Here is a 121,896-nt window from a genome sequence, read left to right on the forward strand (position 1 = left end):
TATTATTATTAATATTATTGACAATGTTAAAATGGGTTTGTGTGAAGTAGTTATGCATAGCTCACTGCCTAACCTTCTTTATGTGTAGATGGCTTAAAATAAGTTGTTATAAGTCTTAAAAACACATGTATAGAAATAGGCACGGCTATATTATTTTCTATCTAAATTAAATTTGGCGAGATATGTTTTAATTTTGGGGAATTTTAAACAACCTACTCTCAATTCAACCAATACGTTTCTTATTCTTACCTTCTGCAATGAATGTGCTGCTAATATAAACAACTTAACTTTACAAAGAGCAACTTAAATTGCACATTTGAGCATGCTGAGGACATTGGGAAAAGTTTTCTAGATAAAAAAAAAATAGTAATATAGTAATTAAAAAAATTACCATATTGACATGTTTTTTTTTATTATAAATAATGTTAAAAAGTTGGGTTGCTTTATAATCGGTGTTTAACTATTAAAACATTATAGCTGTCTGGGGTCGCAACGCAACCGCAACAGCAGAGGGCGCCAACGTTTAGTAAAGCCGGTGAAAATTTTTTGCGGGGGTCTTAATTTAATTACAGCAAGGAAACATTGAGGCAAAATGAGAATGGAGCAACGTGTTGATTGTCCTGAGTAAAGAAGGTCAAAAGTGGGGCAAGTTAACAGAAGACTGAGGCAGAGTTATGATGCTAATTTTAAGACAATGGTCTTTGGAAGAGTTGTCAAATAACTGGCAGGCTGCCAACAAATATGAAGTTACAGAGAGTAATGTGAGGAGATGTCGAGTCCAAAAAGACCATCTGAAAATATTTAGAAACAGTAGAAAAAAAGCTTTTTTCGGCCCTCAAAGCGGCCGCTTCCAAGAAATTAAAAAAACGGCATGAGGGCATGCCTATTACCAGAGCAATCATCCGACTGAAAGATTTGGACGTTGCCAAGGAGTTAAACATATCCGTCACTGAGTTTAAAGCCAGTATTGGCTGGTGCAGAAGGATGATGCACCGTAGTGGCTTTGCTTTACGGAGCAAAACCAGCATTGCCCCGCATCTGTCCCAAGACTTTGGAGAGAAGCTGCTGTCTTTTCAGACAGGTGATTGGTTTGAAGAAAAAACACTCATATCCCCTTGAACAGATTGGAAATGCAGAACAACCCCCCTTGTTTCTTTTAATATATATATATATATATATATATATATATATATATATATACACTTGGACTGTGCACAAAAAAATGAGAAGTCTGTTATTGTGAAAACAACAGTGTTTTTCTTAAGTCTGAGAAAGAGGGGCCTCGCCTTACAATCGGGGTCGCCCTAATGTCGGGTCAGTACGGTCACTTTGATTTTTCTTTTGGGGGTGGGTGGCCGGTGACCTAGTGGTTAGAGCAGCGTGCTTGCACTCTGAGAAGGTTGCCAGTACCCGGTTCGATCCCCCGCAGACTGCCACTGTGGGTCCCTTAGCGCGACTCTTAGCCCCAGAATACTCCCCGGGCACTGTGACGGCTGCCCACTGCTCCCCAAGGGATGGGTTAAATGTAGAGCAAATTAAAATTTCATTGGACTGTACAATTGTAATGACAAATCAAGATTTCTTCTTCTTTCTTCTCCTTCTCTGATCCCGGACAAGCCCCCAGATGTATTACTCAGCAACCTAGGATGAGCTTAGGGTAATTGTTTTGTTTGTCCTCAACGTGTGATGCTGTGACAGAAAAGAAAAGACACAAACATTGTACTCCCATTAGCATCTATCAGGAAAGTTTATTCTTCTTCGGTGTACCCAACCTTCTCTATGCTATCAATACGACAGACACCCCTAGTGGCAGTATGTGGACTCAAGGGAATAACTGAAACAACACTGAAGCACATATTGCAGAGTAATTAAGGACGGAAATAAGGTAGGGGTGCCTATTTTTATATATTTTTATTACTCATAACAATTTGTTTCCAGCCCTCTACATATGAAACACTCTTGGGGCTCCCAGTTTGTAGAATCTTCTTCATGAATCATGGATTTTGAAAGGTGGAGAAATGATTGCTGCAAAACAGGATGAAAAGAGTTGCAGCAAGACAATATCTGGTTAAAAATAAAAATTAATTATTTATGTATAAACTGCTTTTCAAATAACATAACAAAACACTGTAAAATATATAAAGATCACAAGACATAAGAAAATTATACCTAGTTAGACATAGGAAACAAAAACATATATAACATGTATAAGATAGTAAATGTAAGTCCTCGTGCCAGTAGAAACTCTTAAATGCCTGACCAAATAGTTTGGTGTTTAACTGATTATAAAGTAATTCAGATATTCAGGTTAAAGCAACCTGGAGGCAGATGGATCTCCTTTAGTTCCCAATCATGTGAGGGAAATAACTAACCACTTTAGATTTAATTGAGAATGTTGAGGGTGAGAAACTGTCTGAAGATTAGACATATGTTCATTACTCAAGCACTCCCTTACATTTGAGCACAGTATTTTAAATGTCAAGTTTGTTGTAAGATCTACCAGGACCAAAACACAGGCATGAGCTTGGGAGTCACATACTGGAGTGAAAAAGGTGCATTTAACAAAAATAGCTAACTTAGAGTTGGTAAATACAAGTACCAGAAACTAAAATAAGATGCAGACCAGACACAGGGAAGCATAACAGTGGATCCGACAAGGGGTGAGAGGAAATGGCAGTTTAAATATGAGAGGAGACATAGGGGAAGGCAGGTGGAAGCAATTAGCGCAGGTGAATGATATGATGTAATGAGCTGAAGGAGAGGAAGTGCAGGCGGGTGAAGAAAGATCTAACAGAACAAGAATAAACTAACTAAATCTATAAAGAACAGAGTACTAAATAGTGACAAGGAAGGAACAGAATATATAGATTAATAAAGCATACCAAAAATGTGATAAACAGAAAGATGCACGATCCCCAGGAATCTAAACTGACACTAACCAAACACCTGGAGATCATGACATCAGTGGCGTCTCTGGCAAGATAAATTAAGTGGGGCACAAAAACTCAACACCAATTAGCAGCAACTAATTTTTTTTGTGATGCATACAACCTGACTTTGAACAGAAAAATTAGCACAAAGCAACACACCAGAAATGCCATTTTATATAAGCTAAATGTAATTTAATTTTTACACATAAAATTACAAATAAAGGCTCACCGATAATGTTAATTTACTGAACAGAAAACATTCACATCAGTTGTTCAATGAGCCAGCAAGACCAACCAACACTAGATTGTTACACACTTTCTGGCAGAACATAAACGTAATGTGTGCATTTCCAGTATTTTGATTGGATGATCCAAGCTTGGGGCCAGAGGATCTGTATCCCACAGCTGTCCACCGAAAGTGTTTTGGGCATGCGCACTGCGATTCCAGATGTTTGTTATCTAAACAAGCGTGATATTAAAACATAACCTAAACCCAAAAGGAATATTCTCAATAGATTTAGATTTCATACCAGCTAATAAATCAAAATGTTCATGGACATAGTAGCTTTGGGTGGGTCCGGGATCTCAGAATTTTTTGTCTTAAAGAGAAAACTAATTTTAGAGGTATGTGAACAGCAAAGCTTCACATCACAGCGCTCCTTTGTTCAGGTGTCTGTTGCACAAATTTGTTTATAACTATTTTAAGTCTGGTATCCACTCTGCATTTATGTTGAAAATATTTAGGGGCGTATCAGTTAAATTATTTATGAAGAAGGGAATATTCACAAAAGGCACAGTTCCAGTGGCCCACCCGTTTTCACCCGCCCTACTCTGCTCCTCCCCGCTCACATTATCTTCACCTGTTTTGTTTTTCCATCGGCCTAGAAAGGGCTAGAAAAGCTTAGAAGAGGGAAAGCCTCCTGGGCGTTGCTTTAGCCCCTGTACCCCTTCCCCTCCGTCCCCCACCCCCTGTTGACACTTTGAAGAAATCTGTGAGAAATGGTAAATGATAAAAATACATCATTATAAATGAAACATAAATAAAATAAAAATATTGTTTCAATAACTGTAGATGCAATATTGTCTTGGATATGTTTAAGGAGCATTCCACTGGGATAACTATCTGGATCACACATCTAATAACAAAGTAAGGCAGAGGCGGTCTGAAATGAAGTTTAGACGAAAGTTCAAGCTGGAAGACTCTCCTGTTTCCACCGATCATCTTGTCATGCAGCTGTGTGCCAACCAATCTCCGTAAAGTCCTCGTCCTATCGTCCCACAACATTCTGCGTATAAGGTGCTTCTTCCACGGATTCTCCTGCTCTCTAGCTGAGCTTTGACCATCCTCCACCCGATCTCCTCCTTCGCGCTCTCAGGCTTCCCTGGGCTCATCTCCTCTGGCCTCCACCACCAGTGTCTAGATCCCAGGGGGGAGAGTTCACTAATCCTAATCCTAAAATGAACATCCAAACTCATAGACAATCGCAGCTTCCACATCTTCCGCTGGGGTCCGAGCACCAAAGAGCTTTTCTAATTTATGTCAATAAATCTCTCTAATTGACTCTTTTTGTCTGTGTGAGTCTCTCCAGATTTAACTCTGTCTGCTTTGAAACTAAATAAATGTCTGGATCACACAGCTAACAATAAAATAAGTCACAGCCTGTCTGAACTCTGTCTGCTTTGAAACTGTGTTTGAGAGTGAGAGAGAGAGACAGAAGCAGTGAGACAGAGCTGTTTAGCCTGCAAGCTTCAGGCCCGAGTTTGAGCTCCCTTGAGAGGCTGCCGGTTCCCGGGGTAAACCGCTCCTTCTTCAGGCTCTTTTTAGTGACAGAGTAAATATTTACACCTTTATATGAGATCTTTTGTCTCAGCTATGGTGGTGGCGAGGAGGACACCTTAATTAAAAAGATTTTAACCGCAGTGAAATTGTTTTTATTTTCGGGCTTACTCCCCGGCTGTCTCAACTGTGCGAGGCATCAGACCTTGCCCAGCTTGCGCTTACCTGAAGCAGCCAGCGCTCCCGAAGCAAAGATTTCAGACACATAGTTAAAATTTAAAGCTTTATGTTAGATCGTTTGCCTCAGCCATGGCGGCATCGAGGTGAACACGTTAATAGTTTCAAAGATTTTCAACCGCCGTGACATTCTTTAGGGTCAGGGTTTATTTATATTTTGGTCCATTTCTTGCATCTAATGTTTCAGAGTTTTACTGGTATTACTTGTTTATCTCAGTGACTCACTTTCCTAATCTCTTAAAACCATTTGTGGTCTGTTCACTTACTCACCTGCAGTATTTAGGTGATTATAAATACACCTATAAATTTTGGTTCAGTTCCTCCATTGTCAGATCCTCACCTGGTCCTCACCCAGCTTTAACAGGCCGTTACAGTCTCCTAACTGAGTTCTGTTATCAAACTCCTTTATTCACCATGTTCCTGTCATTCTCATCCCTGAAACTGGGTCTTCACCAACACCAAAGCATGACAAAGTGGTCCAATAAGCAGCACATTAGTCCTTAACAGAGTTAGGCAGTCGATCAAGGTGGATAACTTATTGAATTGGTTTGAAATGTAGCACTAAATGTTGTTGCTCATCATAAGCTGATAATCAATTCCAGGAAAAGACAGAATAATACCTGCTAAGGGAAGTGTAAATGAAAATAGCAATAGGCTGAGTAATAAACCTTGGAAAAACTACTTAATTTGATAACTCTATGAAATACTAGAATACTAGATAAGCCAAAAATGAAAAAAAAGACATTAATGTGATATTCTTGCTCGACTTGCTTGGGTTAGGGTCAGGGTTAGTTTAACGCTAACCCTGACCAAACATTGGATAAAGAACTTATCAGTGCGCGATGGCAACAATGTGGGAACAGAAGAGAAACAGAGGAGAAATATCAGCTGGCCCCTTTATTTGGACTGCTTGAAAGACTTCACATTCCTCACTTGTTTGCACAACACTTTAATTTCCCAGCTTTCTTAAAACCTTAAAAAGAGATGATTAAGGTGCAAGAAAAGTTTAGCTGCCCCAGCAGAACTAACAGGAGTGAAAAGTGCTACATTTTTATTACCAGCCTCCATTTATTTGAGTTTTATGAGACTTTTAAATGCGAAGAGAGTAAGTTTGTTTAAACCATTTTCTTGAATATTTAGAAATACAGACATCTCATAAGCAGTGCTCTGATCCGAGGTGCTCCCTTGAGTTAGGGTTGGCATATTTATGCATCCAAGTATTCAATGAAGCAAACATGCAATTACATTTGCATCACTTTAATGAATAAGTGAGATGTTTCTTGTTCAAAACAGTGTCTGTTTCTTTTTCTCAGACACTAAAAGTAACAGTCTGGACCATTAATGTCAACCTATGAGGGGAAAAAGTCTACCCATTATTAAAATATATGGCAAAATTTTTATTTTATTAGGTTTCATAAACATATAGTATCCTCTTAGTTATGACCATTGAGGTTTGTTTGCAACAGCTCCTTATGCACTAGAGAACAGCCATGTTATCGCCATAAAAAAGAGCTTTAAAGAAGAGTACAGGCAAAAGCTTTGTAATTGCTGTATTGGGAAATATTTGAATATACTTTGCCATCATAATTTAAGGCAAGGCTGGAAATGAACTGGCTTTCTCAAAAAAGGTTAAAAAATTTAGTCATAGAAGATGAGAGGATATAGGATTTTGTTATGGAAGCAAAGGTCTTTATACCTGCACACTGTTCATGAGACACTTCGGCTCTCGGCCATCAACAGCAGGGATTGGCTATATTTAGGGTATCGCAAAAGAAGACCAAGCAAGTATGGATAAAAATGGATGGCTGAAGGATGTGAGAATGAGCTAAGAGACTCATCATCTAAGTCAGCTATCCATCTCAGGATGTCCTTGAGTGTTTGTTCTTCGGATGTTAAGCATACAAGAATAATGCTCTGTGGCCTTTAGTCTGTGTTTCTCTCTACATACAGCGATGCCTTTCTAAAATATTTAAACCTCCTTAACTTGTCCTTATTTTGTTACTCAACAACCACAAAATGAAACACAACACAGTGCATGAGTTTGAAGCTGAAGGAAACAACACACGATCTTAGTATTTATTTATTTTTTGCTTGTGTGTTTCTTACAAATTCTTACAAATCTCTTTTACTGCGATCCTCCTAAATAAAATCCCATGCATGCAACTGTCTGCCTTCAGAAGTCGCCTGATTAGAAAACCTTCTTTGAGACCTAACAGAGGTTTGTTAGAGAACTTTAGACAACAAACACCATCATGAAGACCAAGGAACACACACTCAAGGATAAAGTTGAGTAGAAGTATAAAGAAGAGACAGGTACAATATCCCAAGGTTTGGCCATCTCACAGACCTCTGTGAAAAGAGATCATTTGAAAATATGACTATGGCATAATTACAAATATCCAGATATATGATGTTCCCTAACAAACCCTTGTAAGGGGCTGAGGCTTAAGGTGTTCTCCTGAATCTGTGCTCAAAATAGCATGGTTAAATCTAATTACCTTTTCTTCCGCAAGTACAGACTCTATTTAAACATAGATGTGTGTGGAATCCACAGACATTTCCAAATAGTTTAAAAAATTATTAAAACAATAATTATTTGAAGAACTCGTTAATTGCTGAAAAGTTACGTTCCTCCCCCAGTACTGGAGGTTGGCTAACAGCCACGGCAATGAGAGCATTAATTGGAGAAATAGTCAAGAGGCCCATGGTAACTTTTGAAAAGCGACCTCAGGAGAAAAAACTTGTCAACTTATAGTAGTGAAATCCACAAATTTGACCGTCATGGGAGAGGGGCAAGGGTGCTGAATCACTAAACAGAAGCCAAAATAATTTTCCATGGCATTTTAACATAAGCCATGTAGGGAACACAACAAACATGTGGAAGACAATGCTCTGGAAAACTCACACCTTAAAATGTTGTTGGCAGAGTGATGCTGTGGGGATGCTTTTTCTTCAGCAGACTGGGAAGTTGTTTAAAGTTGCCAATATAGTAGATGGAGCTAAATACCAGGAAAGGTTACAGGATAACTTGATGGAGGCTGAAATAAACTTTAGATGGGGTGGTAGTTTACCTTTCAGCTTGGAACACAGCTCTAAAATTACATACATATGATGAAAATGTTTAGGTCAAAGCATATCGTTGTGCAACAATAGCCTAGATTTACAGTGTCTCACAAAAGTACACAAGCAAAAAAATTATGTGTATACCCTAAAGTAATTGGGCAAAATAGTGCCTAACAGGACAGGTCCCCCTACCAGAACAGGCCTCACCACGGTGGACCAAAGAAGTTCATTGCACTTGTTCAGCTTAATATTTTCTTTTCAAAATAGACCTGTGAGTTGTTGCCAGCATTGCTGCAGAAGTTGAAGGGGTGATGGGTGAGCCTGTCAGTGCTCAGATCATAAACCACACATGCCATCAAATTGGTATATATATATATATATATATATATATATATATATATATATATATATATATATATATATATATTTACGCATAGGGTTTAAGGTTGGCCTGTAAGAAAAATAATTCACAATTTATCTGGGTGAAATGGTGGTAAATAATAGAGCCAACATTTTCCCAGTTATCTGATATCCAGTTAATGGTCTTTTTCCTATAACAGGCAGCGTAATCCAACTTGTGAAAGCAAATATTTTCTCTCTCAAGACCCACTGTAATTAAAGTTGAAGAGGAAAATTAACAGCATTTTTTTGCACAAATAGATAAACTTGTGTTCATTAAAATAAATGTGCTGAGTAAACTCATTGTCTCATAACTGGCTGCCAATATTGTTGAGTGTTTTATAAACGATGTGTTGTAAGGCCAAGAGGACGACAGAGCGGCTGTGCCCACCAGCATGGCACTTTGTTGTATTTTTAATCAACGAGCCTCAGCTTGAGATTTGATAGAAAGTAAACTTCTATTTCTATAATCACAGTAGGAGGAAATAAGAAGACTGCCGCCGGCAGGGACCAGTAATAAAAACCAGTGAGTTTGTTTTTCGTGCAGTAACAGGAGCAGAGGAAGAACGTCGGTTCGGAAGGAAAGATATTTTACATTTTACACAAGAACAAGGATCCACATGGTTCACTGATGAAACTGAACCGATTTCTCATTCCAAAAGATCACAGAGACTGTGTGAGGAAATTGGAGACTCACCTGCAAGATTCAAAATCACCCTTTTCTACTGATGCATCATTGTCATTTGCATCACAGTTGGAAGAGTTATGTTATTCACTCAAATTTGTATGAAAAAAAAAAAAGATTTTTACACAATTGGACTGTATCAGTGCCAGCATCGGTTCCTGCATTGCAACAGGGAAATCAGAAACTTCTTGTAGTTTGTGAGCATTTCACTTGTGCTCTTATGCTTATGCATCAATCTACATGTATTTTAAAAAAAGATTTTGGATTTTTCATCCTTTCGAAAGGCTGACAGATCGATGAGAAATGTGATTTAAATAGTCATCTGGGTGCTTCCTTGGCCTTACAGTGGGAGAGGCGATATTAGAAGAGCAAAATGGCCCCAAATGCCACCCCTGCTGACTATTTACCGAGTGCCACAAAGTCAAACAAATATGGCACGGCTTTGCTCAAACACTGTAATCACTAGGGTGGTCACACAGGCTCAGGCACACAGGAGGTGACAGGCCTCAGTGAATACCCACAGTGCCCTCTACTGGGAGCCGAGAAATCACCAGAGCAACGCCTCCAAAGTCCATTTCTGACAGGAGTCGTGCTAAAACTGGGGTCTCAGCTTTTAAAGTGGACATCAAACAAAATGGAAATTGTGCTCCTACACATAATTATCAGACCCTTTTCTCTTTGCTCTGCTGTGATTAACCTGCTTGAATTGCCTTGAAAGCCCCAAATTGTAGTTATTTTTGACTTGAAGATCCTCTCATTGTTCTCTATGCTTTAACACAGCTGAATGTACGAAAAGCAGAAACTCAAAGTGCATCACACTGCGCAGCTATTCTGTCAACACACGGGGTGGTCCATTTAAGCTTTAAGTATCCAGCTCACTCCGAGGGAGAGAGATGTGGATGTGTTAGTGATCATAACTATCCTCTGACAAGACATCAATATACATAAGACCATTTTAATGCAGGAGCTGTCTGACAGCTGCTGCCAGCACAGCACAGCAGAAGCAAATATCCCAGAAAACCCCCTAGGACAGGGCGTTTCTCGGATGCTTTAATCTTAGCGGCGCAGAGTGTGCAAAATTACGATCTTATGGAAATGATGCAAATAATCACGCTGCCATCCTCCATTAGTATGTCATGGCCTTGAATTATGCAATGTTATGCATAGTGTTCTGTCCACCCACCACTTTTGCATTCAGAGAGCAGAGTGATGGCTTGCATGTCTGATAAATATTGCAAGGAGGATACATTTGGTCCATCTACCTCACCACATAAATCAAGACGCTTTCCAGTCCAAAACGTTACAGAAGCCTAACCTGGCCGCATGAATGCTTTCGGTCTTTGTCCTTTCACCATCTCATGATTACCCGTTAATATCAGTTTAAATATGCTATGGATTGATCTCAATATAGGGTAATATTTTTTATTGTTTGTTCCTTAGATAGAGCACTCTTTGACCAATATGTCTGTCTGATTCGATAGAATTGACCTTGTAAAGCACCTTGAGATGACATGTGTTGGGAATTGGCGCTATAGAAATAAAATTGAATTGAGTTATTCTGGCTATTCCCCTTAAACAAACAAACAAAAAAATGTTCATTGCAATTTCCTAGCTGGATTTCCCCTGATTTACTTTAGAGACACTACTAAAGGGGGAGTTAAGTATGTCTGTGCAGCGAAGCGGTTTTGTAAGAGTCAGCAATTTTTGATAGATAGTTAAATGGCATCTTGTGTATTTAAATTGCTTTAAAACCGAAAAGTATTTGTGGAAAAAATAATGATTAGGGATTTGTTTTATAAAAATTAAAGCCTTCTCCTTAGAGGGAATTAGGGGGAAAACGTGACTGTTTCTGACCTACTTTTAAAGTTTGATAAAATAGGTGTGGTTCTGCACCGCCCGAAATTGGGCCAGATGGGCTTAACAAGCTATTATTCAGAAAAACTTTAAAGGTGCATTGCGCAAAATCCAGAGTTTTTGCACAAGTTTGCCCCCTTGTGGCAACAAGTTGAAATTACACGTGTGCTGTGCACATGCATGGGAGAAGAGGGAAAGTATCAGTTGCTGTGACTGCACAGGTCCTTTGTTTAGAGTGTTCTGAGGTAAGAAATCTAAGAAAGTGTTCTCTTGCTAATGCATCAATTACGGCAGAGACTCAACACAGTAGCAAGGTAAACGAGAGCGCGTCAGACAAGTTCAATGTTTTGCAGAGGTTCTTATCCATGCATTTGTGTTTATGCGCATTGATTGCTGTAATCTCTCCTGTCTGGGTTACCAAGGAAAGGTTTTAGAGGCCTGCAGAAGGTTCAAAATGCAGCTTTTCACATTTTAACCAAAACTGGGAAATGCAAGCATATTACTCCAGTACTGACATCCCTGCACTGGCTGCCTTGTCAGGTGTGAGCTGATTCACCTACAAGGCACTAAATGGTCTGGGGCCTTCTTATCTGTCCAACCCTGTGCACCTGTATGTTCCACCCCGTGCTTTCCGATCTCAGGGTATGGGTCTTCTAAAAGTTCCTAAAGCGAAAAGAAAAACTGTTGGAGAGCGTGCATTTACCTTTCATGCCCCGTCTTTGTTGAACAATCATTGAGCAGACATGTTCTGTGGAGGTTTGTACAGCTAAGTTAAAGACCCACTTGTTAACTTTATCATATGCGGATTGATGATATGTCAAATTTTTTTTCTTTTGGTGTTTCTTTTTGTTTTTATGTTTTTTTGTTCTATTCCTTGTTTTATATACTTTTTTTATAATCTACTGTTTAACACTTTTTTGAAAGTTTAGTTCAATTCAATTCAATTTTATTTATATAGTGCCAATTCATGATATGAACATGATATGATGTCATCTCAGTGTGCATTACAGTGTGCTCTGGGCAGATGAGACCAAAATTTAACTTTATTTTATTGAGGGCAACTAGCTTTACCAACCCTCCTCCCCCCCTCCCAACCCCCTCACACACACACACACACACACTAGAAGGTGGTTCTACAAACTGTAGACTTGTAGAGAAATTTTGAAAACTATGTGTCACTTTAGCATCAAACTATCCAAACAACTATCCCACAATGCCAAATTGTTAAAAGTGGTTGAACACTTTTATTTAAAAAAAACTGTGTCATCTGCTGGTTTCTGCACTGTCAGTTTGTCCCTTCTGTTTTTATTTCCTGTTTTCTGTTTAGTAGCTGTGGGCAACAAGGAGGAGAACTTTTGTTAACCTTAAAGCCGTTCCAGGCTTTGGCACCCTGTTGGTTTCTTAGCAGCTGAAATCTGTTTTCTGGTTTGTTTTTTCCTATCGTCGTACATTTCAATGCTGTTCAGTACAAATATATGCTGTAACCTCAAAATACACACAATGTAGCCACATTTATATGGTGGGTGATTTTGGCCTGCTATCAGCTACACCTTTCTTAACTATATTCTATATACAGAAAGGTGCCCTATTAGGGTTACATTGACAGGACGCTGATGTGATTAAATACATGACATTTAAATCTGTTTGAAAGAGAACCAAAGAAGCATGAAATTTATGGCATTAGAGAAGATTGTTCCTCCATTATCTTTCTTTTACTCACGATAAATGAAATCTGTATTTCAGGTAAATGCCTCAAATTCTGCAGCTGCAATCAATAACGATCAATGCAACAAGGAACAGAGAGCACCAGGGCCATCTAAATTAATAATAAAGTCTTACCTTTTTAAACTCAGATGAGAAAAAATAAATAAAAAAGCCTAAAATGAAAAAGAAAGCAAAAAAAGAAGGTTGACACTGTTTAGGTTCGTGTTGTACCGGTAAATAAGTCTAAATTAAAATATCAGAAAGACACATTTTTTCCTAAGATTTGTGTAATCTAACCTACCTCAATGCAGGAGAGCATTTTCAATCAAAATTTTTTCAAGAATTTGGGGTGAGCTTCACAAGGAGTGGGCTAAGGCAGTAGTCCGAGCATCAGCCACTATGCACAGACCAAACTTGGGCTAAAAGCTTCTTACCTGGGATAAGGGGAAAAAGAACTGGGCTGCAGCTCAATAGTCCAAAGTCCTGTTTTTAAATGAAAGTACATTCTGCATTTTAGAGCCTTTCAAACTTCCTTCTGCTAACAAGCTTAATGGAGATGCTGATTTCATTTTCCAGCAGGACGAGGCACCGACCCTCGATGTCAAAGGTACCAAAAGCTGATTCACAGGCTATTGTTCCTGGGCTTGATTGGCGAGCGAACTGGCCTGACCTGACTCTATGGGAAGTTTTTAAGAGGAAGAGGAGAGACACCAGACCCAACAGTGCAGATATACCTGAAGACCACTATCAAAGCAGCCTGGGCTTTCATTACCACAGGTTGATCGCCTCCATACCACGCCACAATTAATTGATGTCTTAGCAAAGCCCTTGGTGTTAGTCTGCTTTTTTTTATTCCAAAGATGTTTTGATGTTTCGTTCAGTTTCTCAGAAAACATTTCGACACCTATCCAGGGTTTTTTGTCAATTCTGTTTTCTGGAGAACTGAGCGAAAGTCCGGTTGCCTACGATTTAGGCCTGTTTGCTGTTGCAATGACTTAAATAACCGTATTTGCACAGACATGGACACCCCATTGTTTCCGAGTTTAAACAATCCCAAACAATCCAAGCGGTCAGCCTTACCTTAATGAAATTGGTGGACATGCAGATACAGTTGAGACCAACCAAGGATCAAACCCTGAAGTAAAATGGAAGCTTCTTTGGACACAAAGGTCATAGTCTATCAAAGAGTTTACAGTACTGCTATTTTAGACACCTTCAAGATTGACTAAAACCTGGAGCTCCCCACATTGACAAATCAAAGTCTATGTGGAGAAGAAAAACTTTGGTCAGATGAGGTTTGAGCTGTTTGGCTGCAACAATAAGTAGTTTGCGTGGAGGACTCAATGTGAGGCTTTCAAACCTAAGAACAATTACCTACTATCAAGCATGGTGGTGGAGGCTGTGGGGGTGTTGCAGTGACAGTGATACATGAGTTTATTCTCCCTCAGCCCCCTATCATCCCAAAAAGAAAAACATTACTATAGAAATTCTTCATCTTCACCTAAAATTAACGCCTAGATGCTTGAATCCCACACAAACATAAACATTTGTTTAATGGACAAGACCGAATAATATTAGATCTGTGGAATGACCCAGGCACCAACCATATTGAAAATCAATGTCCTAAGCTCAAAGTGGGGATCTGTGTCAGGAAATCAACTAAGTCAAATATCTCCACCTTTTTTTGATGATAACAGTTGATAATTATCCAGCCTGATTTATGTCAGGATCTTGTTTTTGGCTACAAAATCACATGTTTTGTTTTTCTCCACGGCTTGCTAAGGGGCATTTGGCTGCCAAAGAGCAGGACAGTGTGCATTATATACTTCAATAAAATCATCAATAAAAATCTAACTTATGTATGCGGTTCTTGCTTTTAAAATCTATTAAAGAAACTTTAATTAAATGTTCAGAATTAATGTGAAGCTTTTACTAGGTGCATGTAAAAATCGTCATTTCTTCTTTTATGCACTGTCAAAATTGGGTTTTTTATGATTTTGTAATGTGACTAAAGTGGTGCATTAATCTTTTCTACCATTGTTTTAGTCATAAAATGCCCAGATTTTCTTTAAATCTCAAGCCCATTATGTCACTCTCCTTCAGAATGTCTTTGCAAACCTTTCATCCTTCCCGTCGTTTTTTTTTTTTTTTTTTTACAATGCCTGTTTTTTTTTCTTTACGTTTTTGCTCAAACTCTAATAAAATACATTACGAGAATGTGTGTCCAGAAGCTTATTAGAATGCTACGTGTAAATGCCAAAAATAAAAGCATTTTTGTTCCAGGCGTTGTAGGAGGACACGTTTTCTGCCTGGGTTTTTCATTTCAGACATGGCGCTTAATCCTCTGCTAAGGAGCTGTTTGGCCAGAGAGAGAACAGGAGAGTTTATGCAGGTTTAGTCTGCTGAGAAGTGGAACTAAGATGTGTTCAGAACACGGATTCTGGCCTCGGCTCTGGTTAGCTGCTTTACACTTGCCAAAGTAAACAGAGAGAAAAACACAAAGTGGAGCTAAAATACACTTTTCTCTTCTGTAACTAATACTGCATTTAGAGTCCAGCAAAAATAATTTTAGCCTTATCTGTACACCCTCAGGCAGACTTTTTAATCATGGCATCTAAGGCTGTAAAGACATTAAACACAGCAATATTAGTTAAACATTTGAGCTTAAATGTTTAAGACCTTCCTTTATTGATGTACATCTTGATTCAGTTACACCATTTTCATTTTCCATCTTTGTCAGTAACGACTGCCGTCAAGTGTTTGAAATAACTGGCAATGACCCTTTTGCAGCTTCTTTTATAGACATTTTGGTCCACTTTGCTTAGTTGAATTATTTTAGTTTTACGGCTTTTTGATCAAGACTGGACTGTTTAAGGTCTTGCTTGAGCATCTCAGTCAGATGAAAGTCTTGACTTTGTCTAGGCCACTTTAAAACCTCCATTTTGGGTTTTGCTGAGCTCTTCAGAGGTGGACTCACTGGTGTACGACATAACCCACTTCAGTTGGGATTAAGGTCTCCAACTGATAGCTGTACACCATCCTTCAGGATTTTCTGGCATTTCTGGCCATTAACAAAATTAATTGTTCCGTCAACAGCAGTCAGACATTCACCTCCAGCAAAGCAGCTCCATCACACAACCCAAGCCATACTGGTCGGTATGGTTTTCTTTTTGTGAAATGCTCAGTTAGATGTTTGCCAGATGTAACAGGATGCAAACCTTCCATTTTTGTCTCAACAATCCTACACTGCACATTTTCTTGAAATCAGTCTATTTGTCCTTGATCTGAGCAGGTAAATAAGATTGTCTTCCAGGGAATAAGTATTTTGACCCCTAAAATTTGTTGATTAGATATACTGCACTTTAAATAAGATGGTGGAGATGAGCTGTTCCTATTTTAAGTGCAAAAATCTTATAAATCCAGTCTACAAAGCTCTGGATCCACTGTCTGTGCTGTCTGAGACAGACAATGGCAGAGTCATCAGAGAACGTCTGTGGTGGCAACCTGGTAAGCTGATGGAGAAGTCTGCCATGTAGAAGATGAACAGATGAACAATGGTGCCAGCACAGTTCCCTGCAGTGCTCCCATGCTGCAGACCAGCCTGTCAGAGATACAGCCCCATAACCTGACATACTACAGTTGACCAGTGAGGAAATCTAGTATGCTTTTTAGGTGGTATTCCACTCCTGACCACACTGGCTTGTCTTTCAGGATTTGCGGTTGGATGGTGTTGAAAGCATTGGAGTAATCAAAGAACACAATCCTCACAACGATCCAAGGATTCTCCAGGTGGGCCAGAACTTGGTGCAGCAGGCAGATGATGGCATCATCCACCCTGATACCAGGCTGGTAGGTAAACTGCAGGGGATCCAATGAAGACCTCACCAGGGGGCGAAGAAGGTTGAGGATCAGCTTCTCGAGGGTCTTATTTAAGTGTGATGTTAGTGCTTCTGGCCTGTAGATGTTGCTGTCCTTTTTGGGGTGTGCGGTCTTGGGCACTGGCACCACACAAGAGGTCTTCCACTCCTGCGGTAGGCCTAATCTCCTCTGCTTCAGACTTATGTTGATGATGTGTCCCATGATGCCACACAGCTTATCCACGCAGCACCTCAGAAGCCTGGAGCTGATACCATCCAGACCTGCAGCCTTCCTCACTTTGGTCTTCTGCAGAATGTTCCTCACTTGGAGCATTGAGAAGGACAGGGTGGTGGAGGGGGGCTCATTAGTGGAGTCATCCCAAGTGGAGGGGGTGGATGACAGCTGAGAGCTGAAAGATGTGCAGTTCTGAGTGGGACAACAAACAGACATCCAGGGTGAGGATCTATGCAGCATTTTAGGCTGAGTTGGAGGGGCAGGCTGGTCAAACCCCAGGAAATGATGGTTCTGCTTGTTCACCCATCTCAAGGCACCTACAGCCTGGGCGTTCCGTTTGTGACCTGAGATGTTTTTTTAGGCTTTTCCAGACATCACTGATGTTGTTGTCCTGCAGCTGCACCTCTACTTTCTTCCTGTAGCTGTCTTTTCCTTCTCTGATACGTCTCTTCTGTACATCTCTCAGCTCTTCCTTATTCCTACCTGAAAGCCCCCTTGTTCCCCCTCAGCAAATATTTTATTTCACTGTTTATCCAGGGATGCTGTTGGAGAAGCACCTCACCTTCATAAGAGGTACAGTGGAGTCCAGACAGAATAGATATACTCTGTGATGCACTCTGTTATTTAATCCAAGTCCTCCCCGGTGTCACTGCTGTTCGCTGGAGTCCCAAAGTCTTAGAAATGGTGTTGTAATGCCTTCCAGACTGCTAGATGTCAGTGACTTTCAGTTTCTCATTTGTTCTTGAATTTCCAGTCCATAGAGGTATTTTCTTTTTAAAGGTGACCAAAGGTAGGAAAAGTAAAGACTACCAACAGCTTTGTGAGTGATCAAAGTTCATTGATGAACATGTTCAGAGGCAAAGGACGCTAGTCTAGGCACTGTGATGCTTTTGACAATCTTCTGTGGAGAAGGCTTGGCTACTACTATGCGTTTGGATATAAGTTTGATATCTTCCTCCTCCAGCATCGCTGCAGACCATTTCACGGTAGTCCCTCTTTCAGCGAGACAACGTGCCGTGCCACAAAGCAAACTGTTTCAGGAATAGCCCTCCAGATTTCAGTCAAATTGAGCATTTTTTGGATGTGCAGGCTAAACAAGTCTGATCCCTTGGTGCAGTGGAGTCCAAGCCTCAATGGGAGAGAGCTTTTTTTATGCATATTCAAGCATATTTTTGCTGTTTGAAGATGCATTGCATTCGTCAAAGAGCGTAACTAATTGCTGCCTCTCTCCACATCTGCTGGGTAGGAACAAAAACGTCTATTTTCCACCTCTGTGAAGAGCTGGCACGTTTGGTTATTTCGGAGGACAGTTTAGCAAAAGATTAGCTTTTACCGGTGATGCATGGCAGTCCGACGTTATTACTCTGTACCATATGAATCTGAGCAGTGAGAAATGTCGGCTTCTATTTGACAGCTCATTTGTCACTCCTGTAGGCTTTTGTGAGTCATCATCCTTATCAGCCTTTCAGTATCCAGACGAGAACCCTCCACCTGTCCTCTCGAGTGGAAACATCCCTGGACCTTCGCCTGCAGCCACTCATACCGCAACCTCTTGAGCTGTAGTCTAGCACACACTCACACAGGGGCTGGGAGCAAATAAGAAGAGGCACTGATTTTATCTTCCCACCATCACCAGCAGACATGTTTGTCCAGTAAACTTACAACATCTCAGTTACCTTTTAATTTTTTTTTTTTTTTTACAAAACCAGTCATGACAGCATATCCCTAAACCCTTTTCACGTGGTATTCTTTGGGAGATTTTATGGAAAATACCAAATCAACTCAGCGCATAATTGAGAAATGAGAGGGAAAGGAAACATCCACCCATTATCTACACCCACTTGTTCCATGCAGGGTCACAAAGGGGGCTGGTTCTCCTCTACAGCAGCCAATGGCTGGGAGGTGGGGTACAGCTCGAGGCAACACATCACAAGCAGCCCTGCGAAAACACAACCACACCTGAGGGCTATTTACACCAAGAGAAAGCCCTGGCCAGGAGCTGAACTATGGGCCTTCTTGCTGTAAGGCAGGGGTTTTCAAATTCTTTGAATGTGAGCCTCCATGGGAATAGGTAAACATAACATAAACATAAAATTGAGCTGTCATTAGAGCAAATTCATAAACAATTGTTTTCAACAGCAGACAAACTGAACTCACGTCAACAGGAGACGTCAACTGAAATAATAATAAAAAAGATAATCTGAATTTAACAGATGTCAACACGTTCCATATTCCAATTTATTTTTTAGGCTAATTATACACAATTTAACCAATTGCTATTTTACCAACCAAGCATTTTATTAGATCTTATCTGATGTATTTCTGATGTTTGGCACTTTGTTTTACCTTTTGTTAAAGCGCTCTTTAAATAAGGATGACAATGATGATGAATATGATCAGAATAAACTTTTGCATCACCTCCCAGAAGCTGGAAAGAAAAGAGACAAAAACATTTTTCACACCTCACTTGGTAACTCTAATATTTTAGTCTAAATATTTTAGCCTAAATATTGTAGGCTAAAATATTAAACTTTGTATTTGTTTTTCTTCAATCCCACGGTGATGTTTAGTAATTTCTGCCAAAGGCTGCAGCATTTTGATTTAATCCATCTGAATGCAGTATTTGCAAGCCATACTCTGATTGAATGGAAAAAAAAACCTGTCTGTGATTGGCTGGTGGAGTGGACAGTTTTTGAAGTCGCGAGTGCAGAAACAGTATAGCGATCGATGTGTGCTAGACACAGAAATGTGGCAAGATGCTTTGTAACTACCCAAAGCATCAGCTTTGGGTAGTTACATGTTTCATGCCACAATGGTCAGAATGAGTCACAACAAGCATTCCTTCATTCTTGGGAGTGGCCATCTTCGCCATGGAAAACGATACACATTCCTAAACACTATGTCTTTGCAGCTGATGCCCACTCCAAGTGGCATGAAGTTGTACTGATGAAATCTACTACCTCAGAAGAGAAAACTGTAGAGGTACTTGGGTCCATTTTACCCATGAACATATCGTGAGACAATAGGCCCGTTTACACTACACTTTTTTAACCGAGCCGAGACCAGTCCGAGCTCGGTAACCGAGATAACTCTCGCGTGTAAATGGTCAGCAGACTGAACTGAACCGCACTAGACATAACCAGACGGTGCTAAATGCAGACCAGTTCCTGGGGAGGTCTCGGGGTCTGTCTCATTCCGCCTACTTCTACACTTCGAACACTTAGTTTTAAGTATATAGTGTAGATAACACAAAAAGTCAGTGCACTGAAGGTACCTGGACGACCCCCTAAAAACGGTCACAAAATGCAGTGTGTAACGATGGACCCTACTCGCACTAAACGGACGCCATCTTGACTACAAAGCGGAAAGGGAGGGACTAGGGACGTCGGGAAGATGATCCCATTTTGAAAATAATGGCGAACAATTCAGCCGAGACAGCCGGAGCTGCGACACCGCAATCATATAAATGTAAGTAATGGTGGTAATACGAGGCATTGTACTCTCGTCTAATGCATCACTTACATGTCCCTCACTGACAGAAGCTGATATATATATGCCGCCGTCTGTCTTCTTCCGCTTATCCGGGGTCGGGTCGCGGGGGCAGCAGCTTCAGTAGGGAGGCCCAGACGTCCCTCTCCCCAGCCACTTGGCCCAGCTTCTCAGGACGAACCCCAAGGCGTTCCCAGGCCAGCCGGGAGACATAGTCCCTCCAGCGTGTTCTGGGTCTTCCCCTGGGCCTCCTCCCGGTGGGACGTGCCCGGAACACCTCACCAGGGAGGCGTCCAGGAGGCATCCTGACCAGATGCCCGAGCCACCTCAACTGGCTCCTCTCGACGTGGAGGAGCAGCGGCTCTACTCTGAGTCCTCCCCGGATGACTGAGCTCCTAACCCTATCTCTAAGGGAGAGCCCAGACACACTAAGGAGAAAACTCATTTCAGCCGCTTGTATCCGGGATCTCGTTCTTTCGGTCACGACCCAGAGCTCGTGACCATAGATGAGGGTAGGAACGTAGATCGACCGGTAAATCGAGAGCTTCGCCTTTTGGCTCAGCTCTCTCTTCACCACAACGGATCGGTACAGCGCCCGCTTCACAGCAGACGCTGCACCAATCCGCCTGTCGATCTCCCGCTCCATCCTCCCCTCATTCGTGAACAAGACCCCAAGATACTTGAACTCCTCCACTAGGGGCAGGACATCCTCCCCAATCCGGAGAAGGCACTCTACCCTTTTCCGGTTCAAGACCATGGTCTCGGATTTGGAGGCACTGATCTTCATCGGCTGCAGAAGCTGGCATATATTTTTGGCGGGCTGAAAATTCGCGTTCACGTGTGTTGCGTTCGTCACGTCATCCCGTCATTTCCGGTAAGCGTTTTTAACATAAGTGTTCCTTTTGGAACAATACTAACGATCGAAAGTGGGCACTACGGCAGTAAGTGGTGACGGAAGTATTCGGAATGAGACAGACCCTCGGCCTGTTTTTTTTTTTTTTTTTTTTATCCCGGTTATCTGATAACGAAAAGCGCATGAGCAGACCGCGTCATGCCAGTCAGCTGTCCGCGGTTTTTTTCCAGCGTGTCTGGCTGCTGCACGTCCCGATTCACACTCCATTCCAGTAGGTGGCGGTAATGCCCCTCCGGTAGTAGCTTGCCAACCACCGTAAAACAGAAGAAGAAGAGGAAGAAGAAGAAGAAGAACTGTAAACAACAACCGTAATCTTCTCCACGCTACATTTTGAAGATGGCTTCAAAAGTGCGTGGTGCGACCTGGGATGACGCCGAGACTGAGGCTGTTATTACAGTTTGGGCGGAGGACGCTATCCAGGCGATGTTGGAGAGCGCTAAGCATAATAATAATAATAACCACGAGGAGCAGCGTGAGAACCTGAACAGCACACAGGATGGTAAGTAGGCTCTCTACACCATTTCCACATGTATGCTTCAACAACTTTTTTTTTTACAGTATTAGTATTAAAATGGCAAAATTTGCTGCCATTACAAAATGTGTCATATTCAGTCTTTATATTATTTATATCTATCAAATTTAAACATATAAATTTTCACTCTTATAATGCGGCATTTAATGAAGTAGCTCTACATGTAAATTAAATAAATTGAAAGAGTGACCATGTTTTTCAAATTAAGTATTTATTAATTGTTTTTGCTTTTTTGTTACAGAGATGGATGATGAACTATCTATGAATGGGTCAATAGCTAGTTTTATTTCTGAAGAGCCAGGAGGAAGTCGCGTTGCTGAATTTCCTGTTGATGAGACTCCTGCTGCTGAGGCTCATAAAGTAAATGTTAAAACCAGGAGGAAGAGCAAATTAGTAGAAGCCCTAGATAGTACAATAGAGGCATTCATAAATGCTCAAAGACATTCTGATGACCGCTGGTTGGCAGCATTTAAAGAACAGCAGGAGTCGGTCCAACGCCACCAACAACAGCAGCATGAACAGCACCTAAACCTGATACGAGAAGTAGAAAGAAACCGACTTCAAGTAAGAATGCATTTATTTAATAACTCAAAAATTGTAATGTATTTATATTTCACATGGACGTAAATTAATATGCTTTTTATTTTAACAGGCTGAAGAGAGAGTGAGAAAACAGCAACAGGAACATGAGATGCGACTGATGCAGATGATGGTCCAGCTGATGCCGCAGCAACCAGCACAACTACAGCCCCTGAACCCTGCATCACCTTCTATTTCTAACTTTGGACCATATCAGTAATTGTACAATATATAACTCAAGTTTTAGAAATTATTTACAATACATATCATCTTGCATACAAAAATTGTTTGTTTTCTTTACTTTTTTTAAACTACACATCACACCAGTAATTTCAGAAATATGTATGAAACTATACTGTAATAAACTATTTACAAAACATGAAATACTTCAATGAAGGTAAGGCTAATTTTGATTAGCAAAGTAACGACAGAGAGCATTTCTTATATATCGTGGGCATTGTCAATATCAGGATAATTTTCCCCATCAACCCAATTGTTACTAGGTGGCTGATTTGCCTCATTGGCCCACTGATCAAGGAAATCCTCTCCTTGGGTCTCATAGAAACATGACTTTTAGTTGGTGTCTGAATGTTTTAAAAGAGAGGTGGATAAAAGGAAAAGAAAAGCTGTTGTGTGGCACATTGATTTTGATTTATGGATTACATCTCATGACAATCTGAAACTTAGTTTTTATGGAAAATGAGAATAATCACCCTACATAAGACCAATTAAAAAGGGATTTTGACACAAATGTTATGCTGTGGTCTAGGCCCTATATCCATGGATATGCAAACTTTAAAATTCAAAGTGTTTTTTGTCCTCAGACCAGCTAAATAAACTGGTTTAGAGACAGCTTTTCATGATAAAATGACAACTCAATTTAACAATATATGCAGGAGAAAGACTTATTAAAGAACCACCATTTCCTTTTTTAGGTTTTAAAATAAAGAAAACTAAACTTTTTCAAAAGATAATGACTAAACTCTCTTCTATGGCACATTATTTGTGGAAGAAAACAACTAGTTTCCAACCTAATGACAAGAAAAAATATTACCGGTACTTTTGGTTTCATTCTGTTTTAGAAATATAGTGTGATTACTCCATAAATTGTTAAAACCGGCATTTGTCATTACATCTATAACCAAAAACAGTAAAATAAAAATAAAAAGCACATTTAGAACCATTGTGAAAGCTCCAAAGAGTCGCAGGTTGCAGAACCCTCTCCTACACAGTCATGGGCAAACTCACATTTCAACAGTTACAGAAATTTATTTTAGATATTGTTTAAGACGCACATGAATTACTCCTATTCAGATGCAGACATTTTCTTAGTATCCTCAACTAGAGAAGGAAGTTGCACCATTGTTTCTCACAATATATAAAATTGGTAAAACTGCATTTCTTTTAGCCGATTTCAGAAATGGGTTGTCAGTAACACATCATTGCCTGGGGACAACAATGAACAGAGAACATTTGTAAAATTATAATAATTATAAAAATTATATAAGTGTTTTTTTTAAAGAGTTGATTCAAAAACAAGAAAAATAAAACTGATTAATATGTTTTCAACAGTTAAAATTTCTTAGCATTGCTGTTTGCCCTTCTTTCCGATTACTGGTAATTGCTCTATACGTGTACTTTTATTCACACGTCATATGTGAACAGAAAGTTCAACAGTGATGGGAGAGGGAAGTCTAATGACTTTTAGGATTGCCTCAAATGTTAAGAGCATTTACGGTTTTAGCTGCGTTAATGAGAATACTACAAACTAATACAGACTAAGATGAGCCAACGCTGTTAGAAATCCAGCCTCAAATCAACATACGAAAAATACTGTACATTAACATGTAGAAAAAATTCCTGATTATAACATTATGCAGCTGCTCCAGCACCACAATTTTCATCTCTAAGAGACTCTTGTTGCACTAATTTGAACAAAAGTGATCACGAGAGCTCGAGGGCTTAATAAGTAAATGTTGAAGAAGCCGAATTAATAAATTGGAGCAGCTTCTCCAGTGATTGCAAAGGCACTGCTTAAGTATGCATGGCAGAGAGGTGGAGCAAGTTCACATTTGGCGCGGCAATACGACTTGATTACAGCGCAAGTTTTCAATCCTGCTGATTTATTTCGATGGCAGTCAATTTCATGAGACCAATAAGGATGTTTGGGGGGGGAACAAAAATATTATCACATATTTAAAACACCAGAGGTTCCTTTGAATTTTGAATAATTCCGCTTCTTGTATTCAGGTTGACAAATGAAAATTGCCAAGGATAACCTTGCGAGGCCCAACACAGCTGACCCCGAATGCTCCCGTCTCAAGTAATTTTACAGTTGAGGGAAGATGATAAAAAAAAAAACAACCTGATGAAAATCACTGGCATGACAGCACTTTTCAAGGTGAATCAACATGCATGATTTACCTCCATCTAATGTTGTTGATACCCAGTGTTGCATAAAATCTTGAGGACAAACTTATAAACGCCAATCTTTCAAAAACAGTTTAATGAAGGCTTTCCATATTCATTTTAAACATCTTATGTACAGCATCTCTCCATCGGTGCCAGGGGTTGGCCAGCAGCGTCCTTCGTCGGTGACTGGAACAGGACTGAGGCAGGTACTAGAGGATGATTTGGTTTTTGAAGCTGCGGTTCAGGTCTTTGTGTGGAAGCACAATTGAGTTCAGTACAATCACCTCAGAGGGAATGGTCACGTTGCAACCTGAGGAGACAAGGCAACGAGCTTTAACCTTGCAACTTCAAATGCATCTTTTTTTTTTTAAATAAATATTTCTGAGACCTCTACCTCTTCAACAAAGTCAGTTTCTTTTCTGAACATACAATTTACAACATACAAATAAATATATTTTACACACCTTATATAAATATGCAGAAACACAAGGACATTTTTTTTTGTTCTAACGTATCAATTACAATACAAAGAAAATTGGAAGGTTGACGTATTATTTCTTTAATGCAACCAAAAAAGATTTTGTTTAAAAAAAAAAAAATTTTTACGTTTCTTTACAATTACCTGTATTACGGTCTGGTGCAAAAAAAAAATAAAAAATTCTCTGATGATAATACTTCTCTCCTGTTCTGCTGTATCAAAACTAATGAGATAACTTTAGTTCTTAAGTATAAGTTACTCTGACATCATTAGTCAGTTCCTGTTGTAGGGCACATAAGCGGGTCCTGAGAAGGAAACTTCAAAATGAAGAAAAAAAAGAGAAACAAGAACATTTCAAGCTGCTAAAAGGAGAAGAAAAACTTAAACATAAGATGGGGCACATATGGAAGAAGCTGGCAGGATCATATCCATGCTCAGCAGATTCCAGAGAAGACATTTCAGGAGTTTGGCACGCAGCTGAAGGCCAGATTCACAGATGCCTGGCATTATTATGCAGGAGAAGATGCTAGAGTTGCTACAGGGGAGACCACCTTGTCTGTACAACTGAAACAATAATGTCTTAGTCATGTGTATTATTCAATCTACTGTACCATTGCTATGCAGTTGAGGATTCTGTTGAGCAACATTGCATGTGATAAAAATCTGATCAGATTGTATTCTATTCCTGATTCTACTTCAACATTACACTTAAATACCCCTTGGTTGCATGTGCGTGACAGCATAACAAAGGCCTCATCGACATATCCCTCATCTCACAGATCATGTGACCCAGATGCTGATTAGAGGTCATATCAAGGACAAAGTCAAGAAAATTGCTGAAATATTTTCCCCTAATGTGGATGAGAAATTAACTCTCTCACTAAGTTTTCCCTCACCAATGTTTGTGTATTAAAGTGTGATAACTTAGGATGAAGTATAGATAATAATAGACTGCTTGTTATGCTGAATGTTAGTGTCCAACCGCTGAGGAGGCAGCCAGCGGACCGCACTTGGAGTGAGGAGGAACACAACCCAGCGTGCTCGAAGACAGAAGCAGGGTATTAGAGCGGTTCGCCGAGCACGATTCTGAGCTGACCTGTATGAAACGCTTAAAACATCACTTTTTCTCTCCATCGCTCATTCCGTGGATTATAAAATGGATTATTTAGAGCTATGAGGACATAGGCAGCATGAACATCTGAATATAAGAGAGGGTTGTTCCTTTCTTTTTTGTTTGTTTGTTTTTACTAACCTGGTTTTTACACCAGAGAACTAAGATATGAAATCCATAAACAGAAAGAGTATGGCACCATCTGCAAACGTACAACAACATGGTTGGCTAAACTGACAGACCGGGCTAGGAGAACAGGAGGAGCTGCAAAGATCGGCAGCTCAGGTGCACGCCTACGTTACAGTTGTCATGCACTCCACAATTCTGGCTCTTAGTGAAAAGCGATTAGAAGAAAGCTATTGTTGTAAAGAAACTCACAAGAGGTCCTGTTTGTAAAAAAAGAAAAAAAAAAAGAAAACATTACGAAATCAACACGATTCCCTTTTCCTTCCGCTTCACAATTACAGGCAGAAAGCAGCATTTGTTGAGCTCTCAGTGGAAGTCTGAGGTGAAACCCACGGAGCTGCGTTCTGTGGGAGTTTTCTAAATAAGACAACAATGGTAGTGTTTCATCTGCAAAGCTGCATTTTTCTTTCCCTTGTGTTAAAACCGACAATAGGACTGAACCTGTTATAGTGAGATAGAGAGGAGAAGGAAAAAAGACAGAGAGAAAATGATGATAAGATCCAACGATTCAAAGAGCCAGCTCCGTTTCCACACTGACTGGCTGCTTTCTGCAGTTTGGTGGATTTCTGGGACTATCTGCCACTATGGTCAGAGTTGAACTAATTTCCACTTTGACCTGAACACAGGGCAAAGCTCCACGAAGCTGGCAAACCTCCACACAGAGGTGGGAACTGTGTTCCACCGGCATTTTCCTCTCTGCAGATCAAAACCATAGTTGTGCTGAGCAGGCAATACAAATAAATAGATTTCAGGGCGTAGCAGAGCCTGTGCAGCAGTCAGTCTGTTTACTCCGCTTAGAAGACAAATCTTCAAATGACTTCCTTTTAGTATACCCAAAGTACTGGAATAATATTTTAGCTGCAACATTCTTTAATTTTGAACCTTGTGTTCTCCGTCAATGCTCCTGTTCTTAGCCTGAGAGACACCGAATATTAAAAACACCAGAGGGAAGTCCAAAAAAGTAAAAAAACAAAAACAAAAAAACAACTGGACTTTTTTTCGATGTTTGAAGGCGATTCGCTTCCTATCCAGAAAGCTTTCTCAGTTCAAAATGTCTGGAGTAGTGTGGAGTTGCAAGCTTTATAATATTGCCCAACAAAGGCCTTGTTATGGCTTAGATGACATGCAAATTGAACCGAAACAGGTTCAATTTGTTCACCTTAACGACTCCCAATTACTAAGGGGGTGGACCTGTTTCGGTTCAATTTGCATGTCATCTAAGCTATTACAAGGAATTTGTTGGTCAGTACTATAAAGCTTGCAATATGATCTGGATGACTGAGAATCTTCACCAGGGAAGAACATATTAAAACAAAAAGAAGAAGTAGCCGTGAACTTATTGATTAGGTGACATGCAAAACTCGGGAGAACAAAGGGCTGAGCTGAAACAGATATTTTCTCCACTACCAACGGTGGAATAAGAAAAGCTGAATGACTCACAGTGATTGTGCAGTTTCAGTTTTTAAACTTCTGTCCGCCACAGATGGTCTTCCCATACCACTATGATGCAGCTGCATTAAAACTTACCAAGAATAGTTATAGAAGGCGTGAGCTTTCCGTCTCTGAAGAGCGTCTCGCTGTCCATCTTTGCGAAGGGATCGTTGGGGTTTGGGTCGCTGGGAGTTCCCTCTACTCTCGCCCACTTGCCGATGGTGCTATCCCATCCCACGATGCTGTTCAAAACACAGCACTGATCCTGAAAAAAAAGACCAAATGTAATAAAAAAGACAAAAAAACATAGGAAGGTAAAAATCTTTTGTAATCAAGGATTCAAGAACAGTTGATACGTTGAAACATCAATGTGGTTTAGATATCCAGAAAGCTTTGTGAAACAATACTAAGACATCAAACAGGGAGTGTTTATTTAGATGTAAACATTAACTAGGAATATTTCTTCATAGGCTTTATGCGAAGAAAACCAATAAACCATCAGCAGCAGCATAAATTTAGTTTAAATGGCCCCCGGTCTTCTGAGGAGACGGGATTAAATTATAGCAGCCTAAAAAAACATCATTAGCCACGGCAACTTTGTGAGAGGTGGTGACAACAATATTTCTGGAGACAGAGGAGTGCGATGATAAATTTTAGGGATGTCACATGCGAAGGAGAGATAACGTTAGCTCTAAAATGGAAGGATGCCAGGTAATGAGAAAACAGGTTCCCCTTTAGTCAACTTAATATTTTAACAGAATTTAACATTTTTACTTATTAGCAAAATAATAAATGGTAAAAATGGTAAAATAAACAACAACTAACAACTTACCTGCAGGTTTGCACCATGAAGTATAATCGACTCTCGAACTCTGACCCCAGCACCGATCGTCACGCCGGTGCCGATAGAGACATTAGGGCCTAACTGCAAAGAAAAGAAAATACAAAAGTATTTTTAAAACAACTGCAGAACCTGAACTCCTCTCAAGAAAGGAAGTTAAATCCTTCATTAAGACAAGAATACACAATTGCAACAGTTCACTGTACAACCATGTAGAAAGTTTATTAATCATCTCAGAGGCAGACTCGATCATCGGGGAAAGGTAAGCAAGTAACCAGGGGCCCCAAAAGAGGAAGAAACGATCACTAAGTATTATCATTTAGTATTACTACGTGAAGAAACACCTTCACTTCCCTCCCTTTTATAAAAACCACAATGAAATAGACAGTTCCAGTGTAGTAAGGCTGCTCAATATATTGCAAATATATCGTCCCCTCATTATTAGCGTATGCAATATTCATATTGTAAGTTTGGGGTCCAATAATTGTTTGCTAACATATTCCAGGTGTGATGAACCTGCATTTTGCAAGCTAATGTAATATTTAACCAGCAGGACAGTGTCTGGGTGGCTGATGCTGACACCGGACAAAATTGACATTCAAAATGCTGCAGGTCAGATGAGAAAGAGAGAAGAAGAAAATAGACATTTATGGTTATCAATATGGTGGTTGCAATATTATTGCCATCGCAAGCTTTTCTAATATTTTGCAGCCCTATTGTCTAGCTTAATTAGTTGCTGTGTGACAAGCATTCTGTCAAGGAAAGTATGGCAAGCCAAATTAACACATAATGGAAATCTTTACACCACATTTCCCCAACTTCTCACGTCTTTAAGTTCAAATCAAACCTTTCAGACATATTCAATGTGATTGTTTCAAATAACAGACTGTTCCCATTTTCTTGCACTGGGCTTTCAGTCCCAGTTATACAGTGATGCAAGAGGTTTTTTTTTTTTTTTTTTTTTTGTTTTTTAAACAATATTAGTATTGAGGGTATCTGAAATAGTCTGATTGTTCCAAATCATACTTCTCATTTTTTCAAAAAATGTGAGATTTGAAATTGCTGCCATTACCAGGTGGACTTTGGTTTCCTATTTTTTTCCACAGAGCAGTGCCCCCTACTAGCTTTCCATTTCAAAACTCCACACTTCTCCAGGATGCATCATCATCAAACCTCTAAGGTTAATGTTTTTCTTCACAAATCACTACACAGTGTTGAAACTAGCTGTGGTAGAAAGCTGCACCATAGGGTTCCCCCCCCTCATCTGAACAAGGTCTTAAAAGATCTTGGATCATACAATAATAAATAGAGATAATTTTAAATTATTATTATTATTTTTTTAGAATCAATAATCTTAGAATAAAATTAATATTATGTAAGAATTTCAATTGTTTATTTTTGGCATCTCAATCCAACCCAAGAATCCAGGATCCAGGTTAAAACCTGGAACTAAAAGGGTAAATTTTATGTGCATTTTTTTCTACAGTAACTTACAAAAAGGAAGTAAATAATAATAAATTCCAGTTGTTTAAGTGTCAAACTAAAGGAAAAGGTTCTAATTTAAGATAAAAACCAATGCAAATAGGCCTTTTATTTTTCAGGAACTCTGATTTTCAGGTTTCATATAATACAATAGGAAAGGTCTAGATTAAAAAAAATAATAAATCTTGTCCAGCACTTCTGTGTTTTTGTGACTCTTTCCTGTCCTCTCAAACCAAGTAATTTTTGGCAGAGGCCGTTCATACTCAGAGCTTCACTAGATGTCTATTTTCTACTAAAACAGAGGAAACTTCTCTCCACTCTCCATGTGTTTACTCAGCAGTCAATGACTCAATGGGCTTCCCAGGTAAGTTTTCACCAGTAGCCATTAAATGATGAACTGAATTTGACTGCATCAGGATTAAACTGGAATTTATGTATGTTCAGTTTAAACGGAAAAAGCGGATAAATAGATTCCTGTAACAGATACCCCAGTTTAGTAAATGTATCAAAACGGCCCCTTAAAATTAAGACATGTATGTAAAATAACACTTTTAAGTACAATAGTTGCTGTGTGAATTTAAAAAATATATTTTTTACAAGCATGTATTTACCATTTCAGACACCCTTAATTTTAGTCAAGATAAGTAAGTGACTCAAATAGCCCTTCAAGGTATGAAATTAGACTTAAAAGTGTGTTTTTTATGATCATAAACACAACATGCCAAACAGATGTACATTAAAAAGCCATTCTAGCCCCCTAATAAATTTAATTAAAGCTTAATTTACACAATAGTCCACATTAACTTTATTTCAAAGAACATTGTGAGAGCAAAGTGCTTTTAACTACTAAAATTTGCAACCCTGTCATCACCTGGAATAAGTTAAAAGCAACAAAGCTCTAGCTCAGACATGGGGATTTTAAAACACAGTAGTTAATCCTGCAGACAACTATGCATATGTTGGCTTTACTTTGGGGGGGAAAAAAAACAGATTTTATTTTGAAGGTGACAGCTGCTGATCTCTAATTTGGTGGCACTTTTGGCCAGATTACACGCGCCATAGCACTCTCATGCAAAGACTGTTCAAGAATACAGAATTTTTAGCAACATGTGGACTTCTAAGTAAGGGCTGTATGGTATATAACATCACCACAGCCTTAATGTGATAATATTGCAAAGATTATTTCCACTTTTCATGGATCCAGTCTGCTTGTCAATAAGATATTCAGCCTGTTGGGGTCTTGATGCGAAAGATGGAAAGTTTAGGTTGTCACCCAGGAATGTTGGACTTTATTTTTCAGTAAAACTGAGCACTGTAACCAGTAGGCAATTAAAAACAACCAGAACTAAAAAACATCTTTCAATCAAGTTTAGCCATGCTCAACTACAGTCTCGTGTGACTGAGAAAATAAATCGTCCACCTCTGACTAAGATCTCTTAGCTCTAAAAATCAAAAGGCTAACAAGGGAGATGACAGCAACTGTAAACTAAAAAGATAAGATAAACTTGTAGCAACAACAAGCAACCAGTAGGTCTCGGTCAAAGACAGGTTAAATTTTAATGACATGGTAAGAAAATTAGGGCTCCTCATGTTTACGTTTCCCTTCGACCCCCAATATAACCGGGTCCGCCTTGGTTTTATTTAATCTTTTCTTGGCTACAGTTACATTGCTTTATTCAAACAGAGGTTTGCTGTTTCTGTTCAGAGTTCTTACCACAGCAGTGGGATCAATATTGGCTGTGGGATGAATATAGACATTACCTGGACAGAAAGAAAGCGAGTGTTAGTTGACTTGTACAAGTCGATATTCGTGGGGGGGGGGGGGGGGGAGACAATGTAGGGTGAGTTTATGAAGCGTACCAGTTATTCTGGGTCCACCCTCTTTGTTGGAGGCCAGTCTTTCAGGGTGAGTTGTGTGATATTGATTGAGATACAATCGACTGGCATAAATTGCAGACCTATGAGACACAACAAAACAGCAGATAAAAACAAAAGGCGACAAATGCGATTCTCTTGTCTTCAGTAAAATGTCGAGGCGACACATCGGGGTGCGTTGGCTGGTTCACCACGATCACGCTGTACTTGACGTTGAAGGTAAAAATGCGTCGCTCACCCTGCAGATTTAATCTGGCTCCAGAAGCCGAGGGTTTTGTACACATAGAGTTTGCCCTGTCCTGCCAGGGAGGTAAATATGTCCTGCTCCAGCCTGATGGCCTCTGCTCGGTGCCAGCCGTTGGTCGGCTCCTCTCTGCACAAAACAGATTGTCACACTGAGAACTTAAAACACGTGTAGTAAAAACAGAAAGTTTAGGAATAAACCCACAAAAGAGTAATGTGGGCCGGATTGAGGACGATGCGGGCCCCTGGGCTAAAGATAGTTTTGGAGCCCTACCCACACATGTTCCTTTGAATTTCTCCTACACCTGCAACTTCAAATAAGTTGATATTTTAGGTATCAACCAAAGTCCTCAAGACTCATCCACAAGAAAACAGAATGTTTCTCAAACAATTCTTGCATTTGTGTTTTCTAAAAAAAAACATGAGTTCATAAAAGGTCTTCATCGAAACAAAGAAACCGACTGAAAAATGTCAAAGTAGCTGTGACATGCCTGAATGTGGTGATATAAAGCAATCACTGAAAAGAAAAAAAACAAAACAAAAACAAAGGAGGCGTGAAGCATGCCATGTAAAGCTGGGGATACATGCTTCAGTGAAACCGGCTATGTGTTGTAGTTCTGCTGTGTTTGAAAAACAGCCATTAATTCAAGAACACCTAAATTTATATACATGTAATTTGGTAAATAGAAAAACTATCCACCAAAGGTAAATATTAATATTATTATCATCATCATCATAATGTATAAAATGAAGAGGCAGGGGACGTGCAGGAATCTTTGGCTCAAAATGTTCACCCGTGTCCTAACAGATTTTAAACTATAACTTGCAAACAAAAAACTATCCATTAAGGAAATTATCTAGTTTTCTTTTACCTTTTCAGGAATATATCAAGATTTAAAAAAAAAGAGATTTTTTAAAGAGATACAAGATGAGACTATATTGTTTATATCGAGATGGTCTATCTTATGTTATAATTATACTTTTATGTATATGTGGATAAAGCTTTGATTCTAAGATGCCTTTTTCTTATTACTTTATGAAAAGAAAAACACAGATATACATATCTTATATCGGGATTCAGCCTAAAAATATTGAGATATTATTTTTGGTCTATATAGCCCAGCCCTACTCTAAAATACAGTTTTCTTCTTTACACAAAATGCAGATATGGTTAAATTATCATCTAGCCTGTAATTTAAATTAAGAGGCAAAAAAAAACAGGAGACTTTGATGGCGTATGTGCTGGGCTGAAACCAAAGATCATTACTTAACTTAAAGAAGAGTTTTGTATTCTCCGTATTAATCAGGGTCTCTGGTTTGGTGCATTGTGGGACCCTAAAGATCAAACAGAGTCTTAAATATTGATGAAAAAGAATATTCTAAAAAGGATTGCACCCATAATCGAAGGCCTACTAAGAGATGAGTTGATGTGAGAAGAAGCGGAGCAGTCCCTGAGAGACTGCAGTAAAGGCCTTCTCATTTCTATCAAGAATCTCTGATGTTTGCTGATTCAGCACCCATGTTGAGTTAAGGTCTATTGATGTTAGCAGGTGAATTATTCATGGTCCGGGTTGACTTTTCTTGAGATTACTTAAATGTCCTTTGTGTACCGATTGTGAGATCAGTGTGGGTGTTTTAGCATGTGTAAAAAGCTGCGGGCGTTTAGTGATTGAGGGGTAAAATGTTCTAAAACTTAGAATAAAGCAAAAAGACATCCAGGATCACGGGAATGCTACAGGGTCACAACGTTGCTACGCCAGGCCAAACAAATCTACTCCTGCTGGTCAATTTGCCCCATTTCAACAAGGCCCTTCATTATCTACTGTAATATTATTACTTGAATGTCAGAGTATTTTTTATTATAAAAAAAAGAAAAGAAATTTTTTTTTTTTAAATAATAAAAAAAGAATATCAGAGTATATCTGTGTTGTTTTGTTTGTTTTTCATCATTACGTTACGGTAAATTATTTAGGTGTAGTTGGTATTGTCCCCACTGCTGTGCATTTATGTTCATAACGCTGTATAGGTAAAAATAAAGTTTTAAAAATAAGTTAGTGTACAGCAGATGCGTTTCAGCATATATTTTTTTCAATGGCTAATGGGCAGACACACCAGAGCCGCCTCAGAAAACTCAAACATGTTTGTTTGACTGTGACTGAAGGTGGGTTAGACTCCAGTCTTTACCTCCTCTCACGCTAAAAGATGTTTTTTGCCAAATCACCCGACTGCTGATTGACTACAACTAGTGCAGAATGACGCAGGCTTTTTTCCCTGACTGGGGATCATGGGTAAAATCAGAAAATGTGTAGTATGGCTAAAGTGTTAATTGGACTTTTGGCCTAGACTTTGACTAGGCCATTCTAAACCATTTCAGTTTTAGCTCTGGCGATGTGTTTGCAGTCATTGTTCTGCTGGAAGCTGAACTTTAATCCCAGTTTCAAGTCTTTTGCAGCCTCTAACAGGTTTTCTTCCAGAAATGGTCTTTATTTTAGCTCCATCCATCTTCCCCGTTAACCTTGAACATCTCGCCTGCCGCTGCTGAAGATAAAGATAACCTCATCATGGTGCTGCCACCACCATGTTTCACAAAGGGAAGAATGAGCTCAGGATGACGTGCAGGTGTACTTTAATAGCACAGAGCATTTTGCTTGTCAGCCAATCATACACCTCTGCCAACCTGTCAGCTGAGGTGGACAGCCATGTATTGTTAGATTTAAAGTTGCTGCAGTTTTTCTATTTTTGGATTACTGACTGGACAGTGTTTTGTGAGATCCCAATGCCGTATTTCTTAATCGCACGAATAAGAAAGGTTTGTTGTTTGAGGGAAATGTCATTTTCTTTGGACAGATCCAAGCTTGTTTGTCATTTAGAAAAAAAAATAAAAAAAATCTGTTCAACTCGTGGATAATTTTCAACAAAAAAAGAAATTAGATATCCACTACTTTGGTTAGTGGATAATGAATTACCCCCCAAAAATACTAGACAACATTATAGCCAAAAGCTTTAACAGCAAGCACAAAGCCTCATTTACAGAAGGGTGCTTTAGTCACACAGAAACCAATGCCATCTCAACTTCTTCATGGCTTACATACACTACCGATCAAAAGTTTGGGGTCACTTAAAAATGTCCTTATATTTATTTTTTTTAAAGCACAATTTTCTTCAATCAAAATAACATTAAAAGGAATCACAATTATGGGTCTAGACCAGGGGTCACCAACACGGTGCCCATCAGGTAGCCCTCAAGGACCGCCTGTTCTGAAAATAGCACAGATTTTTATTTTACTTCATTGCTTTAATCTCGCTTGTATGATACATTTAAAAATGACAATATCTAAAAAAGAAAGCATTAAAAATTTCCTCAGAATACCTCAACAAATTAACAGCTGGAATGTCAAAGGTCTGCAAGGCTGTAATTGCATAAATAAAGGGATCTTTGATCAAAGCAAAGTTTGAAAGACAAAATTATCATTTAAAATACAAATCATTATTTCTAACCTTGTCAATGTCTTGACTATATTTTCCATTAGCTTTGCAACTCATTGAAGTAAACATTTTGTGAGTTTTTTTTAGGAAAAGCATGACATTTCTTTGGGTGACCCCAAACGTCAGAGTGGTAACGCACGTATAGCTAAACGCATACTCTAGCTGCTCTAAAGTCACAACACACAGCCTAATCATAACTTACCCATCGTATGGATAGCTGATGATTGTGTGAGGAAACAGAAAAAAATGGCATGAAGGGGAAGGAAAGGCAAAAGGTAAACAAATGAAGAGAACCAAAGGAATGAGAAGATGATATTCACATGCAGTCTCAGCAGCAGGCCTTCACAAAAGAGGAAGTGTGACAACTTACAGCAACATGTCCTGCTGGTTCTTCTGGAAGACGGCGCCGATGTGCTGGAAGATCTCTGGGTTAAACAGGTATATACCACAGTTGATAATATCGCTAACAAACGTGCTTGGCTTTTCCACATAATGCAGGACCTGTACCACAAACAAAAAAAAAGTGTTTTAAAGTTTAAGCACTGATGAATGGCTTGGCGGACAAGATAAGGGTCAGTGAATACCTCATTTGTTCCCTCGTTCTCCACAATGCAGCCGTAATTCATGGACTGCTTCCTGTTTGCCTGAGAGGGGAGAAGTTTTCCCGCATTATTAGGAGGAAGAGAAAAGTTTTTAATAATTGCGGGGCAAAACAACGGTAGCTGCTAATCGTCAAATCTCACCGTCGTCCCCAGAATAACAAAACTGTTTGGCTCCCCGTGCTCTTTCTGGAAGCTGAGCATCTCTGCGAGGGGAAACGCTGAGCAAACATCAGCATTCAGAACAAAGAAAGCCTCTGGACTGCCAGAGAGAATCTGATCTCTGAAGTGATAAATGCCCCCTCCAGTGCCCAGGGCTGCAAACTCCTGTAAATACCTGCAGTGCAGAGTGGAGAACAAAGGGATACCTGTAATTGTGTAGCAGTGCTGGTGCATTAACGTTGCACAGTTCCTTCTTCAGATAACTTTAAATAACTTCCAAAAGATCCTAAACATTTTTTGAGAAAAAATAAAATAAAATCAACACTATTTGTCTACACTTATCTAATGATGAAGGCAAAAGCTCTCTTGTTTACCTGATGGGCATTTTGAACTCCTGCTGCGCATTAAACAGGAATCGGTTCAGTTCTTCATTTGGCTGATAAAAGCCAATGAGCAAGATCTCCTTCAGATTTGGTACCTACAAGAAAAAAAAAAAGAAGAAGAAGAGGAACAGGATGATATTGTATAACAAGCAAGCAAATACTATAAAGCAAATCATGACTAGGATGGGTAAAGCTGATTCGCTTAACACGGTCACCCTTTTTTTTCCTTTTAAGTTTAAAATGTTTAGATCTGTCCTTCTTTGAGGCGAGTCCTTTCAGCTGCTCCCTTATTTAGGCCACAGCAAATCAGGACAACTTGCACACCGTCTAAGTAATTTTAACACCAAATACCCTTCCTGATGTAAAGGGGATCGGAAACCCGGTCCCTCGTATCAAAGATGCAGATTTACGGCACAGAAGGACTGGTTCTTCCTTATTTGATAACACAAAAAAGTTCACAATAAATTTAAAGCGGGCACGAATACATCCTTTGCCTTGTAATTAATATTTTATTTTATATTTTATCACTGTAGCTGTATAATTTAATTTTCGGTCAATTGCAAAGAGATGAACATCCTGAAAAATGACCTCCACTCATCAGCTGTTAAAAAGAAGGTTTTAATTCTAGAGTTTTATACATTTTTTCTACTTATCTAAGGTTTTAGGTATCTCTTCTCTGTCACAAGCCTTTTAATTTTTACTTCATTAAACAAACTATCTTGGTCTGTGGTTTGATTTAAATAACTTTAGAAGATAGTTTCATAGTTGTAGGTGTACATTCCTTTTACCTCAGCCATGATGGAAACCTATCAAAGTGAATTTCAAAAATCTCACTGAAACGGGGCGATTTGTCAGAAAAGGACAACCTTGGTCAAGATCTGCGTCCCTTTATTAAAATTATGAAAAAGTCTGATCATTTTAATCAGTGGGTCCGGGTCTTGCTTTCTGAGGCTACAGGATCCAAAAGTACAACTTAAAACAAAATTAAAATAATTAAATGGCAGAAATTGGTTAAATGAAATAATATGTGCAAATGATTTAACAGATGAACAAACACCCTATTAAAATATATATATATATATATATTTTTATGAAACAGCACAATAATTTTTCTATAGTTATTTTTCTGTGCTGCAGGACATCATGAATATATTTTATCTGTCAACTTGCTTTTCTTTAGTGTCAGTGGGGGAGGATAATAACGGCCAGTGCCAAGGGGACATTATTTTATGTTGCACTGCAGCACAATCATTAGAAGATATTTTTAATAAATGCTAATATAAGTATAAATCCTTTGTACATGTAACTTCAAAACTGAAATAATGAATTTTGCGTTTTATTTTATTGTCATATTTATTGCTAAACGCATAATGGACTATGGGATTTATTGCTGCATGTAATGCTTTTGACTAGTATTTGTACATATGAAGGACTTTTTATATTTGTTGTCACCTTTTTTGTTTTATTAAATACTTGAACTTTAGTATTTGTTGGCCTTATACACCTGGACAAGGGACTACAGGTGAAAATTAGCTTTGTAGCTAATATTGACATATTTACAGAAATGCCCATTATGTGTACTGTCCCAACAAAATAAATAAATTAATACACTGAAATTTGAATAATTATGGCAAAAAAATCCTTATTTATCACCTTTTTATGCCAACATGTATAAATTGCTATTTATTATGCTGATATGTTACATTTTACCTGAGTGCCTTTCTTCTGTAAATTTACAGACACATCGAAATAACTTTTTAAATCTCTGAAACATTAGATTTGCTCAATTTAAAAAAAAAAAAATCTAACTCACAAGATACATTCACTAATTTTTCAATAATTATTATATCAGAGAGACATGGCATGGAGGCGATTGTCTTCTTGATAACAGATTACTCAAAGGAGTTTATGTCAGAGGAGTTTGTTGTCCCTCCATGTGAATCTGTATGGGCTTTGCTTCACAATCCTCTAAAACAGGGATGTCCAAAGTGTGGCCCGGTGGCCATTGGACCACAAATGACCCCCCCCCCCCCCCCCAAAAAAATCTCAATTTATGAATCTTATAAATCTGGCCATTGAGGAAATGCAGCTAATGCAGATCGACACTTTTTGCAATTTTTAGGGTTAGATTTGCAATAACAAATTTAGATCCCATGAAATGGAAGATGTTATTGACAACCCAAAGTATATTTTGTTTTATTAGCCTTTTTTGGTTTAATGTTAATATTATAATAAGTGTGGCCAAATATATGGGGTGATGTTTTATAGAAAGAAAGAAAGAAAGAAAGAAAGAAAGAAATACAGACTTGGGGACTCCCATTCTTGCCTTAATACAGCAAGAGTTTATGTTTTAACTTAGTTGCTGGGACAACTAAAACATTTTCTAGAACTAAATATGACCGACTTTGGTCCAAAAAGTTAGGAAACTGCAAACCTTTATTAATGCAATCGTCTGATCCCCTTATTTTAACCTACAACTTCTTATTTTCTACTTTGTTCTATTAGAATATTGCATGCTTAATCAACTGCGGGGCATTTAAAAAGAAAAAAATAACTCTTATGTGGTAAAAAATTATGTGGCAGTACTCCCTCTTGCCTGAGCATCCCTCCCTACAACTATTTTCCTTGCATTAAATTTTCCTTCCTTTCATTAGCTGTAAGCCACAAAAATTCCCAGGCAGAAATCCTTGAGTTTTTACAACTGTGTGCAATAAATCCAAGAGTTTCACTTTTTGAATTAACTTACTTCCATCAAACTTGACTGATATTCTAATTAATTGAGATGCAACTGTACATCTACACACACAGAGAACAGCTGATGACAGTCACTCACTTTGACGCATGCTTCAATGTGGTGCTGGAGCATGGGGACCCCAGCCACTGGAAACAAGGGTTTGGGAACTTCAAAGGACAATGGTCTGAATCTTGTCCCTGAAAAAGCGATGAAAGCACCCGATTACGTTTAAGCACCACAGTTTATTATAAACAACTATCGGTTCTCAGGTTTACAGGTGAACAGAAATCCCTTCAGCTCAGCTGGAGTTGTCCTAAAAATGCATCGATCACTTTCAAATCATTAGGACTCAAATTATAAAACTTTAAGTTGATTAATTGTAAATATAAATGGTGGAAAAATCCTGTGTTGACAGCATAGACTTGCGGTCATTAAAGTTAAAAGGCGTCTTGTTTTCTGTGTCTTCGCATTAAGCCACGTCAGTCATGTAAACAAGCTCAGCCTGTATGTTAGCATTAGCCGCCTAGCTTCCCTTTAATAACACCACCGTGACCGACTGTGGAGGGAAAAAAACAAGAGAAAGACCCACTCTCACCTTTTTGGGGACCCCCGATTAAAATGATCGCCTTCAGCATCTCGTCTGATGAGCGGTACTATGACAGAACACCTGCCTGGGGTCCACCTGTAACAGCTGACCGTACACTTCCGCATCCACGTCCTACTTGTGACGTTACGAGATTACCGTGAAAACCCGGAGCAGATCACGTGACAGGACGGGAGTCGAGCGGCGCAATATTTAAAAAAAAATGCTGTAAAATACGTCTAAAGCAGAATATATCCACTGAAAAGGTAGGAATTAAAATATTTATATAAATATTGCCATGTTATTTTTTTCCCCTTGGTATTTTGGTGCAAGACGGGCTGAAATAAATGCAAACATTAAAGCAACATGGAATATTATCTTACACACGTAGGAATATACACATACAGTTCTTTAAAAAAAAAGGTATTACTATGCTTGACAATAGAAACGTTTTGTGTCTGTCTTTTTAACAATTTTTATTAATAATTTAAAAATGCCTGACTTAAGTGCACAACCAACTGTCCTGCTGTAAACGGCTTCTCTCACGTGAGTCATTGTCGACCTCTGTAGCTCCTCCAGAGCTATCATGGATCTCTTTGCTGCTTTTCTGCTCTCTTTGCCTGTCACTTTAGGTTGACGGTAAAGTCTTGTAGGTCTTCAAATGTACCACACTCTTTCCATTTCCAGATGAAGGGTCTGTGAAATGTTTAAAGGTTGGGATTCTGCTTTAAAACCTCACCCTGATGAAGACTTCTCCACATCCTTAATTCTTACCTGTCTTCTGTGCTTTTTGATATTCAGGATGCTACACCAGTTACGTGACCTTGGGCTGTTTTTAACATCGGGCCAGGTTGGTTTGAATGTTTTTTTCCCCCTCATTAAACAAAAACCTTATTTGAAAAACTGCACAGTGGGTTTACTGTAGATCGTCACTTATCTTTCGCTGATATTAAAATTTGTTTATTAATGTGAAACGTGTATGTCGGAAAAAAAAAAAAACAACCCAAAAAAACAGAAAAAATCTGTAAAGCCCAAAAACATCCAGCCAGATGCTGTTCCTGCAGCCGAGGTCTAAAGTGAAGCACACAGGGGGATCAGGCTTTACAGCAGCTGCCCCTAGACGCTGTAAGAACCTGCCACTTGGTATTCACTCTGCAGTCTACACATTCCTTTAAATCCCATCTGAAACTCACCTTTCTACTTGGCTTTTAGTTTGAGTTCAATTCAAGTCCAATCAGCTTCTTCATATTGTAATGTTTTGTTATTTTTGCTTGTTTTTACTCAATTTAATCATATATTTGTTTAATTTTCTGTTGTATTGTTTAACTTTATTGCATCTCTTAAACTCACTGAAGACTTTTTTTTCCCTTTGAGCCAACTCGTACAGCACTTTGGTCAGCCTTTTTGTTTTTACAGGGGCAGTAAAAATAAAATTGACATTGATTTTCAAATAACATCCTCTATATCTTTGATTTCCTGCTACATAAACAGGCTGGGAACATTAAGAAACAACCTCATCCATTACACTAAAACCAGGTTTTAAAGTGATGGCCTTCAAGCGAAAAGAGTTGAAGGTGCACACACTTTTATAAGTCATTCTAATAGGGGAAAAAAAACAAAACAAGAAGCTATTTTGTTTACATGTGAATTGTCTTTTTTGTGTGATGTCAGTTTCCATGAGACGTGCAATGGTACAAAATACTGGTTCCTGATCCCAAATAACGCTTTGTCACCTGAAACTTCAGCTTGTTTGTTTCTTCTCTGAGTATCTTTTGAATCTGCTCAAAGTAGGTTAAGATGTTATTGAAGCGTTATTGCAGGAGGAAAAATAACTCAGCTGTCAGTGCGGCAGACTCATAAAGGCAGCAAATAATGTGCACAGATCTCTAATGGAAGAGTCTGCTTTCATACCGACTCATTAAAACATATCCTGAAGTAAAACAGTTTCCTGAGTGCTGGTATTCAGAACTCAAACGTATGCAAATAAGGTGTGGGTTTTCATCAAACAAAATGCAATAACATTTCAGTCAACAATCACCAGGGGTCTAGGTGCGCCGGCGCAGGCACCTTTGCAGGAGCGGCAGAGGAATGTTGAAGCACTTTCAAGCTCTTCCAAAGTTTAAAGATTTATTTTATTTTATTTTTTTTTTATATTTGACTCCTTCACCACCGAAACAGATGCTGTTTTCTTTTACGGCACATCTAAATAATATTTCTTTATAGGTTGTTACAGTTTTCGAGTGTTTTTAAACTAACGCAGATACAAGCTGCCAATAAATACTACATTCTTCAAAATCCTACGCTTTCTGTTGGTTCTTCTATGTCACATGCTACTCGAAAGGTAAAGGAACACTTTTTAATCAGAGTATAGTATCAACTTCTAAATTGTTGATCTAGTCAGTTCAGTAGAAGAGGGGGTTGTTTATCGGTGTCGACTGTTTTGGTGTTAATTAAACTAACAGCAGGAGCACTAACGGGGCTATAAGACAACCCCAAAAACAGGAATGCTTTAGTGGAAGGAGGCCACAGATATTTCCTCCCTCATATTTTTGGCTGCTTTTTAGTTGTTTTGCATCTTATCAGGGCCAGTTTCACTACTTGGTAGCATGAGGCATTAGCAGGACCCTGCAGAGGTTTCACAAGCAGTCCATCAACCAACAGAATGACTTATCAATATTGCCAGGTTTGCTGTGTCTCTGTCTCAAAACCATGGAGGAGATTCCAGAAGACAGGTTACTAAAGGAGGGCCTTTAACCCATCAGGACTAGTTTCTGCTCCTTGGTACAAGTACGTACAGGATGAGTTCTGCCAAAGTCCTTCTAAGTGATCTCCAGTGGGGCCACTGGTGTAAGTCTCTGATCAAACCATTAGAAACCGTGTTCTAATGGTCTTAGGCAGTTTATGAACTGTGTTGCTTGACTGGTATTTGCCACAGGACACCAGAATTGGCAGGTTTCGGTTCACAGATGACAGAGAATTCACTCTGAGCTCATGTTGCAGACATGGGAGAGTCTGGAGAAGCCGCGATGCAGGTGGTGCTGCCTACAACACTGTTCGGTATGATCGGTTTAATGGTGGGCCAGTGTTGGTCTGGGGAGGCAAATCTATAGAGGCACTCACAGACCTGAACAGGGTCAACAATGACACCCATAGGTATCGGGATGAAATCCTTAGACCCATTGTTAGACCCTTCGCTGGTGCAGTGGGTCCTGGGTTCCTCCTGGTGCATGATAATGCCCGGCCTCATGTGGCAACGGTACGCAGTGGTGCCACCAACTTGCAACACTGACAGTAGCTCATTGATACCCTGGTCAGGATCTGGGAGGAGATACTCCAGGACACTGTATATAATCTTATAAGGAGCATGCCCAACGTTGTCAGACATGCATACAAGAACCTGGGAGCTACACTTACTACAAAGTACCATTTTGAGTTGCTGCAATGACATTTCAGCAAATTGGACCAGCCTGCCACCTCAGTTCATCAGTTGCACTTTCTGTGACTACAGATTAAGCCCTCAGTGGGTTGATTATTTTGACAAAACCTCCTGTTAATAACACATTACTCTTTCCATGTCAGTTTGGACAGCAGCATGATTTTTTCCCCCCAAATTTAAATCTGATGCGTTTTCAAAGTGTTCCTTTCATTTTTTAACCTCTTTATTTCCCATAGGTGATGCTCCATAATCAAAAAGCTCAATGTTATTTGTTTTCATGATCTCAATACCTGTAATGCTTACAAAACTTCTATTTGAATGTCATCCATAAACATCAATATTAATATGATGAAATTTGAATGGAAATCTTTTTATTCACTGAAATCATTTAATTTACAGCTTTGAATGTGAAAAAGCTTCAGTTATGAGAAACCAATATAAGTCCAAAGTGATAGTTTATTGTCATAATTGACCCTGAAAAGACGATTCGCTAAAAAAAGAAAGAATAGATTTTTTTAACCTTATATATCTGACATAATAAATCCTTCTTATTGGCTGATCAGCCCCTCATGACATTTTCCACCCTAGAAGCATGAGCTCCTGGTGAGCTGTTAAGATCTGAGAACCTCAGAAACAGGACAAACCAGAACCCAGCAGACTTGCTTGACTGGGTCAAAGAAGACTGGCTAACCTGTCAAATAGTTTACATTAAATATTTCAGTTTACATTTTAATTCTATAATACACAACATCCTGATTTTCCTCCTAAATTATGCAATTACACATGCAGAATTCACTCAGCATTATAGGATAAACCATGAATAAAAAAATGTGGATGTTTGTACATTAATTATAGATGTATAAAAGTCACTGTTGAGAGCTACTTTCATCTTTTTGATACGCTGTTATTTCTACAGGCGTATATGCATTCATTTCAACATCCCTTATATTATATATTCAGGATTAATATAATAAAAACCAATTTATTTTCAAACCAAGAAATATTAACAGCTCATTACTGACTAAGCTTAAAAACATATCTAATTGGTGTGACATATAAGCCCCAAATTCACAGATCTTCACAACATAAAAAAAAACACTATCAGAAAAAAAAAACAATAAAAACATTTATTGAATATTTTTCACAGATTTGATAAAGTTTGACCATAGTAAATCAAAAATATTGTGCTAACAGTGAGTTTGATCCAAAAATATTCTTTACTAGCAGATGTCAGTTCTTGTCACAGCATAATAAATGCCTTAGGTTATTTTATATTCAGGGTGGAATGGGACACGTGAGCCAAAGTTAGGTACATGCCTCCGTTTTTGGCTCAGTTTGATTCAGATAAGGTACAAAAGAATTATGCAAATTCCTCGGATTTGTTTTGACTCACTCTGAACATAAAATAACCTTCACAGAAACAAAGACAGGAAAAATAAATCAGCCCTGGCAGTAAGGGGCTCCAAGGTAGCAGGCAAATCCAATCTAGAATAAAAATAAAAAATATATAATAATGAAAAAAAAAAATGCTATTCAAAAATGCTTGTTTTGTTTTGACTGATTTGGTCTCATCTTCATGCAAAATACAAGGCAGTACAGAACACAATAACTTGTAATGCAAAAGTACAACATAACCAGATAATACAATGTAAATTGTTATTCAAGTGTCACAAAACTGAACAAAAGATGGCGCTGTTCCAGAACCTATAGATGTTTCCTTTGGAGTCCGTTGGTTCCTGCCTGGTGGCGTACGTAATGAGAAAGATGCCTAAGATCAACGACTTGAATACACAAACAGCTTGTTATCAGCGTTTCATTGGGACTTTGAGCTAGCCATATAACGATGCTCTCAATCCACTGTAGACATATCACCTGGAAAACTCTAATTCTGGGTTCTGCTCATTTAAAATGTTAGGAGCCTGGCCTTTACCTTGTATGTTATTAAATATTATTATTAGAGTACACTAGTAAACTAATACCAATATATCATTTTATCTGACTGCATATAGCTGCAAATAACATCTGTACCGTGATAGTTCAGTACCCATACATTTACCATTTCACTCCTATTTATTAAGATGAATTCGGCTTCCACGTTTTTAAACGTGATAAATAAAAAAAAACACTCGTTCCCTCAATGTTGTTTCATCTTTCAAAGTGAAAAACGGATCACAAAACTGTGTTGTTAAAATTGCCTGAAACCTTTTGCTGCAAAACATCCATGTCTAAAAGTTACTTAGCCACCAAGTGTGAATGCAGCGATCTTCATATTAAATGCAGACTCAGTTATCACAGGCAGATTTCCCTTCAATAATAGTTCAATAAAGTTACAGAATTGACATCCCAATACCTTCATAGGATTTTAGATCACAGCCATGAAGTGAAGCATTTTAAGATTTAAAGGGGACATATCATGCTTTTCCGGTCTTCCTTTTCACATTTAGACCATTCAGCCTGTGGTCTATATCAAGGGGAACTGCAATGCTTTGCTGTGAATTCCTTGTTAATCTACTCCCCTTTATTACCTGTTTTAAGGTGCATCTCTTTTTAGTGAAGTCTCTTTAAATTTAAAGGAGGCATTCATACCCCGCTGCCCTCCACGTCGCAGAGCATTCCACTCCACCCCGAACGGCTTGAAAAATATGAACCAAAATTAATATAATGATATCTACGAACCTCCTGGACAGATTATATTCAAATTATCTGCACTCCTAGAGACTCCAAGTACACAACAAAATGTATTCAAGGGCTAAAAACGTGGATTTTACATGATATGTCCCCCTTGAGATATTAAACTTTTTAAGAAGTGGGAAAGGGGCAAATACTTTAAAAAAAAAAAAACAGTGTTTTACCTGTAGTTGACAGCAATCTGAGTTATGAGAGATCAGATGATCAAGGTGGGGAAATGTCATTAGTATACAAGCCAAGACACACAAAGTATTTAGACAACTGGTAAAAGAAAATTACTAAAGAACTGAGCAAACACTAATGCATGCTCCACATTTATTAGGACCCCTGGTAATGATGGATACGAAATCTGGAGACAATTCCCTCTTGTGTTATTCAATCCATCTTTAGTAAAAAAGCAAAGACCAATAGAACCAATAAAATGCCAAATTAATAAAATAAAAGAATACCTGAGCATAAAACAGGCATACAAAAACAAAAGATCAACATTAAACCAATGGCCTACTAAGTATTAAAGGCCAGAGGGAAAAGATGTGTTTTTAAAAGAGGCCAGGGAGGATGTCTGCCTAATTATCCAGAGTTTAGGATGAGCCATTTATTTTATGCTGAACTCCACATTTGTGGAAGGTGCTATGTATTACGGATTTTCACATCACATCCCTTAAACACATGAATACTGAATACAGGTGCTTTACTTCATACAGAGGTCTGATTATAATAAATACCCTTAACAAAGTCCCAGTTTTAGTAGCTTAAAGCGTAGGCCATTTGTCCGTTGGGAGATTGCTGCCTACTGCAGATAAGACACTGACGACTTCAAAGTAATCCACACATTCCCACTTAAAAAAAAACAAAAACAGAAAAATAAACAGGATGAAAACCTTCACTAATGAACACACACACAAAAAAAAGCATTGACAAGAAAATAGTGTTATTTTTTTTCTTTGGCTCAAATCAAACTGGGAAAAAATCCCAACGATCACCATAAAGGGTGAAGCACAAACAGAAATCGGCCTTTCGTGGAATTTGCCGAGTGAAATGCCCCATCACCTTTGAAGCTTAAGTTACGAAACATTCAAAACCACCCACTTCAATCCAAAAACATTTTAAGTTAGGGAAATGAACTGTTCTTAAGCAAGACAGTACATGTTAAACAAGACCTGTTAATGAAACCTGTGAATTATATATCAGCAGCAAAACGTCTGAGGAGCTGCAACTAGAGAGCAAACAATTCAGTACCTTACAGGTTAAAGTCATTACGGTGCCCATAACAGGAACCGGATTGTACCTACTTGTAAAATATCCAAACATCAGTCATGCAGGTCTACATTATGTGTATGACATTATGCGATAAATGTGCAATGCTCTGAACATGAGCAAATTTATCATTGAACTACAGCCCCTGGAGAGAAAATAGGACTATTATGTGCTACGGTATAATTAAATAAAGAAGGTGTACTTAACAGCCTTTGGTCACAGATTCAGCTCAAATTGTCCTAATGCCCGTTCATGAAATTTTCAAAATCAGTCTTATCAGGACATCTTAAAGAAAATCGCTGATGCCCACCGACCGTCTGGTGCAGACCAGCTCTTTCCTCCGCTTTTTAGTGCAGTCCTGCTCTACTACCTCCTGTTGTAGAGGTCTTTGCACTTTCTTAGCTCCTCCAGCACCCTCGCCCTAAACTGGGTCCAGTCTTCGTCCTGGAACTGGTGGACGCCCAGGGCCTGGTGGAGCTCCGCAGAGTGGCTGCGTAGGAAAGGGTTGTACTGCTTCTCCTCCCCGACGGTGGAGGGGCTCTGGCAATAAAGAGGATGACAAAAACAACTCCGTCTCAGACAGCGCCAATCACTTTGTTCACATTGGCAGAAGGGGGAATAAACGCAGCGAGGGATTTCCGCAGCTCGGAAATCAGCACAGATTTGGGTTTGTGAAAGTCTGACCCAGTTGGAATATTACATTCTGTATTCATGAATCTTTGCAGCTCAAATCTTGGACCCCGAAGCGACTCAAATATGTAGGTGAACAACATCCAACCAGGGTATGGAAAAAGACAAGATGAACAACCATATATTAATTTACCGGAATTCATTCGGGTTTACGGTGTCCTGCAAATCTTATCACAACCCTTGAACTTTCCCAAACTGCGTAACGTTACAGCCACAACGTTCAGTGCGTTTTATTAGGATTCGTTTTGCTTTATTGTGGAATGAGAGGAAAACAATACATGCAAGCTTTTCTTGGTTTTGAAGTTTATTCCAACTTGCTTTTATTGTCTTTTTATTTTCCTATGTTTTAAGCGCTTTGCAGTGTCTGTGTACTGAAATGTGCTATGCAAATAAATTTGCCTTGCCTTCAAATCGTTTTCCAAATCAACTTTGAGAAGTGTAGCATGAATTTATTTTTAGCCTCCTTTACTTTGCTGCCCCTAAATGAGTTAATCGGCAGCTTTGAACCGTAACGTTTTACACAGCAGACATGCAACTGCATGAAAATCAGCCATAAACAGAAAACACGAACCGGGCCTGGATTTCCTTAGGCTGCTTCAGTGTCAGCGTCCTGGCCCAGTTCATACTGGTTCCCCATCACACTGCCATGGCTTAGTGGGGACACATGGATACGCTGGAGTCTATGCTAATCTTATTAGTAACACCTGGCCTTTCCCTTCCAAGACAAGCCAAAATGTCTGTCTGAAGTCAGATGTGGCTTCCTTTTCCAAGAAAATTCCCGAATCATGAGCCAATGCCACCTGGAACGGAGTACATTACTATCAAGCTGCATAAAGCTGCACTTTTTTGGGATTAAAAATAGATGGAAACGGTCCTATGATACCAGGAACCTGCTATAAAATAGTAGGGGGTTTCATGAATAGGAAAGTAATGGGCCACTTAGCTTTCTCACAATGTCACCCTTAATTAAAAGTATTCATGCCTGTCTTCAGTTACATCTCCCCCTGTGCAGAGAATTTGGCCATTTTATATAGCAAGCCTTACAAAAGAATTCACACTCCTCGAATTCCTGTTTTTATACATTTTTGTCACATTACAACTAAAAGCTTCAATATATTTGACCAAGTTTTCTTTATGAAAACTCGTGCACAGCCTCCCTTTACTCTGATGGCACCTAATTAATGTTTAATTTATTCTCAGAATAAGCACAACATAAAAATATACAATATAATATTGTAAAAATACAATAACTGCATCATCAGCATATTTACGGATTGGAAAATTAATAATAATTATATTATTATTGTTATTAAATAACAAAAATAGATACACACACACGTTTACTTAGTTTTTTCAACCCGCAAATGTGCTGATGACGGTATTTTGCAGAGACACGTCCACCTTTCTGACTTTAAAGAGAAAGGAAATAATACTGAGCACAGCTGATCAAATGCGCAAAAGTTCGAGAGGTAGAGACACTTTAGCAAACACGCTGTACTTTGGTAATGAAAGTTGACAAAACTCCGGGAGGTAAAAAACCGGTGGAACAGCCTCTGCAGTCATGTCGTATTGATAAGAGGTAAAAAGCAATCTAAATTCCAGGTAAGCCCTGAACTGAGAGCCTTTGCCTGGCTGCAGAGTGCATCACAGATGAAGCTCGCCGCTGAGCCTGGAGGGAGGGGGCTGGGGGGACGCAGTCAAGGCTTTGGCAGCGTGTAAACTGTACGCGGCCGATAAGCCTTGTTTCCCGGGCGCAGGACAACACGAGCGCTTTCTGGGAAGGCATGCTTGGGAAGCACAATGGCAAAATATCATTCTTACTGAACAAAGCTTCTGGCCTCGTTGCTGCAGCACCCACTGATATTTGCTCTCCCTGGCAGCGTTGCGTGGCTCGACCTCAGCAGCAAACAGCAGGTTGTCCTCTGCATACTCATGACCTGTGGGGTTGTCAGAGGACGCAAAAAAAATAACAAAATTCAGCTTACATGTAAACTAGTCTTAAAAGCATTTAGCCCTTGGAGGATTGACACTGTAGAGACACGCTGCAGTACACATCGAAAACTAGCAAACACACCTTTACAGTGCTCTGAAAAACTATTTTCCACTGTATGGATTTCTTCTGTTTTCCTTTTTTATGGTCACACTTCAGTTTCAAACAGAATGTAGTCGTCCAACCTTGGTTTCATCATTAGGGAGTAAGTGGCTGGCAACAACAAGCCTTCGCAATAACCGGACTAGACAAAAACCGTGCTTTTATTAGTGTAGCTCAACTGGTTTAGGTGTAAAATCAGGGCAAACTGCTTTAACAATCAGGTCTGAATGATGTCAATGAATCTAATGGAATAACTTAACGGCGTTACTTTAATCGGATTAAGTTACGACCGTGTTCCTACACGATATTCCGCACTTCTCAAGCCTTTACCTTCATTTTAAAAGGAAGGATGAAAGGAACAGAAGGTAAGAAGGTAGGAAAGACTCAAGAAGAAAGGACGGACAAAAGGAAGGAAAGGAAGGAGACAAAGAAAGACAGAAGGAACCATAGTAGGGTGGAAAACAAGGGAGAACAGACGAAAAGAATGAAGAAAGGATACAAGGAAGGAAGCAGAAAGGACACAAGGATAGAAAGACAGAAGGAAGGAAAGACAAGAGGGGAAAGCATGGCACAAGCCAGAAAGGAAAGAAAAAAGGAAAACTGGGAGGGAAGACAAAAGGAAAACAGGAAAGGAAAAAAAGAACAACAAGAGGAAAGAAGAATGGAAGACCACAAGAGGAAAGGGAGGCCTCAGTTGAGGAAGGAGGGAAAGAAAGGCATGACGCCAGGAAGAGAAGAAGAAAGAAAGAACACAAGAAAGAAAGGAAAATAAAATGAAATTCCACACCTTTTTAAGACTATGTAGTAACTAAGTTACTACAGTTTAACATCTTATGTGTGTGTGTGTGTGTGTGTGTGTGTGGGATCTTCTCTGTCTGACACCTGCACAGATGTACATACCTGGCCATAGTAAGGTATCATCACTTAAGGAAACAACAGTGTCCAGCGATGAGAGCATCGTCGTGGCGCTGCCCTCAAACATTCTGCCTGAAAACATTAAGTTCAGATCATCATGTTACAGTAAATACGGGATCTTTATCCAGATACATAAATGATCCTACTCATAAAAAGACAGTAGATCATTTAGTTAAAAAAAAAGATTCTATTTTAATTAATTACACCACTGGCCTATATCCAGCTGACCTAAATTATTGTGAAACTGCTGTTTTCTTTTTTTAGCATTACACAGTCTTCCCCATTCTTCTTTGACCCATGTACCAACTTGTTGAGCACAAGTACAAAAAATAATGATGAGCATCACCTAAAGGCAAAAAGGCTGGAAGAATCTGTCCTTACAACAAATACAAGAAGCTTGGAGAAAAAAAAAGACAGTCTTCAACTCTTTTATGAGTGCAAACAGAGTTCGCCTCGAGCACGTACGGACCTCCACAGAGTGAACTACACCCGAGTATGTGGGGGTCGTTACATGAATGCACTTCTAGTTTAGACATTACAGTCAGGCAGTCTTGTAGCCAGCTCAGGGGTCCTATCAGGTAGTGACACAGTGTACCGTAATGCTCAGAATATCCATTGAGTGGACCGGCTTCGTAGCTCATCAAAGTCGTACTTACACATTTTAACAGATTTTTGAGCGCATTGTACCACGTAAAATCGGTCAGTAAGCACAATGGTAATCATATATAAGGAGCATCGGATTATAAGAGGCACCATAAATTTTTGGGTCTATTGGAGCCTGGTTTGTCACAGTCCCAGTCGTTTTAAAGTTTCTAACTATTGCTCTGACTTAGGGCTGGACGATAGTTCAAACAACAATGTGTATCGATCGATAGACGTGTGGTTTAACAGAAAAACAATATAAAGTTCAATAGAAGAACAGTTTTTCCTTCCTTTTGCATTCTAACCTATCATGTGGGTTAATACTACAGTCATTACATCCTCCTAATCAATCACAAAGGAAGACCCAGGAACTCTCCATCACCAAGCTTCAAAGAGTTCAGAGAGCATGTTTTACCGTTTTGGTAAAAACTTGGTTCAATAAAGGGTTTTGTTTGAATTCAGTGACCTAAAAATAGGTCAATAAGCAACAGCATAAAATGGCCAGGGCTGCACTTAAAATATATGTTTTTTTTTTGATAATTGTCGAACTCGATCAATCTAATTTCTATTTTATCAATATGCTTTTTTTCTATATCGTCCAAGCCTACTCTGACTGTAAATATGGACAAGTTTAGATGAATGCCTATTTCTTGTTGCCAACTCCTGACTTATAAAGATTAACACGTTGGACACTCTTCCAAACAGAAAAGACTGACAGAAATGGACCATTGTACCGCAGGGGAACAGCACGCAAATTAAACATTTCTAGACTCTCCGGGGTAGTTTATAAGTAAAGTATATATAAAAATAATTAATTAGTCAGTTACATTTCAACAACATTTCTCAAACAAAGATTCAATCTAGGACTTTTTTTTTTGTATTTTTCATTTATTTTCAAAAATCCAATACTAAAGCTCATGATGGATGGATGGATGGATGGATGGATGGATGGATGGATGGATGGATGGATGGATGGATGGAAGCCAGCAAGCAAGGAAGGACAGACAACACAAAAACTACATGAAGGCAGGCAGAAGAAAAGGGAAGGAAAGAAGGAAAGGACATAAGGAAGAAAAGACCAGAAGGGAGAAAGGACGAGGAGAGGAAAGAAAGAAACTATACAAATGAGGAAAGACTGAAGGAAAACAGCATTTATGCAAAGGGATAGGACATAAAGTTTGGAAATACAAATTTTTTTTTTCCCATACTTATATCATCTTGTTCGATATTTATCAAGACAAAAAATTTATTGAATTTTAGACTTTTCTAGACTAAGTAGAAACCCTGCTTAAAATAATAAACAATTACATCTTAATGTCTGATTTTTATCCCACAAAAGAAAAATACTTAAACCAAAGTTGTTCAATGGGAGCATTTGTTAAGGCCTGCATTAAAATTCAATTTTATTTATATAGCGCCAATTCATGATACATGTCATCTCAAGGCACTTTCCATACGCATCTATTTTAAGGCTTTACATCAAAACCACCAAAGATTACTGAAAAAAGATGTGTGACTGACCGCATCCTGAGAGGAACACCAGATCACCAGAGAAGAGGCTGGGAGGGGCGTCGACAGCCTGGCCATCCAGGAGGTAGATCATGTGACCCACGGTGTGTCCAGGAGTGAACAGGGCCCTAAAGTGCATCCGACCCACTCTTACTGAGTCTCTGTGTGACAGGGGGCTGGAAAGAAAAAATAATAAAGAAATCCACCTGAACTCAGCAATCATCATGAACATGCTGAAATGTGATAAATAAGAATACAAATGTAAAAACTGGTAAAAGGAAAAGAAAAAAAAAAAGAAAAACCTCCCAGCATGACCTACTATTCCAAATCAACCCCTGCGGGACAAACAACGACAGATTATTGCTGCTTGATAATTTAGTGTGAAGTCAGCTGCTGACAGAGGGAACAAGACGGGACTCATCAGAGTAAAAAGGCAAACTGTGAGCGTCTGCGTGCTGGCCTGCGTGGGCTGGGACTTACTGCGTGAGGCCAGGAATGTTATCAGCTGCGCTTCCATACACATGACAGGAGCTGTGGAGTCTTTTCAGAGCCTTGTTGCCCCCGCTGTGGTCCCTAAAAAGCAGAGGGAAAACAGCCGGGGCGGACACATTTGAGATCCATTATTTCATCTAGATGTTTGTTTTTTTTGTTCAAAGTAAGCTTTAAACTCTGGGGTTGTAATAACATTTCTTAAACAGAAGATAAACTCCAATGCTTTCCATAATTTGAATAACCTTATACTCACCAGTGCTTGTGTGTACACAGTATAGCTTCCAACATTACTCCCTCTTCCTCAAGCACCGCCTGAGGAGTTAAAATGAAGCTATTAGACCTTTAATCATAACACATAGGCGAGGCAAATTTATTTGCATAGCACATTTCAGTACAAAGACAATGCAAAGCGGTTTACATGATTAAGACATAGGAAAATAAAACAGAATAAAAGCAAGTTGGAATAAAATGTAGAAACAAAATAAAACATGGGAAAATAGAAATTGAAAGCAAATATTAAAAACAGTTGGACTACAAAGTTGAACTAATGATGTTTCAGAATGTAATTTAAACTTAAAACTTCAGTCAGTGTTCTGTATTTGTGAATCCTATTGTGTTTGCTTTAAGGATTGAATATAATTCATTATTTCTATAGACTTTTATTCACTAAAACCGTTTAACTAGAACAGTCGAAGGCAATCCTAAACAAATGTGTGTTTACATAGCAGAAGATATACATTTTACAGATTGCACTGACAGGACGTGCTCATTTGTTAAAGTTCAGCTGCACCAGTGCAATTTAAATGCATTTCAGATATGAGAAAAGCTGTGAAAAGCGAATGGGGAGTTAACCGGCAGGCAATTATCTGCTCCCGTGCCCGCATTTGCTTTTCATTTTAACAAAGAGTGCCACTGCACGCAGGTTCGTGAGCGGCAACTAACAACAAGCAAACATTTCGTCATGCCAGCTCATTTGGACATTTTACCAGGAAGCTGACAGCATAGATTTCCCACTGTGTTTTTATTTTATTTTAATTTTTTAATACATCCCCAGCCGTCAAAAACCCCTCTGTATTAACAACAGAATGCCAGCCGAGGCGTTCACCTGAACCGTTTGAGGGTCTGCCGGGTCTACAGCAACGGCCACACTGGAGGCCATGTCGATTATAAGGTAGCTGTAGTTGTCAGACAGCACTGAGATGGGAATTATCTTTATACCTGTGGACGGAAAACAAGAAGACCGATTAAGGAAGCACACGCTATAAACATATGGTAATCGTCACAACTTCCCTAAGAGCCTTGCAGAAGTATTTGTTACGGTTAAACCGTTTCCTTCCTGCAAACACAAGTTTCAGTGTATTTCACTGTGATCGGATGATTGTGAAGTAAAGAAAAAATTATAGCGCGAGATGTTTCCTGGGCTGGTTTTGTTGCAGTATTCCCCAGTATTTAGCTCCATCCACCTTCGACCAACATCCCTACCCCTGCTAAACAAAAACCGTGTCTTATGAGCACCGTCACGTCTTCCACCACACGGAAACATTCCCGTTGCACCTCCGGCTGTATGTTTAGGGCCATTGTTCTGCTGGGCGGTGAAACGTCCAACCCAGTCTCAATCATTTTACAGCCTCCAAAGAGGTTTTCTTTATTAATCGCCCTACATTTATCTTCCTCCATGTTTGCATAGATTCTGACCCGATTCCCTGCCCGGGCTAAAGAAAAGCTTTTGTTTAATTTGCCAAAAGGTTTCGGCTTAGGTTTCATCTGACCAGCGTGTCTTCTTCCACCCAAGATTAAAGACCTCTTATGACTTTCTTTCAACAATCGGCTCTTGCTGCCACTCGTCGCCAATGTGCAGTTTGGCAGTGAAAGTGACAGCAAATATTTATGCCGTCAACAGATTCTCCCACCTGAGCCGACTTGCCCACAGGCCTCTTGGCTGCTGCTGCTGCTGCTCCTCAGCCTGGTCTCTCAGTTCAGCTGGGCGACTATGTCTCAATAGGTTTTAGGATAATGGCAAACGGTGTTCTAATTAGGTGACTTCAGAAGGAAATTATGTCACATGGTTTTATTCAGGGAAGCAGGATGAATACAAACATGCTCTGCTTTTTGAGATCTATACTATATACTATAAAAATCCGTCTTATGTTGGTTTATTATAGAAAATCTCAATAAAATATACTGAACTTGTGGCTGCAGTGTGAGAAAATGAATAGAACCCCTGTGTGCTACGTACCATTGAACTCCATGGGGTGAGTTGTGGAATGCCCAGATGGGTAATTTTCCCTGGCTTTCCTCATTTGCCTCTTGTAGTACATATAACCCAGCCTGGTCCTTGTGTAGAGCGTATATCTGCAAGGAAAACAACAAAAACAGCCTTAGTAGTGAGAAATATTGGGAGATAAACAAGATGTCTGTACATTTAAACGAATTTTAAGACAAAAAAAAAAAACGTTCAACAAGACGATTATCTTGCTCGATTAGCATGTAAACAAAGTTGCAGCCATCCGCATCTTCAAAAGATGCCCCGTCTTGCCACCCATCAGCCACCAAAACAATGAATGTTGCTAAGCTACGCAGGCAGAAAACGGATAAAGCCGAGTTATACTTACGCGATCCGGAACAGCGGCTTCTCAGTGCGAGCCATTATCCTGCTCACCAGCTTCCTGCACAGCGATGATGCGGCGCGCCTGTACCGGACAAGACAGCAGAAGAAGCAGAAGAAGGATGCGGCGAACAGCGACGTTACCGTCCAGTCAGGAAGCGCCATAGCCCGCTGTGCTGCGCCGTCCTCTGAACTCGACGTCATGACGTCACGACGACAACGTGCCCCTGCGGAGTTTGGCTGTCTGACCAAAATAGGCGGAGGAGGAAAACCTGGTAGTGCTAATAATACATTATAAGAAGTTTTGTTTTTACAAAATATCTAATCAGTAAAATATATTGACGTTTCCAGACTAATTACATTTTTCTTTCCTTTCCTGACAAGGAATATGACTTAGACAACTTTATTTGTCATTTTGTATGCACAGAGTGCGTACAGAACAAAATTTTGTTGCATACAGCTTTGTAAATTGCAGTAAAAAGTTAGATTACAGTTTTAGGCGCAGCAGAGATTTAAAAGTAAACATAGATTTAAAATACACTATAAAAACAATTGAAATGTAAACAATGCAGGAGAAGGTCACAGTATACAAACCATTGAATGTGCAGAATTGGGTTGTGCAAGGGCATTTGTGCAATGATGCTTTTTAGGACCAAGAGTTCGGTAGCATTTATAATGCTAGATGGATATGCAATGATGCAAAGTGTGCAAATATGCAAATGTTGTGCAGAGTTTATGGGTTGTAGTTCAGCCGTTCAACAGTCTGATGGCAGCAGGGAAAAAGCTTCTGCAGAACCTGGTGGACCTGCAGTGGATGCTGCGGAACCTCTTCCCAGAGGGCAGCAGGGAGAACAGTCCATGGTGGGGGTGTGAGGGGTCCCTGATGATGTTACGGGCTCGGGACACACATCGCTGAGATTAAATGTCTTTTATGGAGGGAATAATAATAAAGAATCTGTTTTCTTTTCTGTGCTTTTTGTTAGTTTGGTTTTTATATTCCTCCATTTACAGTCTAGACTCTCCCTTGAAAGTCAACATTATGAATAAAAACTGGTAATAGTAGCTGTTAATTTTGTTATAATAATGTAGAAATTCAGTAATGTGAGGCTGAGCTTTCATGGTTCTGACTTTGTAACTCATATTTAATAGAAAACGAAAAATTATCAATTGAAAACTCATTAATACTTCATTAAAATGCTTAGTGGTGGCTTTTTGAACTTGCACATGGCTTTAAATCCCATAATTATGACTACAAAACTCATAAATATGACACTGCAGTTCTTTGCAGTGTTCTTTGAATCTCATATATGACTCAACATTGTTTCATTATAACGATAATTGACAAATACACATCAATATGAAAAATTAATATGACATTCACGCCCATGATAAGTGTATGTGTGAACTTAAAATGAACTGTATAGAATTATCGAACAAAATAATGTTTGGAGAAATGTTTGGAAAAGAGTTATTACAAGTTACAAGAAACTTTAGGGTCATATTTAGTTAATTTTGCAAATATCAATTGTTTTTTTTTAATATATGTGTTTACATTTTAATTCAATTTGAAGTTGAAGTAAACTATAACGTAGCTGTATGTGTACCAGTTGGCTTGCTTTCTCAGAAACAGCAGTGTGAGTTTCAGTAAACATATCCAGTTACACAGAGGACGAGCTGCTGTAATCAGTCATACCTCTGAAGAGAGAGGACGGAGGGCCACTGTGCTCCCATCACAGGCTCAGGCCAAAACAGGTAGGTCACTATTTGTCCCATATTTAGGTGGCTTTATTAATTTAACTCATTCAGACTAAACTATTCCATGATGGGAAATTTTATTTGAACCATGTACTCATATTACCTGCTCTCTTTGTGAAAATAGTAATGGGATACTAGGGTTTTTACATTAAATGATGAATACAGGTTTTAGTTCAATCAATGTCATCATATTACCTGCTATATAATTTAAGACATTTGTATCCTGTCATTTTAGTTCTCCTAAAAAAAGCTTATTTGCAGTTACTTTAAAACTTAAGAATGCTGGCAAGGGGCAGAAATGGCACTTGCAATATTCTAAGGTCTCTTCATTTCCACCTGTTTTACTTTGGAATTAAGTTTAAAGAATTTTTTTGGTTTGTAAAACCAATTAATGATGTTTTAGTAGCCATCATTTTAGATCTTTTCACAAATATTAACATTTTTTACTTGCATTTTTTATCATTCTTTTGTTTTAGAGTTTTATTCACACCTAAATAGTTTGGATTCTCAAACTAAGATTAGTTTCAGAGAAAGGTAATCTGAGTTTTCCTGATTCACAAATAAGAATTAAAGAAAAAAACTGGTATGGAAGGGAGAGTTTCAAGAAGAAAAGCAAGGCTGAACAAAACAAGAGCAGAAACGCCTGTGGAGATATTCAGTGAAACTTCCTGAAGGTGTGCATCCTGTTAAGGTCCAATTCCTCCGGCTCTTATTGGCCATGCACCGCTCTGCTCTGCTCATTTGCGAGTGCTTTTTCAGGGCCAGCCAGGGTTCCCCTGGCTCTGCTGGGGACCAAGGTTAAACCAAGCTGATTCAAGAGGAGTTTTGAGTGAAGTCATGGCGTTTTTTTAGTGATTGGACAAGAGGTGAGGAAAGATGAGAAGGTTTTTTTCAGAGGAAGTCCAGAAAAACTGAAAAGAGATGACAATATTAAGGACCACTATGAACAGAGTGGGTCAAACCAAAAGAGTGTTTTATTATTTACAAACCATGAACCACGCTTGAAGGAGAAAAAAAAGGACACTTCAGCTTTCTCTACCCAGACACACTGCATCAGATCCGTGGATTTATCAAGGCTTTCTCTCATTTTACACTGAAAGCTGTGAAGTGTTGTCTCTGAAGTGTCCATTCATCCATTTCACTGTGGTTAAAACTAATTTTTATTAGCACGTTCTCCTCGCTTTGCCATGACTAAGGCAAAAGATCTCAGATGAAAGGTGTAAACTTTGACTTCCTGAATGAAAACAGCCGAACGAAGGAGCGTTCTGCATTGGTGGCTGCTCTAGGGGAGGTCGGACTCGGCTGAGAGGCCTGAAGCTTCAACACTTTCTCACTCCCTATCTACTCATCATATATTGACGCTCGGTCAGGTTCCCTCAAAGTCACAACATGATGCACGGGGAACCCCCTGCTCGTCATTATTCGGTGTGCGGGGTGCCGTGGTAGAATATTATAGAACATTATGAAAATAATAGTTGAACTTTATTGATCTCACAATGGAGAAATTCACTTCTGCATTTAACCCATCCCCTTGGGGAGCAGTGGGCTGCCACTGTGCGGCGCCTAGGGAGCAGTCTGGGGGACAAGGGTCTTGCTCAGGGACCCAGAGTGGCAGTCTGTGGGAGTTGAACTCAGAACCTCTGGGACCCAAGCATTAGAGCATTGTGGTTAGAGTCTAACCACTAGGCCACCACTCCCCTAGATCTCACAATGGAGAAATTCACTTCTGTATTTATACCATCCCCTCGGGGAGCAGTGGGCTGCCACTGTGTGGGGAGCAATCTGGGGTTAAGGGTCTTGCTCAGGGACCCAGAGTGCAGGCTGTGGGGATCAAACCGGGTACTTGCAACCTTCTCAGAGTGCAAGCACACTGCTCTAACCACTAGGCCACCATACATACTTCCCACTATAAATGTCTAAAATGCATGTAAACACAGTTGTTTTGCTTAAATGTTTAATGTAGGCTGAGCTGCTATAATGTTCTACCCTGCACATTAACATATAACGAGAAGGGGGTTCCCTGTGTGTCAGTTTGTGACTCTGAGGGAACCTGACCAAGCGTCAATGTATGACGAGTAGAGAGTGAGAATCTGTTGAACCTTGCAGGCTAAACGGCTCCGCCACGCCACCTCTGTCTGTCTCTCTCACTCTCAATCACAGTTTCAAAGCAGACGGCGTTCAGATAGGCTATGCCTTATCTTACAAATATTTATCCCGGTGGATTGACTCTGAAAAATCAAAAAAATTATCTGCATATACAGTTATAGAAACACTATTTGTATTTTTCTTTAATTTATGTTTCATTTGCAATGATGGATTTCTTATTGTTTATTATTTCTTGTAGATTTCTGTGAAAAAAAAAGGGGGGGGGGGGGGGAGGTTTCTAGGCTGGTCAAATCACAAAATGGGCGAAGATGAACCGAGTAGGGGGGAGCCGAGTTGGGCAAGCCAAAACGAGTAGGGTTGGTGGACCTGCACCCTTATATCTGGCATAAAACTTAAAACATTAGAAAAAAGTACAAATAAATAAATAGATAAATACTTAAAAGTAATGTCACATTTAAAAACAACATCACACCTGCAGTCAGGGGGGTTTGGTACTGCTTTGCGGCTTCAGGACCCGGACCTTTTGCCATAAATTCTGCTTTTTAGCAGAAAATCCTGAAGGACAATGTTTGGCCATGAGTCCGTGACCTTAAATTTAAGCACACATGGTTCATGCAGCAGGACGCTGATCCAAAGAACACCAGCAAGTGCACTTCTGTATGACTAAGAACATCAAAATAGAGGTTTTGGACAAGTGTCCTAGTCAAAGTCTGGGCTTAAATCCAATTGAGATACAGTGATTTACTCAAAAACTAAAATGGTTAAATTAAAACAGTTTGCAAAAAATTTGTGGGCAGGATTTTCTTTTGACAGTGATGTGAAAGTCTCATTGCCTTTTAACACCCAACGTCCACTATCTCAGCTAAAGGTGGCACAAGCTGCTTTTAGGTTTTGGGGGAATTATTCTCACATAGAACAGGGTTTGGTGCCCCCCCCCCCCCCCCCCAATAAATGAAGTGATAATTTGAAAACTGCGGTTAGTATTTTCTCAAATTATCCATGACTGATAATATGTTTCAAATTACTTTGATTTATTTCCGCTATTTCTGGTTATTCCTTATCACACGGTTTTGTTTCCAGTGGTCTGACTTGACCTGATTGTCAGACAGCAGTCACTTGCCTCGATTTTGTTGCGCTTGACGTTGAAAAAGTCTTCTGGTTGCAGACAATAAATCATCCGTGTTTCTTGATTCGTGTCGAGCACGAGCTGCAGCACTAAAAATCGTGTTAAAAACACGAGAATTAGCGCTGGACATACCTGACACTGCAGACCACTGAATCGTAAAAGCCAGTAAAGATGCCTTAAACTTTCTGCTAAAAATGCTTTGTAAATGTCATGTTTTAACTTGTCAGAATGATAATTCAAGATATTTGAAATACAAAGGCTGTGTAGATTTAAAAACTTCTCAAAATATCTCTAATTCTTTTTGAGATATCTTCAAAGGAATTTTGACTATACAAAAATACAATTCTATGTATCTGTAACATAGTTTTGCCTAGTCATTATTTGCTTTCAAGATGTCTGCAATTCAATTTACACTAATCAAATCTTACTTTGAGATATCTTATAATACATTCAAGATATCTTGAATAACAAGGTAATTTGAGATATCTTTAATTGGAATTATAACTATTCAGAACAAAAACCGAGATATATGAAATTTACCTTATGACTAGCCATAATTTAATTGTTGATTTCTGAAATATACCTTTCAGATAGAAATGTATTGAAGATATCTTTAACTGGAGCCCCCATACAAACTAATGGTACATCTGACGTCATTTGGACTGGTCAGAATGTAATTAGAGACATCTGAAATTAGTATTTTGCCATCTAACAGTGGCAAAGCCAGACATTTTTTCCCTTAAATAACCAAAAAACAGAATGGATTTTATTTAGCAACAAAGCTGCCCTTGACTTCAAAGTTCTGACTGTTAATTTCAGCAATGGTGTCAAAAACCTGGGGGTCATATTGGACATGGGTTTTAAATTTGACAAATCACCTTTGTAGTTCTGTCCCTTTAACTCACACTCCATGATGGGAATACATCACACCTGTTTTAGTTTCACTTCACCGGCTTCCCGTCTGTTGAAGGATATATTTTACATTTTTATTATTTTGATTTTAAATCTCTTAACAACCTCAACTTGTAATCTATAACTGAGCTTGGCCTTTTTAAATGAAAACTCAAGCTGTTCTTTTGTTGTTTTCTATTCAGGCAGGTGTTTAATACTTAAAAGTGTGCTGGCACTTCTGTTGTAGCTACCTTGTTTTGTTACTCCTTGTCATTTTGCTTCATGTACTTTGTTTTTAATCTGTTTTTTTTTTTCATTTTTTATTTTATCTCCCTGTGTGTTTTTGTCACGTATTGATCTCATTAAGCACTTTTATTTTTGTCAATCCATCTGTTTTGTAACATGTGAAAAGCACTTTGTGTTACGCTTGTTAGCGTGGAAATTGATTTTAATTGTCCAAATGAAACAGACACACAGTAACCATTAACTCAGAATATTCTCTTGTCATTATGAGGTACAGAGTATCAAATAAAGTCCATGCCTGGTATAATGCTGACGCGGCTGTTTATCTTCTCTTTAAGGTGGTCCATAGAAATGTCTTCTAAAGCCGATCCTCCTCCATCCTACGAGGAAGCCCTGAAACACCCTAAGTTGAAGAAATACCCCTTCCAGACACGACATGGCGGCGCTCTCCCCCCTCCTCCACCCTACAGCCCCAGTACGGTCGCACGCGTCAGCCCGCCCGGCTACCGGGACCAGAGAGGCGTCTACCCACAGGCCGGCATGTGTCCATGCCCCTGCGTCCCTCCGTCTGTCATGCCCATCCCCACTCTGTCAGCAGGACTGCCTGCGTCCAGCCCAGGTTCCCGGGAGCTTACACAGACTTTCATCACTCACTTCTATTAAATTAAGACTGACTTCTGAAGCTTAAATTGCCTCTTTTTTTTTTCCATTGCAATGTTCAATTCTGCAGGAGAAATGGATGACTTTTTCAGCAACCAGTGGGAAAGCACATCCGTTCGTCACGCCTTCATCAGAAAAGTAAAGACTTCTCTTGCTCCTCTCTGCCACACTCAGAGACACAAAGCTCTTTGGGTCTGACCTTCGTGTTTGTCTGCAGGTCTACTTGATTTTGACCGTGCAGCTTGCCTTCACCTTCGCGGTCGTCGGTGTCTTTACGTTTGTGTAAGTCTGCCTGTCGGGTTGCAGAGGAACACCGCTTCTGTTCTGTCAGTGTAGCCGATTCAAAGAGAGCATTGTAGTCTGTGCTGACCGTGTTTGCTGTGGTTTCACAGCGACCCTGTGAAGCAGTTTGTCATCAGATACCCAGCCATCTACTGGGCTTCTTTGTGAGTTACTTTCCATCCACAGTGACTAAACATTTGACAGTAAGATGATTAAAAAAAAAACAAGATGTCATTGAATAAAAATGCTAATTTTATAATAACTGATCTATGCTATGGTTCAAAACTGCGGTACATTTACGCTTTATCTCTCCCCAGTGCCGTGTTCCTTTTGGTGTACTGCATTCTCATCTGCTGCAAAGGGCCGAGGTGAAGCAAAGCTTGTTCCCAGATAAGCTCACAATCGGAAATGTTTCTGTTTCATTATACATATCAAATTATTCTGCTTCATTTTTTTCCATGTAGGAGGCGTTTTCCGTTGAATCTGGTGCTGCTGGGAATATTTGTGAGTATTTGGAAGACATCTCAAGCCAAACCCCGAGCGAGGAGTTAGCGCTTGAGGCAACCATTGGCAGCCAGTAAAGACAAAATAATAAAACATGCTGTTAATTAAAATGCTTCTTGTCGTGTTTTATCTTGCAGACTGTTGCCTTATCTTATATGGCTGGATCAGTTTCAAGGTTTGTTGTCAACTCCTCTTTAGGCAACGGGCGAGGAAACTTAAATGCAGTGCCTTGCACATGTTTATCATACTACGCTTTTCTTTGGGTGCCGTCATGTCATTGGCACAAACTTTAATGACGATTTTTTTTTTTAAACATACCCTCACAAAGTATTCCTTAAATGTGAGGTGAAAGAAAAATGAAAGTTTTCTTTTGAATACATTATTAACAAATAAGAACCTTGCCATGCATCTGTATTCGGCCAAACTGAGTCAGCACTTTGTGAAATCACATTTTTGCTGCCGTTAGTTTTCCGGGGGTGAACTTATAGCAGCTTTTACACGTTTAGAGACCCAAAGTTTTACCCAATGTTATTTTCAAAATGGCTCAAGCTCAAGTCAGATTGTATGGAGAGTGTCTGTGAATAGCAGCGTCCGCCTCTCTCCGCTGATTCTCAGTTGGATTTAGGTCAGGGCTTTTACTGCCCCAGTCTCTTTTGCGGCCTCTAACAAGGTTTGATTCAGGATTGCACCTGAATTTAGCTCCTTCCATCATCCAATCAACTCTGATCAGCTCCCCGTCCTTCTCTGTTTCTGTCTGAAACGTTTTCAGCCACCACCATGTTTTAAAGTGATGTTAGTTCAGAGTGATGTGCAAGTGTTATTGTTTTTTTTTGTATCTTTTTTTTTTTTTTTTGCAACATACATGCTTTACATGTATGTTAAAAACTGCCAACTAAAGAAGTTATGGCTTTCTTTCAACAATAGCTTTTTCCTCGCCACTTCCATAAAGGCCTGATTTACTGAGCACTATGTATAGTGTTTTTTTCCAACAGCTTTTCCAACCTGAGCTGTTGATCTCTGCAGCTCCCCCAGAGTCACCAAAAACGTGTGCTCCTTTCTCGAAATGCTAGTTTAGGTAAATGGTCATAATTTGGTGGGCGAACCATATTTACTAATTAGATGACCTCTTTGGTGAATTGGTTTCCCTGGATTGTAGTTAGGCATGTCAGAGCAAAGAGGAATTCTTATTTTTTTATAATATAATTTATAATAATAAAGTTAGAAAACAATCTTTTTTGTCTGTCACATGATATCCAAACATGTTGAAGTTTGTGGTTGAAACGCGGCTCTGCGTGCAAAAGTTCTAGGAGAGTTATTTTAAACGCTATGCTTATGTCTTCACAGCTACTATGAAACCAAAGCGGTGATTATCGCCATGGGGATAACAGCGATAGTGTGCGTAGCGGTGACAGTCTTCTGCTTCCAGACGAAGGTAGCTGGAGAGACGGTTCTCTGCTGCAGCTCAGCCGCCCGGGGCTTGTCAGAGGATGTCATTGTTGTTGCTGTAAAAGAACTCCTTTGTCTCACGTTACAATGGGACACTGAGCTCCTTTAATTATTTACAACATTTTGGGATAAGATGTGAATCCTGTCTGACGCAACCCCAGATACATAAGTTGCATATATTGTCTCGTACGTGGAAACTTTTTTTAAGGTGCTTAAAAAAAAGAAAAAGAACAAATGATCCCTGCGCCTTTATGTGCGGCTTGAAGCACGTTAAGCCTCCCTTTCATCCTTCTAATGACTTGTTTCTAATCATAGGTGGACTTCACCTCCTGCGGGGGTCTTCTCAGCATCGCTGCTGTCCTGCTCATGATCATTGGGGTTGTTACGGCCATCGTGCTCTCCTTCCATTATGTGAGGACTCTTTGGTCGAGTCTTGTAATATATTCTTGCTTCTCGGCGTGAGATTGAACATCAGCTTAAAAGGGATGCACTCGTGTGACCAATTTTCACATTTGGAGCCTTTCTCGCGTCACCCCACAGGTCCCCTGGCTGCACATGCTCTACGCTGCAATCGGAGCCGTCGTTTACACTCTGGTGAGTGAAAGCTGACATCGTTTTAAGGAGAGATTTGTGTCTCTATTGTGTTGTGTCATAACAAAAGGCAAATTAGTTTTAAATTAGATCTAGAGGACAAGGTTAGATCCTCAAAATTATCTTTTATATTGGATTTGTTGCACTAAACCCTTTAAATGCATATTAAAGTAAGTTTTATATTGATGACAGCACAGTGCAAACCTCTTTTCATGCATTGTTTTACCAGTCAGCCAGACACTGCCATAAAGTATCAATGTTTCTTGATTAACACGATGAACTGTGTTTACCACTGAGCTTGTCTCTACATGTGCATGGTTTTCATTATATTGGGATTCCATGAGACAGACCAACACAGACTAGTGCATAAATGTGAATCGTAAGGAAAGGGATAAATGGTTTTCAAATGTTACAAATAACCTGAAATATGTGGCGTTTATTTGCAACCATCTAGCTGAGTAAATACTTTGTAGACTGTTTACACATCATTCAGATCTGCACCACTAGAGCAGGGGTTCCCCAAACTTGCGACCCCTAAATAACGGTGCTAGAGACCGGTGACCCCTATCGGTAGGGTGTTTTGTTTTTGTGGGAAGGGTGTATGAGAGTAAAGCTAAAATATTAAGAGAATAAAGTCATAAAATTATGAGAGTAGCATTTTTATAAGAAGTCATTTACAAAAAAGCGCAGCCTTCCTGAGTTAAAATGAACACCTTGTAAAGTCATACTTTGGTGCTGGCTTCACAAATAAAAGGATACGTAATCAGCATCAAATTATCTTGCAACCAGACCCCCGCTTCACGGAACCCCTGCACTAGAAAATATTTGGCCACTCATCTTTCCACAATACCTCAAATTTGTTGAGCCGAGGTGCAGAAAGTTTGAAGAGTGAATTCTACAAATTCTCTGTTGTATTTTTGTTCTGGACTCTGTCTTGGACGATCTAACACAAGAACGTGCGTTTATCTAAACCGTTCCATTGCAGCTCTGAATGTTTAGGTTTGTTATCACGCTGGAAGGTGAACATCTGCCCCCAGTGTCATGTCTTTTGCAGACTCTGAGTTCTCCCTGTCAACAGATTCTCCCACCTGAACTATGCATCTCTGTAGCTCATCCCGAGTCACCATGGGCCTCTTGGCCGTTTCTGATTAATGCTCTCCTTCTGCTAACTGCCAGGTTTGCTTCTGTGTCAGAATTTTTAGATGATGGAATTGAAGAATGCTTTTTTTATGCTCACAGCTTGGGATATTGCGTTATAACCCAACCCTGCTTTAAACTTCTCCACGGCGTTATCCCCGCCTGACAGGAAGTGCTCCTTGGTCTTCATGACGCCGTTTGTTCATCAGTGCTCTCTAACAGAACAGCTACATTTATACTGAGACAAAATTCCACACAGGGGATAGTAGAGCTGGGCGATATGGCTTAAAGTTAAAATCTCTGATTTTATTATACCAAATCTGATTTATCGATTTTTACCCCACTTCATTTCATATAAAGAAAGTAAATCATTTTAAAAACTTGCTTTTATTTCAAGTTGACCTGAAAGTGCAACTAAACACATGCAAGATGGCAGCCCTGCCGTTGTAAACAATGAAAATATGATGAAATGTTTGCTGCCAGTGGTTTTATACAATGAGCTGAGAAAACATTTCACTTCACTTGTTTAACTTCAAACTAACTTAAAAAAAGTTAATTAAGAAAGTGTCTTGTATTATGGTAAAAATGTTTCCTCTTTACAATATTTTCAAAATATACTTACCTAAACACATATTTAGCATTGCAGGCTATTCTCTCCATGGAAGCCAAATGAGTCCATTAGCAAAATAAAATCAAGATTTTCCAGAAATAAATTTTAAATTAAATTACCGTAATTGATTAAATCGATTTATCGCCCAGCCTTGGGGAAAGCTTTGCTAATGAAGCGACTTCTCAATGCAACCTGTGATTGTTTGTTGGCGGCATCAAAGTGAAGGAGGCTCAATAGAAAACCAAAACACATTTTCAGATTCTTATTTGGAAAACATCACCATTGAAAACACTGAACAGCAGTTATATGCCTGAACAAACGTGTTCATTAAAAACTCGTTTCCTCCTCTTTTCTCAGTTTTTAGTGTACAACACCCAGCTTCTCGTTGGGAACCGGGAGCTGGCCATCAGCCCAGAGGAGTACATCTACGGAGCGCTCTCTCTCTACGTCGATATCGTTCACATCTTCCTCTTCATCCTGCAAGTCAGCGGTGCAGCAACCGAGTAAAGCAATCACCTGGCAACATTTTATCAGCAAAGCCTGGATGTACACAGAGGATTTTTTTTACAGCAATGTCACATTTAAGGATGTGCACAAATAAAAAAAAAATACTTTTGTGTGTTAAAACTTATTCACTGTTATGTAAACTTTCATATAGTTTTATTCATGTCAGTAACACTGAAGCACTTTGATGCTCTCTTAGGAGCAGATTTGTAGATCGGAGGCTTTTCTTTCAGCCAAGTATGAGCGAATAAAGGCACTTCAAGCCTTTTTGCCTTCCTTTAACATTTAAAATTTAATATTTTAGATGCATATGAGCAAATAGGTATCTGAATTATTAATCTTGTCAAACCTAATTATTATTTTATCAATTTCTATCCTTTCAACTGTTAAAAAGATACATCTACAAAGTGTTTTTTTTTTTAATTAGCCCAGTTTTATTTCTTATTAATTACTTACAAAACACATGTAGTTACAGGCAAACAGTTGAAAACCACAATCAGTATTCTTAATGTCTGTGCTGGTAATACAAAGGACTCTGATCTGTGTTACAGCGGCTTAATCATCCACTAATTAAGCCTTAGAAAAAACACTTGTTGATGATTAGACGGTGAATTAGACGTGTGCAGCCTCCTCTGGGAGCCCGATCCTTCCGTCGATGTGTCTGTTTTTACTTGTTAGAAAACTACGCGCACAAATCAATAAAGTCCGTTCAAGTACAACTGCGTCATTCTTCTTAGTGATTAACTTCTATTGGCCTGTTAGAAACAGGGGGTGGGGCTACATCCTACTCGTTTCTCCCTTTCTGGATGGTGGGGGGGTTAGTTGGAGTCTCCGTCAGCCACATCTGGCACCGACACCTCTGGTGGAGACGGGAATCTTTCCCAAAGCTCTGGGCTCAGGGTGTGAGGCGCTTGGGGTCACGGGGGAACATGGAGGTCTGACGCACGTTGTGGAGACCCAGGTAGAGCATGCAGACGCGCTCCAGACCTGTGAGGGAGGGTGGGCCGGTTACTCGACGGGTTCACATTTTAATCCTACCCAGACGTTCAAATCTTTCACTGAAAGAAAAAGGATTTTCGTCTTACCAATGCCGCCTCCACCGTGTGGGGGGGCTCCGTAACGGAACGAGTCGATGTACGACTTGATCTTCTCCAGATCTGCAAAACCAGATAAGACAACGTGCGACTGTTTAAACGTACACATGAAACATTTTTGCTTTTACTTTTACAAATGCTGGAAATTACTATCAATTCTTTATCGGAGGCCTGGCGTCCTGCAACTTTTAGGTACTGACTTCAATATGAGCTCATTAGCAGAGCTTGACCGCACGCTAGTCAGGTGGTTTAATTCAGTTTGATTCAGCCGTTTGATTCAGGTGTGAAGGGCAAGGCACACGTCTAAAAGTAGCAAGGATTTGGGTTTGAGACCGCTGCATGTTCTGCTATTGTAGGGCCAGTCGCTCACCAGCAGAGGGAGACAAATCCATTCTGTTTTTCAGAACTACCTCCAAGCTTGCTTCTTACCGATCTGGTGATGCTGAGCCCTTTCAGTCAGCAGCTGAGCGTCATGGATTCTCTGAGCTCCTGACAGGATCTCCTCTCCCCTCATGAACATGTCGTAAGAGTTGGAGTATTTCTGTCAGGAATAAAACCAACAAACAGATTCTATTATCCGTATAACTGATAGTCAGCAATGTCAAAGATTTCCAAAGTAGTCTCACTAACCACATAAGGTCATATAAACAGATGCTTAAAATGATAATTGACATAAAAAAGGGTCAAAGGCTCTTGAACTGTTTCACATTTTGTCACTACAAATATATTTTACTTAGAGTTTATAAGATAAAGTCAGCTCGCACAATTGTAAAGTGAAACGAAAGTAGAAGAAAGGAAACCTGGTTTCAGCACTTAAAAAAAAGAAAAGAAAAAGAAACCTGCAAAGTGCTGTGCATTTATATCTGGCCCCTCTGAGTGAAAACCCTGTAAAACGTCCTTTGACTGTAATTACAGCTGAAAGAATTTGGGGGACAAAGCTCATTTTGCACACTTTTCTGAGCAAAACAGCTCAAACTTAAGTCAGATGTCAGAGGGAGAGAGTCTGGAACAGCAATCGCCAAGTCTTTCCACATATTCTGAACTGGATTTAGGTCTGGACTTTGACTAGGCCATTTAAATGCATATTTCTGATTTGATCCTAACAAAGCCATTGTAGCTCTGACTTTATGTTGAGGACCGTCGTCCTACTGGAACATAAACTACAGGACCGTCTGAAGTCTTATCGCAACCTCTTGCAGGTTTCGTCCAAGGATCGCTCTATATTTCTCTCCATCAATCTTCCCATCAACTCTGATCAGCTACTGTGTCCCTGATAATGAAAAGCAGCCTGATACTAATAATTTGACTGGTCTGTCTGCCACACAGACCATTTTGCTTGAAGGAAATAGTTACATTTTGGTCCCATCTGATCAGAGCTCCTTCTGCCAATGGGTTTGTTGTTTCCCACCTTCCAGAAAACTTCAATCTGGACTTCTTGTAGGTTTCTTTAAACAGCTGCACTCTGTATAAAGGGCCAGATTCGCACCAAGCATGACTAAAAGGAGTCCTGAATACAAATACACTTCTAAGATGTTCTTTGTATTAAAAAGATAGAAAAATGTGAAAAAATGTTTTTATTTAATAATACTTTGTGTTGCTCTGTTACAATATTCTCATAAAGGGCAATGGAGTTTGTGGTTTTAATGTAACAAAATGTGAAAAAGTTCAAGGGTTATAAATACTTGTGCAAGAAACATTTCTGTAAACTGGCTTCTAAGAATTCATCGGCGACTGCATTAATGTCAAGGCTAATTTTTTAAATAAAGCTTAGGAGGGTTGCCAGACAGCTAACTTTTAAAAAACAACCTATGGCTTTAGATTTGCTATAACATCTTTTTGCTGTTTGAGACGTTTTATGTGTAGTTGAGACACTTACAGGGTTGGTTGGATCAGGCATTGTGTAGAAAGGGCGAACAGCCAGCGGGTATTTATCCAGCACATAAAAGTCAGTGTCATACTGTAAAAAAAACAAAAACATTAAATGTTGCATTTGGAATAAAATGTTTTTGTTTCTGGATTTAATTACGGTACTTTTTTTGCATAACTGATGTGGATTTAGTTTTCAAAAGCCCATCAAGCGCAGGTCCTTCATAATTCATGTTTACAGACTGATTTTCAAAGACTGAATTGTACGAACCTTTTCCTTGACGAGGCGTCCCAGCAGCTTTTCATTAGGAGTGCTGCAGGATAACAAAAACAGACTTTAAAAGGACGCCTCATTTGCCATCAGCCAAAATTTCACACACATTTCAACAACTTTCATTTTCTATTATACTACAAAAAATTCAAGTGCCACATTCTGATCATAAGCATTGAATACAAGTCGACTTCCATAAGGGATGCTTCATATCGCCGCTGTGCTTTTAAAGCCGAATCAGCTCTTTTCAAATTAAACCTCGTGACGAAAGATGGCGTTCTGGCCAGCGGATGTGTGGCGTAACCTGACCTGAGGTCATCTTCGTCTCCCATCTCCACGCCGGCCTCGCGAAGCATGGCCAAGGCCTCGGTGTACTCCAGCCGAAGGGTGGGCTCCAGGAATTTAAAGGGCTCGCTGGGGAACTGCTTGTTCACCGTCTGAATCTCAGTCTGGAAGCTAATTCAAAACGACAGACAGACACTCAGATATGACGCCGATATTTTTAGAAACACACTTAACACAGACGGTCTCGCCTTGCTTTGTTTTGTTGAAGAGCAGCCATTTCAAAATGCATAATTTAGACGCCAGCGTTGTGCTTGACATATGTTAAATAATACAAGTTTACTGAAACACACCGGGACCTACAACTCAAGACTTCAAAGGAGCAGAAAGAAATCTGATAATTTTCGTCATGCAAAAAAAGACAGCACTATTTTTGGAGACTTTAAAGTTTGACCACACCCCATTTCTTTCTTATACTCACATTGATTAGCAAAAAAAAAAAAAAAAAACAGTGCATTACTCTTTTATCCACGGCCAAGACTGGTACAGGCAGCATCATACATTGAGGATGTGGTTCTTGACCTACAATTTAAGCTATTGCAAAGACGAATTTATATTTTAGTCGATAAAACAAGTAAAACTAGAGATGCAAATAACAATGCATGCCACAAGTTAACAAAATAATAATAACTTAAAAAATGCATAAAATTTTCCATTCACGTCATATTCATGTTCTGCTTGGAGTTGGTTTATTAGATACAGTCCCAGTAAAACACTTTGAGGTTTGTGGTTGTAATGTCACATAACTTGAAAAGGTCCCAGGGGTCTGAATACTTTCGCAACAGACCGTGAAGTTATGGTAGAAAAAAAACAACAACAACTATTCTCATGGAAACAGAAATTGTATGAATCAGATGTTAACGTTTATGTCTTATATTTAACACTCTTTTTTAAATCAGACGTCTAAACAGCACGTGATGACTGGCAAAAATAAAACGCCATGGCTGTGTGTTGTTCCAGAGTCGGAACATGTGTTTAAAATAAATTTGTGTGTCAAAGGAAGCAGTCTGGAAAGTCATGAGAACAAAAGCGGCAGTTTGCTGCTTTTGAAAGAGGAACAAAAGTCATAAGGTGGAACAAACCAACACAGACAACTTGTACTGGTGCTATTTGACCCTGATATAACCCCTTTTAAACATACCCTGGTTTGTAAATTCGTGAAGTGGGACTTTATTGTGTTCTTCCTCTCTTACTAGCACACACAGGGTGACAGAAATGCTAGAGGGATTTACCTGTGAAATGATTTTTCCTTGGCTTATTGCCGCACACATTTACACCACTAGGAGGCAGTAAAGCCATACAGACTGGATCAACCCTGACTTTACAACTAGCAGAAGACTTAAGATGACAAATCGCTGTTATTTTGATCTGTTTGGCTTCAGTGTCATATGTCCCTTTAGTTTACCAGCGAAAACAAACTAGACAGAAGCAACCACTTCACTCCATGTTGTATATTAGACATTTATCCAAAACATGATTGTTCAATGTTTATCATATGCTGGTGAAGATTCTCAGTCATCCAGGTCATGATCAATCCAAAAAAAAGAAAGGTTAAAAATCCTCCAAAGACAAGATCCCAGTACATTTGAAACCCAACAGGACCCTCAGACAGAGTCTGGTACATCCTAAGGACAAAACCCCCAAACCTAAGATGAGTGCAGTGGCTAACGATGAGCCTAATGACTCTCCATTGTTGGGGTGATCAGTTCTAGGTGAATCTACATGTGAATCTAAGCTCTAACGAGGCCTCACCTGCAGGTCTATATAGCTTGGAACTCCTCACTACTCCAGACATTTTGAAAGAAAGTTTCCTGGATGGGAAGCGAAATGTCTTCAGCTTCAGAATAACTGAAGTTAACTGAAAGACAATAGTAGTTTTTTTTATGTTCTATTTTCTATCTACATTTTATTCCTACTTGCCTTTATTCCGTTTTATTTTGCTATATTTTAATCATGTAAAGCACTTTGATTTCAATCATGTAAAGCACTTTGCATTGTCTTTGTACTTAATTGTGCTATATAAATAAATTTGCCTTGCCTTTGCCTTGCCTTCAGAATAGAAGTCCAGTCGTTTTCTTTTTTACTTTTTTGGATTCTGTTTATTCCCATTTTGAAAAGAGGGTAAGAGAAAGAGGTTCTTCATTATAATCAAAAGAAAAATAATATCATGGATTACTAATTAAAAGTTCTTCAAGAATCTGATCAATTTAAACAAGCGGCAATAAAAAAGTGTCAGTTGTAATTGTTTTACAGAAAAAGTTATTTTATTTTATTTTGTAGAACGCACCAGTTCCTCTTGCAACAAAATACCAACACAACACCATATCCATGTTCTCATACTTCGCAGTCGAGATGGTGTTTCTGGCTTGAAACGTCCCTTTTCCCCCCTCTTTCATCACACCACAGGACATGTTTCCTAAATAAAGTTGCCACTAAACTCTTCTCAGAAAAAATACTCAATAATTGATACAATTTACAATATTGCTGCAATATTTTATTTATTATTAACATTTTATTATTTCTGGCTAAAAGCAAAAGATATAATTACAATACGGGAAAATGTTAACTTTCTTATTAAGCCGATAAACAGGGTACAACCCAGTCCTCGTTTAGTGAAATAGACCATTTAAGTGTCCCTTTCATTTTTGGCGAAACAGTAGACAAGATAATACTTGTTAGCATCCTCTATGAATATACGCATATTTGATTAAGGCAAGCAATTAGTCTATTTTATTATAATTGCTTATCTTTTGTGTTCAACTGTGCTTCAATTTCTGTGTCAATTTGCTGTTAATACAAATAAATGTTACTATTCAGGGACAAATAATACATTTTTCTAAACTCCAAAAACATGGATCTGGTGCACAGACATTTTTTTGTGACAGTGTAAACATGGATCTGGTCCATGCAAATGTATTCAGCAGCAGCCATGTGCAATTTCTGCGTTTTTGGTAACTATGCAGATTTTATTCTTAACTACAGCAGCTACGCTTTTCTTACGTTTTCTTTGTTCTACTTGTCAGCTTCAGTCAGGCTGCACCGTAACCTGCATTATTATTAGGCCAATTAGCCGCCAATAGCTTTACAACTAAATGAAGAAGTAATTATTTGTCCCCTTGCTTCACTAGCTAGTAGCTGACTGAGCTGTCAGATGATTAACATTTTTTCTGTTTAATCTCATGCTGCAGTAGAACCAAGCGCCATGCGGTTGTATTTTAAAGTATCTGACAAACATCAGTGTTGTAGCATTAGCATGAAGCTAAGATTATGCCACGTGGCATTGTTCTGCATCTTGATTTTTTCCTGTGCGTCTGCCGCTTAGGGAAAGTTCCTCTAAAAGGTTTTGTGTTTGCCTCGTCAGCTAAAGAGCGTTGCACACGTCTTCTCCTGGACTCGGCTGGCATGTTAGCAGAGTTTGAAACTTCCAGCAGCTGCAGCTCATTGTTTCAGCCGTGGCAGGGAGCCACAGGACTGAGCGTCTTTCATGCTGCAGCGCTGCTGCCGGAAGAAGTGCGACAACTTGGGCAAACGTTATCAGTTGATATCGATTTTGACACAAATGAGTATCTTTGAATAATATTTTTTTTTTTAGTATCCATTATATCGACATCTCTGTCCTTATGGGCATTTGCAAAATGTAATCTATCTTTTTATGTTGCTTTTGGAGTATTGGCTTCTTCCTCACCGAGTGGCATTTCTGCCCATAGCAGCACTGGACTTGTTTCACTGTGAATAATGATACACCCTTACAAGCTATGGTCAACATTTTTATAAGGCCTTCAGCTTTTCTGCTGAGAATGATATACTCAACCAAAACTCATCCCGTTCAGGAAAGACACTGAACCCATGTCTTTCCAGAACGGTATGATGGCTGGACATTTCCGTGGTGTTTGCACTCCCACGTGATTATTTTAACAGATAAATGTGGCTCCTTCATCAATCTGGAAGTTATACACAAGAACAGACTTGTAGAGATCCCCACATCTCTTCCTGATATCTGCTGATTTGCGTTTGAAATGTTGCCTTAAAATACATCCACAGATGTGTCTCCATTTATCTCAGATGTGGTAAAGTAATCAGTAGGATTACAAAGCTGGGACTCTGTCTTCTGTGCTTTTTCAAATAGTTTGAAGGCTGTTTGGAAATCTTGTGTGTAGCGGATGTAAACTTCTGAATTTGAAGCAAAGTAAAAAACTTATGTCATTAATGTTGCATTGTATTATTGCAGTAAATTAAGTGTGACATGGGGGTAGGAGTAAATAAGAGTATAGCTACTTCTTCCTGCTTCTTTTCAACCTGATGTCTCTACACGTATCTCTCTTGTGTTTTTAATGTCTTTTTTTGTTCAAAGTTATCGTTTGAAATAGACTTTCATTCATGTATTTATTCTGATATTTAGCAAAGAGAAATAATTTTTAATTTTAAGAGAAATAATCTTAACTGAGAGAAAATGGTTAAATTTGCTAAATGTATGTATAACAGTGTTTGCAAATAGCTGGTTTCAACTTTGTACTGGTATTCTTTAATCTGTAAAAAAAAAATAAAAAAAGAATTCTTGCTATTTTCTAATTTATAAAGTGATGATAAGAGACACCCAATACTCCCTCTGTAAAAACAAATAATGAAATATTTACGCAAACAGATGTAAAATTTATGAACCTAGATTTCTGTTGTGTTCAGATTTCTGAGCTTCAACTCAGCTTGGGGAGTTTATGCTCGTACAACTTTGAATAAAAAGCAGCATTATTTGTAATCTACATCGCAATTTGCATCTTCAATAAACATGAAGCCTTCATTACTTATCAGCACATTAATTAGCGTGAAAGGCACATCTTAACTGCAATTTTCTCTGCTCGTTATCTATTCTCTCTGGTGTCTTACTTGTCTCTCAGGCCCTTGAATATCTGCACTATGGTGTCGGTGATGGACTCGATCACTTCGTGGTAATGGTAGTTGAAGGCCATCTCAATGTCCAGACCCACAAACTCAGTCAGATGACGGTGAGTGTTGGAGTCCTCAGCCCTGAAAACTGAACGTAGCAGACTTAACATCAGGGTCATGAGAAATTTAAGGGGAGCAGAAAAGGTTTAAACTAATTTTATGTTAAAAACGACATTTTCTGCAGTCAAAAAATCCTAATCCAGGTTTCCACACAGCATGATGTTGCCACCACCATCTTTCCCCATGGTGATGGTGTGATCAATGTGATCTGCGGTCCTAGTTTCCTGGCCCACAAAGCTTTTTACACATAGGTCAAAAAGTCCAGTTTTGCTCTCTGATCACAGCACCTTTACACATACTGTATATTCATTTGTATCCAAGTCCCCTACATGCTTTAAAGAAAACTTTAAACGTGATTTCTTCAACAATGTCTTCCTTCCTGCCACTCCTCCATGGAGGGTAGAATGCATAACTAATAGTTGTCCTGTCAATAGATTATCTCAAATGAGATGTGAATCTCGGCAGCTCCTCCAGAGGCACCATTTGGCTCTTTGATACAACTCCGATTAACGTTCTTTTTTGATGATGGACTTAATAGTGGCTGTGTTGAGATGTGCAAAGCTCAGGAAAATGTTTTCTAACCCAGACCCGCCTTAAACTTGATACCTGACTGGTCTGCTGTGTTCCTTGATCTTCATGATGCTGATTGTTCATTAATGTTCTCTAACGACCCTCTGAGGCCTTCACAGAGCAGCTGTATTCACACGGATACTGAGTCACACAGCTAAGTGATTAGTGACTTCTGCACCGCATTTTAATTTAGGGGTATCAGAGCAAAGTGGCTGGATATAAAAGTGGGCAACCATTTTTATATTTCTATTTACAAAAAACAACAACTTTAGATCATAAATACCTTCCCTTACTCGTCACGTTTATGTGCTACGCTGTGTTGATTTATCACTTTAAATCTCTATAAAAAAAAATATTGAAGTTTGTGGTTGTAACATGAATGGAAAGGAAAAAGGTTTAAAGCGTATAAAGACTTATAGTGGAAACTAATCTTAAACGTCCTCATATTTCCTCCCGTGAGCAAAAAACCAGCCAGATACCATACACTGCAAAAAGGGAACTAAAAATAATTAAAAATGTCTTGAAATGAGTGTATTTTTCCTTAATTTGAGCAGGTAGATAAGACTATTTGCCAATAGAATGAGATTTTTGCACTTAAAACAGGAACAATTCATCTCTAAAATAACATAATTACACACCCTGCACTTGAAATAAGACGATAGAGATGAATTGTTCCTATTTTAAGTGCAAAAATCTCATTCTATTGGCAAATAGTCTTATCTACCTGCTCAAATTAAGGAAAAACACAATGATTTCAAGAAAATTTCACTTACTTTTAGTTCTGTTTTTGCAGTGTAGTTAGTTTCATTTGTGTCGAGCTTGTGGCCATTTAGGTTTTTGACCACCGCTGGCCTCGGTTGTTTTTACCGAATCAGTGCTGAGTCGGCACCACTGTAACAGCGGCGAATATAACGATGCCTGAAAAGCAGTAATGACCTAAAGCCCTTTGATTCCTCAGGTGTGGCCAGAGAGAAACAGATAAAACACCACAGTCCAGTGTGTGGAAAACTGAATGCGGCTTTCTTCTTTGACAAATGTTATTTTATCTTGGCTCAGAAACTGTAAATCAAACAAAGCGTTTTAGATAAGAAGCACTTTGCATAAAACCGGCTGCAGGTGTAATGAAACGATGAAAGTGTGTGCCTGGCTAATCAGATGGTGGCAGTATTTGCTCAGCTACAAAGCGGGAGCTCCTCACAGCTCTGTATATAAAGTCTTTTACAAGTCCCCTCGTGTCACTAACAGACCAACTACAAGCTCTGACCACAGTAACAGGGCCAGTGGGATGTCTGTTAAACTTTAACAATCTTAAACACATTTGGAGCCATTTTAAACATGTCATCTCAGTTAATAGGGTCTACATTTTTCATTACACTCCTGCTGCTCATTTTCCTATTACGCCTGCGAGGACTCTGCCAGCTCATAACGCGTCAGACGGGAGGCATCCTTTTACCTGGACCGACGCAGAAGACCTTGTCAAAGTCAGCACAGATGCACATCTGCTTGTAGAGCTGAGGGGACTGGGCCAGGTAGGCGCTGGATTTGAAGTAGGACACGGTGAAGACGTTCGCGCCACCTTCGCTGGCAGCTAGGAAAGGGCACAGACAATTTTCAGGAGCGATGGGGGGGGATTTCTTTCAGTTCAAAAAGCAAAAAAGATTACTCTGACCTGTGAATGCCTGACAGAGTGCCTGTCATACTCACAGCTCAAAACTGTACCCAATCTTACCCTGATACATACCACTCTACAAAGGTCTTCTCTATATTGTGCCAAAATGCAACAAAATGGTGTGTTTTAAAATTGTACTAGGAAAGAATTTTTACAGTTGTCTGAATGCAAGTCAGTCTCTTGGCTTTTTTTTAATGTGATATATAATATTATCAAAAAGCTTATTTATTTCAGTAACTCATTCCACCAAGGGAAACACATATAGATTAGCACAGATTGAAGATATTTGAAAGCCTTTATTTCTGCCATTTATGACTTCTTTCCACTTCCAGCTAATAGAAACATGGCATTTAAGGTTAGAATATTGCATCAGACCAGTAAAAATAAAAATAAAATGTTCATGCAAAAATGGAGGCTCAATGAAAAGTATTTTTAATACAAACTTTAGATTTAAGGTTATGTTTTTCAGAAGGTATATGCTATATATATATATATATATATATATATATATGCTGACATTAAAGCACCAATTTCCATTCGCTGCTGGAATAATTGCAAACCTTTAATCAGCTAAAGATTAATGAGCGATGAGTTTGAACTGAAAAGGTCACAAAGCAAAGTAACTGAGTGGAAAATCTCTGTTTTTCCAAATGCCTGCAAAGTGAAGCATTTCTATAACATGATGAATGTGAATTACTTGAAATGTCTCCAACGATGTAGAGAGTGGATAAAGATAATGTCTCATTAAAGCTTACGTGTGATGCAAGAGTAGCACCAGTATGTAGAGCAATGATAATGCGCCATAAACTGTGATTCTGGCAAATGATAAGCTACTTAATGACATTTATGTAGCAAGCATCACATCTTTCTCTCCTTGATAACATATATTATTACATTTCTCACCTGTCTAACTTATAGAAAAAAAAAGCTAACTGAATCTGTCCAAAGGAGTAAATTATTTTTTAAAGGAGCCTTAATTGCAGACTTCCTATGAAGGAACTAGATGGACATATTATAAAAAAGGCATTCTCAGAATTACAACATTGTCTGTGTTGTAAATAAAAAAACTAGATCTCAAAATGTTTCACCTGGCTAGATAACGGTTAAATATCGATAAATAAAACACTGTCTCTTTAATTGGAAATTCAAGTATTGATTCCAGTCATTCACAGAATCAATCATTGTCTTATTAGCAAGCTCTAATGCATTTCAATGATTCCCTAAGGAAACAAGACAAAGAAAGCAAACATGATTTGTAGCTACTAATGAGAAAAAAAATCTGACCACCTAATGTGGAATTACGTTCACCCAAATGTCTTATCGGTGTCTCTCTGAAAGACGGACTCAAGGTTTTCAGGCATAACTAGGATTCTAAATACCTGATAAGTCTGAGGGAAAGTTTGGAAGAGGAAAAATGGAGGAATAAAATCTATGTGAGCCACTTTTGGTCTGTCAGGCTCTGGCCACCTTCATCTGTTGCTATGAAGAGCATTGCCTTTGGGTCTGAAATCAGCCTGTGGTGTCACCTCGCTTTCGAAATGGCGTTTGGGCCTCAGCAGGTGCAATTCCCACCTCTGAGCCTGCCAATGGGGGACTATCTCAACACACAGCTATTCCACCGAGGTCATCCTCAGATTGGCTGGCGGTCTGAACTCACAACGTCTCAGAGGTTCCCTCACTTGGACTTCTGAACCGAAAAATAAATTAGTATCCGAAATGGAAATTCCTTCCAAAAGATCTTGCAGATAACTTGGGTTCTAGTCCGTACAGTAGGTGCAGAGAGGCAAAAACAGAACTTGCTTGAAGCTTTTAATGAATATCATGATTATAAATTAGCGTTGATCAATTCAACCGGGCCCTTTTCTTGATTCTGGTGATCAGGGCGATGATTAGCACACAGAAGTCATCCCATCGTGACGTCATGAGGCGTTGCAACACATCGTCCTGCTGTGTTATCACCACCAAGGCCAAAAATAATCTAGAATTCTTTCACACTTTGTTGTTTATGTTTCAGTCAGACAGTGTCATACCCTGACACTCAAGGTCTCAGACACACTGAACTATGTTTGGTTGCATCCAGCTTAGAAACGTTAAAGTTATTCCTGCTCATGCATTAATTATGGTTTTAAACTAGCAGAAAAAAGATTATTAGGTAAAGTTTTATTTTATTTTAGGAGATACTTAGCTCTGACAAACGAATCATTTAATCATATAAAGGCTCCAAAACTGCAGAGGAACCGGCATCAGTGGGGGGAAAAACTGTCTAAAATTGAATTTAGAGGTATGCAGAAATATAACCCAGCTGTTCAATTAGACATGAGCAATGTTCTAGTGAACTCAAAATGACGCATTGTAGATTTGATAATTACATACATGTTTTATGGAAGGTCATTTTCTATGATGGCGTCGTAGGATACTACCGGTTCTCAAACCGAGCTGTAAGGACCTTTAGTGCTACCTGGACTGCCTTTAGTTCTACTTAATTGGTATCTAACTTTGTTAAAAGACTGAAATAACGGTTATGTTGAGCTGCTAAGCACCAACAGATGAAAGTTCAATTGTTTGAGCACTCTGAGGGGAAACAAAATAAAGATAAAGACTTTTTAGTTGTGACCCAATCAGGGAAAAAAAAAACATGTTATGGCAGCTTATTCAGCTATGTTGCATAATTTGCCTCTTTATTCGGAACAAGGATCTTGATATCTAACCCAACTGAACTGGGCTCTGCATCCAGGTTTAAAAACCATCAGGATATGATAACTGATTTAAAAAAAAAAACGTAGATTACACTTTCATGACTACTAAGGAAATGCTGATAATCTATGTGTCAGTGGTTTATAATAACGATAACAGAGTTTGGATTCTGCTTGAAATGGTTCAATGTAGGGGGAAAAAAAACAATAAAAAAAAAAAGGGTTGGTTGAATCCAAACATAAAATTAGTCACCAAAAATATAAATATATTGTGGCTTGACTGAGGGGATTCCCACATTTCTGTGAGAGGAAGACTTTGCATGCAGACATAATTTCTTGTTCAGGCACAAGGACAGAAATCGAAAGAAAAAGCAGCGAAAATAAAGAACTTTCCAGCTCACTCTATGCCACCTAACATGTTTTAATTAAATATTCAACGGTTTTTGAATAAGCCGTCAACATATAGTACAAAATTATTTTTAACCTTCACCACAGTTGTTTTTTTAAAAAAACACCACATTTCAGGGTTACATAACAACCAGCCAAGCAAAACCCATCTGCAGCTCTCTGATCGACTCAAAACGTCATAAAGGGCACAGGCTGTTGTCCTCGTGTCGTAGAAAAAGAAATGAAAGGGTGGGCGGGGGTGGTGGGATCGCACACAGCACAAGCTGTACAATGCGTGCGTATGATGGGTGTAGCCTGGCAGGAAGATGCGGTTTTTGCAGAAAGCACACCATGTTGTTTGACAGGTGCCGCCAAAAAACACACATACAGAAAAAAAAGAAGAAGAAAAAAAAAAAAAGGCGGCAGTTTTAAAATTAAATGGAGAGACAACCATTGGCTACCATGGAGAAAAAGAGGAAGTTAGAGAAAAGCTGTTAATTTCTGAATTTGAAAAAGCACGTGAGAATCTAGGGATGGAGCACAGAGACGCTGCCCTGTTTTGTAACACGAGTTGTTTTCGTCTTTCTTTTACGCAACATCGTTTCTGCTGCTGCTGTCTCAGGATTTAACAGCCTTAACTCAAGATGAATATTTCTATTAGAATGTAGGAGCTGTTTAAAAAAAACACCAGCAGGAGAAGAAACACAATTCGAAGGAAAAGCTCAACAAATGTTTTTTTTTTTCCACTTTATATTCTCTCCTGAAGGCAAGGATGTTTTTATTAAACTAATACGTGGGTGTGTGAACAAAAATATCAAAGCAGAGGATCTGATGCGTTAAAAATAACATTTTGAACAGACTGATAGGCTATTCTAACCACTAAATACATACTAATCAAAATGATCCATCCCAGTCCCTGCCTTAAGTTTTAAGGTTCTTGTCCTGCTGGTAGATGAACCTTTGCCTCTGGCAGGCTTCCCTCGTATTTAGATCCAGCCAGCCAGTCATTTTAGATCAGCCTCCCTGTCCCTGATGAGGAAAAGCATCTTCACAGCCTGATGATGCCACCACCATGGTTCACTGGGGGGGGGATCATGTGCTCAACATGACATTGAATTGGTCGTTTTTTGCCTGACGCAGCATTTTAAAAGTGGGTCCACATCTGGTCAGAGCATCTTCTTCTACGAGTTTGCTTTATCCTTTTGGCTTTTTACAGAAGAGGCTTAGCTCTCAATGCTGAGAGCAAAGCAGGAGACATTTCTGTTTTAACTGAACCCTTGTAACAGAAATTAGCTATTAGAAAAGAAACAGTAGAGAAAGAGAACAAGGAAATATAAGATTCTACTTCCTGCAATAACAAAGGCCAGATTTGAGCAGATTCTCACATTTAAAATGTGAATCTCTGTGTTTCCTCTAGAGTTACCATGACTTAATACTCTTTCCATTTTCAGATGATGGATTGAACAACGTTTCACTGCCTTAAACTTCCCTACAACTTGATCCTCGACCCGTGTTCTGTTCCTCGGTGTTCCCAGGTGTAGCTTTTTTTTTTTTTACGTAGCTGCTGTAGTTTCCATAAACATTTAAGCAGTTTTTAGCTCTGGTTCAATATTTCTACAAAAACAGTCTCTTTTTTACAGCAGGAAAAGCCGGCAGGGGAGGAAACAATTGAAGGAAAAGCTCAAACACCTCGGCTCTGAATATAGTTGGTTTTTCATTTTTACTCTGTTGTGGAGCAAAGTGTCCAGAAAGCAGAGGGGATGATGCTTTCAAGTTTTGAACCCTGCACGATCTAAATTTTGGCAACACCTCATGCACTTTCATGTTTGCGTGACTGTTTTGATTTTATGACTCCAAAACCATTTGGGATTTTCTAATAAACGTCATGTTTGGTCTGTGATTTGAATTTGTAGTCTTGAAAAGGAAGCATGCTTTACAACCGTCACAGCATGACTCACAGAGCACCTGTGGGTGGCAGACTGGAAACAAGGGTGCCTCCACTGAGATACCGTTAAAAAAAATGATCAGTTTCCTAACTAAGGGGAGACAGGGAAACCGTTTTTACCCGATATTATTTTGGGGGTCTGGATCTCCACAAAGCCCTTGTTGGTGAGGGTGTCTCTGAAGAGCTGGCAGACTCCTGACTGCAGGCGGAAGATGGCCTGGCTGGTGGTCGTCTTTGGGAGGAAACACACACACAGAGGCACGCATAAAACATCGAACCACAAGCAGAGCAGCATTACCACACACGGAGTGATTCATTGGACTCATTACCCAATCATAACAGATGTGCAAAAACAAGATTGCCAGTTTTTCTTCGCCTTGCACCTCCTGTCTGCACATGGGTTGAAACATTTATTTGCTGGCAAGGGCGAGACCTTCATCAGAGCCCGACAGGAGCTCCGGCAACCCAAAACCTATCATTATCAGAAAAATGCTGACAGCAAGGCAGGGCAGATTACTGTTAAAAAAAATTAACCCCCAAAACCAAAATGTGCAACAGTTGAGTGAGAGAGCAGACAGAAACGTAAGAGCGCACTCCCTAAAACCCTTTGACTCATCTCAGGTCTCCAGTTTACTGGCCCAGGACTACAGTTATTACATATCATAAAGACGGAGACCGTTGCTGCCCAGTTTCATCCCTGCTGGGGGCCCCGATTTGAATAGACTTTATGACTACATTTTGACAAGAAGGGGGAAAAGTGATAGCGTGCGAATATTGGCCAAGACGTAACTCTGCAGATAACGCTTCAGGGACGTGTGACTGAAATCTGAAGCAGCAGCGAGAACAATTGGTAAAAAGAAGAAGCGAAAACGTTATTAAACTTTCCAGAGACTTTTACAAAACCCTTTTGCAAAGCTGCAAACCAGAACGCCTCTGACTCATTTCTCCTATGCGTCACGTTTTGGGTTGAGCCCTTCTTTTAGGCTGGGAAAAAATCAGCAAAAAGCCAGTCTGAGCGAGGCCGCGCTTAAAACCTTCGAAAGCGCTTTCCTGTTTACAGCAAGTCTGCAACAAGTAGGTGTGACGGGAGATAAGTAAGCAGGAGATGGTCTTCTGGTAGCTCCTCTGATGCTGCGGTTACTTTTACAATGCACATGAACACGACTTACAACTCGAAGGCATCCTCCACCGCTTAGAAACCCAGATGCGGTGATCAGATACCACAGACAGGTTTCTACGTCCAAAATGGAAATGTATGGTTAAGTGAGGTTTCAATCTGAAATTGGAGGCAGCGCCTCAAGTCAGGCAGGAAATACAATTAATCTTCTGGGAATTTTTATCCTCACTTTAAAAAACAAATAAGCTGCAACAATTGTTGAAATCTTGTGAATTATGGCTGAAGTTAATCCGACAGTGTTCTTCTGCTTTGAGCTACTTTTGAAGATGTGAAATATCTGAGAGGAATTGTAAAACCAGCTCCAGAAAGTTGCAGAACACCCAACTATGAAATGAAGTGCACATGACCAGATCCTCTGACTTTAAAGAGTGAAATCTGAAGAGGTGAGACGTGGCATAGAATATATTGCAAATTCACCATCTCTGCAAAAATCTTTGTATAAAACAGAAATATCCTAAAGAGACACTTAGACTGCGATACATATTAGCTGATTATACAAGTAGCATGCATTCACACTCTTATTTCCAGGAACAGATTTAGCAAAGCTTGTTGTTAATACGGCAGAAAATGTTCCAAGGATGGCTTCGAGTTGTGGTAAATTAGGGCTGTACACAGATGCAAGTTTTTAAATAGAACCATGTAGTTGGCAAAGAAACTATGAAAGGATTTTTTCCCCCATATGTCTGGGTGGAATACTCTCTATAAAGGGTCAATGTTTGCAATGAACCCAAAGCATGCCCATGTGCTCATCAGTGCTGTCTAAAATGAATGTTTCCATGTCTTGAAAATAACGCTGCAACATTGAAACCAGCAATCAGCCAACACATGTTGCTCAATGGGTGATTTAAAAAAAAGAGATGCATGCACACGGCGGTAACATCAGAACGACTTTAAACTAAAAATGTCTAAACCTTTGCTTTTAATGTATGGACTGATGCTGCCTTACACCATCACCCTGATAACGGACGCCTTTACAAGTCAGTGCAGCCAATTGATGCACCGTGTTTTCTGACACCTTCTGAGCAGAACCAACGTGAACTTCTTCAGCTATTTGAGCCACAGTAGCTCGTCTCTTAGATTGTCCCCTAAATGCATCGACAAGCCGTGGCCACCCAAGAATGTGTCTCCCATCCACTCTTACTGGACCGCTTTTAAATAGATACTGACTGTAGACAGTCACCTAAGAATTCTGGGGATTTTCTGACCCAGTCATCAAGCCATCACAATTAGGTTAAGCATATTAAGTCCACATGCTTCCTAGTTTTCTTGCTCGCATTATAAACTTTAAGGACAAACGATAACTTGATGCATAATATAACCTCGCCACTAAAAGTTGCCAGCATGAAAATAAAATTAGTGCTAATCATTTCACTTGTCAGGAGTCATATTATGCCTGACTGGTGTAAGAACTTCATTCAGTAATTTAGCTGCTGATAATCTAAGTAAAGCTACATTATATTATTTATGGTGTATAAAAGCATTTTACTACCATCTAACATCAATTAAATTAGTAAAAAGGCTCACTTTGTAGAAGCGTCAACAGGTCTGCTGCTGCCAACCAATGCAGACATGGTGACTCCAACACCTCACCCAACCATCACGTTACCACCATAGAAAGCTGCTTAGCTTTCTACCCTGATGTGCAACTTTGTGTTGTAGTTTGATTATTAAAGTTTGAGTTTGCTGAACTTTTCTTTCCCAGAGCCATCCTGTACCCTCAAGCTCTCTTAGACTGTTTGTTGTGTGCACTTTACCTGCCAGTGCAGTTCGAGAAAATACCAATTCGCTACGCCTATATGGACTGTGGATGAGAGGAAAAATGGGCGAACATCAAAATATAAAAAATAAAAAAAACATACAGAGTCTCCACTCTATATCTAATTTAAATTCAGTCGTATTTCAGTGAAAAAGTGTAAGTTTTAAAAGTGTTGCTGCTGCCTTTACTGCATTGTTCCAAAGATAATGTAGTTTCAGCTCCCATCAGGGCTAATGCGCAATCTTATACACCCATAACTTCTGATTTTACACAGCGGTTATGATCTGAAACAAAATAAAATCTTTCCAAACTCCCAAGAAATCATAAAATAACAGATGGTTGATGAATAAACTTAACATGACATGTCCACAAAGAGCATTACATACTTGTATATCTTTATCATTTAAAACAGGTTAATAATGCACATTCCTAGGAGGTTGTGTTTGCTTCTACTTGTACCTTGGAGCTTAAATGCTGTAAAACATTCAAACTCTAAAATGGTACTTTGTCTAGAGGGTTTACTTCACTCCATCTCCACCGACAGCTGAAAGCCAGAGTTTGAAATCTAAAATCATTACATTGAATCTAAACAGAAACTATTAATGGTAGAAGAGTTAAAACTGAGAAAACTGAAACATAATGATGGAAATATTTAGCATCTTCTCACCTTGAGTCCCCACCGTGAAAGTTCAGGGTAATATTGAACGACGTACCTTCCTACCAGAGCCATTTTTCTGGGGTACATTTCTAACATGGTCAGGTTTAACGCTGGTGGATGCAGTGGAAACAGAAAGGAGGTGAAAATTGCCTAAAACAACAACTCTGGTTCCTATAATAGAAATGTGCCTAAAGTAAATTTTAACCTCAATCAAAACAAGTAGTTAAATGTGAAGAACTTACAGCTCTATTTTCATCTCTTTCACACCGACTAACTATAAACAGTTTACAGGTCAGAGCTTTATTGCACAAACTAGATTAACACAAGTGAACCTTCCTCTGCTTTTAGTGTGTGAAGCACCTGATGTTAACGCATCACATGAGAGAAGTTTCATAGGAACTAAACTATTCTTAGAGGAGCTTTATTGGTCCCTCAACGAGTGTTTGTCAAGCAGAGTGGGAACCACTTTATAGCTTCACTGGGCTCTTAAGTGTGCAAGTGATGACAGACCCTCGTCTGTGAGCTTCGAGTGTTGCTGAAAGCAGGTGTTGTTGTGAGGCTTTAGCGCGGCTGGCTTCCTGCCAACCATATCATCCTTCCATATCAAAACAATGACGGTCGCTGGCTGTGCGGCTCTTGCCGCTCACATAGATTTAGCATGTCTCCCACACGTCGCAGCAGCACGCTAAATCACAGACGAACGTTTTCACTTTTGAGGCGCAGTGGTTTCCTCTGTCTTTTTGATTTTATTAGGTAGTTTGCTTGTGTTTGATATAAAGTAACGCGCTTCGCCGCTACGGTTGTCTCAGATTAACGGCGGTTTCTACGTTTCGACGATGGAATGTAAAAAAAAAGATAGGTTTTGAATCAAATCATTTGAATATTTTACTATAAACGAAACAGCGTGCAACCTTCCCGTAAGAATGTAAACTATGAGCTTTCATTTTCCTCCACCTTGAGTCGCTCTTAAGATCAGATCCACATCTCTGGTAGCGTCTTACCCGGAGATCAATCACCCTGTTGTCCAGCCTGGTGTCCTGGTTAACAGTGGCTCTTCCTTCCTGAGGGAAAAAAAAACATTACAGCATCATGACCAAACATCCAGGCTATGAAATATTCAACAGAGCTGAACTGCTCTGCTTCTGTTCCTTACACAGGGGTTGTTTGTATCCACTGAGGTGTAAATATTTTACAGGCTTTTTACATTTCACAAAGATGGAAACATTAGGAGTGTTACATATCTAGTGATGCTTTAGGGCTTAAAACGGCATTTTCAGTTAAGAAAAGTTACTTTAGTTCAGTAATTCAGCTCAAAAAGTGAAACTCAAATATTCCTTACAGGACGTGATACATTTCAAGCATGAATTTCTGCTAATATTGATGATTGAGCCTGGAAGCTAATGAAACCCAAAATTCAGTTTCTCTGAACATGTCAATGTTACATAATCTTTAATAAAAGTAAAACAGAAATGTTATGGCCTACATAATAATGGGTAACACAGTTGATTTGAAAGTTGTCAGGCAGACTCAACACTCAATAGGACACCTAAGGTCTTTTTTAAAGGAGCTAACTTTTCAGTGTTAAACACAGGCTCGTCAGTGGAAGTCGAGAGGAAGGACAAAGTTCACAAAAACCTTTTAATACGCTAACCAACCAAATAAAGAGAATAAACAGTTAAAATATATCCCTGTGTAATACATCAAATGAGATTCATTTTGAACTATTTTTAATTTACTGAGAAACATACACTGGCAGCTAGAAAACAGAAACACCCCAGGTAAAAAAAAAAAAAACCATTAGAACATCCTATGAAATTCTTTTCTTTTTTTTCCTTTTTTTTTGTACATATTGGTAACAATTTTAACAATGCTGAAAAGCCATCCTCTAAAAAAATAAAGTAAAACTTTCTACAAATGTAATTAAAAAAATTCAATTTAAAGTGAGAAACAAATTAGGATGCGACCCAAAATGTATTCCTACCTTAAGTTACTAGAATAAAACACACGTGTATCACGTCAGGTGCACATTAGAACATCTTAACTCTGCATTTTGACGACGGTTTTCCGTGTTTAAACCTCAGACATTTAGTTTGAGGTTCTCTTTGGTGTTAAAGTGAGGGTGAACACCATAACAAGAACAAAAGAGCTGTCTGAGACTTTCAAAAAGAAGATTGTATCAGTTTATGAGTGTGATAAGAGACTTAAGGAGGTCTTAAACAAAAATAGAAATCAGCCATTCTAACATGCGCAACATAGTCTATAAGTGGAAGTCATTCCAAACAACAACTGGCCCACAAAGTATGTCCAGTGTGAAAAAACAAAGATGCTGAGAGAATCTTCCACAAAACCTAAAATGTCATTGTCAGACCCACCTCTGGCTCTTCCTACTGTTGCTATGAAAGTGCATCAATCAGTTTAACCTCTATGAGAAGTGTCCATGGAGGAACCCTCTGCTCTCTAGGCTTAGACTCAGGTTTGCTATGAAGAACAAAAAAAGATTCTCAAATATAAGACTTGAGGATTGGCTGAGAATTCAGAAATAAAAGCACCATGGACCAAGCCAAAGCCAAGATCTTGCTCTCATTGAGATGCTGGGGGTCACTTGAAACATGCTGTTTGTGCAAGAAACCCCTCAAACATCCCACGTCTGATAGTGAGCCATGGGGAAACCTTTCTGCAGACAGTTGTCTGGTAGACTAGGCTACAAGAAGTAATTTCAGCTAAAGGGGCTAACACTCGCTGTGAGGGGATAGGGTGACCAAATCTTTTCTTCTGATTTTTAACATCTGCTGTTTTATGAGCAAAACCAGGATCCTTTTAAATAAATTACTATTTTCTAGAGGAAAATAAAACGAGATTACACATCAATGTGTGAACAACTCAAAATAAGCAACTGAATGACGTGGCGTACTAATATTTTCACATGACTCCGATAAACATACAATATGCACTTAACAGGAACCAAGGCCAGATTCAACAACAAAACAGCATTCAGCTGCAACAAAACATCTGCAGCCCAAGACAAAAGGCTACCAATTCAGAAAAGAGGGATACATTTAAAAAAAGAAATTAAATAATATAGTAAATGTTTCATCACAGGAGGAGCTGCTCCTTCCAGGGTCATGTCAGGCTCCTCTGGGACATGACTTAATGTTGCTACATCCTGCCTCAAACAGCCCCGTACGGTGGGACATAATGTTAGAAAGGCAGACAGTCAGAGCTGTTCTGGTCCGTGTCTCTGGGGACGACAGGTGCTGCTGCAAGTGTGTGACTGACATGTTGAATCCCGACAGAAAACACCTGAGATCCTGCTGCAGATGCGAATTTTAGCTTGTGGACACAAACAGCTGCGTTCACAGCAATAAGGTGACACTCTGTCTGTACACTCTGTGTACAGACAGGGACATATTTGTTGACACTTCTAGTCGAGACGTGCTAACAAGCCTTAAAATTATTAAGGTCATTTCAACCTCCATTGCAGTGGTACAATCGCACATTTAAAAACAAATCCTACCCTTAAATATTATTCATATATTTTCATGGTGGTAAATAAATGTTTTACCATAAACATAAGGGGCACTATTTATGATGCGCTAAAGGACCCTGGTGTCTTTCTTCACATTTTAAAGTGGATTAGTTTCACAACCAGGAACTTGTAATTAGTGAAAGACGACTTTCTGTTTCTGTGGGATAGCAACATGATCTGACAGATGACCCATTTCTCTTAGCCATTCTTCAAAATGGGAAAGACAAGAGATTGTGTCATTCACAAGTGTACTGATCAAGACTGAAAACCCGCCTGTTTAGAGTTGCTTTTGGCCCATGATAACAGCACCACTGACCAACATACCGGATTTTTCAGACCATAAGGCGCACAGTGAATTAATGCTTCTATGTGTGTCTTTGTCAACATATAAAGGCACATTAAATATTCTTCCCAAGTTTGTAATATCACCTCGCTCATTCTCATCCACAGCTTTCTATCAGTCTGTCGGGAGGACAGAGTAGTTGGACTACACTGCCCTGTTTCTAACATAAGGCCAAAATAAATGTCACTTTTATGTTGAATTAACTTACCAGGTTTATTGTTGAGCAGTTTATAGTGTGACACCTGGTATGCGGTCGTAAAAAGTTGAGCTCTGCACATACCTGTATGTGTGGAGTCCGTGCAGAGTCCGCCTCGAGCACGCACGGACCTCCACGGAGTGAACTACACCGCAGTATGTGGGATCTTTACATGAATACACTTCTAGTTTAGACATTACAGTCAGGCAGTCTTGTGGACAGCTCAGGGGTCTAATCAGGTAATGACAAAGTGTACCGTAATGCTCAGAATATCATTTGAGCGGAGCGGCTTCGTTGCTTACCAAAGTTGTACTTACATATTCTAACACATGCTTGAGCGCATTGTGCCACATAAAATCAGTCAGTAAGCACAACGGTAATCATAGGCGCACCATCAATTTTTCAGAAAATGTAAGGATTTTAAGTGTGCCTTTTAGTCTGAAAAATACGGTATGTGTGCTATCTGAGTCTGTGTCTCATCAAAATTTCATTATGGTTACATAATCACAATAAAGACTCTTAATTCTTGATTTCTCAATGCAGATCTACAGTCACAGCAAGAAGATAAAAACGACAGCCACTGGGGCCAAAAAAGGCTGGCAGATGACTCAAAAGAGCTTGCCAACACGCACAGTGAGGAGCCTCCAAAACAACAATTAGATGAGAGAACACATGCGATGACCCAGGTCGCACAGGAAAGCTTGTGCACACAGGAATGGTCAAAGAACCCATTTTCTATACACTCCAACCTTGTGAAATGCTATAGGAAAAGATCAAGCACTGTTTTCTTTGTCAAATGAGGTTCTACAAATTATTAACAGCACGGCTGCCAAGAATTGGGCCACAGGTTGTTTCTGCTACAAACGTGACTGATCAGTTAAGGAAATAAAGGTCTGATTTAATTTAGGGCATTTTACTCAACCTTGCTAGCCAGATTTTATTCTGAAATGTCATGCCTGATCACAAACTTTTCCAGACGTCAATTGGCCTTTTTTCCCCCGACATCAGCTTTGATAAGATGCAGCTTTCTATAAAATCACCCTAACAGTTAAATTGCTGCTTTAGCTCCGCACAACAACAACAACAACTTCAAGATTTAACAACCACTAATTACACGTTAGCGGCAGCTTAAGAAAGGAATGACTTTTTACTTCAAGTATTTAGCATCACAATTTGACTTTTTCCATCACGATCCAGAGAAATCCCAAAACACTGACAGCTGGTGATGATAAAAAAAAAAAAAACAATCTGTATTGACAGGAGCGAGTCAAACAGGTAATTAAATTTAATTACATGATATTTACGCCAGACAAAAAAAAAAATCACTTTCTTCCTATTAACACAACTTGATTTTTTTTTTTACTGTATTTCTTTTCAGGTCATGATCATGATCACCAGGCTAACGATGAACCTAACGACTCTCCATTGTGAGGTTGATCAGTTCCAGGTGAATCTATGTGTGAATCTCAACTCTTAACGAGGCCTGCAGGTCTATAAAGCTGGGAACTCCACACTACTCCAGCCATTTTGAACTGAATAAGCTTCCTGGATGGGAAGCAAAAGGTCTTCAGCTTCAGAATAGAAGTCCAGTTGTTTTGTTTTCTAACCTTTTTTGTGGATTACGACCAGAGATTTCAATGTAAGGAAAATGGTGTGGGATTTTCTAACATTTTCACAAATAAAATCTGAAAAGTGGGGGCTGGATTTGTAATCCACCTCACTAAGTGTAACAATCTCTACCAGCTTTGCACATCTAGAGATGAAATTTTGACCCATTGTTGTTTGCAATTACCTCCTCCCCCTCTCCATCCGGCCTGACGGCGTCCTCCAGCTGCAGGGGGAGACGAGGCTCTGCCTGGCTGATGACAAAAATCTGAGGGGGGAAAAAAAAAAAAAAAAAAGCTCAATGCAATAAAAGGTGAAACACAAAGCTACAATGTTTATATTAAGCATTCAGAAAATGGAAAGTACCTGACCTCCAGACCCAGAATTTTTTTTTTTTTTAAAGTGAAACCGTTTAAGACGTTGCACACCCTTCTGTTTATGTGAAAATCTTTCTTCAGCTGACAAACCTGCATGTTTGTGGTTTTCACATATTCTTTGTCTGACATTTCCTTTATAAAAATGTAGAGCCTGAACATATTGATAGTTTTAGAGTTGTATTTTTTCATCACACCTCTTAGCGCAGGGGTTAACCGCCCCCCCCCCCCCAGACGATCCCACACTTCTTGAACAACAACTTTCAACATAGAGGTGAATATTAAGTGCACTGTTTTGAAGATGTTCCTATACTCAAAGGGCAGTTATGGGCTTCCTGTGAGGGGAGCTGTGTGCCTGCCGGAACAAAATGAACCATAAATGCTTAAGAGTCTGGATGCTTTTATGCTGCCTGGCAGGAAAAAGTACAACTTTGTGTTTTTATTTGGATGTGAAGGGGAACAAAGGTGCATGAGAAGGCAGTGCAGGTGAGCTAACCCTCTCGATGTGGAGCTCCACGTCCTGCTGAGAACAGCTCTCGATCTTCTGCTCCACTTTCCTCACCATGGCCTCGACGTCCACGATGCTCTCCTTTGTGATGCTGCACGGCGAAAGCAAAAAAAAGAAATGCACTTAAAAAACAAACTTGTCCGCTTCCGTCAAAGCCATATTTCTGTTGAACTCTGACCTGTGCCTGTAGACACGAAAGAAGGAGAGATTGTGGAATATGGGTGAGTGACTTTTGACTTGATGGTGTGATTTAAAAAAAAAATAAAAAATTCTTCAATCGCCCTAAAAATACAACTGCTGCTGTGACATTTGCTGAAACGTAAAGAGATATTTCAGATGCCACATGCACTTGTGGTTTTCAAAACAGAAACCGCTGTCCTTTTTTCACCCTGCTGAAATCAACAAGCTGCAACAACATGTACAATTTCCACACATGCTCTTTTAAGAAAAAACTACAGAATTTTGAGGGTTTTTTTGGGGGGAAAACTTTTACCATATCTCAAATTCAGAAAATTCTGGGGAAACTATCCAAGCATATTATTTGAAAGGCTGAGTGGAAGGACAACCTGCTGTAGTGAAAGGTACACTAACAACAGAATATTGTGAACCAAAGTCCTTTCAATAGCTTTACAAGGTGTGGACTGCAGCACGACTATCACGTTCCTTGTTTTAAGCCACTTCTGAATTCAGCAATTTGCTTAGATGTCACCACATCTAAGAGTCTTACCTGGGCTAAGGAGGGGAGGGATGGACTTTGCTTAATTTGTTGGTCAAATATGGCATTTAATGTGAAAATCAATGTCACAGACTGAAATAAGAGGTTTGAGGTCCGGTGTGAAGTTTCCAGCGAACAAGGATTTAGGGAGCCATGTCATCTGCTGGGTTTGATCCACTGAGTCTACCTGGAAAATCTGGTTCATTTTAGGCTTCCTTCTGCTGACAAGCTTTATGGAGATGCTGTTTTCATTTTACAGCAGGACTTCCTACCTCCATCAAATCACCATTGTATCACTGCTAGATTGGCCAATAAAGCAGCCTGCAGAGAATCTACGGACTACTGTTGGGAGGAAGATGAGAGACAGCTGAACTAACAATGCAGATGAGCTGAAGGTGAAACCTGAGCTTTCCTTATCACCACTGTGCCAATCCACACTAATAATATATCTACTGTGAAGCAGTCCTGAGTGACACTGAATGCATATAATGTATAATACATGGACATGCATTTCATGTCTAATCTTTTTTTACTATTCTAATTTTCTTCGATAAAATATTTGGGGGTTTCTTTGGCTGTGAACCATAATCATCCAAATCAGTAAAACAGAAAGCTTGAAAAATCTGTTATCTGTGATTTATGTTTCATGAAACTATATAAAGTAGGACAAGTACGATTTTGCCAAAAATCAAAATTGCGAATATATTTCAGCCATGATTGAGATTGGGATTTAATTAGATTTTTCTCTGCATTAACCATAAGCAAGAAAAATGGCCTGTAGATCAAAAGGTTTGTAAACAAGGACTCTTTAAAACAAGAAATTTAACTGTTGTTGAGTTGGTCATCAAGCCTTGTTGAACATATAGTGCTACCAACAAACAAGTCTCTGTATTAAGAAGTTTGACCGGTACTTAATGCTATGGTAAGATTCCTGAAAGTTTCTGGTAAAAAGTATGATTATATTAACTCTAAAACAAATAAAAAAATGTGATTATCTCACTCCTGCAACCCTCTTCCATTCCATGTGGAGGCAAACCCACTTTAAACATATTAATGACACCTAAAGGACACGTCTGATCCATTATTTGTTACATAGCCAAAAATTGCAGACCTCTTTGAATTGGATTTTTTTTTTTTTTAAATTGCGATTATATTGCAAATATCATTAATTGTCCATAAAGTTAGCTTTTCAAATTGAATCACCAAACTACAATAACTTTTTGATGATATTCTGATTTATTGAGATGCATCTACTGATTAACTTAAAGAAAGAAGAAACAAACTAAATTAAACTAATACATGAAAAATCTACACTATTTAAGATGAACAGGTCTAATGATACAAACTACTAACTAAAGTGCTGATTTAAACGGCAAATTAACATACAAATAAAAACAAAGATAGTTCGTCACTGTCTCAGAAGCTGAAAGGAAGAGATCATGTTGTCCAATTCTTATTCAAAAATCTAAGTTTAAGAAAAGGGTGTTTTAAGTCTTCAGAAACCGTGGTAGAATCACCCAATTCCTGCACCAGACAACAGCGACATTTGGAAGAGCTGAGAATAATAACCAACAAGGTCATATACTCTCCATGTTGTTTGAATGTCAGGCATTATATTATGCGCCTGACCATCAAACTACCTAGTAATAAAACCACCACTAGATGATTCTAAGAACAAAGGCAGAGTTTTTCCATTTGTAAAATTACATAAAAATGTCTTGGTTTTATAGCTTTTAGTGAATCCCAAAGGTTTGTATAAAATCAAACAAAAGCATAAGGACTTGATATTGCATCACATTTCAGGCTATAGAAAGTAACCCACTCTACAACAAAACCACTTGTGTTCGGTTTCCTTTTGTGATAATGCCTCCGTCACACTTTAGGGGAAAGTTAACATGCGGAAGGGCTGTTATTTAATTTTTTTTGTCTTAGTTGGTTTCAGAAACAATGACCTGCCTCTAAATTCAAGCTGGTGGAAACTCAGTGTACCGTGTTAAAAAGAGAAACACCCCCCTGCTTTCCAAACAGCGCCTGGCCAGATGGGAGACCTGCTGCAATCCGTCACTCCTCCTCATTAAAAAGCAGTAATAAGGGACTGAAGACTGGGGCACTGCTGTCCCCTCAGCCCCACGACAGCTGCCGCCATAGTCCTTCCCGTCCAGGAGATCAGTAAAATAAATAAATCCACTACATTAATGACCGTCTCAGCTTGCCACCAAAGACGCTGAGGATACGCGGCGAGAAACTGACTGGGGTTTGACATCGTTGCATGGAGATGAGACAAGAGAGGAGAGCGGGGATGGACTTGAGTAAATGACCCAAGAAAACACAAGATGGTGATGTCCAACATGCTGCTCAAAATGACATGTGTCAAATACTTCAAGGGTTGGCTCCAACGTTTATGAAAATAAATGATATTTGAATGAATAAATGAAATTTCAATTTCAATTAAATAAATTTCAATTTCAAAATTTCAGATATTCAACTACTCTAAGTCTAATGCAATGGTTCTAAACTAGAAAAAAAAAAGAGGAGGACTGCTCCCTCCAAGTCTGCAATTAGGCTCAATTATCTTTTGTGTCTTTTGTTCAGACAAACTGGGGCCTTGTGTGTGGAAATGTGAGCGCTGATCTGTTAACATTATGGTAGAAAAAAAACCTAAAAGTGAAGCTCTTGATTTCCCGCTCCGTCTCATTTCCGAACCTCTTACCTATGGTCAGGAGATACTGAGCAGTGATATTATTGAACAGACAGTTCAAATAAGTTCCCTTTCTAAGGAGGTTGGGCACACCTAAAGAGTTACTGCGTGGACGGAGCTTTCCGAATTGAAAAAAGTCAGCACGGTTTGGACGTTTGACCAAGGTGCTTCTTGGAAGCCTCTGTTTTAGAGGTTTCCAGGCACATCTGACAAGAAGAAATCAAATCCAGAATACACTGGATGGAATATGTATATTATTGGGTGAAGGAATTTCTTGGAGACCCCCAGAATGAGATGGAGACGTGTCAGGATTTACCTCCTGGAAGTTTCTCAAACCAAGGAGTGGACATTAACAGATGGACTAGTGGAAAGACAAACATATCGATGAATGGGTGGTTTTATGAAAAGGTCAACAGATGGATGGATGGATGTTTTCATAAATGCATGGACGGACACATGGACGGATCAATCACCGCTGTCAGGGTGTGAATGGATGAATGACTTACTGTAGTGTAAAGTGCTTCGGGGTCATCGGACTTGATAAAGCACTATACAAGTACAAGCCATTTATGAGTTTTACAAAATAGGCTAAGAACAGGCTTCATTTCACTTGTGTAACTTCAAACTAACTTAAAAAAAGTTAATTAATAAAATGTCTAATCTTATGGTAAAATAATTTCTTCTTTACAATCTTTTGAGAATTTATTTTCTTAAACATATATTCAGCATTGCAGGCTATTGTCTTCACGGAAGCCCAAGGAGTGCATTCGCAAAATAAAATCCAGATTTTCCAAAAATGTAATCTTTATAAATTGTATATTCTAATTAATTGATTAAATCGAATTATCATTCAGCCCTAGGAACAACTTATCTCCATCATCTTGTTTCAAGTGCAGTATATCTATCTTATTTTAGGGGTCAAAATACTTATTCCAACAGCAGATAATCTTGTTTACCTGCTCAAATCAAGAACAAATACATTGGCTTCACAATACCTTTCACCTTTTTGGTGGGTGGGCAGGAGGATGGATGGAATTGATGGAGCTATGCATGGTTGGATGGTTTTATTGACAGATTTATGGACGGACTGAAGATGATTTGTTTTATGGTAGCAGGACATAAAGGGATATAAGGTTTGCTCTGCAAATGTTAAATGTGATATACATAATTAAATCATTAAAATAAGGTATGAATAAACCTTACTTTGTAGTTAACATATTTTTTAGATGTGGTAAAGGAGCAAGCAGAGGAAACATATCAGTGGAGTAATTTGTAGAAACAGGAGTGATGCTTCCACTGCCTGGCAGGTGGTGTTTTCAATTTAAAAGAAGCTAAAATTGGCTGAATTGGGGACTTCACATTCAGCTCTTCAGCGCTGGCTGCAGAGTAAAGGTTCCAGAGCTTTGGGAGCTCTTAATTAAACTGTGTGTGAGAAGGGGATGTCTTGGACATGAGAAAAATGAAAGGCGACTTCCTACTATGATGCCACCTTTGCCCTCGCTACGATTATGAGGATTCCCTTTTAATCCGGGTTCCCACTCAGCTTGTCAATCATCACACCACAGTGTGTGAAACTAGATGCGGGGTAGAAACCCACCAGTTGCGTTTTGAGAAGCAGAAACGATGAATAAAAAGATGTTGTTTTGACAACCGTGTCGTCACTTTCACTTGCCCGGTTGCTAAGGAAAAAGTTTCGCAACACCGACTGTCATACCCACAAACATTGCAGAACTAGAATGAGGAACCATGACGCAAAAGACAAGAGTTGCAAACACACTAACGTCCTAAATAAATGCTTGGGAAATTACAGTGCAATAAGCTTTTAGACTTCAACGAAATCACAAGTTGACCTTTATACCATTTACTTTAACTTCTCTTTGGTACCTTATGGTTGTCTGCCTAAACCAACCCTTACTATCAAGGCCTTGCTGAAAAGTGTTAGGATGTTTGCTGTCAACTATTTACCACTAAATGTTTTATCACTTCAAATGTGTTTGAAATCTGAATAGATGGGCAAATGCTAGAGAGACCAGTGTGCTTCAGGAGAAAGAAGAGCACTATTAAGGACTCAGAAGACAATTGTTATACTTGTCTAGTCACTTCAGAGATATGTTTCTATGGCTGCACACAACAACAAAGAGAGAACCAGTTACACTGCAGTGAGCACCAACGGGTAAATAACAAGTTAAGTTGCTGAGTCACTAATACCGCATCATGGTACAGTGGAGCCCAGAGAAGGTCATCTGAAGAGGAACTGTAACACCATCAGGAGTTTGTAACTTTTGCTCTAGCTGACGTCAACGCTCCAGTCTAAAGGTTGTTTTATGCTTGACGCACGTACGTTCCGCGTGGAAACGAGACGTGCGGACACAACGTCTGCAGCATTCATGCTCTATGCGGCACTTTCTCTCAAGTAGCGCTATTCTCCTAGACTCTAGAGGGCAGCGTTGTGCTCCTACACCAAGTGTACTACACCCCACTACACGTAGAAGTAGAAAACGCAGTGATTTCCAACATTTAAACCTCTTACTTTCTTCCAAAAGGGACGAAAATTTCTGTCCAGGAATTGTTAATTTGTTGATCACAGTTTTCTTTTTGGGCCGAATCATAAATATGTCTATATTTACGAACCTCCGCTAGCAGGAGCGCTTGCTCGTACGCCATGTTTAGGAATTTTTCTAGGTGCATGGCGCGGACACCTTTGGCTGTGCGGAGGGGCGTGGTAGCCAAAATGACGTAACATGGCTACGTGGACCTCGCGGCTGCATTGAGCAAAAACCAAGCTTAAACATGAGTGGTCTCTCCTCAGTTTGGGTGTGAGTCTTAAAATAGTGCAACAAACTGTAAGGAGAATCCACAAGTTTTGTTTATAAAACATGGATGTGGCAAGAATGTCTCAGCTACATGTGTAGGACTGCTAAATGAACAAAACAACATTTAAATATAATGTATTAACTAAACATGCAGAAATTACACTTTGTTTCTTATTTCTTCTTCCCACCAAACATCAACAAATGTCATATGTACTGGTTTTATTTTACATGACAACAGCATGCTTATTTCCCCATATATTCTGGACTACTTGGTACAAAGCAGCCCAGTTCCCACAGTGTTACTTGGTTGTGGCAGCCTCATACCATGGGGTTACTCGTTTATGGAAGAAGTTTTTGTCCAACTACAAATAAAAACTGTTCAAACTAAGAGTTTAAATCCCAAACCCTCAGATGCCTGCTGGAAGGCTGGAGAGGAATTTGTTTTTTTTGCATCACAGCGAGCCAAGGCATACATGCAAATCAACATAAAACATGGTGTTAATGAAAGAAAATGAAAGTTTCTGCATGACTAAGATAAAGTCTCGAACTAACACCAATAAAAAAATGTGTTGAATGACTTGAAGAGGGCTTTGCGCAAGTGATGTTCTCACAATCTTTGAAACTTTGCAAAAGAGAATTGGGGCTTGTTCATAAATGACTTCTAAAAATACAAATGAGTCAAATCAGCAAAGCCTTAGGTCAGCTTATGTGTACAAATACAGCCAGGTTTTTGCTCTTTTTTTTTTAAAGGTTTTACTTTACTTTTCAACATGTTTATTTGCTGTGTTTGAGCCAAAATGTAAAGGATATGTGTCACATTAAAAGTGGACAAAGTTTTGAAATGATGTATCATGATCTCATGTTTTAACAACACAAATCATGGCTTCTTAACAAGGGTCTGTATGCTTTGACATCCATGGTAAATGTTCATGTCATCAACACTTGTAGTCTGCTGCAGGTAAAGCTCAGTCAACTTAGAAATGAGCCGCTGTAACCTTTACTCAATGTACAGCTGTGACCTAAATGCAGGCCAAGATTTGGTAGAAGCTGTTTGACTTGTTTACTATGCAACAAAATAAACATGATTATTATATAAAAACCAAAGCAAGATCATTTATACAGAATTTTTAAGTAACAAGACAATTGAAAGTGCTGTGCATGAACAGAAAAACATTACAGAGGGAAATATTGCATAGGAAAAGACAGCGTTACATTATCAAAGGAATAAGCAAAGTAAATCCTTGGGGTTTCTGATTTAAAGTAATTTGTTCAACTTTTCTAAGAGCTATAACAAGAATAATTTATTTTGTTTCATTGTAGTAGGAATAAGCTAAGTAAATCCTTGACTAGACCTCTTTAGTTTCCCTGAAACAAGCTTCATCACCAACATTGAAAGCTTAATGACAAACAGAATGATATAACAGAAAGCATAAAATCACAGTACTTAATTGTTTCTATTCACAATCAGAAATAAACTAAGTAAATCCTTGGGGGTTAAAAGGTAATTTTTCATCACACATTCTTACTATAATTATTAAGTATATGGGTTTTTCTTGCTTTGACTTTGCTTTCTCCAAAGTTCCCTCATCTGGTCTATAACAGCAGCATGTTATGAAAACATTGATTTTGCTTCTTTTTTTTCCACTTTTGCACTCAGGTTTTGAATCTTGGATATCTTCTCAACCCTAAAGCTATATTCTTTATTTTGTTTTGTTAAAATGTATAGAGCAATGGTCTGGTAACATTGTTGTGTGCATTGAGGAAACAGGGTATATCAATGAAGGTGAAGTCTAACCATGCAATTAGTACAAACAAAAATCCACATGATGTGAAGCACCGTAAACACAAACTTAAAGTTGCTTTCAAATGTTTGACCTATATCGATATTCTCAGACATAATTTCACATTTTATTTTAAAATAACAAGGCAGAGAAAGAGAGGCCAGCTCAGATCACAGTGGAGATGTCAGAACCTGCTGAGCTTATGAGCCAACTGTCTGAAAGAGTTACAGAGCCCGACGTGTTCTTTAAACAGGCCTGACACGGCTCTGTTTGTACTGACCGGCTAATAGTCTTTACTCAGATTATTCACTTTCAACCCTTTATATGGCTTCCTGCAGGAATGGCACAGCATACAAAGCCAGGGAGGCGTTTTTGAGCCCTCAACTATGTCCACATCTCAAACGGTGTTTGTTACTGCAACGTCTGAATTGCCAAAGCTGGGCATCAACTGCTTTTTTAATGTGGTCGATTACAGCTGTGGGTGTTACCGTTGCACTAATTTGGTAACATCCACAGAGAAGCCATTTACGTTGCATATGGTAATTAAGGTCTCACATGTTAAATTCACTAAATACAGGGCGTAAAACAAATGCTTGTTATGAAATCAGCGCACTGCATATTTCAGCATATGCGCAGGGATTTCATAATACAGCATTTTTCTATGCAGATGCAAGCTCCCATTAGAGTTGTTCTGTAATTAAGCTTGCATGTGAACCTCTAATGTCAGCCTAAGGCAGCATTATTGTATCCCTTCCTCTGTCCTCCAAAAATTGCTTTCATTCATAGACCGGCAGTAATGGGCTACAATTTAGCTGTTAAAATGACTAATGATGTTTTGCACTTAAGTGTGGCTTCCTTTTCTGATCTACACCGCTGTAGCTGCCATCTTAACAGGAAGCGCTCCATTAAAAACTGTGTTGTATACCACCCTGTTAAAAGCCAGCTTCAGATGTTATGCGAAAAATGATTGATGGCCCACCCTTCCCCCCCCTCCCTCCTCTCATGGTTAAGAATGTGTGAAAATGGACCAGCGGACAATTAGGGCCCAGGATTTTCCCACCATTGTCTGCGCCGACTCGGACAGGAAAAACAGTCTCGGTACTCACTTCGCAGCAAACTTGACCATCTGCTTGCTGGCACGATCTCCCACTGCGACCAGCGCCTGCACGTTGAACTGCTGCTGACGCAAGACCAAGAAGCATTGCTTCCCTGCAAAGCAAAGCAACAATAGGTTGGGTGCAGGCCCAACAAGCTTATCACAAAACCTAAAAAAAAGGAGCTTAGATGGAAGCAGGGTTGGTTTTTTTCAACGGAATAAAAAGAATGGCTGCATCCCCACAGCTGCCGAGGGTCAAGAAATTTGCGAACAAAGCCTTGTGTTTGAAGAGCACTTAGTGGAGAAAGTGTGATTGCTACCTCGGAAGAGTTTAAACAAGCTAGCTAACAAAGACTCAGGTCAGCAGATAGGTGGACCACCCGGCTTCTTTGATGTTTGCAGGCTGAGAGAAGGAGGCGGGTGGTGGGGATGGCAGCGCTGCCAAAATCCCACCAACAAATAAACTTCATCCCACACTGAATCAGGATGTTGTTCTGCTCACAAGGACATCCTACAGCGAGCGCGGAGAATGAAAACACAAGCGGATAGGAAGCAACTCCTGACCCTGGAAGTTATCTTGAAAGGAAACGTCAAGAAATACAATCATCGTTTTGTTTGCGACAGCGGTTTTACCGCAGCAGAAGAAAGGTGAGGTGTTTTATAGAGAGGTGTAACAAACAGGCAAAGCTCGGCCTGCTCATTGTATTCAAATTCAAAAGCTCCGCGGCTGCCAGTTGCTAGAACTGAGTTATCAGATCTTCCCGTTGGCAGAGATAAGCTAGTCTGACAATGATATTAGAAAACACCCTCAGACTGTCAAATGGTTTGACAAGGAGATAATGGGAAAGGGAGCATTGTAAGCAAAAAAAAAAAAAAAAAAATAGGTCAAGTTTAATTCAACATAAATTCAGAGACTCTTTTCTTTGAGGTCTCCAATTAAGGTTTTTGCTTGTTTTTTTACAGATCCTTGCAAAACTATTCACACCCTTTGAACCTTTTCACATTATCATGTTAAACAACAAAGTTTGATGTTTTTTTTTTTCTAAACTCAGCGATCCTAAAGTTTCTAGCACAACTTAACCGACTCTCAAGATGACTGGAGAGGGATAAAGATCTGGTGAAGACTCCATCAACGCCTGAAGTACAGTACTAGCAAATATCTTAATTAGCAAAGGAACGCGTTTTGGCTTATTACCCAAAAAGAGTTGTGGAGTCTTTAATTCACCATGCCAATCTAGACTGACAGGTCCTGTCAAGGAAAGTATTAACCTGAGAAACAGACGACAGGTCCATGGTAACTCTGGAGGAGCTGCAGAGATCAGGTGGGGAAGTCTGTAAACTATTGCTCATGCTCTGCCGTTCGCTGACCTTTGTGAAAGAATGCTAAGTAGGAAGCCGTGAGAAGTGCTATTTGCAACTTTCCACAAGCCACGTAGGGAACACAGCTAACACGTGGTGGGGGTTTTGGTCAAATGAAACTAAAACTGAACTTTCTGGTATCGAAATATCATGCTGTGAGAAAGTTTTCCTTCAGCAGGGACAGGGAAGATGGTCAATGATGATGGGGAAATGGAACAAATTGAATAGAAAACCCCGACTGCATGCTCTAGAACAGTTGAGCTTCACCTTACAGCACGACCATTTCTAAAAATGTGGCCAAAACATCCAGGGGAACAATTTTGGTCCAAGTATACTCGTGTGTTTGAATGGCCCTGTCAAGGTGTAGACCCAATACAATTGAGAATTTGTGCAGAACTTCAGTATTGATGGTTTTCTACATCAGGTCTGACAAGACCTGATCTATTTTACTAAGAATTAGCAAAACCTTCAGGCCCTGGATGTGCACAGCTGGTAGAGACATACCCTGACCAGCCAGATTGATAACGTGAAGCACTCTGGTTCTACACTTTATCAATCTGGGACTCCTCCAATTGAATCTGTTTGGGGAAAAGGAGGGAATTTCAGCAGAACTTTCCGAGCTGATTGAGCAAAGCGACACCTAGTGCCCGCCCACAAAAGGTTGGTTTTAGCCAATCACAGTATCAAATTAAAACGTAAGAAGCAGATATCATGAGAAATCACAAGAAGGTAAGCTAGTCAAGGCGCTTCTTGCTGTTCTTCTGTCAAAGACAAAAATCGTGGATTCTGAGAAAACAGATGTGACAGCAGCAGCTATGCATGCGTCCTCCTACGCTGCCATGTTTGTGCTGGTTCGGCTGTGGGCTCAGCCGCTCTCGCTTTTGTCGCACTGGTATGTCCCGCCTTAAACCTCAATACTGCAACGTGATTGGTCCGAACTGTTTTTGTTTCGGACACAAACAGTTGAAGTCGGAGCAGTACAGGATGGATTCTCGAGTGTTTTATGAACGCACAACCACAGCGAGAACTCATCTTGCAGGCAAAGTTAGCAGAGACATACCCCAAAAGGCTATATAAATGATTTCCTATTTGCAAAACATTTTGAAAATCAGGTATTATTTATCCTCCACTTCACAAATTTGCTCTACTTTGTCATGGTTGATCGCAAAACATACAAAAAAAGCACATCAAGGTTTGTGGTTGTTACCTGATAAAGAGAGAAAAAGTTCAAACAGCATGAATACTATTTACAAGATATAAATGACAGTAGGTGGTATTAAGACTAAGGGGAGTGATGTCACTCATTGAGGTCATAAGTAATCCAAGAAGTCCACATCACTGTCAGCTGCTGTTTGATCTCGCACTAAAAGCAGAGCTGTGGAAGAAAATGGCTCAGGGGCAGATGATTTAGTCTGCAGAGATAAGGACACCAAGGATAAGCACTGGGGGGGCATCTCGGCCTGACTCTTAGTAAACTTTGATATAAAAAGGTGAGCCGAGCGCTCAGAGGCACAGGAGTGATCTCACCTTTGGCTCGGCTGGTGTGGACCCGGGCGCGCAACCAGATCAGCTGGTCAACTTTCTCTGGGGTCAGGTCTTGGACTCGCACCAACACCCTGTCTGGATCAAGCAGACACACACACACACACACAGATAGACAAATGTTTCTATACTTCAAAGAACTTTTCCCGTCTCAATTCGCCCCATTTTTTTGAGCAAAAAAAAAAATCCTTTGTGCTGCCAACAGGCAGCAGAAAATGTGAAGAAGCATGCATGCGCTTGTGGTAGAAACAGGCAGTGAAAAAGCTCAAATTACAGGCATGTCTAATAAATAAGACACAGTAGAAGAGCTGCTGAAAGCTGTCTGAAATTTGGCTATTTTCCCTGGGCTTTATGACAAATTGACTCTAGTTTCACTTGTATCACTCTGAGGCGTGCTTGCTGCTGATAATCAGCAAGCCAGAGAGGTAGAGACACTAGAGAAGGAGCTTCCCCCTTTGGCTGAGAACTCTCCATCAACTCACATGAAAGACCTCTCCGCCTCCCTCTCCCCCTCCCGCCTCGTCCCTTTGGCTGAACTTGGCATGCAGGTGAGGGAGGCCCCGCTTTGTCTGTTGCCACTGATGCTGAAAGAACACGCAGACAGATGGACGACTGCAACAGGTCTGTCTGCTCCTTCAACTCGTCTAGGGGATTCTCAAACTCGGGCAGTTTTAAGGAATTATCGCTGGTTTCGATGATATTGCCGCCTGAGGTGCGAGCAAAGCCGCCTTTTCTCGATGTTTATCGCAAACCTGTTTAATCAGCACGCTTGACCGCAACAGTTCTATTACTACTACTCCGTGAGTTCAGGCACAAAAACAGGCTGCCCGCTTTTACTACGTGTACAAATGCCTGCACAACCTGCATTTCTCAACGACCGTGTATGAAATATGCGTTAACGTGCAGCAATGACTCGCAATTTCCTCGTGTCTTTGTAATGACAAGGAAACAAGTTTACAAATGTTATGGCACCATGGTAACGGACCCTATTTAAAGTGTAAACCTGAATACCTTGCAAAAAATGTCATTCCCTAAAACATCACAACCCAAGGCTAAATGTATTTTATTGGGATTTTAGCCATCCAAAAACATTCATATGCGTTGATCTAAACCAGTGGTTTTCAATTCCGGTCCTCCAGAGCCGTTGTCCTGCAACTTTTGTGCTTCAACACACCCAAGTCAAATAATCAGGTCATTTAGGACTTTGGGGGACTTCACTGCATACTGAAGCAGTAGTTCATCCATTTGATTCTGGTGTGTTGGACCAGGGACACATCTAAAAGTTCCAGGACACTGGACCTTGGGGACCACTGATCTAAACCCATTGTTGCTCTGGCTGGAGGTTTAGTTTTTGTTTCCTGCTGGGTTAAACCACTGCACCAGCCTTGAATCTTTTCAAATCCTTTCAGGATTGCCACTATATCTAAGTTAAGTGAGGCATCACCAATGCATGGTGCTGCCACCACCATGTTTCAACCCTGAAGGCTAAAAAGCTCAGGTTTGGACTCATCTGACCAGAGAACCTTCTTGCAACGACTCGCCGTGTGGAAAACTGCTAACATGACTGCGTGTGGCTTTCTTTTGGTGTGTTAAACTAATCTTCAGCTCCTAAAGATTGGTCATTGTCCTTTTTGCTGCCTGTCTGGTGCTTTTCTTCCCTGGACTACCAGTTCTGATGGATGCTGGATTTAATTTTTGGAGAGAGGATCGAACAGCACACCCTGATATGCTGAAAGTGTAGAATATTGCTTTCTAAACTAATCCTGCATTAAAACTAGTGTTGCGCCGATACCGATACCAGTATCAGACGGGGCCCCGATCCAGCACTAAAATGGTGGTATCGGTAAGGCAATGTACCAACAAATAGGGCACCGATACCATTTTGATGTTTGTTTTTCACTTGAACGCAGCCTTCTCTCTCCCGACTAGTATTATACGTGTTATATAAGTTCATGAATGTTGCACTATTTTGGTATTTGAGAGCCAAAAGTTTATTCAACTATTGTTACCCATTCCAGGTAGACAATAAAAAGTTCTACTACCCTAAGTAGTATGCAGTTCTTCATATATACACACACACACACATCAGTTTCAAACAGATGGTATCGGTATCGGCCAATACTGCACAGCCAGGTATCGGGTATCGGTATCGGGGCCAAAAAATGGCATCGGTGCAACACTAATTAAAACTCTCCACAACTTCAACTCCGACCGGTTGGCTGTGTTCCTTGGTCTTCTTTATTATGTTTGTTCATTATTATTCGCAATCAAACCTCTGAGGCCTTCACACTACAGCTGTATTTTGCCCAGGTCCCCCTTGAAAAAGAGATCCAGATCTCAACGGGGTTTACCTGGTTAAATAAAGGAAATAAAAAAAAATAATTATACTGAGATTAAATTCAGGTTAAAGGTGCAGGTGAACTCTAGAACTCAGTTGGCTGCCCTTGATCTTAGTTAGTTAGCGGCGTCGGGGTAGAGAGGTCTGGTTGAAAATGTATTTCCAATGAAATGCTGTGTATAATTCTCTTCCACTCCAAAATGTGTTTTTCCTTTTGGTCAATCCCATAAAATCCCAATAAAATAAATGAATGTTTCTGATATTTGGGAAACAGGGAGCAGGGATCAATAACCTTTTGAAACTGAGAGCTACTTCATTTGTACTGTGTCATACCAAGGGCTACCAGTACTGACCTTTGAACTGCAAGACTCCAAGCTCACCTTAACGTTGCGTAACATAAATATGTTTTTAATGCTTTTGTCACTTTTAAATCTATGCAAATACAAGTTTGATTAAAAAGGAAAAGCAACTAAATAAAAAAGCATTTTAAGTGCAGCTAACTGAAGGGTTGTGCTATTTTTTTTTTTTTAAAACTCGTGGGCACATGTGGTCCTTGGGGGCTACTTGGTGCCCGCGGGCACCATATTGGTGACTCCTATGAGAGAGGAGTAATGTTGAAATGCACTATGACATTCCTGTCAAATCCATCTGACTAAAAACAAAGACATAGATTAAATAAGTAGTGATTAATAAAATATATTTGAGGATCACAAGCTTAGTCAGGAAACTAACTATATTAAAATGTGCAGGTGAGAACAACCTGAGCCTGGATAGCTTCTCTATTTTAACTAAGACTGTAAAATCTCTCACCGTCACAGACCCGGTGTTTGGACATATACTTAAAAATCTATTTGTTCTAGTTTCCATCCATCAGATTATTTATCATTCATGATGAGTTATCGGTTATTAGGGTGCTTGTGAGTCAATGTAGCTCCGATACTAACCAAGTTTTTGCTGCGATTGCACCATAGCTGACAAGCCATACCGGTCCTTGGCAAAGTCCTTTGAAAAGAAAAAACAAGAAACCTTTTAGCAGATACAACGCTATCGTTTAGAGACAGTTTTACCACTTCAGGGCAATGACGTCTGTCTGTCTACTACATCTGAGATAAGAGACAAACAGACGAGCCAGTGTGGCTTATCACGCTCCTGAGGAAAAGTTGTAGAACATAAAACAGGATCAGCGACACGTATGTGCAGGTATCTGCATTCCTACTGTTGCAGCTAAATAGCACGAGGAGACAGAAAAGCAAAATAACTGGTTTTAGAGAATAAGCCCAGTGGTCACATGAGGATACTTACATCTTCATCTGCACTTTGTTGTTCAGCCGCCTGAAAGAAAAAGAAAGTAACAGGAAATGTCAGGGGGCATTGCCACTAGATAGTCATCTTGTTATTTCCTGGCTATTAAATTCAAAAACCAAAAAGAAAAGAAAAAAAGAAAAAAGAAGAAAAAAAACAGCTTCAAAATATTTGCCTTTAAATGGAGAAACGTTTCGCTACAACAGTCAAGTAAATTGTGTTTCCATCTTTTGCTGTTGAGGGTTCGAATAAAATTAATAACTCATAGCTCAGCCCCAGAGCAAAGCTTCGGATCCCGGCAAAGACGCGCGGCTCTTCCACACGTTGCTCCAACACATCACAGGCAATGAGTAATGGCAGCACAAGATATTGCTATGTAATAGAAACAGTGTAAGTGGACAGATATTCTTTATCTCTGCATGGACTTCCCGGCAAATGACTCCTAGAGTGCGATGAGATCCAGCTTGGCGATGCTGTGGCTCCATTTTCTATGCAAATTGATATTGGAGCACGGAAATGGCTGGTGGCAGTGGAGTGAATTGGAATCACCCATCCTTGATATAATGATTCCGTCACATGATGGATGATATTGCAGCTTATGATCAACCGAATATAGACTCGCTATAGCCGTGAAGCGACCGAGCCGCGTCGGCCCCCACAAAAGTGACAAGTGTTTGCAGAATGGACGTGGAGCTGGAAGGGGAGGAAAAAGAAGAAGAAGAAGAAAAAAAAAAAACATACCAATGTTCACTCAATAAACATTCAACTCAGCTTTCAGGTCTTCCCCGAGGCGATGCCTACTATGCTTCAGTGATGTGAGCAGCAGCCAGTGGATCTAACGGTGACAGCAGCTGCTCCCCCCATGAAACGACGCTGACTGGTTTAATTCAACTGGAAGACGACGCTTTACTGCTTTCACCTTTCAAAGGGCTCCTCGGCTGTGACAGTGCTGCACTGTGTCAAAGCTACATCTCTAATTCAGATACACCGCAAAACACTTTGGTCAAAATATAAGATTCCATTAACGAGGCTACATCCCGTATGCCTTTGCGACGTCTGAGCTTAGGGATAACTAGATACTTTAATGCATTTCTTTCTTCTCCCATGCATATAACTGATGTACAGATACAGATTAAGCTAAATAACCATGAGGGAATCCCAAAGAGACCCGCCAGGCATTTCACCACAGCACACACTAAACAATGCACTCAAGAAAACTGTCTGATAACCTCAAGTAATATAAGTGTTCTCAAATGTTTGCATTTCCTCCGGCTGCAGTTTGCCCAAGGGTCGCTGGTAATGATTCATTCATTGTTAGTTATGTGGTAAAATGAAGCAGGTTACTAAGACGCCGCACATTAAATACAAACACTGGAGTGAGATAACAGCCGGCCGGGTGGGTCCTGAACCGGTCGCACCAACGTTGCAGCTTCTCCATCAACTACCTGTTAAAGCTTGCAGGGTTCCAGTATGTTTTTTGTTTTTTATATGTAAAGATTGAAGACTTTTCCTGACGCAAATTAGCTCTCAGTCCACTTTTGTACTATTTAAGAAGTAAAAAAACAAACAAATCCCCATAAAATTTACAGTAGAGCTGGGCAATAAACAATATCTTAATATTTTTAGGCTAAATGCCGATTTCCTGTATTTATCTCGATATGTTTTCCTTTTCAAAAAGTAATTATAAAAAGTCATCTCTGAATCAAAGCTTTACCCCAAATGTCTCCAAGGCACGTTTTTTTAACAAACAAGCTGTAGATAAATATTAGAAATAGCTGAAAAATAACCTACTGGAATTCCTAAAAGTATAATTTTAACATAGACCATGTTGGTATAAACAATATAGTTTCATCATATATCTCTTTTGAAAATAAATAAATAAATAAATCTACATGTATTGCCCAGCCATAATTTATAGCATCTATTTGTCAGTCATTTAAGTATAAAACCTACAAACATGGCTGGATAAACGGATGAACGGACAGTTGTGTAGTTTGATCGATGAACAGACGGATAGATGGGCGGAAAGTCAGGTGGATGGACGGCTATGGAGATAAACAAATGGCTAGTTGGCCGGCCACATTGCCAAACAGCATAAAGTACTAATCATTTTCCAGACATTGCCAGATTTCATAGCAGCTTTGTTATTGTCACAACAGCAGAGATGGTCAAAGTGGGGATTCAAACCGGCAACCCACCTATTACAAGACAAACTCCTTAGCTCCTGTGCCACTGTCCCCCCAGTATAAGTATAATAACTGTTTATAGTAGTTTTGTCAGCATGAATGGTGTATCACATCATACAGTATTGGGAAAAAAAAGAGGATTTTTTTTCCCCTCTAAATCTAAAAAGTATACTTTTTTATTTTCTGGACTTGGAAAAAAAAAAAAACAGTGGGGTTAGTTTACTTCATACTGAGGAAACTTCAGGGGATTTTTTTGCAGCAGTAGCAGAGAAAAACAGAAAAACACATACTAAAAAGTGGACACCCCACGTCTAGGGTGTTGTGAGAGTAGAATATTTTGATGATAAAATATTGGGAGAATTAGAAAATAAGGAGCAATAAAATAAGCAGAACAGGAGAAGTGGAGTGATTTTCTCCAGCAAATCATAACTCCTCGCTGGATGAGTTATTTTCCAACCCATAGGGGTCCACAGGGAGGCAATGCGCCTGTGTTTTTCAGGTTTACGGGGCACTCAGTCAAATAGAAAGTGATCATTTTAGTAATATATTTCCTTTCACATTTTTCCCCCTTTATCTTTTAATATAACAGTTCAATACAAAACACACAAGTCTGGACGCTTTGGGATAAAGGAACGTGAAGAAAAAGATGAGCAATAATCATATGGAAAACTGAAGCATTTTGTTTAAAATGCTGAAATACCAAACCGTTTTTCTCATCCCTTCTTGTTTAATCAAGCAGCCAACTTTCACATCTGCAGTCCAGGGAACCAAATTCGACACGAAGAAGAGAAGAAAAGAACAACAGAACTCCTGAGACAACTAATGAAAATCGACTTAAAGCAGGGCTTTGATCAGCCGAATGCAGCGGAGAAGCTGCTGGAGGTGTGTGTCTAGAAAAGATTTAAAGTTGAAGGTCTCTTTGTTGAAACTTCAGTAGTAGGAGAAATCACATCCCATATAGGGCTAAAAGTGTATATGTTACAGATCCACTATTTAGATAATTAAAAGTATAAAACGTTCTGCCGGAGTCACCGAAGGTGTGGCCACTTTAGCAGAAGGCAGTATGTGTTGACTCTAGAGAAGCAGGCAGTACATTTTTACCCTTACACAACTTCAGCTGTGATTCAGCACAAAGTGTGTTGCGTGCTTGCAGAGACCACATGTATGTATATATATATATATATATATAACATTTTGCTCACATTTAACCATTTTCTTCAAGTACCTTGAAAACTTCCTTCCCATTCTGACCATGGACTGTCACGCTATAAAGTAGTTGTCTGAACGTGCATGAATACATTTCAAAGTTGTTAGGTGAATTATTTTAGTAGTTTAGAAATTGAGTAAAAAGGGAACTAAAATGATGTACATTTTAATTGTTATAATGTGATACAAATGGAAATCTAATCAGCACGTCGGAAACTGGTCTAGTTTAATCGTGCCTCCCGAAGTCTGCCTCTGAGTTGGTCAGGGCCGGAGCTGCACGACATTAAAAAAAAATATTGTGATGGTGATAACATTATTAAATACTGAGATCAGACATCAGTTACAATATATGTAGGGTTGGGAATTGAAAAGATTTTCACGATTCAGATTCCCTTATCGATTCTGTGAAACGATTCGATTCCCTTTTCGATTCCAATTTGGGGAAAAAAGGATAAACAGTTTGATGATGAGCATCAACTTTGTTTACTTAACTATCACACGACCTTACAAACTAACAAGGTCAAGATGTCCACAGCAAATGTGCAACTGGAGTAACATGTATATTTGTTTAAATAAAAAAAGGAGTATAAGAACAAACTTAAATACAGTAGATGAGTTGTTTAAAATGAAGATAAGATAAGATAGTCTTTATTGATCTCACATTGGAAAAATTCACTAGCCAAACGTTCGACCGCTTTATCCAAGGGGGCTGCATTTTTTTTTGTTTTTCGCCTGGTCACGTCGTACTTGCTTACTGAATGCCGTGTGCATAACTTGCGTAAAAAACGTGACGTAACTTGCGTAACTTGCTACCGTTGTGCTGCTCAGAGCCGCAGCACGATGGAATCGAAAAAAGAATCGTTAAGCGCGTTGCCAAATGGTGCCATGGAATTGGAACACATCGTTTTCGATTCCCATCCCTAAATATATGTCTATTTTCATCTTTCCTCTCTGTCTCAGCTGTGCTTCCTTCACTCACACCTTCAGTATTTTCGGCAATGCCGTTTGTCCAACTGGCTAAATATTACATTAGCATCTAAAATATAATGTGTTATTTAACAAGAGCTTAAATTCTGCCAAACAAATCGCTCCTGTAGTTCAGTCTGGCTTTATTAATTTATGCCTTTTAACTGAGGCCAAGGCTTTTTTAAAGCTGTTGTGACATACAGAAAGCTGTTCTTGTTTTGATTCAGTTCCAGAATCGACTCCTGCGTCGCCCCTCTGTGTCCCCAAATCGTCCCTAAGTCGTCTCAAACTTGTTCAGAATGCAGCAGCTTGCCTTTTACCACACGAGAACACGTTACACTTGTTTTATTTTCACTACATTGGCATCCCGTCCATCTTAGGATGGATTTTAAACTTTTATTTGTTTTCAAAGCTCCTAGAGGCCTTTTTTGTGGATGCAGAAAGGCCTCTACAACTTAAATGCCGATTAATTAACAACTCTTGGTACATGTTAGCCAACTATTATTGTGCTCCAAACACTCCTTTGCAACGTGAATAATGCACACACTGACATTGTGATGACGATGCAGTTGTGATATATTGTGCAGCCTTAGTCATATATCCAGACTCAGAGAAACCGTTGAATAAGACAGGTTCCCAACAGAACCCAGAACGGTCCAGGCGAAGCCCAATCGAGTCTACATCAAGCTAAATTAACAGGGTTTGGTTAACAGGAACATTTTAACATTTTGTACATTGCGCAATTCGTTATTTTTGACAGTTTTCCACGTGAAGTTCCTGCAACATTTTGCTTTGCTTTCCCTACTCCCCTCCAACATACCCAGAATCAGTAACTTCCTATAAGGACTTTTTTGATTTATTTGTATCCAAATTCGTTCCAGAGTGACCAGAGAAGCTAGCCACCACCTCCTGAAACATAACGCCCTTCCTGTGCCAAGTGGTCCCATCAGCTGAGCTGAGAAACGGGCCGGTGAGAACCACTTAGTCAGGAGACTCAGTCCTCTTCACTAAGAAGTGGCACAACAAGACCCAGACCACAATGAGGCCACAACTGATTCTGCTTCTTCTGCTAAGGCGGTTGGCAGCTGGGATACTGCTGGGTGAAACGTTTAATGCCTCCTCCTTTTCCCTCCCGTTAGTAAATTTTCCCCTTCAAAATTAACATCAGATAATAAAACTTATTAATAGGTAGCTGGCTCTTTCTTTAAACTACAGAGAGTAAAGCTTTCATAAAAGTTACATCTAAGAACATTTATTTCTGATTCTTAGATCTCTTAGCTGTAGTAGATGATCTTAGAAAAAGGGTTAGTCTATTATTTTTTGCTTCTTTTTTTTATAGCAATACGAAACAGACCTTAGTTTGAATAATACTAAATACAACTCTGGAAGGATGTGTAATTAATTTCATGGTAACTGCTAGATTTGATAAATTAAATTGAAATATTAAATATTTAGATTATCTTTGCTTATTTCAAAGTGCAATAAAAATTATACCCTGGCTTTGGTAAATAATTCACCCTTCACACACGTTTTTGATTTGACTGACTTAATTAACTCTTCTACAAACCTACTGCATGTTAAATATGGAAATGCGTAACATGAACATAGAAAAAGTCCAAGAGATAATCTGCTCTGTCGGAAAACGTTATTACTTGTTAGTTATGTGATTAATAGTTTAAAATGACCCACAACGTTCTCCATAATCCATGTTTTAATAAATTTGAGCATTACTGTGCAGGTTGTGGGATGATTCAAAAAGAAAACAACCCTTCGGAGACAAACGTGGCCAAAACGACAGGAATACTTGAACAATAGGGGCTCTAACCCCCCGTCGGCTCACCAACCCTGCTGGGCTCACAATGCCCAGCAGAACAGCACGTCACACGATCAACAGCTGGAAAGGGTTTTTTGGCGGATGTGCAACATCAAAACGGGAACAACAAAAACAAAAAAAAAAAAATGGAACAGCACTGACCAGCTTGGCCTGTTTCTCAGCCTTCTTTGCAGCTTTCTCCGCTTCCTTCTGCTGTTTCTTTAGAGCTTTCTTTGACTGAGCCTGCTGCTCGTCCTCCGTCGCGCTGCAACAGGAAGAAACACACAACATAAACATGAAAGTCAGCTTCCGCCTCCTATTTCTCCCGCATCCCACGAGGAAGTAGTTGAGTGCCTGGGAAAATTAATTCTGAGCCATCACCACCTCCAGCTTTAAAGTCTGAACCACCTTTAATCCCATTGTTCTTCCAAACAAAACAGCTGGAGCTGGGATGAATGGACTGGAGAGAGCTTGGAGAGCAGTTAGGATTGAAATGTCAGAAAGTAAGATTACGTAGATAAACTCTGCCGCTTTGAGAAGACTTTAGACTCACTGACGATCTCTAAAGCTGTTTGTAGAGAACACAGATTACCCCCATTATGATTTGCCTTATCTGAAAGCAAAAGTGTCTTAAATTACCAGACGAAAAAAAAGCCTTTATTTGACCTGATAAGCATGTAAAAAAGTACATTCATGAAGAGTTATGGTATTACCAGGATAACAAACGGATACATGTAAAAGCTTATTTTGGTTTTACAGACAAGAGCGAACACAAATGTACGCAGATACAGTGTGTCTGTCAGTGTAGCACATCTAGAGACTGGTTTTTATCCATTCTTCTTTGCAAAATGGCTCAACTTCAATCAGTGGATGGAGACCATGTGTGAAAGGCAATTTTCACATTATGAAACAGACTGAATATGATTGGACAATTGTTACTGAAGCTCTGGTTGAAGATTTACGGCTGCTGCACTGCTGGGGGTTGAACCTCCATTACCAGCTCAGGTCTTTTTAAGCATTTAAAGGTGCATTTCAACAACAAGAACCTATACCAGAGCCTACAGCAGTAGGAACTAGGAAGTTAGTATACTTTATGGCATGTACATTCTTCATTTTCACATTGAAATCATTCAGTTGTGGTCTGTATAAAATGTGGAACTGCAATGCTCTGGTCCGAATTCCCTGTTATTGCTGCCCCACAGCCCGTCTTTTGCCCCTGTTCTGAGGTTTGTCTCAGAGCAACTTGCTTTGGTAGCCTCTTTAAATCTAAAGGAGGCGCTTCACACCCCTCCACTCCACCCGGTCTGACCATATTTGTAATATGCTGGGAGACAGTGTAGTGAATTGAGTGGGTTAATACACCCAACAACCCAACATTTTGACTTGCCAACTTATGCTTCCTTCAACCTGGACTTCAAAACCGTGGTGAAATGAATAAAAATGGCAGATTTGAGACACCAATAAGCTGGAATACCATGGCAGCAAATACTGTGATGGAATTGTTAAAAAAAAAATGTATAAAAAGAACAGAGAAAACTGAAAGGCTTGAAAAATATACCTACGCAGCACCTGGACAGACTACATTAAAACTTTCTGCACACTTAGAGACTCCAAGTTCACAACAAGATGTATTTAAGGGCTAAGAAAGGGGATTTTAGATTATATGTCCTCATTAAGTGGAACAAAGGCGTTGTGGGGCGTGGAGGTCTGCTTCACCAGATTCCAGCAGCACTCCTAAAAGAGAAAGAACCACTAAGTCAGGGGGAAATAGTCTACAAAAATGGCCCGGGTTGCAGAACCTACAATGGAAACGCACAAAAACAAAACAAAAAAATACATAAATATATAAAAAAGGTTCCAAGATGTTAAGATCTGGAGAAGAAACATTGAGGAACCCGTAGTCGAAACGTGGCTCATGAGTAGCTGCCACCTTCCTACTCTGCACCTTCTTGTATGAGCCGATGTGACGAGTGAATTTCTCCATTGTGAGATCAATAAAGACTATCTTATCTTATCTTGTCTTAACTGCTGATGAGAAGAAGGGACAGGGAAGAGTCCCAATAACTGCCACCACGATGCTTCACCACTGCAGGTTATATGCACTCTTACTTTTCCACCACACATATCATTTTGGATATAGGTCAAAAAGTTGGATTTTCATTCGCTTTCACAGCAGATCATTTTATTTAGCGCATTTTCTGAGTCCTCTGCATGACTTGCAGCAAAAATTTATACAGGATTACATTTTCCTTTAATTACGTTTTATGTTTTTGTACCTCCAATAATTACATAACATCCCAATCAAATACACTGCAAAAGTGTGAAAAGGTTCAAGGGGTATGAATAAACATACTGTGGAATAATCCATCTCTAAATCCTGGTTTTATATCTACCAATTTAGTGTTTGAAAAAGAAGGCAAATGTTTAGTTTTTTTCTCAATGCTGGTGTAATATTATTTGTATTAATGAAAAAAGATAGATGAAACCACAACCACCCAGCAGATCACAGACTGATTACAGCAAACTGTCTGAGCTCTGCACTTGTCTGATGATTCACAATTAAATTCTAACGCTGCAGGTGCATTAATGCCAGCTGCTTGGTTTCCCAAAACACCAGGAGTCTCGGCCCGAAGGAAGCCTGTGATATCAGGAAATAACAAGGACCAGAGGAAAGCTATGAATAGCAATAAAGCCCAAACAAAAGCCCAAAACGGCAACATATTATGGCTTCCAAGGGAGGAATCAGGTCCCGGTTGTACTTCCTCTATTGTCTAATGTGACACTGATACAACAGGTTTAACAACGGAGCCCAAGTTGTCCCTCCATTACACTTGAAACCAATCTTTATGAGAATATGGATATGTATTAGAATTGTTCTGATTCAGTAGTACCAATATGCAACAATCTAAAATGTTGTTTTATTGCTGTTTTGATTCTAAATAAGTGAAGCTCGTATAGCCAACTATAAAACCAATGACAGCTTAACTAGTTAAAAACACAAGTCATATAATGGTACCAGTTGGGTAACTATACCAACAGGCCCTGGATCCAACAGCGTCAGTCTCAAAACAAAACATATCCACTGCCGTTAAATGGTTAATATCTCTTAGCATAATGGTGTAATAAAACAACAATAAAAGGGTGGGAACAGTTAAATATAAAACAAAGTGCCGTCAATCGTTGTGCAAAGTTCAGAAATCTAAAGTCTAAAGGAATGGGAGCCATTTCCTTTAGAATGGATTTAAATCCAAAACTCTAGTTTTAAATCCAAAACTCTAGTTTTAATTTAATTTCTCTTAAACCCTGATAGTCTGTTAGATTAGGTTTTATAACCAAATAAACATCTACCCGTAACCAAACATGGGCAAACATGTAATATGTTTGGCCATACTCAGGCCCCCCAAAGAAAGAAGTGAGGAAAATATGTCTGACTAGTCAACACTATTCGTAATTTCAAACAATTACACAAAAATGATGTCTTTTCTTAACATTGTGCAGCCCTACTTTCTCCTATGAATCCCTGGTGTTACGTTTACAGAATCAGATACAGTGCAATTACACAAATGGCAACAGTTAAATGTGATGCATTTCTATTGTATAATCCTGACAATAGTAAAAAAAAATGTATATATTTCCTTTAATTAAAAAGCACAAGAGGGATGCAAACTTTATGATGTGAAATTATTAAAACTAAGCAAAGGTTTGCAGGAAAACAGAGTTGTATAGCATTACATCAGTGTCTGCCTACTACTCATTTATAGTATTTGTTGTTTCTTGCTTTTTAATTACTTAACTTAATACTGTCAGAAACAAAAACAAAATTTTTCTTCCGAATATATATATACTCTGAAAGGAACGTTTTGAAACGTAAAAAAAACATTTTTAAACGCAGTGATGGTACCGTGTGTTGGGAATGGCAAGCCAAGTGTTGTTGTCTGTTTCACTAGTTTTTACAGGAAGTAAATACTTTTAAATCTGTTTAAACCGTAAATGTGCCTCAACTCCAAAAGGAAACTTGTAGGGTTGTTTTTTTCATGATCGACTGTTTATGGCCTTGCAAGAGTTTTAATCAGCTGCTAAATGTAAGTAAATCAAAGTTAAGTTGAACTGTCAGCTGACGCAATCCTCTGCATGTTAGGGTTAGCCGCTAGCCGAGTTAGCATCGTGCTGAAGTCAAACTGCCGCTCTGAGAGCTGAGCTACAGCAAAAAAAACCTCCACGTCGCTCTTACCCGTTCACGTCTTCTTTCGTCATGGCCACTTTTTATTCTTGGACAGTTGGGACTAATTATTTTACGACTATTTGACAGGGGAAGAAGCACCGCATCAGCTGTTCACTGCATGGACGGGACCAGGAAGGAAGGAGCTGTTTTGACCAAGCACGGTTCCGGCTGGAAACGACTCCCAGACTGTAGTTCCGCCTCACCGGCGTTTGTCCGGTGCAGACAAAATACACCAAACATCTGCGGGGAAATAACTCTAGTGTCATTTCCTCTGGCTGGGAAGAACCTTTAAAAACAGCAGATAAAAACAAAATTACTCTATCGTCCTCTGACGGTAAATATGGATGTAATGTTTGACAAATCTGTGTTTTAAAAGTCATGTTAAATCTGTTGTTTGTTCCTGTTTTTTCCCCCCATCTAACGAACATTGCTAAGATTAGATCTTGATTTCAAAAGAACAGATGGAGATGCGTGTCCATGCTTTTATTTCTTGCCGTCTGGATTATTGCAATGTACCGTACACCTGTGTAAACGGATCCTTCATGAACAGACTGCAAGTTGTACAGAATGCAGCTGTAAGGCTTTCGTCTAAACAGGAGATCACACGTTGCTCCTGTACTTAAGGCTTTTCATTGGCTTCTGATTGGTTTTAGAGTACGTTTTTAAATTTAAACCACCACTTACAGAGCCTTGCATGGCCAAGCTCCATCTTACATCCAGGATGTGTTGCATGGATGCATTTCTGATCGCTCTCTGAGGTCTTCAGAGAGTTAGCAGTTCCCAGAACTCGTTTTAAAACAAGCGGTGATCGCTTTCTGTGTGGTGGCTCCGAGGCTCTGGAACGCTCTCCCTTTAGCCTTGAGAGTCTTGAATTCTGTGGAATCTTTTAGAAAACACGTGAAGACACATCCTTTTGGAAAAGCCAATATAGTTTTATATTTTAAATGTTGTTATTTGTTTAATTTTGTCCTATGTTTTTGTTTCTACTGTGCAGTACATTGTGACCCCTCTCATCTGTGAAAAGTGCTATATAAAGTTTACTTACTTATGCTGTGGTGAGCCACTTTACATTGGAGATCAGTCTAAATCCTCTAAGCCCAATTTGGAAGAGATTGATCATTAATGTTTTAAGGACATATACAAGGATACATCATGCTGTCACAATCGTTTAATAAGAATAGGTATATATATTAATGTTATTTCAAATTGGTTACCTATGTATATCCAAAAAGCATATGAATTTGACTCTTATTAAAAAAAAGGCATTATGGTAAATAATAAATGTTCTGTATGTTATGTTGCTTCTTGTTGATTGTTTTATGCCAATTGTTAATTATCTTATATGTTCAAAATGTTAAGGTTTTTATTTATTTTAAATCATTCATTCCTTTGGTTCAGCAGTTTGGTCAGTGCCTGTTGTTTTGAAAGCACTTTAGA

The 121,896-nt window shown here is 39.3% G+C and overlaps 5 protein-coding genes across 6 annotated transcripts; 2 read left to right on the forward strand and 3 right to left on the reverse strand.

Moving 5' to 3' along the window:
* Positions 1 to 21,383: 21,383 nt before the first annotated feature.
* LOC110367119 (alpha-protein kinase 1) lies at positions 21,384 to 23,034 on the forward strand. Its single transcript, XM_021311801.2, has 3 exons — positions 21,384 to 21,642; positions 21,917 to 22,239; positions 22,328 to 23,034. Exons 1-3 carry the CDS (start codon positions 21,480 to 21,482, stop codon positions 22,472 to 22,474), a joined length of 633 nt encoding a protein of 210 aa, XP_021167476.2. The 5' UTR covers positions 21,384 to 21,479; the 3' UTR covers positions 22,475 to 23,034.
* Positions 23,035 to 24,742: 1,708 nt separating this feature from the next.
* On the reverse strand, positions 24,743 to 40,413 carry gmppaa (GDP-mannose pyrophosphorylase Aa). Of its 2 annotated transcripts, XM_012854600.3 has the most exons (13): positions 40,273 to 40,413; positions 39,777 to 39,874; positions 36,935 to 37,038; positions 36,543 to 36,735; positions 36,384 to 36,443; positions 36,170 to 36,300; positions 36,002 to 36,016; positions 32,309 to 32,443; positions 32,056 to 32,153; positions 31,910 to 31,956; positions 28,705 to 28,797; positions 27,969 to 28,137; positions 24,743 to 24,976 (listed from the first exon to the last, which is right to left on the reverse strand). In XM_012854600.3, exons 1-13 carry the CDS (start codon positions 40,310 to 40,312, stop codon positions 24,876 to 24,878), a joined length of 1,284 nt encoding a protein of 427 aa, XP_012710054.2. In that variant the 5' UTR covers positions 40,313 to 40,413; the 3' UTR covers positions 24,743 to 24,875. The 2 variants fall into 2 exon arrangements, with proteins under 2 accessions (XP_012710054.2, XP_012710068.2); XM_012854614.3 differs by lacking the exon at positions 36,002 to 36,016.
* Positions 40,414 to 44,808: 4,395 nt separating this feature from the next.
* Positions 44,809 to 56,805, reverse strand: pnkd (PNKD metallo-beta-lactamase domain containing). The gene is made up of 9 exons (XM_012854575.3): positions 56,594 to 56,805; positions 56,218 to 56,333; positions 55,087 to 55,199; positions 54,235 to 54,293; positions 53,970 to 54,062; positions 53,502 to 53,665; positions 51,324 to 51,410; positions 50,153 to 50,268; positions 44,809 to 48,181 (listed from the first exon to the last, which is right to left on the reverse strand). Exons 1-9 carry the CDS (start codon positions 56,788 to 56,790, stop codon positions 48,008 to 48,010), a joined length of 1,119 nt encoding a protein of 372 aa, XP_012710029.2. The 5' UTR covers positions 56,791 to 56,805; the 3' UTR covers positions 44,809 to 48,007.
* A 5,708-nt stretch (positions 56,806 to 62,513) lies between these two features.
* LOC105919270 (protein lifeguard 3) lies at positions 62,514 to 69,157 on the forward strand. The gene is made up of 12 exons (XM_012854565.3): positions 62,514 to 62,667; positions 63,046 to 63,326; positions 63,438 to 63,505; positions 63,585 to 63,649; positions 63,760 to 63,813; positions 63,967 to 64,017; positions 64,114 to 64,153; positions 64,291 to 64,328; positions 65,498 to 65,585; positions 65,915 to 66,010; positions 66,140 to 66,193; positions 68,295 to 69,157. Exons 2-12 carry the CDS (start codon positions 63,059 to 63,061, stop codon positions 68,442 to 68,444), a joined length of 972 nt encoding a protein of 323 aa, XP_012710019.2. The 5' UTR covers positions 62,514 to 62,667; positions 63,046 to 63,058; the 3' UTR covers positions 68,445 to 69,157.
* dars1 (aspartyl-tRNA synthetase 1) lies at positions 68,852 to 120,614 on the reverse strand. The gene is made up of 18 exons (XM_012854555.3): positions 120,469 to 120,614; positions 116,400 to 116,502; positions 110,067 to 110,096; positions 109,709 to 109,766; positions 106,412 to 106,504; positions 103,536 to 103,638; positions 94,411 to 94,513; positions 93,728 to 93,808; positions 88,872 to 88,931; positions 84,400 to 84,511; positions 79,039 to 79,173; positions 76,896 to 77,043; positions 71,982 to 72,128; positions 71,673 to 71,715; positions 71,412 to 71,492; positions 69,965 to 70,076; positions 69,527 to 69,598; positions 68,852 to 69,428 (listed from the first exon to the last, which is right to left on the reverse strand). Exons 1-18 carry the CDS (start codon positions 120,489 to 120,491, stop codon positions 69,337 to 69,339), a joined length of 1,596 nt encoding a protein of 531 aa, XP_012710009.2. The 5' UTR covers positions 120,492 to 120,614; the 3' UTR covers positions 68,852 to 69,336.
* Positions 120,615 to 121,896: the final 1,282 nt, after the last annotated feature.

This window comes from Fundulus heteroclitus, chromosome 7, assembly GCF_011125445.2.
Source record: "Fundulus heteroclitus isolate FHET01 chromosome 7, MU-UCD_Fhet_4.1, whole genome shotgun sequence".
NCBI classification, from domain to species: Eukaryota; Metazoa; Chordata; class Actinopteri; order Cyprinodontiformes; family Fundulidae; genus Fundulus; species Fundulus heteroclitus.

Bases quoted from the DNA above. Each gene is read 5' to 3' on its own strand.
- LOC110367119 (XM_021311801.2), top strand. From the start codon at position 21,480: ATGGCTTCAAAAGTGCGTGGTGCGACCTGGGATGACGCCGAGACTGAG. The intron at 21,643-21,916 runs GTAAGTAGGCTC...TTTTTGTTACAG, and splicing joins CCTGAACAGCACACAGGATG to AGATGGATGATGAACTATCT. The intron at 22,240-22,327 runs GTAAGAATGCAT...TTATTTTAACAG, and splicing joins TAGAAAGAAACCGACTTCAA to GCTGAAGAGAGAGTGAGAAA.
- pnkd (XM_012854575.3), bottom strand. From the start codon at position 56,790: ATGACGTCGAGTTCAGAGGACGGCGCAGCACAGCGGGCTATGGCGCTT. The intron at 50,269-51,323 runs GTATGTACATCT...ACAACCCCACAG, and splicing joins TGATACCTTACTATGGCCAG to GTCATGAGTATGCAGAGGAC. The intron at 48,182-50,152 runs GTAAGAATGATA...CTTTATTGCCAG, and splicing joins GAGGCCAGAAGCTTTGTTCA to AGCCCCTCCACCGTCGGGGA.
- LOC105919270 (XM_012854565.3), top strand. From the start codon at position 63,059: ATGTCTTCTAAAGCCGATCCTCCTCCATCCTACGAGGAAGCCCTGAAA. The intron at 66,011-66,139 runs GTGAGGACTCTT...GTCACCCCACAG, and splicing joins TCGTGCTCTCCTTCCATTAT to GTCCCCTGGCTGCACATGCT. The intron at 66,194-68,294 runs GTGAGTGAAAGC...CTCTTTTCTCAG, and splicing joins GAGCCGTCGTTTACACTCTG to TTTTTAGTGTACAACACCCA.
- gmppaa (XM_012854600.3), bottom strand. From the start codon at position 40,312: ATGCTGAAGGCGATCATTTTAATCGGGGGTCCCCAAAAAG. The intron at 36,736-36,934 runs GTAAACAAGAGA...TCTGCACTGCAG, and splicing joins GAGTTCAAAATGCCCATCAG to GTATTTACAGGAGTTTGCAG. The intron at 36,444-36,542 runs GTGAGATTTGAC...CTCCCCTCTCAG, and splicing joins TTGTTATTCTGGGGACGACG to GCAAACAGGAAGCAGTCCAT.
- dars1 (XM_012854555.3), bottom strand. From the start codon at position 120,491: ATGACGAAAGAAGACGTGAACGG. The intron at 84,512-88,871 runs GTAAGACGCTAC...TTCCTCCCAAAG, and splicing joins ACAGGGTGATTGATCTCCGG to ACGACCACCAGCCAGGCCAT. The intron at 70,077-71,411 runs GTAAGTGTCTCA...TATTCCTGACAG, and splicing joins TGCCTGATCCAACCAACCCT to AAATACTCCAACTCTTACGA.